Source organism: Lagenorhynchus albirostris, chromosome 6 (genome assembly GCF_949774975.1).
Source record: "Lagenorhynchus albirostris chromosome 6, mLagAlb1.1, whole genome shotgun sequence".
NCBI classification, from domain to species: Eukaryota; Metazoa; Chordata; class Mammalia; order Artiodactyla; family Delphinidae; genus Lagenorhynchus; species Lagenorhynchus albirostris.
The window spans coordinates 19,361,951-19,482,985 of record NC_083100.1 but is presented as its reverse complement, the minus strand read 5'-3'; the positions used below and the strand labels follow the sequence as shown (position 1 = coordinate 19,482,985).

The 121,035-nt window shown below is 46.8% G+C and overlaps 6 protein-coding genes and 1 non-coding gene across 12 annotated transcripts; 4 read left to right on the top strand and 3 right to left on the bottom strand.

Annotated features, from left to right (window-relative positions):
* Positions 1-21,765: 21,765 nt before the first annotated feature.
* CXCR1 (C-X-C motif chemokine receptor 1) lies at positions 21,766-25,213 on the bottom strand. Its single transcript, XM_060151297.1, has 2 exons — positions 25,198-25,213; positions 21,766-23,237 (listed from the first exon to the last, which is right to left on the bottom strand). Exons 1-2 carry the CDS (start codon positions 25,211-25,213, stop codon positions 22,147-22,149), a joined length of 1,107 nt encoding a protein of 368 aa, XP_060007280.1. The 3' UTR covers positions 21,766-22,146.
* A 30,271-nt stretch (positions 25,214-55,484) lies between these two features.
* ARPC2 (actin related protein 2/3 complex subunit 2) lies at positions 55,485-85,118 on the top strand. Of its 3 annotated transcripts, none has more exons than XM_060152135.1 (11): positions 55,485-55,594; positions 55,814-55,895; positions 64,073-64,107; positions 65,759-65,871; positions 69,504-69,549; positions 72,980-73,166; positions 73,824-73,917; positions 79,765-79,891; positions 81,401-81,543; positions 81,874-81,974; positions 84,658-85,118. In XM_060152135.1, exons 2-11 carry the CDS (start codon positions 55,822-55,824, stop codon positions 84,680-84,682), a joined length of 945 nt encoding a protein of 314 aa, XP_060008118.1. In that variant the 5' UTR covers positions 55,485-55,594; positions 55,814-55,821; the 3' UTR covers positions 84,683-85,118. The 3 variants fall into 3 exon arrangements, with proteins under 3 accessions (XP_060008118.1, XP_060008117.1, XP_060008119.1); XM_060152134.1 differs by having other exon boundaries at positions 55,506-55,611; XM_060152136.1 differs by having other exon boundaries at positions 55,511-55,611; positions 81,443-81,543.
* LOC132522503 (small nucleolar RNA SNORA42/SNORA80 family) lies at positions 58,698-58,834 on the top strand. The gene has a single exon (XR_009541245.1). It is a non-coding gene; the product is annotated as a small nucleolar RNA SNORA42/SNORA80 family (small nucleolar RNA).
* A 4,806-nt stretch (positions 85,119-89,924) lies between the features above and the next one.
* Positions 89,925-93,148, top strand: GPBAR1 (G protein-coupled bile acid receptor 1). The gene is made up of 2 exons (XM_060152137.1): positions 89,925-90,299; positions 91,970-93,148. The coding sequence occupies exon 2, from the start codon at positions 92,015-92,017 to the stop codon at positions 93,002-93,004; it is 990 nt and encodes a 329-aa protein (XP_060008120.1). The 5' UTR covers positions 89,925-90,299; positions 91,970-92,014; the 3' UTR covers positions 93,005-93,148.
* Positions 93,149-93,401: 253 nt separating this feature from the next.
* Positions 93,402-98,416, bottom strand: AAMP (angio associated migratory cell protein). 4 transcript variants are annotated; one of them, XM_060152127.1, is made up of 12 exons: positions 98,212-98,416; positions 97,596-97,751; positions 97,162-97,194; positions 96,747-96,866; positions 96,106-96,245; positions 95,708-95,852; positions 95,347-95,430; positions 95,132-95,247; positions 94,868-94,971; positions 94,656-94,746; positions 94,307-94,461; positions 93,402-93,886 (listed from the first exon to the last, which is right to left on the bottom strand). In XM_060152127.1, exons 1-12 carry the CDS (start codon positions 98,330-98,332, stop codon positions 93,811-93,813), a joined length of 1,341 nt encoding a protein of 446 aa, XP_060008110.1. In that variant the 5' UTR covers positions 98,333-98,416; the 3' UTR covers positions 93,402-93,810. The 4 variants fall into 4 exon arrangements, with proteins under 4 accessions (XP_060008110.1, XP_060008111.1, XP_060008112.1 ...); XM_060152128.1 differs by having other exon boundaries at positions 97,596-97,748; positions 98,212-98,415; XM_060152129.1 differs by lacking the exon at positions 97,162-97,194 and having other exon boundaries at positions 98,212-98,415.
* Positions 98,417-98,766: 350 nt separating this feature from the next.
* Positions 98,767-101,234, top strand: LOC132522107 (probable hydrolase PNKD). The gene is made up of 3 exons (XM_060152133.1): positions 98,767-98,848; positions 99,609-99,777; positions 100,859-101,234. The coding sequence occupies exons 1-3, from the start codon at positions 98,782-98,784 to the stop codon at positions 101,073-101,075; spliced, it is 453 nt and encodes a 150-aa protein (XP_060008116.1). The 5' UTR covers positions 98,767-98,781; the 3' UTR covers positions 101,076-101,234.
* Positions 101,235-101,949: 715 nt separating this feature from the next.
* TMBIM1 (transmembrane BAX inhibitor motif containing 1) lies at positions 101,950-116,977 on the bottom strand. The gene is given in 13 exon segments (XM_060152132.1): positions 101,950-103,404; positions 103,793-103,846; positions 104,894-104,989; positions 105,305-105,392; positions 105,570-105,607; positions 105,859-105,898; positions 106,424-106,474; positions 106,886-106,939; positions 107,153-107,217; positions 108,014-108,114; positions 109,323-109,500; positions 109,502-109,555; positions 116,700-116,977. Coding segments are annotated over 13 exon segments (1,119 nt in total). The 5' UTR covers positions 116,853-116,977; the 3' UTR covers positions 101,950-103,257.
* Between the last annotated feature and the right edge of the window lie 4,058 nt (positions 116,978-121,035).

Genomic DNA, 121,035 nt, shown 5'->3' with positions numbered 1-121,035 from the left:
AAGAGTGTCAAGGGTGGGACTTAGAACGGCCAAGAAAGTCTACCAAATCAGCTGGATTGGGTAGTTGGAAGTCAGAGAGCTCTTCTGAGCTCGACCAGCAACTCTCACTTTGAGTCATCCTTCACACTCTCCCCTCTCCCACACACACACACACCCATCATTCAGGTTTGACAAAAGGGCACTCATGCAGAATGGGAAAATGACTATGTCACCCAGACAAAACAAAGAATTGGACTCATTCCTTCAACAGTATTGAGAACCTACTCTTCCAGGGCTTTGGGTATATAAACAATCAAAACAGAGTGCCTCACCCTGGTACAGCCCCTGTTCATAGGGCTTGTCTCTGAAGGGTCTTGGGCAGGAGGGGCTCTGGCTCTGAGCAGCCTACTAAGGAAGGAAGGAAACAAGGGGAACTGAACTTCACTGTCACCAAACTTTTACCAGCTTCCAATCCCTTTCATGTTAACAACTCTCTGACCATTAAATCAAGGAGACAGCAGCTGTGGCTATGACAAGAGGCCTCTCCAGGCAGACGTAGGCAAACCTCTGAGCTTCAGTAACCACTACCCTTAACTCACGAAAGTGCTTTTCCTTTTGCAGTCAACAAGCAGGATTGGGCTTCCCTGGTGGCACACTGGTTGAGAGTCCGCCTGCCGATGCACGGGACACGGGTTCGTGCCCTTGTCCGGGAAGATCCCACATGCCACAGAGCGGTTGGGCCCGTGAGCCATGGCCACTGAGCCTGCGCATCCGGAGCCTGTGCCCCGCAATGGGAGAGGCCACAGCAGTGAGAGGCCTGCGTACCGCAAAAAAAAAAAACAAGTAGGATTAATTCAACAATAATCCCTTGTTCCAAGCTCACTCTGTCAGGCACTGGGCTAAACTCAGAATCAAGCATGACTTAGGTGCTCTGGCTGAGTCTTCAGAACAGCTTCTGATTCAGCAGGAGGGAAAGGCAAGGGAATGTGTATTTACAAAACACCCAAGTTGCCAGAGGGACCAATGGTGTCCTGACAGGACAAGGCAAACGGACAGGACGGCTCGCTGAGATGACTGTCGGTGGGAGGAGGCCACTCTGGTGCCAGGAACACTGCTCTTTCCTCCCTGAACAAGGGCTAGAGGAAACATGGTTCTCCAAGGAAAACAAGAGGATAAAATAAGCCCAGAAGCAATGAGGCAGAGGCTGAGTTGTACTTACGTGAACTATTAATATTTATCCCTGGCTCTTACACTCTCTCTCACATACACATATAAAGACAGTCTTGGGGGCTTCCCTGGTGGCGCAGAGGTTGAGAGTCCGCCTGCCGATGCAGGGGACATGGGTTCGTGCCCCGGTCCGTGAAGATCCCACGTGCTGCAGAGCGGCTGGGCTCGTGAGCCATGGCCGCTGAGCCTGCACGTCCGGAGCCTGTGCTCCGCAAAAAGACAGTCTTGGCATAAATAATCGACCAGTCAAGCCATCACTAGGACAGGGCATGCTTTTGAGTTGCTGATTTCTTTCTTCCCTCCCATCTTTCCAGGCTTAAGTCCCACTGTGTCAGGGCCCAGCAGCTTTCTGCCTAGATCTGCCCACTGAGTCTGAGCTGGACCCTCTTGCTTCCAGTTCCTATACTTACACTAACACCATCTGTCTTTTTTCTCTGTCCCCAAAGTTTATGACATCTTCCTCCCCCACAATCCCTCCCCAGACTCTGCAGGATGGGCTCCCTTTTCTCATGACATCAGTACAGCCACCAGCCTCTCTTGGATGATGAGAAGAAGTACCTCCAGTTTGCACATCACATTGAAGCGCATCACATGTAGGCCCACAAGGAGGACCACATCATCACACAATAGCAAACCCAGGGGAAACCTAGAGACAACCCCCCCAAGGCCAACTCTTTTAATACATAAATGAGGAAACTGAGGGCCAAGCAAAGCAACTTGACCAAAATCTCATGGCTAAATAGTAATGGAACTGGAATAAAAATTCCTAGTTCATTTCTTCAGATATTTTGCTTTTCTAATGGTAAATTTTTAGACATCTTATGAATGAATGGATAATACATAGATTGAACTTCTCAGAGCATTCTGCTCACTCGGCAGGGCCAGTCTACCTCTTCAGTGCCTAGACTCATCTGTGTTGGCACTGGGGTTTGGAGTCTCCATCATCTTCTGCTAGAGGTAAGGGCCAGTTGAGGCTTGGGGCACAGGTGTGGGAGCAGGCTCAGGTAGGGTTACCCTATTCTGCGCTGGCAGGCAGGGTAGTTAAGAGGCAATCGGAGCCCAACACAAAGTTCAAAGACAGGCCAAACTAAACCCTGTGTTGAGACACACGCTCTATCGCACAAGGTTACTTTAGAAAAGCAGAATCACTAGAAGGAGGGATTTGTTAGCAGGGATCTGACTATAGCAATTGGGAGCTGGTTTTTTGTTGTTGTTTGTTTGTTGTTTGTAAACAACAGAAATTTATTTCTCACGGTTCTGGAAGCTGAAAGTCCAAGATTAAAGCACTGGCAGATTTGGTGTCTGGTGAGAACACCCTTCCTGGTTCATAGACCTGTCTTTTCACATGGTGAGGAGTTTCCAGCATTTCTTTTTTTTTTTTTTTTTAATTTTTTGGCCGCACCTCGTGGCATGCAGGATCTTAATTCCCCGACCAGGGATTAAACCAACGTCCCCTGCAGTGGAAGTGTGGAGTCTTAACCACTGGACCACCAGAGAAGTCCTGGGAGCTGGTTAAATAGTCAAGAACAGGCTGTTGACTTTGCTTCTGGTTCTGGGACCTGAAAAGTGGCAGGACAGACAGCTGAGAAGGAAAGATGCACTTGAAGTGGAGAAGAGCGAGGACAGACTGAAAGTTGTGTGGGGCTCTCGCAGCCCCCAAGCTCAGGCTGTGGATGGCCTGCCTGCTGGAGAAGCTGGCTCCGGTATCACACAGATCAGCACACTCCCGGCTCAGGAGTGTGCGGGACTGTGGACCCGTTTCCAGCCAAGCCAGCAAAAGCAGCCAGCAGATAAGCACAGCAACGTCACAGCAGCGCTGACCTTCCAGAGCATAAAAAAATGCAGCTTCTGCCCTACCCCAGCCCTCCAAATCCCACGCTAAAGTCTCTTCTGGTCATCACTAACCTGGAGCTATGCAAGGAAGGGCATCGGGGGAAGCATAGCTCCAGCTGAGCTAAATGGACTCCGTACAAATCTTTCACAAGGATATATGTTACCTATAAAAAGGAATCTAAAGAAAAAGGAATGTTTACCACAAAAGTTTGGATCATGTTTTTTTAAGGTTTCAGTCCATCAGGGAGGAGCACACTGGGGCTTTTGAGGGTCCTAATAATATTCTCTTTCTTTACCTAGATCACAGATATCTGGGGTTCATTGTACTTTCATTCTTTAAGCTATAAACATAAGTTTTCTACAAGCTGTAGTATGTGTGCTATTCACAATAAAAATGCTTTTAATCATTAAAATAAAGGGGAAAACTATGAAGAAAATTATCAAAAGCACAAAGGGACAACTCCCATCATTTCAAGGAACCCTGGCAGGGAGTTGGGCAGAGGCTTCTACATCCTATAGTTCTGGGGTCAGAATTCAGCAGATTAGAAGACAATATCATCATGCACTACTTCTAGGAGAGTAAATAGGTGCAACCTTTAGAGAAGCAATTTGATCACACTTATTTTAGTGCACGCACCCTCTGATCAAGGAAATGTACTTCTAGAAATGTACCCTATAGAAATACCACAGGGCTTCCCTGGTGGCGCAGTGGTTGAGAATCTGCCTGCCAATGCAGGGGACACGGGTTCGAGCCCTGGTTCGGGAAGATCCCACATGCCGCAGAACAACTAGGCCCGTGAGCCACAACTACTGAGCCTGCGTGTCTGGAGCCTGTGCTCCGCAACAAGAGAGGCCGCGATAGTGAGAGGCCCGCGCACCGCGATAAAGAGTGGCCCCCGCTCGCCGCAACTAGAGAAAGCCCTCACACAGAAGCGAAGACCCAACACAGCCATAAATAAATAAATTAAAAAAAAAAAAAAAGAAATACCACCTAAGTGGACAAATGTATATAGGCTATTTGTTGCAGCTTTATTTATAAAATGCAAAGCTTAGAAACAACCTAACGTTCATCAATAGGGAAATGGCTAGTTCAACTATGAAGGTGCGTCCACACCATGGAATACATTGAAGGCAGTGGTTTAAACATAAGGTTAAAACCATGATGCTAAGTGGAAGAAGCCAGAACAGAAGACCACATGTATGAGTCCATTAAAATAAAATGCCCAGAAAAGGCAAATCTATAGCGTCAGAAAGCAGATTAGTGGCTGCCTGGGGCTGGGAATGGGAGCAGGGCGTGACTGCAGACAGGCACTAGGGTTCTATTAAGGGTGATGGAAATACTCTAAATCTGAATTGTGGTAAAAGTTGTACAACTCTGTGAATTTACTAAAAATCATTAGATCTTGTACTTAAAGCCGGTCAATTTTATATTAAGTAAATTATACTTCAATAAAACTGTTTTTAAAAATCTTTTTAAAATAATGAAGTAGTTACAGTCGGCCCTCCATATCCATGGGTTCTGCATCTGTGGATTCAACCAACTGTGAATTGAAAATATTTGGAAAAAGCATTCTAGAAAGATTCAAAAAGCCAAACTTGACTTTGCTATCCATCAGCAAGTATTTTCATAGCATTTACATTGTGTTAACTATTATAAGGTATCTAGAGATGATTTAAAGTATACAGGAGGATGTGCAGAAATTATATGCAAGTACAATGCTATTTTATATAAGGGACTTGAACATCCATGGAGTTTGGTACCCATGGCAGGGGGTCCTAGAACAAATACCCTGTGATACTGAGGGTTTGTTGTATATGAAAGGACACGGGAAAATCTTCAAGAAATAATGTTAAATGAAAAATGAAAGTAGAGGGCTTCCCTGGTGGCGCAGTGGTTGAGAGTCCGCCTGCTGATGTAGGGGCCGCGGGTTCGTGCCCCAGTTCGGAAGGATGCCACATGCCGCAGGGCGGCTGGGCCCGTGAGCCATGGCCGCTGGGCCTGCGCGTCCGGAGCCTGTGCTCCGCGGCGGGAAAGGCCACAGCAGTGAGAGGCCTGCGTACCGCAAAAAAAAATACGTAGTAAATGGCTTATCCATTTGTGTAAAAACATTATAATATATATGGTTTTATAAGTGTTCAAAAAATATCTGGGAGGATATATACCAAACTGTTAAAAGGAGTTATTGTTAAAGAGAACTGGAAGGTAGAGTAACATTCATGATTAATTCATGCAGTTTTGCATTGTTCCAATTTATTTGGTTGGGGCAGAGTTTTTCCAAAAACAAGGGAACTGAGGCCTGGTGTCTGTGGATGGGACCTGTGGGCTAGCATGGATATAGGCCTCCTTATGGACGAGGAGGCTGGGCTTTGTGGATATGCCCATTTCTATGCCTTTATATTTTCTCATTGAATAGTATCAGTCCTTTTTTTTTTTTTAAACTTCATTTCTTGGTAAAGTTGCTTTTGAAAAACATCACCTTAGTCTCAAGTAAGTTAAGCACTAGGGACCCAAAAGAGAACTAAGAAGCATTCAAGGCCATTGGAGCAGTATTTCTAATGTATTTCTATAATAATTTCGATATCCGTGTTTAAAATGGACTCCTTGCTTAAAATGCAGCTTTACGGGTAAGCCCTGAATGGATCCGGGTCCTGGCAAGAACCAGGTGGCATAGTGGAGCTGGGCAAGGAGAGAGAGTTTCATCAAACTCATGAGAATTGAATAAAGGGACCTTTAACAAAAGTGTGAGAAGGGTTTGGGGAAAGTAATGAGCACTGGTCAGCACCCCAAGGCCAGTAACGACTGAGAGCTGTTACTATCCCTAGACCTAAGGAGTGAGGTAGGGAAGCCATTGCAGGAGCCCAGAGGGAAAGCTGTATGATAAGGCCTAGCTGACAAGAGCCAATCCCAGCATCCAGCAGGGACAAAGCTGGGACAACAAATGCCCTGACATGAAGCTTCTGCCCACAGATACCCGACTAGGGCTCCTATCAGCTGAGCTGAGAAACCAGAGGACAGGGAATCCACTAAGGCCTTCCATATTGGTCAGCATCCCAGGGCATAGAGCGTGGTAGAGAAACGCAGAGAATGGATCCGGAAGAACAAACAGAAGGTACCCAACTCACCAGCCCAGCTTAAGGTTAAGGTCAGGTGATAGTCCCAGGCCCAAGGAATCTGAATGGCTGAGGGTGGGTCCTTGGAAATTTGGAGCCCAAGATGAGTCTGATCAAGACTCAAGTTTATTTTGGTGGGAATGTAAGTTGGTGCAGCCACTATGGAAAACAGTATGGAGGTTCCTCAGAAAACTAAAAATAGAATTACCATATGATCCAGCAATCCCACTCCTGGGCATATACCCCGACAAAACTATAATTCAAAAAGATACACACACCCTATGTTCACAGCTGCACTATTCACGACAGCCAAGACATGGAAACAGCCTAAATGTCCATTGACAGATGAATGGATAAAGAAGATGTGGTACATATATACAGTGGAATACTACTTGAACATTAAAAAGAATGAAATAATGTCATTTGCAGCAATATAGATGCAACCAGAGATTACCATACTAACTGAAATAAGTCAGAAAGAGAAAGACAAATACCATATGATATCACTTATACGTGGAATCTAAAATGTGACACAAATGCACCTATCTACAAAACAGAAACAGACTTACAGACTTAGAGATCAGACTTGTGGTTGCCAAGGTGGAGGGGGTATGGGGAAAGGGATGGACTGGGAGTTTGGGGTTAGTAGATGGAAACTATTGCATATAGAATGGATAAACCACAAGGTCCTACTGTAGAGCACAGGGAACTGTATTCAATATCCTGGGATAAACCATAATGGAAAATAATATTTTAAAAATGTATATATGTGTAAAACTAAGTCATTTTGCTGTACAGCAGAAATGAACACAACATTGTAAATCAACTATACTTCAATAAAAAATAAATTTTCAAAAAGTCAATGTTGGGCTTCCCTGGTGGTGCAGTTGTTGAGAGTCTGCCTGCCGATGCAGGAGACACGGGTTCGTGCCCCGGTCCGGGAGGATCCCACGTGCAGGGGAGCGGCTGGGCCTGTGAGCCATGGCCGCTGAGCCTGCGCGTCCGGAGCCTGTGCTCCGCGGTGGGAGAGGCCCACGTACCGCAAAAAAAAAAAAAAAAAAAAAAAAGTCAATGTTATTAAAAAAAAAACTCAAGTTTAAAACCCATTGACTCAGAAGCAATGGTGGCAAAGCTTTTCAAACTGGAGATGAGAAATGTCCTGTTGGAATTAACATTGTCTGTGAGGATGATTCTTTCCCTTACGGGTACGTATTCTACTTCCTCTCTCTCTCCACATACACCCGCTCTCTAAGACCCCCACAACTCCCCTTAGCTGACCTCTAGCCAAAGGCAAGGTGGCCTTGCATGGGACCTCCTCCTGACCATTCCATCTGCCCAAGTTGGGGCAGATGTGGTGGTGGGGAGGGGATGCGGGGAGGTGCAGACATCACTGCCCCAACCTAAGTCCCCTCCCCCTGCAGCTTCAGAAACATGCACAAGGCACCTTCCCGGAGAAGACAGACGCATCACTGATTTCCCAACAGAGCCTTGCAAAGTCTGATGTCAGACACATTCCCCTGGCCATAAACAGCAGCACCGGTTTCCTAGCAAAGCTGGCTCTGTGCCAAGCTGACCCAGAGTTTGGTCAAACTCTTGATTCCCACAAGGTGTCCTGTCCCATGTTTGTTCTCTATTCCCACTACAGCAATAATACCAGCTGGCGTTTCTAGAGGACTTGCTTGGAGGTCCAGCATTATGCTAAGGGATTTACTTCACTAGACTATACAGTTGGCTATGGTATTTGGACACCTCTACTACCCCCTGCCTAACTCCCTTGCCCAAGTGTCCAAGTCAACTGCCAAAAATGAATAAGAATGACTCCCAGGGAGCTTCTGAAAGCTTCCAGGGTCTCAGTGTCATAGTAGCTCCCAGGGACCAGGGTCAAGGTTGCATAAAATACCTCTGTTTATGGGAAGATTCTACTAATTCCGCTTCGGACATATACATGTAATGAGTGTGTTTGTCACATTGTGCTCTCTGCAAATGGCACCCTGCTAGGGCTGTACAGTGTCAAACCTGCCCATCTGGGAGTGGTGACCTTGAACTGCTTTACCTAAATATAGACTGTCTGGGTGGAAGGGAGCTTAAAAAATTCACTTATAGACTGACCTCCCCTTTTGACAGGTGAGCTACTTGTTGCCCAGAACAGGTGGACACTTGCCAAAGGTCTTAACTACAGGTGATGGAAGCAGTGCTGAACCCAGGTCTCCAGGTTCCTCATTCATTCCCCTCTTTGCTGTACTGGGACACCTCCTCACAAGTCGCTGGGGAACCTAATTCCCACAGGACAAATTGCAGGGTTCGCCATTGTGCCCACGACCTTTGTCTTCCACACGTGTAGATAAAGATTCAGGGAGAAAGAAGACCTGGTTTTGAGAGAGACCCAGAGGGTAGTTCCAAAGTTGCTCCGTCACTTATTCATTTATTCCCAACCATCACGTGAAGCAGGTAAACGTTTGGAGCTCATTTAGTGGTAAACATTAACATGATTAAAGCTTCTTGCAAGAGTTTTTAATGCCACAAGTCCTAACAGCCACACAGAGAGGGGGTTTTTTACATTTTTTTAACAGCTTCTTTGAGATGTAATTGACATACCAAAAAAGCTGCAGGTGTTTAATGTAAACAATTTGATGAGTTTGGACATAGATTACACCCATGACCATCACCATAATCAAGATAATAAACGTATCCCTCACCTCAGAAAATTTCCTTGTGTCCCTCTGTGCTTTTGCTTTTTTGTTGTTTTTGGTTTTGTTTTTTGTTTGTTTGCTTTTTGTGATAAGAACACAATATTTGAGATCTACTCTCTTAACAAAATTTTAAGTGCACGATATCATATGGCTAATTATGGACACTATATTGTACAGCAGACCTCTATAACTAATTCATCTTTGAGATGCATTTTTTCAATCCAGCAGATTAGAAAATGTTAAATTTTTTTATTATACCAGTGTTAGGAAGAAAAGGGAGAAATTGAAATTCCAAACATGGATTTTGTAAGGCACAGAGAGATTTTTTTTTTACCTAAAAGCATAAACATAAAGGATGTTTCAAAAGAAAAACTCAACTAAAGCATGGTGAAACAAGGCATAATTAAGTAACCATCATTAACAGGTAAGTATTGGAAGAAAGGTACCAACCCGTACCTTGAGGTGGTTTAGCAGAGTGCTTGAAGGGGTAGGCCCTGGGGTCAAATCCCTGCATGCATATCCCGACTCTAGTTAAACTCTTGTGTCTCAGTTTCCTCCTCTGTAAAATGGGCTAAAAAGTAATTAACGAGAACTAGCCCCATAGGGTAGTCTAGTGATTAAATTAGTTATTTACTACATATAAAGCACTTAGCTCAGTAATAGACCATGGAAAGCTTTCAATAAATGTTAGCTCTTAGGGAATTCCCTGGCGGTCCAGTGGTTAGGACTTGGTGCTTTTACTGCCGAGGTCGTGGGTTCAATCTCTGGTCAGGGAACTAGGATCCCACAAGCCACACAGCAAGGCCAGGAAAAAAAAAAAAAGTTAGCTATTAATACTTATTTAAATCTTTAATTTTTTTCCAACTTATGGATGTAGTAATTTGGACTAAACTTTATGCATAGCAATTTTCATATAAAGTTCAAATGAGTTCCTAGTTATAGTGTTAATACAAAATGTACACAGCCACCATCCACTTGCCTGTCATATAAAGGCAGTGATGTTTTTCAAATCTGTTCTAAAATCTGATGTGTTCTGCCTTTAGCCATTCACTTATTTACATCAGCTACTAAGTGAAATTAGGCAATTTTCATCTAGGAAGTCACAACCCTGTAAACTTGTAGAAAACTAAGCCTAAATTATGCAGTTTCCCGAGGGCTGATATTCATGGAACTCTGATGAACAGTGAAGAACACGCTGCCACCAGAATAAGCCAACTGTGGTATTTTCTTTTTTCCCATCTTATGCCTGAATCCAGCCCCTCAAAAAACCTGCATGTGGTGGATGGAGACTAATGGGCTGTTTCACTCATTCATTTAAAAGTTGAATCTATCCCCATTTTAGACCTAGCTATTCCTCCAAATCTAGAGGGAAAGAGGTGAAAGGTTCAGTGACCTCATGGCGTAGTGGAGAGATAGACCAGAAATCAATTAACACAACCCAAATGTGATAAGCGTTAGAGACAAGTTATGCAACGGTCTTATGGGAACACATGGAGGGACTCGTAACTCAGCCTGGGGAGGCTTTCTGGAAGGTCTAAATCTTGACCTACCTTTTGAGGGATGAATAGAATTTAGCCAACTGGAGATGCAGGGAAGAACATGCAGCAAAGGGGAATAGTATATGCAAAGGCTCAGCAATGTTACAGTTTAGAGACTTTTGTATGTGTCATACAGAAGTCTCTAACCCAAGGCTCACTTCTCCAAGCTACGTGTGTTCTACCTCCCCGGCCAAAGCAGAGCTAACCAGAGTTGCTTTCCTGGAAATGGGAGACTGGGATGTTACCTGAGCTTTTCAATTGATTTGGGGTGATGTAAACTCATGGATAGCTGTGGACAGAAAGAAGCAGAGAAAGCTGGTGTACCTAGAAAGAGGAGTGAAATAGACCTGCCAAATGAAGTAGAGATGAAGAAGTGTGTTCATCAAAAAGAGAGAGCCCAAGTAAGGAGCCACCTTCCTGCTCCTCCTAGTACTGGTCCCTCTTAGAATCTCATGACCCTTGGGGTCCATCAGATACCCTTGGGATCCTGTCACTAAATTCCCTTTAGGCTTCTGCCTCTTTAAAGCATATTTCTGTTACTTACAACCAAAGAAATCTAGCCTAAGGCAGCCAGTATGAGGTATTCAGGGAAATTTAAGGAATCCAGTATGGCCAAAGCAAAGGCTATACCAGATGTGGGTATGCCATATCGAGACCTGGGCCAGCAGGCAAGGCCTAACGGCAGAGGGCCTTGGTGCTGTGCTAAAGTGTGGAAACTTCATCCCACAGGCAACAGGAGCTTTAAGCAGATGAACACTGCAATCAGATTGCTCCCTGAGTGGTATATGGATAGACCGAGAGGGGTTGAGGATCAAGGCAGGAGTCCAGTTAGGAAGAAGAAATGGTGAGTGTCTGGGCAAAGTAATGACAGAGGGGGTGAAGATCAGGGCTTGAGTTTAAGAGATCTTTAAGGGCAAAACAACAGGACTTGGGCTTCCCTGGTGGCGCAGTGGTTGAGAGTCCGCCTGCCGATGCAGGGGACACGGGTTCGGGCCCTGGTCCGGGAAGATCCCACACGCCGCGGAGCAGCTGGGCCCGTGAGCCGTGGCCAGTGAGCCTGCGCGTCCGGAGCCTGTGCTCTGCAACGGTAGAGGCCACAACAGTGAGAGGCCCGCGTACCGCAAAAAAAAAAACAGGACTTGGCTATGAATTGGATAGGGGTGGGGTAGTGAGAAGGAGGGAGTCAAAAGGATTCTTCAACCTATAACTTGGACCAACGGCTTGAAGGAAGCAGGTTTTGGAGGGAAGACGCTGCTTTAACTTTGAATTTATGGTGCGGGTACAAGGAGGCATGTCAGTGTGCATTGGAATCCAGCTCTGGAAGCCCAGGGAAAATGGGCTACACTCTCCACATTTTGGGGAGATAATTCTCACAGAGACAGCAGATCATTCAAGCCACAGAAGTAGATGATGTCATTCAGGGAAAGCAGACAATAGGGAAAGGGCAGAAAAGGGGGAGGAAGAGGATTTGGAAGAACGTCAGCATTTAAAGGACTGAAAGAGGAAAGGGGTCTTCCAAAAAGACTGAAAAGAAGGCAAAGATGCAGGAGGAAAGCAGGAGCCCAGAGAAAACAGAACTTTAAGAAGGAGGAAGTGTGTGGTGAGTGGGGAAATAACAATGATGCTCTTCTGCACTCCTCATGGGACAGAAATCTGACTCCTTTTCTCTTTTTGAGCTCTTTCTTTGTTTACACCTGTCTGTGTACAGCCAGTGAGAATGCAGTGATTCAGCACCTCAGGAAAGTTCTCCAGGACCCTCTTCCCACCTGCTCCCTTGAGGCTCCCGGGCCATGTTGCCAAGCTGGCCTTCACCCTCAGCCAATTCCAGCTCAGCCACCTGGAAGGGAACAGGGCCAGGTTATCCACGTATGTTGCTTGCACTGCCAAAGTCTCCCGGCTTTTCTCATGTTCACTCCCAGCCCCACCTCCCTAACATTCAGGCGAGAGTCCACAGGCCAGGGCTGGTCTTAATTGCAGCACCCACTCCCACTGCCCCCAGTTCTGAGTGATGGCCTTCTGCAGACCCATGAGTTTTACTCTTGTCCCCTAGGGATGAGCTCATTCCCTAAAGGGCCCTTGACCATTCATTCCTTTCATTTGTGCCCGGACTTATCCCAACCCCAGAGTCAGCCCAGGTCAGGATGCAGCTGAGACTCCGCTAAATGTTCCTCAGCTCCCTTCACAGGCTTAAAGCAGCCTTTGAGCAGTGAGACTCAGAGCTTAGCTGCAAAGTGGAGCAGAGAAATAGGACCATAGCTGATAGCGCTGTGGGGTCAACAAGAGTTATTATAAGATGAGAGCTTGTATGTTAATGGCAATGACCTGGGAGAAGAAGAAAAAAATGGATGTTGGAAGAATATGAAGGAAGACCATTGGTCCCCTTTCCAGCTGTGTTTTCATCTCAGAACAGCCCGATGTCTTTGAAAGCAGTATATCCTATCTCTCCTATTAGCCCCTGACCCTGTGATATCATGCAGAAGCACTACCCTTAAAGTTAGATTTGGGATTACTTGCCTGTTCCTCAACTGACACAACTCTCTAAGACTCTCTGCTCTGATAATAATGTCTGCCATTTTTCAAGGCCCTAGTCTATTCCAAGAACCTGGCATCCATTACCTTGAACCTTGACAAGCTTCTAATGCTACTGAGCCTTCAAGGAACCAGGGGTCAGAGAAGTTAAGTGATTGCTCAAGACCATACAACTCAGGATAGACTAAGACCCAACCTGACTCAAAGCCCCCTGGGGCTCTCACTCCACCAGTGCTTCACGTATCATGAGCAGTTGAGAACCCAGACTCTGAAAGCAGTTAATCCTTGATTTAAACTCCAATTTACCACTTATCTGCTGCTGTGTTACCTTGGACAAGGTACTTAATCTCCTTGGGCCTTATTTTCCTCATCTATAAGACAGGATAATAATAATTCCTACCGTAAGGTCTTGGTAAGCTTTCAATGAAATAATTCATGTAAAAAATGCTTTTCACGGAGCCTGGCACATCTTAGGTCTGCAGTTACCAGCAGACACATCTGTTAGTAAGAGGCTAAGCTGACGTGTTGGATTGTAGTGTGCAAGTTTGCTCATGACCCTGAAGGCTCAGAAAGAGAGGCTCTTCTGTGCAAGAGAATGATTTCAAAAACCCATTATGTTTCTAGGCTTAATAACGGAAAGAAATGTATTCCCCTCACCAGGGGTATTTGCTGTTTTTCCAAGGGGCCTGCCAAGCACAAAGGAATCAATTGCTGACAGTTGAGGGAGGAAGGTGCTGGAGGGTGAGTTGCGGGGGAAAGGAGGAATAAGAAAAGAGAGGGGGAAGGAAGGAGGCCTCTCTAGAAATTTTCATGTCAAGCCTGGTCAACAGCTGCCCAGAAAGCATACACTAAGAAGTGATCTTCTATGAAGCACCTAATTACTAAGGTTCATGTTCTGAGCAAGGATAGAAGTTTCATATCAAGTTCACATCTGTAGAGGTATAGATTCTTCAATAGAGCATCTCGTCTTAGAACTAGAAACCTAATTCAACCTCATTTCATGGAAGAGGAAACTGAGCTCAGAAAGGTTTTTTGTTTGTTTATTTTTTGTTTCTTTTTACTCCTAAAAGAGCAAATATTTATTGAGCTCCTATGTGCCGGCAGAAAGTTTAAATGAATATTCTAGGTCACACAACGACTAAGTCTTTTTTTTCTTTCTTTTATTTAATTAGAAACATTTTTTCCCAAATCTTCAGATTCAGCTTGTGGCTCACTAGAACCCCCAGACAGATCTCTTTGTCCTGATCACCTTGACACTATAGGAAATTTCATGAACTCCTCACATATCCTCCATTCACAAGTTTCCTTGTCCCCTAAGTTTCATTTCTACAGTACCTGTCCTTATTTTAAGGGCCTGGCACAAAGTTGGGTGCATAATAGGCACTTGATACATAATCAGCTAACTGGCCATTTGATTCCTATTTATGAACATATGATTTTCTATAACATCTTGGCGAATGGGCACAGGGGACAGTGCCTGCAGAATATCATCAGGATCCCAGCCAGGGGGAGTGTACAAGGACGCTGGCAAAGTGGGGAGCCCTGCACTGTGTGGCCCTTAGGCCTTACTTGTTTAGCCTCTCTCCACCTTCAACACTCTCAAAGTTGGAGCAAAGCCAGCTCTTTTGGGAAAACAGTCTTGTTTACAACATGGGAACCAAGAGAAGTACGGATGTGGCCTCATAGGTTTCTGTTGGGCAATCCGATTTCTTCCCATGTCGGAAGTGACTGGATTTCCCCAGAAGCACCTCCCCACTTACCTTCTATATCTTACTTCTTTCACCCTGCTGATTTGAACCTGGCTAAGAGAAGGGCATGATAATCCTGAGATGCTGCAGGGTCATTCACCTCCAACACATACATACACATGCACAGGGGCATATGCAGCAGATACATAGAGGCTGTGAGTTAACTAGACATTTGGTCAATGTGTCCTCCAGACTGACATTAAAATTCACTGGGAGAAAGTTTTAACTACACTTATCTTTAAGGAAAGGAAATAATGAATGGGAAGAGACTGATTGATTTTATGTGTTATTTGAATTTTTATTGATATCCTATTATGATATTGTTCTGAGGAGCAGGGGAAGCAACAGTACACACACACACACACACACACACACACATTGAAATGTTAGATAACATATATTTTAAATTTTTAAAATATATATCTGCGATCAAAAGCAAAGGGGGAGGGACTTCCAAGGTGGTCCAGTAGTTAAAATTTTGCCTTCCAATGCAGGAGGTGTGGGTTAAATCCCTGGTTGGGGAGCTAAGATCCCACATGTCTTGAGGCCAAAAAACCAAAACATAAAACAGAAGCAATATTGGAACAAATTCAATAAAGATTTTAAAAAGGACCCACATCAAAAAACCTAAAAAAAAAAAAAAAAAAAAAAAAAGGCAAAGGGGGTTCTCTAAATGCCAGATATGAAAAGGGAACTTAGAGATGTACAGACTTAATCAAGAAGCAGGAGTTGAAGCCACAGGAACCCAGAGGATGCTAGAAATGGTTGTGCATCTCAAGGATGAGAATGCTAACACCAGTGGTCTACAGACCCTGGTACAGCAGGGAACTGGAACTGGATTCCCTGCAAAAAGCCAGGAACCAGAGAAGAGCTGACCCACCCTTGCCTGGGGATAGAAAAACATTTGCCGGCTATGAGACATGACCCCAAAGTGAGCAGCCTGCCCTAGACATGGGGGAAAGATGGCCACCTGAGGGACAATCCAGACTTACAAGTCCTGAGTAGAAAATGGTGAGGATCCAAATATGCCCTTTGGGATGATGTGGAAACCTAGGACAAAGAAATAACAATAAAAATTACCAAAAATGCTATGAACCATATGACCCAGTAGGGCCCCAGCAAGGACAGCCATGACACTGCCCCTGTGTAGATTTCTTCATAATCCCAGACACATGCAAGACTCCCATGGGAAAAAAAGTGCTCTTCGATAGATGAGCTCATAATCGAATATTACAAAGAACTAATAAAAACTACAATCAACAGTCAGCCAACATAACAAAAAGGAGAATTCACACCTGAGGAACTAAAGTTAAAATAAGACAATCTGGATGAGACTTTAAAATAAGTATGTTTTTTAAATCCAGGGGACTTATTATATCAAAAATGGAGGACTGGAGAAATGTTTTTATATCTGCTCCCTCTCAAAAATCCACTACAAATTACACTAAAGAGATTTTATTTAAGGCATACTCTCACACAGTACAAGAAAAAAGAGAACGTGAAGGAAAATAAAAGATAAGAGATTTTTTTAATGGAAGTCAGAAAGTAGAAGTCAAGTTGTAACTGAGTTATCAGACCAAAAGAAAAACACAGAGACAGTAAGGGAGTTAAAGAAATCTTTACAAAAACCATAATATTCTTAGAAAGATAAAAGGAAATATTACATCCATGAGGCAAAAAAGAAGTGCCATAAAAGGAAACATTAGAGAACAAAAAAAGCCTATTGGAAATTTAAAATATGATAGTGGAAATTTTAAGTTCCAATTAAAAAGCTGAGGAATAAAGTTAAGGGTAATTTCATGGAAAGTGAAAAGATTAAGATTAAAAAAACAGGAAAAATTGAAAAAATATTAGAAAATCAACTTTGGGGGTTCAACAGTCAAATAAAAGGAATCCTGGGGAAAAAAAGAGAATGGGAAATGTGAGAGGGAAAATATCAAAGAAATAATACAAGAAAATTTCACAGAACCTGAGTTTCCAGATTAAAAGCACTCACCAGGTGCCCAACAAAATGAATGAGAAAAGAACCCCCAGCAAGGCACATCATCCTGCATTCTAATACTGAAAAGATAAAGAGAATATCCTAAAAGTTTCTAAGAGAAAATTCAGTCACATAAAATAGATTAAGAATAGAATAACATCATAAGTGTCAACAGCAACCCTACAAGCTAGAAGAGATTAAGAAAAGCCTGCAAAATGAAATTAAGAAAAGCCTGAAGGACAATGAATTCTATCCTTGAATTCAATACTCAGCCAGAATACCAATCACATGTGAGAGTAGAATAAAGCCTTTTCTGAAAATTCAGGATTTCTAAAAAGTTATCCACTATATATCTTTTCTCAGAAAATTCCAGTAGTACAACAAAATAAAGGAGTAAACCAAAATTATGATAGTTCACATTTATATAGCACCTATGGTATAATAGACATTCTTCTAAATGGTGTGTGTGTGTGTGTGTGGTCATTTAATTTAATCCTCATAGGAATTAGCTGAACATCATCATTATCCACATTTTACAAGGTAGTAGAGGGAGGTTAAATGATCTGCCCTTAGTCACAAAGCATGTAAGCAGCAGTAGTCTGGCTCCAGAGGCCATGCCCTTAAAGAAAGAGGAAGATTTAACACCCACTCATGAAAGGAACTTCCTCAACCTGATAAAGGGTCTCCATGAAAAATCTTTAGCTAACATGATGTCTAATAGAGAAAGACTGAATGCTTTACCCTAAGACTAGGAACAGGGCAAACTCTTACTGCATTGTACTGGAGGACCTAGCCAGTGAAATAAGGCAAGAAAAGTAAATAAAAGGCATAAATAAAAGGAAGAAATGACTGTCTTTATTCTCAGGTGACATGATTGCATACACACAAAATCCAAAAGAATCTTTAAAAATAAAACTACTGGAACTAATAAGTGAATTTACCAAGATCCCAGAATACAAGGTCAATATGCATAACTCAATTATATTTCTCTATAATAAGAAAAACCTGGAAAATTTTTAAAAATTAAATACCATTTATAATAGCATTTAAACAACCATAAAATACTTAGAGATAAATCTAACAAAATATGTACAAGATCTATGTACTGAAAACTACAAAACACAGCCAAGACAAAATAGAAAAGACCTAATAATTGGAGAAAGCTGCCATGCTCATGGATTGGAAGACTGAATGTTATTAAGACGTCAACTTTTTCCAAACTGATCTATAGATTCAACATAATGCAGATCAAAATCCCAGCAGGACATTTTATAGAAATTAGCAATCAGATTCTAAAATTTATCTGGAAATGTAGTTAAAGCTTTTTAGAAAAAAAGAGCAGGCATAGTAACCTGCCCAGATTGGAACAGGGGTATAAAGGGCTCTAGGCAAGGGCTCTCCAAGAAAGAAAAAAAAGTTATAGATTATCTGATGTTTATTACCTTGATTATCTGATGACTGTGAATGTATTGAGGGAGACATTTGAGAGTGATGTAATGAAAAGTACATGGACAAATCCTATCATTAATTCTAAGGAAAACAAAACTTGGACAAAAAAAGGAAGTGTAAACATTGCACCCAACTGTGAAGTGTTTTTTTATATAGTCATTTTAACTAAAACATTGAATGCTGATTTAACCAAAAAAGTGTGTTATCCATGTCCTGGAAGAAAGGAAGAGGCAGTATTTGTGTTTGCTTAGACAGGAGTAAAAGCAAGAGAGAGTGTGAGAGAGTGTTAAATCTTCATAAGCCAAAATTGAAAGTCAATAGATGATATCTAAAACTCAGAAAAAAACCTCAAGAGCTAGCAGAATAAGCACGATATTTAGAAATATGTAGACCTCTATTGAATGAAACAGCTATGCGAGTTGAAATTTGTTGCCTTTGGACTTCCCTGGTGGCGCAGTGGTTAAGAATCTGCCTCCCAATGCAGGGGACACAGGTTCGATCCCTGGTCCAGGAAGATCCCACGTCCTGTGGAGCAACTAAGCCCATCATGCGCCATAACTACTGAGCGTGCGCTCTAGAGCCCACGAGACACAACTACTGAGCCCGCGCGCCACATCTACTGAAGCCCAAGCGCCCATGCTCCTCAACAAGAGAAGCCCACTGCAATGAGAAGCCCACACATCGCAACAAAGAGTAGCCCCCGCTCGCTGCAACTAGAGAAAGCCTGAGAGCAGCAACGAAGACCCAACACAACCAAAAATAAATAAATAAATTTATTTTACAGGAAGAAAGTTGTTGCCTTTGCCTGGGGGAAGTGGGGCAGGAGGGCTGCTTCTGGTTTTCATTATAAGCTTTATAAAGCTATTTCACTTTTTTAAACAATGTAGGTGAAATACTTTGATAAAAAAGAAAAACTAATTTAGAAAGTTTGCATTAACATATTCCGCTTATTTTTATTTTTTTAATTCTTTAATTTATTTCTACCTTCAGGCTTGGAAGAAGAATCCTGAGTTTAAAAACAGAATACCAGGATAGATAAAAACAGTCGTGGTGAGGGCTCAGCTGTGAGCCACTTTTGGCTTTCTGGGTCACACCCAGAGATCTTTGGCCTCTCCAACCTCTGCATAGAAATAGCAAAGGCTGTACAGGCATACCTCCTCGTTTCACCGTGCTTCGCTTTTTTGCTCTTCACAGATACTGCGTTTTTCACAAATTGAAGGTTGGTGGCAACCCTTACCCAGAGCAAGTTTATTGGTGCCATTTTTCCAACAGCATTTGCTAACTAGTGATCTTTGCTGTTACAGTTGCAAAAAGATTATGACCCACTGAAGGCTCAGATGATGGTTTGCATTTTTTAGCAATAAAGTATTTTTAATTAAGATATGTACATTTTTTAGACATAATGCGATTGCACAGTTGATAGACTACAGTATAAACATAACTTTTATATGCACTGGGAAACCGAAAAAAACAAAATTCAGGTGATTCACTTCATTTCTATATTCGCTTTATTGTGGTGGTCTGGAGCCAAACTTGTAATATCTCCAAGTTATGCCTGAACTCTTCATTATTTCTTGGTTCATGGTTATCTCTTGGAATATATCTCTGGGAAGACCCTTAGACCAAAGAGGAGACGGTCGATTTATTTCATCTGCATCTATGAGTCTTTTCAGCCGCTGGAAGACCCTAATTAAAATGCAAGTTGCTGGGAAAGGAGCAATCTTAAACCCCTATGGAATAAAATACAGATTATCCATTAATATTTTTGCTGGAACCACTAAGAATAGGCCACTTGATAGGGAGGCAAGGGGTGGTGAAGAGGCTGTGGTTGCTAAGAAGGGGAACAGTGTAGGGGGAAATAGTATAATTCAATGTTATTACTTGGAGGCTGGAACATTTTAACCAAGCCCACAAAGCAAATTTTCAAAATTTAAAATCAGCAAGCATTGGGACTTCCCTGGCAGTCCAGTGGTTAAGACTCCGCACTTCCACTGCAGGAGGTGTGGGTTTCTATCCCTGGTTGGGGAACTAAGATCCTGCATACCTCATGGTGCAGCCAAAATATAAAAAAATAATTTTTAAATAATTTTAAAAATCAGCAAACATTGTGCAAAACATACCGTCACATCCCAATCCCTGTCCCCTGTATAATCCTTGTTGTTTACCCCATCCCTAACCCCAGTTCCATCCCTGACTCTCTCCCATCTCTGATCACCCCCCACTCCTCTCCTAAGGTGCACCCCACCCCTGATCCCAGCCCCATCCTGGACATGGAGCTCCTCCCCAAGGTGAACCATCTCCCTAACCTTGAACAGATGTCTAATCCTTACCCTATCTAGTGATCGGAACACCAGTTTCTGATATTTTCATATACTGTGTTACTTCAATACCAACACCTTGGCATTCTTACAGATCTGAAATCCAAATCTTTGAGCTGTACCCAGAGAATTACACACTGCATTAAAAAATCTAACTAAACAATGTTGCATTTGTTTGAAGAGAGTTCTGACTACATCCCTGACCTGTTTAAAACACTTCCAAGTTATTTATTGCTGTTTGATTCCCACTTCACAGGTTACTAGTGAGGCCAAGCATCTTTTCAGATGTGTATTAGTCATTTGTATTTTCCCAGACCCGATCTGGATCCTTATTTACTTACTGAAACCCCTGATGGAGTTGTCTTTAGGGCAGCAGAGGATGAAGGGAGGTGAGCACTGAGTCACACAGTAGGAGAGATGGAGAGGGGATTAAGGGAAGGAGTGAGAGGAGAGGGAAGCCCCTATTGAATAGTCTTGGCACCTTTGTTTAAAGTTATATGACCAGGGACTTCTCTGGTGGCTCAGTGGTTAAGAATCTGCCTGCCAATGCAGGGGACACGGGCTCGAGCCCTGGTCCAGGTAGATTCCACATGCTGCAGAGCAACTAAGCCCGAGCACCACAACTACTGAGCCAGCACTCTAGAGTCCGTGAGTCACAACTACCGAGCCCATGTGCCACAACTACTGAAGCCCGAGCGCCTAGAGCCCATGCTCCGCAACGAGTGAAGCCACTGCAGTGAGAAGCCCGCGCATCACAATGAAGAGTAACCCCCACTCGCCGCAACTAGAGAAAAGCCCACGCGCAGCAACGAAGACCAAACGCAGCCAAACACATTTTTAAATAAATAAAGTCATTTGACCATTTATGGTTTATTCTGGGCTCTTTATTCTCAGGTCCTTTTTACCCTTTGGCTCCACCAGCCTAAGTGTGTTGGGCACACTTTTTGCCTCATTGTCACAAAGTGACTGGCTCATCTCTACACATCATATCCTATAACCGTATTCACAGGCAAGAATCAAGGATATGTATGTGTGTGTGTGTCTTTTAAATCAGGAATATATCCCAGGAGTCCCCTGGCCCCAGTAGACTTCCTCTTAAGCAAGAGTGCACTGAAGCCAGTTTGTGGAAGCAGATTATTACACTATCTAGATTTTGTGAGCTTGTTGCTAAACACCACCACCCCTGAAATCGGCCATGGTAAGAGCATCTAGTTACACCACAGAACATTAAGACTTTCTCCCAGGAAAGTGGTTTACCAGCACACTATTGCCTTTGAGTCTTATAAATCAGAACCAAATGATATGGCCACTTCTAGTTTAAGGGAGTCTTAGAAAGTGAGTATCTGTCATTTTCAGCCTCTCTCAAGGGAGGTGGACTTCGTTAGCCGGCAAGGAAAGGGAGAGTTGGGGAAGCAACCAATGGTGTTTGACACTAATGCCTCCCAATGGTGGGAACTTTTTGTAATCCCTTAAAAGAGTGTCTTCAAAGAATGTCTGCCAGAAGACAGAGTGCTGTGGTCTCAGTGGTAGGATGGACTGAGCTCTAGCAGTTGACATGGTAATTACGATAAGAGGTGGGGGCCAGGGCTTTCGAATCCATAGCTGGGGGCCTAGTAAGGATGTGGCCTCAGCAACTTCCTGTAACCACAATGGGGGGCTGCCTGGACACAGGGCTGTGAGCAGCCAGAGGACATGCGGCTTGGGGCGGATGCTGAAGGGAAGGGAGGAGCCCTGCGTGCGGTCTCAGAGGGTAGTAGAGGTGTTCCCTGAAGAAGAGCCAACGAAGGAAGGCCTGCCGTCCTTGGCCAAGAACTCCTTGCTGACCAGGCCATGGATGGCCATGATCCTGAGGAGTCCGTGGCGAAACTTCTGGCCAACGAAGACGTAGATGAGAGGATTGAGGCAGCTGTGGAGGAAGCCCAGGATCTCGGTGGCATCCAGGGCCCGGCCGATGTCATTGCGGCGCTCACAGGTCTCCGCGATCACCCGGACCCTCATGAGGGTGTCTGCAACCAGGACCAGGTTGTAGGGCAGCCAGCAGAGCAGGAAGACGAGCACGACAGCAAAGATGACCCGCATGGCCCGGTGCTTTTGCCCCATGTGGGCCGCAAAGAGCGTGCGCAGGGTGAGTCCGTAGCAGATGAGCATGACCAGCAGGGGCAGGAGGAAGCCAAAGGTCTGGGGCAGGACCCGCATCACCATCCGCCACTTCGTTGTATTGGCACCCATGTCCTCGTAGCAGACTGGGCTGGAATAGGGTGGTTGATAAGCCTTACGGAAGGCGAAGATGGGCAGGGCCAGGATCAAGGACAGGACCCAGATGCCTAAACATATGAACCTGACCCAGTGCCGCTTCTGGGTCAGCGTGCGTGTGGCATGGACAATGGCCAGGTAGCGGTCCACGCTGATGCAGGCCAGCAGTAGAATACCACTGTAGAAGTTGACTTCCTTCAGGAGTGAGACCACCTTGCACAGGGCTGTGCCAAAGATCCAGCCCTTTGCCTTGGAGGTGGCCCAGACAGGCAAGGTCAGGGCAAAGAGCAGGTCAGCCATGGCCAGGTTCAGCAGGTAGACATCGGTGACAGAGCGGCCCACCCGGCTGTATAAGATGACCAGCATCACCAGGGAATTTCCCAGGAGGCTCAGCAGGAAGACCAGGGCATAGATGACGACCACGGCATACTTGTTGAGCGTCTCAGTGTCCATCTTACAGGGACTATAACGATGTCCTTCTGTGGGTGGCGTGCCAGTGAAATTTGCAAACTCATCCTCAAACAACTCCCACAAATCAGTGTAATTAAATAAATCATTCAGGATGGTAGTCATGGTTTGATCTGGTTGAAAGATTAGAAGGAAGGAAAGGTGATTTAGTAACTCAGATTCAAGTCACTCTCATCAAGGATGTGATAACAGGATTTCCCTGGTGGCGCAGTGGTTAAGAATCCGCCAGCCAATGCAGGGGACACAGGCTCGAGCCCTGGTCCAGGTAGATCCCACATGATGCAGAGCAACTAAGCCCGTGCACCACAACTACTGAGCCTGAGCTCTAGAGCCCATATGCCACAACTACCGATCCCACATGCCACAACTACTGAAGCCCACACACCTAGAGCCTGAGCTCTTCCAGAAGAGAAGCCACTGCAATGAGAAGCTTGCACACCACAACGAAGAATAACCCCTGCTAACCACAGCTAGAGAAAGCCTGTGCAGCAATGAAGACCCAATGCAGCCAATAAATGAAGGAAGTATGTAAGTAAGTAATTAAAAAGGGCGTGATAGTGGTTACTGGGATATCTTCTGCTTCTCTGCTAGTTTGGTAGCCGGAGATCCCTTCTTTCATCTCTATCTCTGTCTGCTTTAGAGATCATCTTCACCGTGTTGTCAGCTTTCCATAACTCCGAGGCTTGACTGTGGGATAAGATGGACTACAGGGAAAAACCTCTGCTGTTGGTCGGCCCTACCACGGCATCGACTCTACCTATAATACTGCCTCTGTGCTCTCTTTGGCTTTCTCCATCCTCAGCCATGTCTGTGCATTCAGATGGGAGGACCAGCTTGGTCCTATACATTCATGGGAGGGTCAGAATCAGGCAAAATGGAAGGAGGCAAACCTTCCTCAGATGTCTTCATCTGTTCAGATGTCCCTTTCTATGTTATTTCCCCTACGTGCCGTGCAGCCTGTGAGATCCCAGTTCCCTGACCAGGGATCGAACCCAGGCCCCAATAGTGAAAGCGCTGAGTCCTAACCACAGGACTGCCAGGGAATTCCCTTCCTGATTCTTGTTTAACCTTCTTAAAATCTACTGAGGGAAGAAAATGATAGCAATGGATTGCATTAAAGTGTATTTTAAAGGACTTTCCTGGCGGTCCAGTGGTTAAGACTCCATGCTTCAATCCCTGGCTGGGGAACTAAGATCCCACATGCCATGCGGCGCAGCCAAAAAAAAAAGGTGTATTTTAAGCCTTTTCTCTAAGGGAGCAATAAATGTTTGGGTCCTCTGTCTAAAGGAAGTGTAAGCATTTAAGAGAAGCCCCCATCTTGGTCCATGAAATCACCCCCTAAACAGCCACAGAATCGTTCAACAGTTTTCAAATACCTTTTAAAATCGTGAAACATTTGCTGAAGCAAAATCTTACCAGAAGCCCAATATGTAAAACAGATAAAAGCTCATCTACTGGGGAGGGAGGTTGTGCCGCTCTCTCCAACCAGACAGCCACTACGGAGGTTCCCACAAAACCCCCAGGGCTCTTCCGAGAACAATCTGAAAACCTATAAAAAGTTACCAAGACTGGAAATAAGGATATCTGGTATCCAGTCCTCACTCTATCCTGATTCTGTCATTAATAAGTTACATGACCTTGAATGGGTCCTTTTACCTCTACAGATTTCCATTTTCTCATCCGAATTTAGGGAGGCAGAGTAAATAATCCCTGAGATGCTTCCAAGTCTGAGGTTCTATGAGTTCATTTCGATTCACACATTTTAATACCCCTGCCAGGACTGCATTTTCACAGAAGACAAAGTCTTAGGGCAAAGCAATAAACATCAGATTGGGGAAAGTCATCCTCTTCCCTGTAAAAAGGAGAGGTATGAAAGGAGGAGATGAGACGGCTGTGGCCCCCTTGTCACCGTGTATAAGGACAGGGTTGAATACACGGTCGCAAGGGAGGAGGCAGGGAGTCAACTGAGCAGAAGTCACAGGTCCCAGACAAATGGATGCATTTTCTAAAATACAGTCAAACCAAGTCACCCTGCCCCAAAGAAAGTCCTGGCAAACAGAGGTGGCTTCCTACCTGAGTCACTGGCCATGTGTGTCCAACTGTAAGAGCCTGGAATTCAGAGACCAGAGTGACTTAACACTGAGAGAGAACTTGATTAATAAAATGAAATAGGGAAGGCACGTCACAGCCGAGCTCCTCCCTGAGCCCTGCCCATGTCTACATTTGGAGAACAGGTTAAGTCAAGTGATCACAGGGCAGCCCATGCCCATGTCTACATTTGGAGAACAGGTTAAGTCAAGTGATCACAGGGCATCAGAGACTCCCAGGGTCCACACGTCCAAGCAGGGGAACCAGGCATGAAGATGGAGTTCAGGGTCCATTATCTGAATTCTCCACTCTGTGGATGACTACTTTTACTGTCTTCCTTTTCTTGCATTTACTTCCATTTATTTCCAGGCAAGCTTCCACCTTGCCTGACATGAATAAAGGGCAAAAGACTTGACTTTGCATGGTAGAGACTTCAGAATGAATTCAAAGTAGGAGGGCCTTGTAGGAGTCCTCCACTAGGACTAGGGGGCAACCCAGTGGGAAGGAGGTAGAAGATTGCACTTGACCTGTGTTTGGACAGCAAGCACACAATAATTACTTAAACTCTAGACTTCTTTGGCAAGCTTTGGTGGAGAAAGCTTGTTGGTCCATGAAATCACGCCCTAAACAGTTTTCAACAGTTTTCAAATATCTTTTAAAATTGTGAAACATTTGCTGAAGCAAAATCTTTGTTGGTGGAGCTTTGGAGGGAGAACTAAACCCCCTCCACCGCCAGTCGCTCCATGGTACAACCACTGCCAGCTCACGATTGTTGATTAGAATGGCCCTGAGGCTGGGGGCCACTCCTGGAAATCTGGCTGGACCCCAGGGAGACCATCGGAGCTGAGGCAGTCGGTGAATGGAGGAGTGGGGGTCATGTCATTCTCCCGATTCTCAGTAATGATGGATGGCATCTCTGGGAACCTGCCTCAGCTGCTCGCAGCAGCTAATGTCTGTCCCTTAGCTTTACCTCTGGTACTTTAGTCACTTCTCCACTATAACATGAAGCCTATCATTCTGTAATGATGTGTTTACAAGTCAGCCTGTCCCACTAGACCGTGGGCTGCCAGAAACCCTCTCCAATTTTCTGCCAGGAAACAGTAAGTGCTCACTCAATGGTTGTAGAATAAATGACATCAGTCATATCTCCTTTGATTCATGCATCGTGGATCCCCACCATGATTCAGGGTGTCTATCACTTGAAGCCACGCAGTCTATGTAAGGTGTGCCTGAAAGCTGAGCTTCCATACAGCCGAGCTGGTCTGCCCGTCCTTTCCAAACCATCCTCTACTGTTTAGAGTTGGTGCTAACCTATGCAGGCGTAAATCCTGCCCCTACCCTAAGTGCTGAATTTATCATGGCACTGGTACCTACAATTCTGCCACGGGCAAGCATATTTCTTTTTTTTTTTTTTTTTTAATTTAGGTCCTTTATTTTCAGAACTGATTTTGAGAATTTCATTGTATTTCTTAAGGCAACTAGTGTCATACTGGGGGGCCCCTAAGCCACAGTCAGCCAGGACTCACTGAATTACACATCCATTTGAGGCTTTTGTGTGTGTGTGTGTGTGCGGTACGCGGGCCTCTCACTGTTGTGGCCTCTCCCATTGCTCCGGACGCGCAGGCTCAGCGGCCATGGCTCACGGGCCCAGCCGCTCCGCAGCATGTGGGATCTTCCCAGACTGGGACACGAACCCGTGTCCCCTGCATCGGCAGGCGGACTCTCAACCACTGCGCCACCAGGGAAGCCCCATATTTCTTAAACTAAGTCATGCTCTCCTCCCGGGTTCTCTTATCCTTTATGAGTAATAGCAGGAAGTGTAAGGAGACAATTGCCCTGGGGTTACCCACACTTTGATTTTACAAGTGTTGACCAGTTGTGATCTGATGCTTAGACTAGAAAGAACATGAAGATGGCATAGTCCCTTGAGGGAGCAGACATTACTCCTATTAATCATCTAAGGAAAAGGTAGCTGCTGGAGCAGAAGTTAGGGAACACAAGAGAAAACAGACTGCCCAAGTTGTGTACTGCAAAAGCCTATACACACTCAATGCAAGCTGAGAGAGTATTTGCCACGAGGGGGCAGCAGTCACTGGACACGGAAGTCTTTGCAAGGAAGAGACCCATTGAGAAAGACCAGGGAGAGAGCAGCCTGATCTAATACCTGGTTTTAAGCTCCTCTTCGTGTAAAATTCCCTTCTGCTTTCCCAGGCCCTCAGTCAAGTTGGTTCAGCGTTCGAGTCTATTTCAACTAATCACTGGGGTCCTAGGGAAGGGTCTGGTACTCCCTCAAACCCGAGGAGTAAAAGGGAAGCAACCCCTCTGGATGAGCATGGGAGTGGCAATAGTGCTAACTTAGGTCTCCAGTGGGAAGACGATCTGGAGGACAAGAGTTGAAAAGAATCTTTCCCTTCATAGTGGGAAAGAGCATTTCACTGAAGGAGGGGGAAAGGCACATACAGATGTGCTTGGAATAAAATTTTACCCACTTGAAAATGTTCCAGCAAGTTCGCCCACCCAACGTATCTTCCGTACGTCACTTTCCACTTATAACGGCTCCCTCTTAAATGGATCTATAATGTTCCTAATGGGAGAGCATTTTTCCATTCTGTGCAGAACATCCAGTGCCACAAAGATTGTTGTGACATGTGCAGCCCAAATGCCAGTCCTCTGGCAAAATGCAGAGGCCTGTTCTTGCCATTCTCTTTTAGAAATGGCAGCTTCTATGCAAGACCATGTGAACAGCACAATATAGCTGTAAGGATATCTATTTCGTCCCTTTGTCAGCTTTGATGCCAGCATCAGCATCTCTTCTCATCCCTGCAGAATAATCCACTTGGACCTGGGGACCAAAGTAGAGGCAAGGGAGGTGGAGGAGAAGGTTCACCCCTCTCCCCGGTGATGGTCCCTGTTGCCATAGTGACAGGTTCAAGGGCAAGTATGTGACCTAAGATGATCCCACTCAGAGCCAAGTTCAGGATGGTTGTTTAATGACTGTGGAAAAGCAAGTATGTAGTCTTGTTGCTGCTGCAAATCATTTTGCTACCATAAATGGCAAACCAATCCAGAGACAAAAACTAACACGTGGAGGAGGACAGATCAGAGATAATCACAGAAAAACAGAGCCAGGGCCCTGAACATACCATGCCCAGAGGACTTCTTCTCTGTGTACTTTTCAGTTACATGAAGCAATAAATTGTCTTTGTTGTTAAGCCCAGTTCAAATGGAGTTGTCTGGTACACGCAACCAAAACTGTGGCCAATTGAGAGAGTCCTGGAACCCGACAGTGATCTAGGATGAGAGGAGAGGGGAAGGAATGTCAGTGTGACACTGGGTCCAGGCAGACAGTCAGGTAACGGCAGGACTTGACAGGGGTGTGTCCTGGGGGTGCAGACCTCCCAGCCCTGGTTGCCAGCCTCTGGTGGAAGCCAGAGAGGAACCTTGGAGAGTGAGCAGGTGAGACCCCAGCTGAGGACACTCTCCTGAATGAACTCAGAAATCCTCACGAGGGACCCAGAAACCCCTGCTTTGGAGGAAGACAGACCACGATTCAAACGTCGGCTTTCCTTTAACAGTTTTTGACCTTGGACACGTTTCTTAGCATGTATCGAAATATACTTATCTGGGCTTCCCTGGTGGCGCAGTGGTTGAGAGTCCGCCTGCCAATGCAGGGGACACAGGTTCGTGCCCTGGTCCGGGAAGATCCCACATGCCGTGGAGCGGCTGGGCCCATGAGCCATGGCCGCTGAGCCTGCGCGTCCGGAGCCTGTGCTCCACAACAGGAGAGGCCACAGCAGTGAGAGGCCCGCGTACCGCAAAAAAAAAAAAAAAAAAATCCTTATCCATAAAAATGGGGATACTTGGGACTTCCCTGGTAGCACAGTGAATAAGACTCCGTGCTCCCAATGGAGGGGGCCCGAGTTTGATCCCTGGTCAGGAAACTAGATCCCAAATGCCACAACTAAGAGTTCGCATGCCACAAGTATGGAGCCCCCCTGCCGCAACTAAGACCTGGTGCAACCAACCAGATAAATAAATTCTTTTTTTTAATGGGGATACTTGCCTCATGGAGCTATGTGATGATGAAATGGGGTAAGATCACAGGTTCTAGAACCAAATCACCTCGGTGCAAATCCCAGCTCTGTCTCTGGCCAGTTGTGTGCATTGGGAAGCTAGATACCCACTCTGTGCCTCAGTTTTCTCCTCTGTAAAATGAGACTAAAAGAAGGAGCCAGCTCATAGGGTTGGTATGAGGATCGTTGAGTAAATTAAAGTGCTTAGTATAGTATCCAGCAGATAATAAATGTTTCATGACTTTTAACTGTCTATATACAGTCCTGTTGGGTGAATACGTATCAGACTCACTAAACAATGCAAACCCTCTGACCCTGCAATCCCACTTACGTGAGGGAAGGAAAGAAGGAAAGAAGTAGGAACAGGGAGGAAGCGGGAGGATAAAGTTTATCTCGGAGTTGTTTATAATAATAAAATTTGGAAATATTTCAATGCCCTTCAAAAAACTTTTTTTTACAAATTATAGTAGATCTGTAAAATGGAGCACTATGTTTCTATTAAACACAATAATGTATAGCTACTCTTAGTGCTGTGGAAAGGTATCTATAATAGAAGCAGAATGTACAGGATGATAACATTTTGTACTAAATGTATGGATGTATGTGCACAGGCAGAAAATAAGAGTCGAAATGTCAACAGTGGTTATCTTTGGGTGTTGGGATTATGGATATTTGCTTTCTTGCTTATATCCTTTGATGTGGCCCAATTTCTAAAATGAGCATTAATTTTGCAATCAGAAAAAAAAATGTATTCAGCCATTTTCATTCAAAAGTAAATAAATAACATTCTGATGGTCATCTTCCTTCTCCTCCCTCAGATTTGGCTGTCCAGCGAGGTTGGTGATCAGATGTCCAAGACTCAGCCTCCTCCTAACTTCTCAACCCTTCAGTCCCCTACAGTCTCCTTCACCTCGGGGCCCAGTACCACCCACCCCATTCTCTACTATTGTGCTTTTCAGACTGGAATACACTCATTTCTAGGACTCTTTCTCCCACCAAACTGGGAATAGGCAAGACTCTGACACAGAGCAGTGATGAATAAAGCACCTCGTCCTTTCCTCCTTGCCCCTCTGTAAAGGATTCTATTTTGCACCCGTAGTGCCCAGCAAAGTGTGTGACACATACTAGTAGATGCCAAACAGGGAGTGGGCGTGTGATTGTGCAGTAGTACAGGGTCCCATGCTCGGAAGAGCCTTGCGCTTGGGGTGTAATGCTCTGTGGCCAGACAAAATTATGATTTTATCTTGGAATTTGTGTTTTGTAATTGAGGTCTGATGGGGCAATGGAACACGCACAGGGGCTTAGAGCTCTGCTCTAGTGCAGTCCCACCTCTTGTTGCCTCCCTGGGACAAGGGGCTCGGCCTCCCACTCCCCCCACCCCCAAATACCCCAAGCCTCAGGAGTGCAACATTAGATAGAAAATAAAAAACACTCTGTGCTCCTTTTCTTTGGAGGGGGGCATACCATGCAGCTTGTGGGATCTTAGTTCCCCGACCAGGGATCAAATCCCGACCCCCTGCAGTGGAAGCGTGGAGTCCTAACCACTGAACCACCGGGGAATTCCCCAGTCTGTCCCCTTGAGAGAAAGACCATGGAAGAAAGAAATAAGCTTTTTCCTGCTTTTTGAACAAGGGACCCTGCATTATCACTTTACATTGGGTCCTGCAAATTATACAACCAGCCCAGACACCAAATAAACATTTCTTAGGTGGGTGAAATATTGAAGGAGTGGAGAAGAGATAAACGGCAGACGGGACTTTTTACCTGAGTTCAGGTGATGGCAACTCCATCCTTCCAACAGCTCAGGCCAGAATTCGTGGACTCATCATTGACACGTCTTTATCTCTTACACCCAACATTCAATCTACCAGAAAATTCTGCTACCTCTACCAAAATAAATTCCAACTCCTACTTTCTGATCTCCTCTACTGCTATTGCCCTGGCCCCTGCCACCATCCCTTCTCACCTAAATCGCTAAGGTGACCTCCCAGTCTCCCCTGCGTCTGCCCCTTCTCTCCTACAGTCTGTTCTCGTCACACCAGCCAGAGTAATCTGTTTGTTTTAAGTCAGATCGTGTCATGCCTTCTTACTACCCTCCAACGTCTCCAAAGGATGAATTTTACTGCTTTCATTTTCTTAAGTGCATTTTAAGTAACTGCACAGTGGAGAAACCAGACAAACACTGCCTTCATTCACCAAGTGAGGAAGGCTGATGCTACCAGGGATGCTGTGTGGGTCTCACGTACCCTCGAGACGATGTGAAGAGAAGGGCACCTCACCTCCATTGATAGTCTCTCCAAAAACCCATCACCCCGTCTAATCATGAGGAAAACATCAGACATGCCCAGATTGGGGCATATTCTACACAATACCTGGCCAGCACTCCTCGACTCTGTCAAGGTCATGAAAAGCAAGGAAAGACTAAGCAAAACTATCACAGACCAAGGAGATTGGGAAGCCATACCAACTGAATGCCATGGGGAACCCTGGATTGGATCTTGGTACAGAAAGAGGAGATAATGGAAAATCTAGAAAAATCCAGATAAAATCTGGAGTTTAGTTAATACTTGCTATTAACGTTGTTACCTATTTTGTTTTAATGACTTTTTTTTTTTTTAACTTTTGTGTTTTTTCTGGCTGCATTGGGTCTTCATTGCTGCCGCGGGCTTTTCTCTAGTTGCGGCGAGCAGGGGCTACTCTTTGTTGCGGTGTGCAGGCTTATTGTGGTGGCTTCTCTTGCTGTGGAGCACAGGCTCTAGGTGCGTGGGCTTCAGGAATTATGGCATGTGGGCTTCAGTAGTTGTGGCACGCGGGCTCAGTAGTTGTGGTGCATGGGCTTAGTTGCTCCGTGGCATGTGGGATCTTCCCGGACCAGGGCTCGAACCCATGTCCCCTGCATTGGCAGGCATATTCTTAACCACTGCACCACCAGGGAAGTCCCAGAGCTTTATTTTTTAAATCAGGAATAGGTACTGAATTTTGTCAAAGGCCTATCAAGATAGTCATATGGGGTTTTTCTTCTTCTTCTTAGATATATCAGCGTATGAATTATATTATGGTTTTCTAACATTGAGTAATGCTTGCATTGGGGGTGATATAGCCCACTTAATCATGAAAAAAAGTGAATTTGATAAAAGTGAAAGTCCTTAAATAGCCTTTAAGGCTTTCTCCATCACTCCTCCACCCCCTGCACTCTGGGCCACAAACCGGGTGGCTTAAACAACAGAAAAGTATTTTCTCACAGTTCTGGAAGCTGGAAGCCCAAGATCAGGGTGTCAATAGGATTGGTTCCTTCCAAGGGCTGCGAGGGAGAATCTGTTCCAGGCCTGTTCCCGAGCTTCTGGTGGTTTGCTAACAAGCTCTGGCGTTCCTTTATTGTGGGAACATCGCTACAGTCTCTGCCTTCATCTTCACATGCTGTTCTCCTTGTGTGCATGTGTTTGTGTCCAAATTTCCCCTTTTGATAGGACAACAATTATGTTGGATTAGGGCCCCCTCTGATGACCTCATCTTAATTAATTAATCTGCAAGGACCCTATTTCCAAATAAGGTCCCATTTTTTTTTAATTTAAAATTTATTTATTTTATTTTTTTATTTTTGGTTATGTTGGGTCTTCGTTGCTGTGCACGGGCTCTCTCTAGTTGCAGCGAGCCGGGCTACCCTTCGTTGCATGGGCTTCTCACTGTGGTGGCTTCTCTTGTTGCCGAGCATGGGCTCTAGGCGCACAGGCTTCAGTAGTTGTGGCGCACGGGTTTAGCTGCTCCGCGGCATGTGGGATCTTCCCAGACCAGGGCTCGAACCTGTGTCCCCTGCATTGGCAGGCGGATTTTTAATAAGGTCCATTTTGATGTAGTGGATGTTAGGGCTTCAACATATGAATTTGAGGATAAGGGACACAATTCAGTCCATAGTACTCTCTAATCGTATCCTCTTTTTTCCCTTAGAGCTCTGCTCCAGCCACATTGGCCTGCTGGCTTTGCTCCTGCCTTAGGGCATTGCCTCTGCAGTTCATGCTTCTGGTAATGTCCTTCTGTAGATGCTCCTGCGGGTAATTCCCTCGCCTCCTCCAAGTGTTTGCTCAGATGCTACCTTCTCAATGGGGCCCAGCCTGTCCACCTATTTACAGTTGCATCACCATTGCTGGGTGTCCCTAACCCCGCTTTATTTTGCACGTTTCTCCCCCACAGCACTTAACACTTTCTAACATACTATATAATCTACTTGTTTACTATAGGCTCTATTGTTTATTGTCTGTCTCCTCTCTAGAACATAAGCGTCACGGGGGCAGTGATCCTTACCTATTTTTATCACTGTATCTCAAGTGCCTATGAGACAGCTTGGCAATTAGGGTGCCATAAAAAGTTGTTGACGAAAGAAAAGGAAAGAAAGATGGATTATATTTCTAGACACTGGGAGACCCACGAGTGGCTTGCCTTCTGTTTATCTCGCATCTGGCCTCTGGGAAATTACCCTGGAGGGAAAGTGGACCCCACCATGGCTTTGGACAGCATGAGACCCCTAGCGATGCTGACAGCACCTGAGATCTAGCAAGAGTGGGGGAAAAAAAATCTACTACTGGTGGCCAGGAACTGTAGTTTCAAGATAAATCCAGAAGAGGGCAGCATTACCTTCAATTCAAACCAAACACGGCGAGGGGGCCCGCAGGCAGGCGAGGGAAGGGGCGGGCAGTGAAATAATCCACGTGGAAATACCCTCTACCCGCTAGAAGTTGGATTAGGCAGCCAATGTCTAGAACGTAACACCACCTTTTAAGGTCTGCAAACCTTTTCGCATACATTCATTCTCCCCTTAACGTCCTCCCAGATGAGAGTTTAGCAATTGCCAGAGCGTGAGCGCAGCTTGAGATGAGCAGGTGAAGTTTACCACCCGTTAGGTCGTATCTCACAAACTTGTCACAGGCTTCATGAATAGCTGTCCCTGTGGCCATCCCCCTTCCTCCGCAGACCCTTCCTCCAGACCAGCGGTTCTCAGCCTCTTTGTGTGAACCCACACTTTTAAACACAGCACGTTTGGACACACTTGGCAAAGCAATTAAAAGGTATTATTTCAGACAACTGAAAATCTTTTCATAGCTCACTTTTTGGTTCTCCAAAATTCCAAAATTGTCTTAGTCAGCTGGGGCTGCCATCACAAAATACTGTGGATTCAGTGGCTTAAACAACAGATATTTATTTCTCACAGTTTGTGAGACAAAGTCCTGGTAGGGTTCTTGGTGAGAGCTCTCTTCCTGGCTTGCAGACCACCACCTTCTGTGCAGAAAAAGAAAGAGCTCTGGCCTCTTCCTCCTCTTATAAGGAGACTAATCCCATCACTTGAGGCGGGGAGGGGAGCCCTCACCCTCATGACTTCATCTAAACCTAGTTGCGTCCCAAAGACCCCACCAGCACCACAAAATACCATCACATTGGAGGTTAGGACTTCAACACATGAATTTTGATGGCCCTGGCAGATTCAGTGTCTGGGGAAAGACCTGGTTTACTCCAACTTTTGTTACTTTTTTCTAATTCTACTAAAATGTAATCACAGGAAGTGATTGATCTCCGTTACAGCCATCTTGGATTTTCTTCCAAAAAACAAGAATTTTTTTTTTTTTTTTTTTTTTTTTGTGGTATGAGGGCCTCTCACTGTTGTGGCCTCTCCCATTGCAGAGCACAGGCTCCGGACGCGCAGGCTCAGCAGCCATGGCTCACGGGCCTAGCCGCTCTGCGGCATGTGGGATCTTCCCAGACCAGGGCACGAACCCATGTCCCCTGCATCGGCAGATGGACTCTCAACCACTGCACCACCAGGGAAGCCCCAAACTTCTGTCTTTAATGCAGACTTGCTCATGTTCTCTTATATGCTGCCAGCTGCACTAAGCTCTACTCTGTGTGGCTCAATCAGCATAATCAACATTTTGTCTGACAGACGGGGCAGCCAAAGTAGCATCCTTGGTTGCAATACAGATAAACAGCACAAACGTTTACCTGGGGGTGGAGGGGTTGGAGATGGGAACTGGGCAGATGGAAGGCAGGTGGAAGAAGACTTTTCATCAATAGCTTTTAATTTTTTTTTATTTTTGAAACATGTGACATGGTTCCTGTTCTAAGTTTTAAGTGTGAAATATAATCTTAACATGTTAAAAGCCAGTAACTTAACCATGGGGGTGGGAAGTATGTCGTGCTGCTGGGAGCTATCCTTGAAGCTCTGGCATCCACACTTGTATGTCTTCGGGCTGCTGCCTCACCTTCCACCCAGTGAGCCGAAGAGGCCTCAGCCAACTCCAGGAAGCATCTTCCTGGGCCTGGGCCTAGAGGCCTGTCACTTCTCTTAGTTCCCATCACTCCAGACCCTTAACTCCAAGTCAGCTCACCCTGGACTCTCTTGGTCCTTGTCCCTCTCCTGTCACTGGTCTGTCTAGCTGCTTACACTCTCCCCTCCATTGCAACCAAGGATGTCCTGGACTCTCTTGTCTCCCACTAGGCCCTCTCTCTGTATTGTTGCTAGATGCAATTCCAAATAGCTCCGCTGCTGTCCTTCCCCACTCTCCTAGGCACCAAAGAAACCTCAGGCCCTGGGGCTTTTTTTTTTTTTGACTTTTTTTTAATTGAAGTACAATGTTTATTGTTTACAATGTTCTGTTAATTTCTGCTGTACAGCAACTGACTCAGTTATACATAATATTCTTTTCCATTATGGTTTATCATAGGATACTGAATATGGTTCTCTGTGCTATACAGTAGGACCTTGTTGTTTCAGGCTCTGGGTTTTAAACTCGCCCTGGCAGTGAATTCTCATAGACTCTCCTGGACTATGGAAACCCACCTACTTTCCCTGGCAACATTCCCACTTTCTTTCCCTTGAAATAGGGCCCTTAAATCAACTATACTTCAATTTAAAAAAAAAATTTTTTAACATATTTGAAGGAAAATTTTCAGAAAATTAAATGAGTATGTTGATATACAAATTCTGTAATAACATATTTCTATATTTAAACTTTAAGTATTATAATAATAGATAATTATCTTAGTGAAATAATAGTCGCACAAACTTGTACTTCCTTGATTTATTCAAAATATATTCTTCAACCTCAAAGAAAAAACGAAATAAGGCCCTTGATTTATACTTGAACATAGATAGTATAACCAGCTTCCTGCTGAAATTACCTCTCCTAGTCTCCATGCCACAGACCCGATCAGCCGGCAGATGAGTTTCCTTGGCTACACAGGTTTGGTTTCTTTGTTTGTTCATTTAAATTAGAATTGATTTTCAACCTATTAAAATTTAAACTTTTTCACATTAAAAGAAATCTGGATTTCTATCCTCTCTTCTAAAATTTGGAAGATGGGACAATACTGAGCCCATGGCAAAAATCAGCTAAAGTTGGTACATAAAGGAGATCCTAGAAGGAGAACCACACTCACACCATCACTTGATTTTCAACAAAAGTGTCAAAGCAATCAAGTGGGGAAAGGAAAATTTCATCCATAAAATGGTGGTGGAATAACTAGATATGGAAAAATATGAACTTTGACCCCTACATTATACACAAATATTATGTTGAGATGAATCCTAGGTCTAGATGTAAAAGCTAAAACTGCAAAGCTTTTAGAGAAAAATGTAGATGAATATCATGACTTGGGCGTAAGCAAACTATTTTTTACAAATCAAAGAAAGCAATAACCTTTAAAATTTTTTTGGTGAATGAGACTTTGTCAAAATTTTAAGTTTATGTTCATCAAAAGAGACACCATTGTAAAAAGTATTAAACAAGCCACAAGCTGGGAGAAAATAATTGCAAAACATGTATGTGACTGGCATCGAGGATATACAAACAATTCCAAAAATAATAAAACACAAGCAACTCTCCCCAAAATGGGCAAAAGATTGGAACAGATACTTCACAAAAGACAATATACAAATGAGTAATATATACATGAAAAGTGTTCAACATCATTGGCCATCAGGGAAATGCAGATTATAACCACAATGGAAATACCACTATGTAATCACCAGAATGACTCAAAAAAATGTTTAAATGAAAATGTTTAAATGTTTAAATGTTTAAATCAAGTGATGGTGAGGATGTGGAGCAACTGGAATTCTCATACATTGTTGATGGGAATGTAAAATGGTGCAACCACTTTGGTAAAAGGTCTGGCAGTTTTTTTATAAAAGTAAACATACTCCTCCTCTATGACCCAGAAATTCCACTCCTAAGAATATACCCAGAGAAGTGGAAATACATGCCCACAAACATATCTGTGCAAAAATATTAATAGCTTTATTCATAATAGCCAAAAACTAGAAACAGCCCAGGTGTCCATGCATAGGAAGATGGATAAACAAACTGTGGTATGTTCATAAGTCAAATACAATGGAATACTTCTCAGCAACAGAAAGGAAAGAGCTGCTGATACACTCAACAACATGGATGTATCTTTAAAACTTTATGCTGAGTGAAAGAAGTCTTACACAAAAGAGTATATACTGTATGATTCTGCTTTTATAAAGTTCTAGAACAGGCAACACTAATTTATGAAAGAAAAATAATCAAAACAGTTGTTACTTTAGGGGGATGGAAGCAGAGACAAACTTAGGAGGAACGTGAGGCTATTTTGGGAATGATGGTGATGTTTTCTAGATTGGGGGATATTTCTCAATGGAAATTTAGATGACAAGAGCACGTTATTTGTCAAAACTTAGTGAATATACACTGAAGTTCTGTGCATTTCACTGTACATAAATTTTATATCTAAAACTAAAAACAAATATTGATCTCTAGTTAATGTACATACTGGTGTATATAGGGAGATGTGCGTGCAATTTACTTTGAAATATTTACAGTAGAAAAAAATAAAATTGATTAATGAATAAATGGATAGATATGAGATAAAGCAAGTAAAATGTTCATAGTAGAATCTAGGTACTAGGTAGATAGGCATACACTGTAAAATTCTTTCAGCTTTGCTACATGTTAGAAATTTTTCACAAAAATGCTGGGGAGACAGATCAGCTGGCACTAAGTCTTGGCTACCTCCTTGAAGCAGAGTGTACACCCTCCGGTTTGCCACACTCCACACCCCTCCTTATTGCCTCATGCCCACACTGCTTCACTCACTTACATTACCTGCACCCCTCAATACAGGGATGTTTTATCCTAAACACATATGGCATATCCTAGTGGTTATTATATAAATCTCTGAAAGAGGCAGAATAGCATTGTACCAATCCTGGCACTTACCAATTTTGTGATCCTGGGCAAATTAATTCACCTGTGAGCCTCAGTTTTTTCATCTGTAGGATAAGTGAAGTGGTGAATGCAAAATTTCTAGCACACAATGGGCACCAGGTAAATGTTGACTGTTATTACACAGTTTAACGTATTGAATTTGCAAATGTAAACAGATAGAATAAGGACTGCTTTTCACAGTAAGAAACTCTATAGAGTTTAGACTCACAGGGGAAAGAGTGGGAATACTATTTTCTGGGAAATTGCCCTATTTGCTTTCACTAAATTTCCTCTCACAGAGAAAAAGCTATCTATTCAGTAGCTGTTTAACGAGCACCTGCAACAACTACAAATACTACCTGTACCTGTGGGCTAAGCAGAGACTCTGCCACAGAGACTTCAGTGAGGCAGCTGCAATAATAAGCATATGCTCAAGCTCCAAAGGGGGCAAGGAAAGCTTCAGGGAAGAGGGAACACTTGAGTTGGATCTTGCAGGATGGATAGGAGTTTTCCAGGTAGACCTGGGGAAGGTGGACTGTCCAGGCAGAAAGAACAACATAGGCAAAGGCATTGAGCAGTGAAAAGGCAATGGGATCCTCAAATCTGATGAACAATTTGTATTATTAAAGTCCAGGGAAGGCAGGAAATGAGACTGGAGAGGGAGGTAGTGACTAAATCACACCCTGTTTATAAAGTTACAGAGGCTGAGTTTTGTGCAGCACAAAAAAAAAAAGCCTCTGGTACATTTTAGGAAGATACTTCTGCAGCAGAGCAGGGCTAGATTGACAAGGGAGAGAACTGAGGCAGGGAGACCAGTGAGGTATCAGTGCTGCCCATTGCTTGGAAAAATTCCCTGGGACGCTTGTTAAGCATACAGATTCCAGGGCCCTACCCCGGGCCTATTGACTCAGAGTCTAGGAGAAGGGCCTGGGAATCTAGATGATTAGCAAGTGCCCCAGGTTTTCCAACGAACTTGGAAATCACCAAATCCAGGAGATGGCAGCCACCATCCTCTGAAAGGGAATGAAGGGCTGAACTGAAGCATTTGGGGAAGGAAAGAAGGGGCGTATTACAGCGTGATTTAGAGGAAAGAATCTACATAATGTGGCAAGGGTTTGCATGTGGGGGAGATGACGTCCTGGCATGACTGTGTAGATGGCTCTACCATTTGCCAAGATAGGGAATGCAAGAAAAACATCAAGTTTAGGGAGAGGAGGTAATGATTTCCACCGGACCAGGATGAATCAAGATCTTGAGAGTCAGCACTGTCTCGGTGGTGGTTAAAATCACGGCTGGTTGAGGTCACCCACGGAGCGACTCTGGTGTGAGAAGGGAGGAAGACCACAGCTCCCAAATGCATTTGATTTCTCTTGTGCTTCTCACACAGATCTGTAACTTGGATGTCTCACATCCTCTAACCACGTTAAACTGTAATCAGGACAATAAATTACATGCATGAAGTTTGGAAATAGACAAGCAGAAAACTAAACATTCCCTAGGTCTCTGAAACCCAGATGCGTGACAGAGTTAGGCTGCCTTCTGCCTTTTGATTTAAGCCAGGGACAGAGCTGATGGGTGACATTGACCAGCCCCCAAGGAAACTCCCTCTCTCACGTACTTATTCCTTTGTCCTCTTGATGCTATTTAAGGAATAAACACTTCGCCTTTAAAGATGGTCCTCTAAAAAATACAGAGATGGCATAAAGAATATATTAGTTGTCAGAAAACCTGTTAAAGTCACATGAAGTTGAGCAAGTTAACTTCAGAGCTTCTTTTTCCTCTTGTGTAAAATAAGGATTCTAGTAACTGCTGTAAAGAACAAACGAGAAAACACACTTTAACACATGTCAAAAACTCTGCTTGGAGCATGGGGAACTATATTCAATATCTTGTAATAACCTATAATAGAAAAGAAAACTATATATATATATAAAACTGAGTCAGTTTGCTGTACACTTGAAACTAACACAACATTGTAAATTAACTATACTTCAGTAAAATAAAAAAAAAACTGCTTGGGGCTATAATGAATAAAAACCCACTCTCACTAGCTCAAGTCAAAGATGGTTTATGGAAATGATACAACAGGCAATCTTGCCAACTTGCAAGAACAGGAAATGAAGTACAGTTGGTCATTTAGGGATTGGAGCTGAGAGTCTGACATTCGTTCCACAGTAGCATCTCTTTGGGGCAGATGGTGTCCCATGTCTGCTTCTCTCTGCAGGTCCACACATCCCCACATGGCAGACACTGCAGTTGTCTACCCACAACCCGTTCCCATTCCTTCCTCACTAAGAGGACCTCGGTTTGATGAGGATGGTCTAAGCCAATTACAACAGTCCACTTTGGCAGTGGAAGTTCAAATGGCAGTGGCCATTTATACGGTTCTGGCAAATGAGGCTTAAGGAGAAGACTGCTGGGAACTCTGGGAAAGCTCTTGCTTTTCCTGACAAAAGGCAAGGCACTGCTTTGTGCCACCTCTTCCTTTTTCTTCCTTTTGGTTGTGATAGCCAGAGCAGCAGCAGCCATCATGGGACCATGAGGAAAAGGCCAAAAGAATCACAGAGAGGTCTTTCACCCTCAGACATCATCGAGCCCCTGAACCAACATTGTCCAAGTGGAAATTATGTGTAAAATAACAAAACCCAAAAAACAAAGACAAAAACCAACTTCTTTTTAAAACCTCACCTCCATGCTTTTAAGCCACCATGAGTTAGGTTTTTGTTACTTGCATCTGAGGGCACTCCTTTTTTTTTTTTTTTTGGCCACCGCACAGCTTGTGGGATCTTAGTTCCCCACCCAAGGATCGAACCTTACCCTCAGCAGTGAAAGCCCAGAGTCCTAACCACTGGACCACCAGGGAATTCCCCTGAGGGCACTCTTGACTGATAATACTGCCATCTAATTTGGGATTTTCCAAACTTCAATCATCCTCAAACCTTCTGTAGCATTTTGCCATGTCCACTCAAATACAGTGTTCTTTACATTTATTCACTTGTGTTAAATTAAATACCTATTTTAAGCCTTGTGCTCTCGTGTGTGTCATTTTTTTTAAATACCCATTAGAATAAAATAAATAAATAAATGTAACGATTAAAATTAAAACAGTTTCTGGATTGCTGAGTACATTTACCGGCCACGAGGGTGGTACATCCCATCTCCACAGGGAAGATCCTGCTCTCAGGACACTTCTAGACCTTGCCTGTTCATCTGGCTGTTCATTTGTATCCTTTACAATGTAAGTAAAAAAGAATAATAATTTTTAAATTATAATTAAATTAAATTAAAACAGATTCACTATGTACCACCCCAAATCATCTCGTTTTTACCAGTGGAGCACTTTGCGAAAGCAAAGCCAGATGACTAGATATTCCTGTTCCAGATTTCCAGGAGGGAATGTTATAGATGAGGATCTTCCCCTGAGTCACATGGTGCATAAGGCCGTACACACCTCAAGTAACTCAGGGGAGACGGAAATAGTTGGCAGGTCTACCACCACCTTATACAGGATGATGATGATGGTGAAGGAGAAGGAGAAATGGCCCCATTTCAAAGCTAAGATTTCTCTGTACATGGGTATAAAACAACTAGGGAATATTGGTCAGCCCTTCATGTCTGTTCAGAGCAAGCTACATGGCCAGGGGAGAAACAAGAATGCCAGGCCAGCTAGTACAGCTGGTACAGCAGAAGAGGAAAGCCTTCATATTCTCCTGAGCACTTTGCTATGCCCATCTCCCAACATTGTCAATCTAGTGTTCACTCAACTATAAAGTAACATTTCAAGTCAGTAGAGGAAAGATGGGTTATTCAACACATGGTATTAAGATAGTTGGAAAATTATTGGGAAAAATTAAGTTATATCTCTCACTCTACACAACACACACACAAATTCAGGTGAATTGCAGACAAATATTTTATAAAAACCACAATTTATGGTACATTCATACAATAAACTATCATTCAGCAGTTAGAAAGGAAAGAAATCAATCCATAGGTACTGACAAGGAAATATTTAAACACTGTTCAATGAAAAAACAAGTTATAAATAACACATATAGAATGATGCCATTTATATTGAATATGTGTGTGTATCTTCATATGAACATATAAGAGTTTGAAACCACAGACCTTGATCGAATAGCAGTGATCACTTCTAAGGAAGTGACTAGGATGTACTCATATATTGCTCTTGTCATTAAAAATAAGCAGAAACAGATAAAAGTTTAACTAAAAAATGATAAACGACAAACTAATAGAGAAAACAGAAGAATTTTTCAATAATTTTGATGAGACAATCAGCTTTCTTAGTACTATGCCAGTGACAAAGACCATTTTTTTAAAAAATTGAGAAAATTGATGTGAAAATGAAAAATCTCTGTATAGCAAGGCAAATCAACAGCATAGCTAAAAGACGAATAACAAAATGGAAAAAAAAATTTGCAACATGCTGGAGAAAGAGTGGTATTATTAAATTATGGATTATTTAGAAATAACTAAGAAAATTACAAGCCAAATAGAAAAGAAAAGGCACAAAGAAGCACTCCATAAAAGAAGACTTGTTAATGGCCAAAATTCATATTCAAGATGTCAAACCTCACTAATAACTACATCCAAGCAAATTAAAACGAGATTCATTTTTCACTTAGATGGACAGGATTAAAAAGATTTCTAATAGCCGGTTGTTGGCAAGAGTGTGTGGAAACAGGCAACCTGACATCCTGTTGATGGAAGCTTAAATTGGCACAGTCCTTTGGAGGGCAATTTGGAGATGGGTATCAAAATTTGAAATGTGCATATGTGCTGCCCTCCTCTAAATTTATTTTAATAAAATAATGGTGCAGGTGTGCAAAGCTGTACTGAAAAATTAGCAACAACCTACATGATTATCAAAGGGTTTTTGTTAAATAAATGTATGAGACTCAGAGGTGGATAGCAAGCAGGTGTTATGAAAGATAAGGACAGCCTTTATGTATTGACACAAAGGATACAACGTTAAAGTGGGAAAAACAGCTCACCCAATTCCACGTATGAGGTGATCCTCTTTTGTTTAATGTATAACCCACTGGCAAGGTAGATGCTCACCATTTACAGGTGTTATCTCTGTGGGGGAGAATTTCAAGGGAACTTTTCTATATTATTTACATTTTTTATAAGGAGCATGTATTATCTGTAGGATAACTAAAGTCAATCAGTATTTCATTTTGAAAAATCAAGGAAGACAAATGCTATTTACGCTGTCCTTTAAAGGATTTCTGCACGTATTCTTTTTTTTTTTTAGTGAATTATATATGAATTTATTTTATTATTCATCCAAACATTGACAGCCATCAACTGAACACCAAGAAATGCCCAATAATAATTATATTCAGTTACATTTACTTGCATATACTTAAAGTGTAGAGCTTGATAAGCTTTGCCCATCACCATAATCAAGATAGCAAACATCTTCAGCATCCCCCAATCCTTCCTCATGGCTTTTTTTTTTTTAACATCTTTATTGGGGTATAATTGCTTTACAATGGTATGTTAGTTTCTGCTTTATAACAAAGTGAATCAGTCATACATAAACATATGTTCCCATATGTCTTCCCTCTTGCGTCTCCCTCCCTCCCACTGCACGTATTCTTTTATTCAACAAATATTAAGTTTATTACATGAAAAGTTGTGTCTCGCGGATGGAGGTAGACACAAAAGGCACTTGGACCTAAGCCCTGGAAACCTCCCTCTACTTCCTGACACCAAACCAATACTTTCACTGGGCCCACCGCACGCCTTCCTCCTTGCTTGTGCCACAGAGGAGTTGCGTCCCTCAGCCACCGCGAAGCCAGTCCGTGCCCTACCGTCCGTCTCCCCACCGTTCTCTCAGAAGCCTCACACTATTAACTACCATCTTTGCTTTACCTTCAACTTCTTCTCTTTTGCAGCCTACTAGTCCTCAATGAAAACTGCTCAAGTGTCTTCCATACCAATGGAGGGAAGGAAGGAAGGAAGGAAGGAAGGAAGGAAGGAAGGAAGGAAGGAAGGAAGGAAGGAAGGAAGGAAGGAAAGAAGGAAGGGAGGAAGGAAGGGGGGAAGGGAGGGAGGGAGGGAGGGAGGAAGGGAAGGAAACACATTCTGGACAGAATGATTTGGGAGCAGGACGAAAGGAGGGAAGAGGAGGAAAAAAGGGAGAAGGAAAGAGACCTCTTGAGTATATTTTCCATCCTTAACATTCTTAAAGAAATGTGTTAGCTTGACTACAATAAAAAATGTGATAGAGAAAGTAGTATAAAAGCAAGACCATGAGATCAGCAGAGAAGGTGTTCTCTACCACTCTGACCAAGAAAGCTGGTCTAGCCCCAGCACCTGCCTCGAGCTGCCCTCTCTCAACATCAGAACCTGTCTGATCTCTATAGTGGATGACATCTCTCTCCAGTTAGCATTCAATCTCTCCTCCCCTACAGCCAGACTTCTAGAAAGACTTGTTGGCTTGCCTTCCCTTTCCTTACCTCCTGTCCACTCCTAAGCTCCACCACTCCGCCAAAACCAGTTCTCCCCATGGACACCTCTCGGTACTGTCTTGGCTTCTCAGGAGGCTTTGACACCACACTCTTGTGCCCATCCTTTCTTGGTATCCTTTGGCAGTGTTTCCTCTCCAGGCTGACCTCTCAGTACTGGGGGCCCCAGCACTCAATCCTGAGACCCTTGCCCTCCTCCCTCTACCCTCTTTCCTAGGCAGTCTCATCCAAGGCAGTGTGTTAATCATTGTACAAACACCAGTGACCTCCAAGAGATATTGGCTTATCACTCTCTCCACTTGGATGTCTCACAGACTCATTCGTTCATCCATTCATTCATTCTATTGAGCACCTACTATATGGCAGGAACTACACTAGGTACTGGATAAAGAGTGAAGAACAGAATAGGCATCCTTCATGCCCTTGAGCATTTTAACTTGACAGGTCAACAACTAAGCCCAAGATCTGCCCTCAACCAACATGCTCCCCCATGCTCTCATCTCAATAAATAGCACAATTTCCACCCACCTGCTCAAGGCAGAAATCTGAATATTAGAGCTGACGCTTTGCTTTCCCTTATCCTACCTGTGGGGGACACACTCTAAAGTGATAACCCCCCTCTACTGAGTTATGCCTTTGTATAATCCCTTCTCCTTAAGGCAGAACCTGTGACATGTTTCTAATCAGTAGAATATGGCCAAGGTGATGAACGTCAGCCTCTTGTTCAGGTTGTCTTATATTGCGAGGGTGACAGGATGTCAATCCCATAATTATAGGACTCCCATTATTATAAGACTCCATCCTGCAGGCTGAAGTGAGAGAGACATCCTTGTTGGCTTTAAAGAATTAAGCTGTCATATTTGTCAAGGAAGTGTGGGGGGCCCTCTGACAGCCAGAAAGAAAATGGGGAGCTCAGTGCTACAGCTGCAAAGAGATGAATTCTGCCAACAATCTGGGGGAGCTTGGAAGTGGATCTTTTCCCAGTTGAATCTCTGATTCACAGCCCCAGTCAGTACTTGGATTGAAGTCTGGTGAGATCCTGAGCAGAGGACTCAGTCAAGCTATGCCTGGACTTCTGACCTATAGAAACTGTGAGCTAATAAATGGATGTTATTTTAGGTCGCTAAGTTTCGGATAATTTGTTACTCAGTATAGATAATTAAGGCAGCACCTATTCAATCTATCACCAGAACTTTTTGATTCCTTCACTGAAATAACTCTCAAAAACATCCAATTCTCTCCATCTCCACTACTCCACCCAGAGCAAACTGTCATCATCTCCTACCCAGACAAATAGAATAGCCTGCTGATCTCCCCTGTCACATCTGTCCCTCCTATTAGCACAGGGCCAAGACATGAAAGCATCCCAGGCAAGCGAATGCTTTGGCGTTCCTTCAATTCAACATTTATTCAGCAGAAATGGGAGAAACTATTAATAAAAGTGGTGTGTCTCTCTTTTTATGCCAAAATGAGAGGCTCAATACATGTGATTTTTCTAAAGCAGATAACTTCTTGGGAGGCACATGAAACCACTTAAAATTTAAATAAATCTCTAATTTTCTGTAAATAGCACAACCAATAGCATTATTCATATTTAGACTTTCAGCTGACTATACCTAATGAGAGCTCTTGCCTGACTCACCTCAGGTTTAGAGGTACAGCTTGTATGCGTCTATCACGTTTTTAATTTTGATGAAGAACAATTTATTTTTTCCTCTTGTTGCTTCTGCTTTTAGTGTCAAGTCTAAGAATCCATTGACAAATTTGAGGTTCTAAAGATTCTACCCCTATGTTTTCTTCTAATAGTTTTATAGTTTGGGCATTTATATTTAGGTTGTTGATCCAGTTTAAATTAATTTTTGTATAAGGAGTGAGGTAAGGGTACAACTTCCTTCTTTTGTATGAGGTTATCCAGTTGTCCCAGTACAATCTGTTAAAGAGAGACTCTTCTTTCCCCCATTGAATGGCCTTGGCACCCTTGTCAAAAGTCAGTTGGCCATAAGTGTTGGGTTTATTGCTGAACTCTCAATTCTATCCCACTGGTCTATACATGTCTGCCTTTATGGCAGTGTCACACTGTTTTGATTGTTGTAGCTCTGTAGTAAGTTTTTTCTTTCTTTTCTTATCTTTTTTTTTTACCATGCTGCATGGTATGTGGAATTTTAGTTCTGCAACCAGGGATCAAACCCATGCCCCCTGCAGTGGAAGCATGGAGTCTTAACCAGTGTACCACCAGGGAAGTCCCATTTTGTAGTAAGTTTTGAAACCAGGAAGTGTGAGTCTCTGATTTTGTTTTGCTTTTTTAAAAACATTGTTTTGGCTATTTAGAGGCCCTTGCAGTTCCCTATAAATTTGAAGATCAGCTTCTCCATTTATGCAAAAAGGCTACTGGAATTTTGTTAGGGATTGCATTGAATCTGTAGGCTGCTTTCGAGAATATTGCCAGCTTAACAATATTAGGTGTTTCAATTCATGAACATGGGATGTCTTTCCACTGATTCAGGTCTTAATTTCTTTTAGCAATGTTTTGTAGTTTTTAGTGTACAAGTCTTTCACCTCCTTGGCTATTCTTATTCCCAGGTAATTTATTCTTTTAGATGCTATTGGAAATAAAGTTTTCTTAATTTCCTTTTCAGATTGTTTATTGCTGATGTATAGAAATGCAACTGATTTCTGTGTGTTGATATTGTTCCCTAAAATTTTGCTGAATTCACTTAGCTCTAGCTGGGGTGTGTGTGTGTGTGTGTGTGTGTGTGTGTGTGTGTGTATTCTATGGGATCTTCTTTATATAGAATCATGTCATCCACAAATAGAGATAGTTTAGGGAATTCCCTGGTGGTCCAGTGGCTGGGACTTTGCACTTCCACTGCAGGGAGCACAGGTTTAATCCCTGGTCTGGGAACTAAGATCCCACATGCCGCACAGTGCAGCCAAAAACAAAACAAAACCAAAGCACAAATAGAGATAGTTTAATTCTTGTGTTCCAGTGTGGATGTCTTTTCTTTATTTTTATTGCCTAATTGCTCTGCTAGGACTTCTGGTACAATGCTAAATAGCAATGGTGAAAGCAGATATCTTTGTCTTGTTCCTGATCTGAGGGGGAAAGCTTTTAGTCTTTCATAACTGTGTATGATGTTAGTTAGTGGGTTAGTGGGTTTTTTCATAAATGTCCATTATTGTGTTAAGGAAATTCCCTTTTATTCCTAGCTTTCTGAGTATTTTTATCATTAAAAGGTGCTGTATTTTGTCAAATGCCTTTCCTGCATCTATTGAAATGTTCTTTATTCTTTTCCTTCATTCTCTTAATGTTCTGTATCGCATTGATTGATTGTCTTATTTTGAACCACCCTGCATTCTTAGAATAAATTCCACTTGGTTGTGGTATACAATCCTTTTAACGTGCTCTGGGTTTGGCTTGCTAGCATTTTGTTGAAGATTTTTGTATCTATACTCATAAAAGATACTGGTCTGTAATTTGCTTTTCTTGTGGTATCTTTGTCTAGCTTTGCTATCAAGGTAATGCTGGCCTCATAGAATGTGTTAGGAAGTTTTCCTTCCTCTTCTGTTTCTTGGAAGAGTTTGGATAGAGTCAGTATTAATTATTCTTTACATGTTTATCAGAATTCACTAGTGAAGCCACCTGGTCCTGGACATTTCTTTCTTGTGAGGTTTTTTTGTTTGTTTGTTTGTATTTGCTGTACGCGGGCCTCTCACTGTTGTGGCCTCTCCAGTTGAGGAGCACAGGCTCCGGACACGCAGGCTCAGCGGCCATGGCTCACGGGCCCAGCCGCTCTGTGGCATGTGGGATCTTCCCAGACCGGGGCACGAACCCGTGTCCCCTGCATCGGCAGGCGGACTCAACCACTGCACCACCAGGGAAGCCCCTCTTGTGAGGTTTTTGATTATTGATTCAATATCTTTACTTGTTAGAAGTCTGTTGGTATTTGCTATTTCTTCTTGAGTGAGTTTTGGTAATTTGTGCATTTCTAAAAAATTTGTTCATTTCATCTAGATTATCTAATTTGTTGGCATACAATTGTTTATAATATTCTCTTATAATCCTTTTCTGTTAGATCTTCATTTTTATTTCTGATTTTAGTTACTTGCATCTTCTCTTTTTTTCTCTTAGTTGAGCTAAAAGTTTGTCAATTTTGTTGGATCTTTTTTAAAAAGAACTTTTCTTTTGGTTTTATTGGTTGTCTCTATTGTTTTTCTATTCTCCATTTAATTTATATATGCTCTAAACTTTATCATTTCCTTCCTTTGCTAGCTTTGGGTTTAGTTTGCTCTTCTTTTCCTAGTTTCTTAAGGTATAAAGTTAGGGTGTTGATCTGTAAATATCCCTCTGAGCACTGCTTTCACTGCATCCCATAAGTTTTGGTATATTATGTTTTCATTTTCATCCATGTCAAAGTATTTTCTAATTTCCCTAGTAATTTCTTCTTTAATGTACTGGTTGTTAAAGAATGTGTTGCTCAATTTCCATGCATTTGTGAATTTTTCAGTTTTCTTCTGTTACTGATTTCTAGTTTCATTCTCCAGTCGTTGAAGAAAATATTTTGTACAATTTTGATCTTTTAAAATTCACTGAGATTTTTTTATGGCCTAACGTATGGTCTATCCTGGAGAATGTTCCACGTACACTTGAGGAGAATGTATTTCTGCTGTTGTTGGATGGGATGTTCTGTACATGTATGTTCGGTTTACTTGATTTATAATGTTCTTCAAGTCCTCTATTTCCTTATTGATCTTCTGTCTAGATATTCAAGCCATTATTTAAAGTGAGATATTGAGGCCAACTCCAACTGTTATTGTAGAATTATCTATTTCTCTCTTTAATTCTGTCAGTATTTGATTCTTATATTTTGGGTGTATATGTTTATAATTACTGTATTTTCTCAATAAATTGATCCTTTTATCAATATACGGCATTCTTCTGTCTCTTGTAACAACTTTTAACTTAAAATCTATTTTGTCTGATGCTAGTATAGCCACCCCAGCTCTCTTGTAGCTACTATTTGCATAGAATATATTTTTCCAATCATTTCAACCTATTTGTGTCTTTGCTTCTAAAGTTTCTTGTAAGCAGCATATAGCTGGATCACAGATTTTTGTACATTCTGCTAATCTCCATCTTTTAATAAATTGACCTTATCCGTTTACGTTTAAAATGATTACTGATAATAAAGGACTTACTTCTACCATTGTGCTATTTGTTTTCTTTATATCTTAAACTTTTTTCTTTATTTCCTTGAATACACCCTACTTTCGACTGATTTTTCTAGTGTACAGTTTTGATCCCTTCTTCATTTCCTTTTCTATACATTTTTTTAGCTATTATCTTAGTGGTTACCCTGGGGATTACAACTGACATCCTAAATGGACAAAAATCAAGTTTCAATTTATTCCAGCCCCCCAACCCCAAAATGACCTCCATCCTCTGTCTTTACGACTGAAAGCAGCAAATTTCAGGCTGTTTTAGAACAGTCGCTTTCCCTACTTTGGCCATCAGGGTTCAGCAGGATGAAGGTTCAATCAAGAAGCTGTTGTCTTTATTTAAATGAAGTGTCAGGTCCAGTTTTTTATACTTTGATTTTATCATACTTGAAACTAAAATGCAGAACTATCCAGTTCAGTACTGGATACCAGTATTGCATGTCATGTCAACTATCCTGTTGGATACCAATATTGCATGTCAAAACATGACATCTGGAGTCTAAATCCCAGTTCAATGACCAGCCACATATATTACTTTGGATACATTCTTTAGCCTATCAGCATCTCAGTTTCATCATCTATAAAATGAATTAATAGTAGCTCCTACTTCTTAGAGCTGTCACAGGAATTCAAAGAGATACATGTAAAGTTCTTAAAACAGCACCTAGCACAGAATAAATCTTCCACCTGAATGTTAGCTATTACTGTGTTTCCAGCTGTCCATCTCTTGGCACTTCCCCTCTCCAGCTCTACCTCTCTTTATCTACCTGGCTAATTCTTGTTTTAAAAACAATCAGATGTGTTTTAATATCCATCCACTTAAAGTCTGACAATGCCAAGTGCTAGTAAGGACAAGGAGCAATGAGAACCTTCATACATTGCAAGTGGAAGTATAAATTGGTAGAGCTATTTTGGAGAGCAATTTGGCAATATCTGGAAAAGTTAAAGGTGTCCATAATCCACATCTCAACAGTTACAATCCTAGGGCTATACTCTAAAGAAACCTTCACACCTGTACACAGGAAATGTGTGCAAGAATGTTCCAAACAGCACTGCTTGTAAGAGAAAAAATACTGGGAAGAACTTTAGTGTCCTTCAACAGGAGAATGGATAAATACCTTGGTAATCATAACATATAATCGTACATTGGAATGCTATATCACAGTTAAAAGAGGTTCACGTAATGATGGGTAAATCTCAAAAACATATTGCTGACTAAAAGAAACAAGTTTCAAAAGGAGATGTACAGTATGACACTTATCGACAAAAAGCTTAAAATCATGCAACTTTGCTACACATTGTTTATGGATACATGCATATGTAGTAAAAGTGTAAAAACATGTGTGGGAAGGATAAACACCAAATGCAAGGTGATGGTTACCTTTGAAGAGGAGGGGGAGGAAGGAGAAAAAGGAATAGAATTGGGTGGGGTTCACAGGAAGTTTCAACTGTATTTCTTTTTTAAAAACCTCTGAAAAAAAAAGAGAAAAAAACAAAAGCTGTGAAGCAAGTTTAATTATAAAATGTTAAGATTCAAGGAAGCTGGGTGGTGGGACAAAGATATTTGTTCAATCAGTCAGAAGTTTAAAAAAACAAAAGCAAGATGAAGAAAATCAGAAGATTGGTTGAAAATCTGTATAAAGAGCATTCTAGGTCCCCAAGCAGTCAGGTGATTATCCCATTTCCCCACTGGCCCATCCCATTTCCACCCCTTCCTCCATCTCCACCAACAGAGATTCATTTTCTATACACTCAAACCCAGCGGAAGGCAGTGGGGAGGCACAGGGATTATAATGGCATTAAGTGGAAGTGGGCTGGAACTTTAAAAGCATTCTTAAGACTCTGGGAACACTCATAGCCAAGTTTATAAGCCCAAAGCAACTAGAGGATCCTTCTCTGGAGAAAAGACCAATATTGACATATGAGGGCCCTCTGTGAAATCTGGCACATCATCAGTGCACCTTAGAGTGAAGTCCATTAATCCAGTGCTTCTCACTACATAATATGCATTTGAATCACCTAGGGATCTTGCTAAGATGCAGATTCTAAATCTGTAGTTTATGGTGGGACCTGAGATTCTGTGTTTCCAAAAAGCTTCCAGAGGAAGCCAATGCTGCTAGTCCCTTTTAAGTAGTAAGGTGCTTGTCAACACATCTTGCCCACACACTTCAGCCTCCACTCAGCTTTTTGGAGTCTCATCCCTAAATACGAACAGGCTGCTAAAGTAACCAGACTTTTGAGGACGGCCATTAACATAAATGAGAGAGATGAGAAAAGAAAAGAAAGAAACAGAGCAAAGAGCAGTTTAGTTTTTAGAGAAAAACTAAAAACAAACACACTATAGTATCCTCAGAAAGAAGATATTCCTGTCCATAAAACATGTAATAGCCTCAGAAAGATAGAAGATATTCCTGTCAATAAAACAAGGATAGAATATGGGAAGGGGAGTTGGGGAAAAAAGGTCTTGGGAATTAAAAATAAGAAAACTGAAATTTAAAATGGTTGAAGATAATGACACGGAAATATCGCAGAAAAATAGAACAAAAACAAACAAACAATGGGTACAGAGTTTCAGTTTTGCAAGATGAAAAGAGTTTTTGAGATTGGTTGCATTACAATGTCAATAAACTTAACACTACTGAACTGTACACTTAAAAATGGTTAAGATGGGCTTCCCTGGTGGCGCAGTGGTTGAGAGTCCGCCTGCTGATGCAGGGGACACGGGTTCGTGCCCCCGGTCCGGTAAGATCCCACATGCCGCGAAACGGCTGGGCCCGTGAGCCATGGCCACTGAGCCTGCGCGTCCGGAGCCTGTGCTCCGCAACGGGAGAGGCCACAACAGCGAGAGGCCCGTGTACCGCAAAAAAAAAAAAAAAAAAGGTTAAGATGAGAAATTTTATGTTATGTACATTTACCACAATTAAAAATAAAACAAACAAACCCAAAGAAACAAAAAATAGAAGAAAAAAATGAAAGGATCAATCCAGAAATCTAACTTCTAAATAACAGGCATTCCAGAAAGAGAACCAAAAAAAGTGGAGGAGAAGAAATTATCAAGTAAATAATCAAAGAAAATTTCCTCCAAAACTGAAGTACATGAGTTTCCACTCTGAATGAGTGCTCAGTACAAAACAATTAAGAGTCACAGCAAAGCATATCATTATAAAATTTCCAACCAACAGCCTAAAGAGAAAAATCCTAATGCTTCCAGAGATGGAGATGGAGAAGATGTAACATACGAAGGATCAGGAATATGAACAGGAATCAGACTTTTTACAATAGCAACCCTGGAAGGTAAAAGAAAATGAATAATACCCTCAAAATTATGATGGAAAATTATTTTCAAACTTGAATTCAATAACCAGCCCAACTATAAATTCAATTACAAATCAAGTATTAGAATAAAATTAAGACATTTTAAAATATGCAAAGATCCCAACAACATATCCCCTATCTCTCTTCCTTACAAGGTTACTAAAGGAGGTGCTTTAGCAAAACAAAGAAGTAAATTAAGAAAGAAGAAGGCATGGGATCCATGAAATGGGCAAAACCAGCCCATGACAGCAACGAAGGAAAATCCCAGAATGACAACTGTATAGCAAGTCTAGAGATCAGTCAGCCCAGATTGAAACAAGAGGAAGGAGGCTCTGGGACAAAGACTCTAGAGAAAAAAATGGAATTTATGCATTTGAGTATATGGAAAATATTGCTAGAGTTTTGGACAGAGTCTTGGAACACTTGCTGGGGTGGGGGCAGCCAACTGTAGATAATATAGAAAATTGACAAGTGAGGAAAAAAAGGCAATAATTAACTCTAAGAAAAATGGAGGGCTGTATAATCTAGAAGGCATGGTTGTACTACCTTTATTGGCTCATTAGTAAACAGTATTCACAAACATAATTTAAATGCTGATTATTGGTTTAACTAAAAATAGTTATATAAATGTGGAGGTGGAGAACAGAAGTGATAGACTCATTCATGTTCTTATCTATCACGGCAGGAAGTCAACAAATAACCCTTAAAATTAACAAATCAAGAATTAGTAGTATACACATTTATTTAGATATATGGATCTAATCTGGATGAGTATCTAAAGGAGTTGAGGCTATTGCCTCTAAAGAGTAGGCCAGAGAACTGCTTTTTTCATTACAAGCCTTCTAGTATATGTATATATATATTAAACTATGTATGCGTATTATTTTAGTTCAATAAACAACGTCAAAATATTAACATATTATTTGGGGGTATCCGCAATGTCTCGAAGTTTATCCATGGCCGGTAAATAAATCCGTTTTGAAGGGCTCTCTGGGCCTCGCTGACAAGAGCTAGTTTTTTGCTCATTTTCTGCATTCCCCATCCCCCGCTTTCCTGGGAGCACTTAGCATAAAATAAATCAATACATGTAAAAATAACTCAAGTTTGTCAGATCCTCCCTGGAGAAGGAAAAATACAAAACAAGGCACACAGGCAGAAGGTACAGACGCAGCACAAAAATGAGTTCATTTCCCACATGAAGTTGAGTAAAAAAGTATGTCTCTGGCAGAGGTACTGGAAGGTAAGGGTTTCAGAGGCAGAGAAAATCATGTTCGGGGCACCTTGGAGGCAGCTCCCGGCAGAGAAATGGAGGCATGACAGGAAACCAGGTAGGTTTATTCACTTCGGTGACTTCTCATTCCTTTCCTTCCTTGCCCTTTTAACACTCTGTAGTTACATAAATTGAGTTTGTAGTCCGTTTCCTTTACCAGACTATGAGCTCCACGAGGGGGGGACCTCATCTGTTTCACGCGCCACTGTATCCCCAGCGCAGAGCAGGAGCCCATTAAACATCTGTGGAAGAAATGAATGCACGATGGTGCCGCCGGACAGCCATTAGTGTGGCATGAGGAAGGGTCACACCGACAGCAAACAAGCTGAGATCAAAGAAGCCGGCTGGGAGATGACAAGGGCGAGCTTCTTGTAGGGTCTCTGAAAGTACAAGACGGGAAGAGTGGAAGTAAACCTTTGGGGAGTGCGGGAGGGAGACGGCGGACAGTGAGGCAGGCCTCGGGGAAGGACAGCAGGGTAGGAAACACACTAACCACAGCCAGTTGGAGCGTCTATGGGAAAGTGGAGTTGGAACTAGCGGCACCGCACATGCGCATGCGCGGCCTCCGCCCCCGCCCGGCGCGCCTGCGTGCGCGTGCACGAGGGGTCGGAGCGGAAATGGCCCCGCGGGGCCGCGCGTCCGGGCAACGAGCGGAAGTGGGTGTGAGAGCGGAAGTGGCCGGCTAGAGCCGGGGGCTGGGCGGGGACCGGGCTCGTCAGTGAGGCGGCAGCGGCGGCGGCGGCGGCTTGGCAGGCGGGTTCAGGCTTCGGGGGCCAGGTCGGTCGGGTGGGTGGGTAGGTGTCTCCACAGTGAGTGCGTGCGCGGGCCAGCGCGCGCGCGTTCCCTTACCCCCACCCCGATCCCTTTCCCCTTCTCCCCTAATCTCCTACCCCACCCAGCTCCCCTCCTCAGGGGGCAGCAGGGCCGCTCCCTCCGTCCTTTCCTCCTTTACCCACCCTCACCCGCCCTTGTTTCTCCTTCCCCTGCCCGGGGCAGCCGCCGCCATGATCCTGCTGGAGGTGAACAACCGCATCATCGAGGAGACGCTCGCGCTCAAGTTCGAGAACGCGGCCGCCGGGTGAGCGCGCGCTGGGGGCCGGGGGCTGGTGGGTGGCGGGGGAGGCAGAGTTGACCCCTGCTAATCGTTCAGCCCCCCAGACATGGAGGAGGGAGGTGGGAGACCTGGCAGGGTGTGGGGACTGCCCAGGCGGTGTAGACGTGGGCGGTGATTGGGCGCGGTGGGGTGAGGGGCAGAGATGCGTGGGGAGAGGCTCAGAGGAGGGATGCGGAAGCAGTGAGTGGACAGGAGAGCGCGTGCCAAAGTGCAGGAGACCTGTGGGACGTGAGGGTAGCTTGGGCCAGAACTCTCGCTGGAGGATCCCATTGCCCGCTGGAGCGAGCAGGGGACCACTTCGCTCTGTATTCCCCGTCATTGTTCAGAACCCGGAGAGAGCCCATTTGGGATTGGATTGGAAGGAGTTTTCAGGAATTCCCAGGACTGGAGGAGGAAAGAAGATGCAGGCCCAGATCACCACCAGTCTTCTCGTTCCCCACCCCCCACCTCGTCTAAGGGAGCGGGAGGGAAGACTGAAGGCAGGCCCAGCCTTGCAGCCGGAAAACCCGATGATCTCTCTAGTTTACCTTCCCTGAACCCAGCTGTGAGAGACACTGGCCATTTTGTTACGTTTCTCAAGCAAAGTTAGTCGTCCCCCACATCCACAGCCCTTCCTTATCGCTCTTCTGAGGTTCTAATAATCCTTTCCTCACCCGCTGTCCTCTATCTGGTTGTTTATCTTTTAAATTCTTATACCATACCCCTGGTCTGTGATTTCTTCTGCAGTAATTCTGGCCTAGATACACAGTTAAAAGCCTCTAGAGTCTGTTAAGTTCTTAGATGAAACCTGCTTTTAGCTATTGGCTTTTTTAAAAGTGGGCTTTAGGACATGTTTCAAAGGCACCCTTCTCTGTCAAACACAAGAATCAGTAGAAGACAACCTCTTCCCCCAAAGCTGCTTTGCTTTTGTAATATATTTAAACCAAGGAGTTGGTTTTAGCTTCTAATTTCTGGTGGCTTGTGGCCAGTGCCTTTGCCTCATTTCCCCATCTGTGAGGATGGGGCTTCACATCTTGCTTACACAGTTGAGGAAATAAGTGCAAACCGTTTCTGGTGAACTGGGAACTAATAAAAAGAGCAAGTGCTTGGAGAGCCACAGATGGAAGAGGATTGGTGGAGGGGAAATTCTAAGTGGACATAATGAACTTGTGGCTTGGAGGCATTAAAAAAAATACTTATAACCCACTGCTTAAATTGAATATATTGTCTGTCTCTTTTATAAGGCCACAGATTTTATCTGTAAAGCAAAGCACAACGTTTCTTGAAGTAACACATACAGTGAGCAGTAGCTACTGTTTCCTGCCAGGGACTGCAGTTGCTTATATTTTAGGCTAACTTGCTTCGTGTCTTCAGCCTCACTTACCAGTTGCTTTGCATTTTCAATGTTCAAACGAATCAGCTTAGTGGCTTATTTTGGGTGATTGCTCTGTCCTTTTTTGAGCAGTGTAGCACATAGGAGGAAGTTAAATTAACTTCTGCATTTTCACAGCTGATCTCAAGTGAATTCTCAAGTTTAGACTAGCAAAAAATGAGACCTGGGTGGTTATAAGCTGATCTACAAGATAAATGCCTGTGCATTTCAAGTAGAAGCATGCCTTGTGGTGTAGGAGTACCTTCACAACTACTTGTTTGTTAATAACTTGTGATTCTGAAATGTAGCCCATAACTCAGAGCTTCAGCTCTTCTGCTTTTAGAACATTACTCTTAAAAAGAGCTACTAACCATTTCAGTGGGAGTAATGTAGGCACTCAAGTCTGGAAGGCATAAGTTAGAACTTCTGGGACTTTTTTTTACAAAGTATATGTTGTAGCGATGTTGAATATTGGGGCAGGGCAGCAAGCTTTGTCTTTTCTTCTGGCTCTTCTTCCCTTTGAGGTGTGTCTTTAAGTAAGTGGGCTCAAAACGTATTCTGCTGTAAAGCACTTTGAAAAGAGACTATGATATTCAGCTGAGGAGGTAGGGCTTTCCTGGGATTGCAAATGTAACACCTAGCAGAAGCCTGTTTCTAGACGGGGTGTGAATTTCCAGGCATACCAGTAAGGTGAGGCAGCAGTAGAGTAGTTAAGAATTTATCAACGTGCATGCCTAGCCAGAGCTTCCAGAGAAGGGTGACTAGTGTGATAATCATAAACGTTGGTAGGCTTCTCCCAGTGCTCAGCACCAGGCAGGAACAGGAAAGGGGGACCTTTCTGAGAGCATTGGCAAAGTTACAGAGGACCAAAGGGGTGACACGTGTTGGGGTGGAGATCAGAGAAAGATTAAAGAAAGGCAGTAGTGCTGAGGAGAAACCCTGGGGATTTGAAAGGCTTGGCCCTTGTGGGAACATGCTGGGAGAGGTCAGCTCCACCCTGCTTTACACTTCTCAACAAACCAGTTGGGGAAATTAGGTTCTGAGCAGCCTTCCCCAGAGTGAATCTTCCATCTCCACGATGTCCAATAATGATAGCCAGTAACAACATGTGACTAGTTTAAGTTTAAATAAAAATTAATTAAAGTGAATTAAAATTAAGTTTCTCAGTCACACTAGCCACAGTTCTAGGGCTGAGTTGCCACATGTGGCTAGGAGCAGCGGTATTTGGGTAGCAGAGATGTAGAACATTTCCATTATTGCAGAAAGCCTGCATTTGGAAATGTAGCACTGTTCCAGCTACTAAGAACATAAGCATGAGATAGATAGTCTTAAAAATAGTTCTGTCGTATATACTTTAGAATACTGTTAGAGTAATTTTCCTTTTGAAGTTGATCTTATTTTAAACGCCTCTCAGAGCATGGTAATGGATTTATGACAGGTCCTTCTCTATGGGCCTCTCATAATGTACCCATGTGAGAGTAAATTGCAGCCTCGAACCATTGCCCAGCCTCCTTACCTGTGGACTGTGAGCACTAAAGGGTGTTGTACAGTATGAAACAGAAGAGAGTGATGCCTCTCATATCATCCTGCTGGGTCTTCTTGCCTGTGACATCCTACTGAAAGTCTAAATTTCCTTCGAATAAAGCAATTCTGTCATCTAAATTGTTTAAGAATACATTTGGGGACTTCCCTGGTGGCACAGTGGTTAAGAATCCACCTGCCAATGCAGGGAACGTGAGTTCGAGCCCTGGTCCAGGAAGATCCCACATGCCGCGAGCAACTAAGCCCATGTGCCACAACTACTGAGCCTGCGTGCCACAACTACTGAAGCCCGCGTGCCTAGAGCCTGTGCTCCACAGCAAGCGAAGCCACCACAGTGAGAAGCCCGCGCACTGCAACAAAGAGTAGCCCCCGCTCGCTGCAATTAGAGAAAGCCCACGTGCAGCAGCGAAGACCTAACACAGCCAAAAATAAATAAACTAAAAAAAAAAAAAAAGAATACATTTGGTCACGACACCCTTTTAATTTGGAGGCAGTTCCGACAAAGCCTAAGATTCATTCCAAACGATTTACCGTTTTTTTTTTTTCCTACCGCCCTATTGGGAAGGTGGCTTATTGGAATGATTTCTGTATCCTCACAGAATGATAGTTATTGGTAAATTGTCTTCCCAACAGCCTCCAAGCTAAGAGACTGTGACTGATTAAGAAGCTATTTTGAACACTGCAGATAACCTCATGTGCAGGTCTTGTCAACAGCATTTTGTTTTTGTTTTTTTTAATCATTTAGGAAGTATTACCCAGGCCCCCAATTAAAGCAGAAGTAATCTGGCAAATTAATTTAATTCTTTTGTTAGTATATACACACCAAGAACCTTTACAGCCTCAGAAACTAGGCTTGTCAGCTTAGCTAGAGTCCAAAATTGAGGAAATGCTGTCAGATGCAAATTGCTGTTGATTTTAAGTGCATGCTGGCTCCTTGCCACAGCTGTGCATATTGTGGGGAGCTGTGGTTCTATAAGGGGGAGTGAAGCTCAGTAAGCAGGCTGTGCCAGTTGGGGTGGGCGAGGACTGTGGGAGGAGAAATTTGAGAAAGGAATAGATTAAATCTTGCTGATACCTTGTTCTCATTCCCAGATATGCTGCATATGTCCTCAGAGAGACATACTGGTTTGAAGTGATTTGGAATTAGGACATTGTTTAAGCATTTAGAAGAAATTGGATGTAGTGGCTGACTTGCTGAGACGATCTAGTTGGTCTTTTTACAGGTCACTGTAGTTAAACACTGCTGCCCACCCTCTGGCTGCCTTGGGACCACTTTGGGCATCAAGCCCCAGAGCTGCACTCCCTACGTGTGTACCAAACCTGTGACTCCTTAGGGGCAGGGCCTGTGGTTTCATCATCTTTGTTTTCCCAGCATTCTCACTGTGTGTATAGTCAGCTTAATAAGTGTTTTCTTGAAGCAATGGATGAAGCCAGATAGAATGGTTCTTAGTTTCTTTAGCAGTTTATCACTTTTCTGACATTGTGTGAATGAGCTTTTAGACCCTCTTTGTTCTTATTTTGAGACGTGGCTTAACAGAGAGTAGGACCACCCACTTCTTACCTAACATGATCCATTTTTCTAGGCTTTGCTCAAAAAGGAGGATGGGAGCCTTAGAGAGGACTTAAAGGAGAGTAATCAAAAACTTTATGGTGAGATGATGAGCAGAATTCAATAATTCCTCTAATTCAGCTTATGGAAGGGATAACTAGAAGAGGGACACAAATGCACAACGGGGAACTGGATGCATTCGGGAGTAAAAACTCCAAAACCCTTAGTGAGGAAAGAGGATTGGACAATAACAGTTGCCAGGAGTTCTTTATTGACTGATCAGTGACATTCTAGAAGCTTCCTTAGAAAAAGGATAAAAGGAAATTTTTTTCTAAAGGATTTTAAGAATGGCTCTTGAAACCCATCTGAATGAATTGAATATGTTTTAGTGTCTTGTACTGTCCAGTCAGTAACCCTGAGGGCTTATCCAGGGGGCTTTATTCTAGGATTCCAGACATTACAACAGTCTGACAGTAATATGGTTCTGTTTCTCCTTGTTGTGCTGACCAATTCCTGATACTGGGAGTTAACCACACTCCCAAAACCTCTCTCAACCATGACTCCAAAGTCTGATCTCTGATCCTACCTAGAAGAAAAACTAATTCATTGATCACCTTCTATGAACCAGGCACTTTACTATAAGCTTTAACGTGGTTTTGTTCCATTTCAGAGTGTGCCTGGGTGACAGCAGTTCCAATAATACAGTTGACAAAACTGGGGCTCTTGGGAGTTGGAGAGGGGGTAGACGTATATATTAAGCATTGTACAGGCACCCTTCCCCGGTGATTCCTGGTATGTCACACACAGAACATGACCATACCTGTGGCACATCTGGGTAAATGGTCTAGCCTAGAGATCCTGCCTCTGGGCTGCCCTAAGGGCTGTGGGGATCATTATCTCAGCATATCTATAACTTAGTCACAAGACCCTGATTGGGAAACTTTGCTATCCACATAGCATCTCGGTTAGTCTTCACAACAACCTTGTGTGGTAGATGCTTTTAATCTCCGTTTTCTAGAAAAGGAATTTTAGGCTCGCAGACGTTTGAGTAACATTGCCTGTGGTTACATAGCCAGTAAGGGACAGAACTTGAGGTGAAGAGTCAACTCTGAAAGACATGCTTTTTCTGTGATTAAACTCACCCGCAGCATCTGAAACTTTAGCAGACAGTGGAACAGAAAATAACGATTTACCTTTTTGGCCTATTAAATGGTACACTTTCTCCCAGACCAATCTTATTCCCTTCTAGCTCCATGATTTTAAACCACAAAAGTAAATAAGAAACACCTGGTCTTGGAATTGAGTCATGGCCCTGTCCTGGTGTATTTCCCGCTCTGTGCAGTCTCCATGTTGGGGCACAGAGTTCTCAGACCTCTGACTCCCAGCTGATGCCTCAGGAGGACTCCTTTGGCCCAGTGCTCTCCTCAGCAGCCTGCCTCTCTCCTCTCCAACCTTTATGCAGCCATAAATAGTAAGCTAAAATATTAATGGCAGTGATTTGACAAATATTCCCAAGTCAAGCAGCAAACCACGTAGTATAGATCTTAGAGACTTCTCCCAGTGGGGAGCTGTGCTCAGGGAACTTTACGGCTTAGAGAAATGCAGAATTTCTGAGTCAAAATGTTGGAACTCTAAGGTTTTTTATCTATACTTGATTTTTCTCGGTCTGTTGATGAAGTGAGCAAGTGAGGAACTCAGTCCTTCCTTGGCTGAATTAAAGCCTAAAGGTTAAAAACAAACAAACAAAAAAAAAAAAAAAAAAAAAAAAAACAAAACCAGCCGCCTACTAAGTGATACAATGTGGCCTTTTATAAGCCTCCACCCTGCCTCTTTGGCACAGCCAGCCTTCCTCTGGAAAATGTGCTTCAGTGCTTCCTCCCGTTGTGCAGCCTCTTAATATTTCACTCAAGCGGGCTGTAGATTAACGTGTCTACTTCTTCCTTGGCTCCTGTTTTCTAGAAGAGAAAAATGGTGGTTGGCCAGTCATTGCCTTAGTCTCCAGGCTACAATTTCAAATGAAAGATCAGAAACAACTTAAATTTTTATACAGTTCTTTTCATCATATTCCGAACTCACTGCTTGTCCATAAACCCACTTGATGCTTCGATTCTCAGACACCCAAAATACTTTATCTAAGTCACATATGGATGGATGGCTTTGAAGAAGCAGAGTGGAACTTTGTATGTTATTTGTATAGGCTGATTTTACAACAGGGCTAACATATGCTTAGGAGAGGCCAGTTTCCTTGAAAGGCATTGTTTAGCTCTGCTGCAGCTTTTTAACAGTCATAAACCACGTTATCTATTCCATTATTTCCCAGCAACTCTGGAGGGTAACTCAGTCTTTGTTCCTTTTACAGGTGAGGGAGCGGAGATAGTAAAAGAGATACGCACTTGATCGTGAGGTCTTGAGCAAGCTAGGCAAGAATAAATATGAAAATGTGTATATCTTGTCTGCTGGCCCATAAAACAAAGTGGAATCATTTGAGTTTTAGGGTGTTAGCTGATAAAACTGTAGAGTCTTCATTCGATTCCTACCATTGGGCTTTGAGGAGAAGTGAGGAAAGCATGTAAAGTAGCTTTTCACTGGAGGTTAATTGACTGTTATTGTTTATAGCTAGGATATATGTCATGCTTTCTAGGTAATAACTCAGCAGCATTTATCAAATAGAAGTCCATGTTCCAGGCTCATCTGGGAATCGCCCAGAAGGTGTTAGACTGTCTTTGCCTTCCAGGATAAGTTCTTCTGTGTCTGTTCTCTTGTTTTATCTTTAGCAGTTGTGAGAGGTAGGTAGGATCATTTGCGTTCTCCCATTTCATAGATGAATAGGCAAGAAAAAGAAGGTGTGTAGTGTTAATTTGTCTGAAAACATGGTCCTGGAGAAAAGGCTGAAGTTGGAAAACAGGTGTCTTAACTGTTCTCAGTGATTTCGCAGTGTTATTTTGTGCTACACTTTATGGACGTACACACTGGAATTTAAAAACAAAACCAAAAAAACTAGGGTGGAACCAAAGAGGGCTTCACGAAGGAGAGTGGTGAGTACTTCGCTCATGTAAGGGAGAGGGAAAGATGTGTAGGAAGACAGATTGTCTTCGAAATGGAATAGAACTGTATCGTTTATAGCCTGAAATCATCCTTTCACTTGAAGTAAATTTAAACCATTCTATGCTCTGTTTAGCAGTTTTCCTGCTGAGTGTGCTACCTCCACTGAGTATGTCCCGTGGGGGAGGGATTGACCAAAAGAGGGCATTTTGTGGGTCACATATACAAACGTCTATCATGGTCTTAAGGAGTTGAGAATTGAAGGTGAGCGCAACCACAGCAGAGATTCCAGCTGCAAAACAAAAGCTTTATCTGTCCTGCTTCCTTTTTTCAGTCCTCCACCCTAAATAACTACAGAGGTTTAGATGCATAAGAAAATGAATTGTGTACCTGGATCAATGGTAAGTATAAGATTTTTACAGGATGGTCCGATCTTAAATAAAGCTCAGGAGGCTTTTGCAAGTTACCCTGAAGGCAAACAGCAATATAGTTATATTGTTTTTTGGCTGTACCATGCGGCACGCAGAATGTTAGTTCCCTGACCAGGGCTCGAACTCGTGCCCCCTGCATTGGAAGTGTGGCGTCTTAACCACTGGACCACCAGGGAAGTCCCAGCAATATAGTTATCTTAACTAAAGGACTTGTTTTGTTTTGCAGAAACAAACCAGAAGCTGTAGAAGTAACATTTGCAGGTAAGTGCCTTTATCTCACCTACTAAGAAGAAGGCACAATATAAAAAATAGAAAATAAAATTCTTCCTAAAATAAGCTTTTTAGGGCTACTATCTTGATTGTCTTTGTGTGTGGAGGGGGGGGTCTTTATTTTAGATGATTATTCCATGGATTTAGTGAGCTATATAAAGTTGCCTGCTGATATCTTAGAAGTTTGGGTTTAATTTTGTGGTACAAACTAAGGTTTTTTAAATTTGGAAGTATTTTGTTATTATCTTTAACCATCATCTTAGTTTGCCTAGCACTAGAGGAGTGGGGAATCACAAAAGTGCTAGAGACCTGTTCCACAAGTCAGAGAGAGATGTTGCTGCTTTCTTTTCCTAGAAAGAATTAGGTATTGATACTACTCACTTGCTGTGTGAACTTTGAGGAGTTGGATAGTTATGCTCTGTAGAAATGAGGGTACTTGGCTAGATGATCTTGGAACACTTTTTGCAGCTCTGAAGTGCTGTGACTTGGAGGCCAGGCACCATACCCTTCCCCTCATACTAACTAGCAATGCCAGATCTCCCTAAAGTAATTACACTCAGCACCTGGTTTCAGGAACTACAAGAGAGGGGAGGCCTGTGGAGTACAGAAACTTAAGGGATAACCAAATGCAGTGTGTGGGCTTGTTTGGATCCTAATTCAAATAAGACAAAAAAAATTTTTTTTTTGAAGCTGAAGTCTTCTTTATTGACAGAATCAACAGAACATGCATGGCAAAGGTGGCCACAACGTCCCAACACAGCACATTCTGAAATTCAAATTAGACTTATTTAAATGTGGCTCCATTTGATTCCTTCAACTTGGTACTATGATGATTATCTGTGCACAGGGATTCTATATTGAAAAAACCTCACTAACATCACCACTGTCACTCAGTTTTTGGAGACTAACAGCTTGGTCCAAATTTTAAAAAAGGTAATAGGCTAAAAGACAAAAAAAAAAAAAAAAGTCAGCTAAGCTATCAGGCCTAATCAAGAATGGCTTAATATTATTCATTCTCTTCTTTGAACGTTTTACATAAGTAAGACAACAATATTTTTTTTTAAATTCTTGAGACAATATTTCAGTGCTTGACTGGATATTTGATATTAATAAATTTTTTTTTTAATTTAGGCATGACAGTGGAATTGGGGTTATTTTCTTTTCTTTTCAACTGTCTTCTTTACCTTTTAGAGGTGTATTCTGAAATATTTATGGATGAAGTGACGTGTGCAATTTGCTTCAGAATAAATCATTGGGAAGGGGTGTGTCTGAGTGAAACAAGATTGGCCATATGTTGATAATTGTTGAAGCCATGATGAGAATAGGGGTTTGTTATAAATTATATTTTATACATGTTTAAAATACATCACAATAAAGATTTTTTTTCAAATTCTTTCAGCACCAAGCTGTGATTAAAGTAAAAATAGCTTTGTAATTTTAGAAAAGAGCAAAGAGATAGGTACTCTCTAATTCTATCTCAGTGTTTCTGCTGACTTTCCACATGGATTTAAAAAAAATGCAGTTTTACTTATATGCCTACTTGTAAGGGAGACTTCCTTGTGGCCTGCAACATGTAGGCAGGTACTTTGAGATATTATTCCCAATTCCCAACTTAAGCAACCTTATTTGCTTTTCCTTGCAGATTTTGATGGAGTCCTCTATCATATTTCAAATCCTAATGGAGACAAAACAAAAGTAATGGTCAGTATTTCTTTGAAATTCTACAAGGAACTTCAGGCACATGGTGCTGATGAGGTAAGTTCCACATCACTTTTCCTTGGGACTCTTTTTTCCTTCTCACCTTTTCTTGGTAGCTTGCCACTCCTAGAAGATCCACGGCACTGAGTCATCCCTACTGGCACGGGCCACTCTGGTTGGCTTGCTCACCTAACCAGGGGCTCTTGACTCTGTTTCCCATAGTCGTAAAGAAGGGTGTTTCCCAGAAAGAGTTTTGGTTCTTTGCTTGCCTGCTTTTTACTCTGAAGAAATAAAGATGTTCTCTAACCAATGAAATCAAAAACAGCTTTAGTTCTCAAAAAATGGAGCAAAGAATACTTTTCCTTGACCAATACAAAAATAACTACCACAAGACTGAGATGGGTTCTGTTCTATTTCTGTTACATTGTGAAGTAGGTATATAACCTCTGACCTGTTTCAAGTTTACAATCTTAATTTCTTATTTTGGAAATTTAGGCACAAATCTGCCCTTTCAATTTTTAAATTTAATGCTCTTTAGAGCTGGCCTCTTTAAGTATCTGCTCTTCTTTATGACTACCTTAGGGGAAATAAGAAAGGGTGTCCATGCGTTTTGAAACTGATGGCCATGCTTTATTCACTGGCTTCTTTCAATGGGTTTGGTTCCTGTTGAACTATGTTTGCTCTGGGGAGAGCCATTTATGGAAGAAAGAAAATGCTATTACACCAGTGTGTGCACGTTGTGGTTGGGTCTCAAAGCAGGAAGTATGACTCAGTTCCTGAATCAGTTTTCAAATATCTTTTAGTTTTAACAAAGTAGGTTCTCCTTAATCTGGTGAATGAAGATACAGTCTGGTGAATGAAATCAGATATATTTTCTTTCTGATTGAGAGTAGTAGCTTTTGACTTCTTTAAAATTTATGTAATGAAAAAGGCTGTTTGCAAAAGAGTATAATCAAAATCTTAACAATAAAAATTAAAATTGATGTTAACCATGAAGAATACCAAGAGCCATACACCGTCACTTCCCTTCCTTCTTCATATGTGATTGGTTTGCCCTGTAAGTTCAAGGGTAGAGCTAAAACCTTTTCTGATTTGCCTCATAAATTCAAGGGAAGAAGGATGGTTTAGAGAATTTGTATTCAGGGTTATTTTACCCGAAAAGGAAGAGCTTCAGGAGAAAGACCTAGTCTTTTAAAGCATTTGAAAGATTATTAATTATATAAGTGATACTGGCTGACTCTTTACCAGGTGAAGAGCAAGGGGAAACAAATGGCATTAAGCTGGCTGGGCATTAGATGAAGTAGAAGACAACTACCTGGAAAGAACTGTTGAACATTTGAACAAACAACTAAAAAATTGTGTGATCATTCTCCCTAGATAGTCCTCTGTCTTTAAAGATATAGGTGCAATAAGAACAATCCTTGGGAGGGAGAGAAAGTGTTAAGCTAGATTTCTTAAATCTCCTTTCCAGTCTGTGCTTTCCTTATGGTAGAACTCCAGAACACATTGCTATTCTCGTAGGTACCACAAGGGTCAAAGAAACAGCCCCACCCACTCAAGTGGGTGGAGTACGTAACATTGGCAGTGTTGGGGCAGAGTGCACAGTAAATGGCTCCCTGGGTTGGTTAAACAGTGACCAGCCTGGGATAACCACAGGAAGCTTGTTACTTTGTCACAGGCCCTTTTTCAAAGCAGAAAGCCTCAGCTGCTGGGGTGGGAAGGTCTGAACTTCTGGTGGCCTGTTAAAGAGGGGGCACAAATTGAAAAGTGAATCATGGTTAAAAGTGCAAGTGAAGTCAGCAGGGAAGCGCTGGCTGGTTTTGCCAAGAGGAGGGCGCAAAGGAGTTGAATGTGGTATAATTTTGGCTCTAAAAACCTCTTACATCTCAGAGTATTAATTTGGTAACTTGGAATTAAACTAAATCTTAGGTGCTGTGGTTTCTCCCACATCTGATTTTCCCTTCCTCCAAGTACACACAGTACAGAATTGTAGCTAGTTAAAATTGTTAATGGGATACGTGTGTTACTTTATTTTTCCCCCAGACAGTTAAGGAGAAGTGGTATATGGGACACCTGAAGGTCAACAGACTCTATGACCTTGAACTTCTCCCTTTAGTTCCTCTTCTGTAAAAGAGATACCTTACAGTGGCTGTATGGTCACCAAATAGGAACTACATGTGACATTACTTATCTTTTACCTTTATACGAAAAGTGTGGTCACTGATTCATGCGGTGAGGTCCACCCTATTATCCAAGTTTTGCACGTTGAGAATTTCTTCCAGCTATAGGATAATGATTGATATGTGGAATACTAAAGAATATTTAAGAATGGAGGGAAAGAACCTACCATGTGATAATTTTTTTAAATGGGACGTGAAATAAATGGTTTGCTCCTGGTTTGTTTGTTGTGTTTGTTTTAAATAACCTAGAGAGTACATTGAAAATAAGATTAGAAGAAAAGCATCGACATTTGCTCATATCTATTATGAGTCCCCGGATGTCAGAGATGGGCAATGAGACCACAGGAGTGAACGAGACAGAGGCCCTGCTCACATGGACCTCCACTCTAGTGCTGCCTGTGTTCGCAGTGCTTTTCGCTGGCTAGTGGGATCCTTTAAAACACACATGCCACTCTTACAATTAAAACAAGTTTGTACCCTTGTTCATTTTTAACTTGGTAACTTGTCTTAGATTCAGTACCTCTTTTTTTGATATCCCAGAAAATGCAAGAGAATCATTAGTGTGTTTGTGGTGGCATAGAGTTAGAAATTGGATGCCTAGAGACAAAACCCTACAGCCTGTTATACTACTGAGGGTTAATATATTGGCCTCAGTTCTACCTTCCTATAAAATAGTGATGACACCTTTCCTCCCTAAGTGTAAGGTTTTAAGGAGACATAGTAATAAGCCCTGTCAGTGTTTTGCCTCTTAAACATATAAAGACTACTAAATACTGAGAGGTTATTAAATTCTAGTGACTTTAATATTTATTTTTTTTCTCTCTTCAAATAACTGCCTTTCTTCCGCTTAATATGTCCCATATAACGTTTAAGTCAGAACTGTTCCTTCCCGAATAAAAAGTTTGTTTCTTAAACCATGTCAGCCTAGGAGCAGTTTCTACCAGGGAGAGCAGTCATACCGGCAGAGAAAAAATAAGAAGGTGTAAAAGGGGCTCTTGTTTTATCATTTACTCCAAAAAGCTGGGAAGTAGCCAGCTGTTTGTTGGTTTTGAGAAGAAGACATTTAGAGAGTACAAGCTTCTGTGGACCCACCAGCATAAATAACTGGCTAAGATTCAGTTATCCATTGCTTTTTGTCTTTTAAAAAAAGATGATGGTGAGCTAAATAATTTTAAAGCATACAAGATAAGCAAGCTAACTGGAATCAGTTCCCGACAGTTCTGGTTGTATCTCGTCATGTAACGGGTGTGACTGAGTCCTAAAAGAGTAAAGGGTGAACCTTGATTGAAACACAGATCCTAGACCAACCTTTTGGAGTTAATTGCAGTTCTGTGAGTGATTTGCTTGGTAACTCAGATAAATCTGCTTCCCCCTCTATCCAGTTTCTCATTCGCCATTTGAAACTTAGGAAGAACGCTGGCTTAGGAAAAGCTTAGCCAGCACAGTGCTTTGAAAATAATGAAATTATCATGGACTTTGAATTAACCTATTTGTTTTTGTGTTTTCTAGTTATTAAAGAGAGTGTACGGGAGTTTTTTGGTAAATCCAGAATCAGGTATGTAGTAATGTGAGCAGCTGTGGGATGACATAGAAAGAGACCTGTCCTTTTTTGTGCTGTGCTTTTTTAGCCAAAGGATTTCGTTTAAATGTTAATTCATCTTACAAATACTTTTGCATGAGTTCAGTTCCCACTTCAACTCTTTCCGTAAAAATAGCTTTTAAGGGGTTTGCATTGTCCGGTAATTGTTCACATTATTGTTATAGTCACACAGAGAATTGATGTATGCCATTTTTAACATTTACTGGCTAAGGCCTAATGACTCTCCCTTAATGTTTCAGCCAGAGGGCCACCTTTGTTTGCCCATGATGATTAAAATGCCTTTTGAGAAGACTAAGCAAACATTGAGTCTCCCTCCCAGCCCCTAGTAACACGTTTGTCTGTACACTGTACATTTGGAGAAGGAAAAGCAATATTCACAACTATTCTCACATTTTCAAGTAACAAAAATTTCAGCCCCTTTCATCTGTTCTGATCAGTGATCTCTGCCTCCTTCATGGCCAGAGGTATTGGAAAGCACCATGGCCATCCTTGATTAGAACAGCTATGTTACACAGCTTTAAAGGAAGTTTAAAGTAGAAAAAAATAAACAGTATTTTTATCCCTATGATTAAGTGGTAGTTTCAAATTCTGAGGTGTCTAGCCGGGGCCGCATAGTCAGGACCAAGTTGTAAGACTGTTTGAACATAATATTTGTTACTCAAATCCTGTGACTGTGGTACCTTGACTAACAAATCCTTCTAAAAAGGAAGGTGTGTCTGTCTCTTTTAACAAGTTACTTTAAAAACAACAACAGGGCTTCCCTGGTGGTGCAGTGGTTGAGAGTCCACCTGCCGATGCAGGGGACACGGCACGGGTTCGTGCCCCGGTCCGGGAAGATCCCACATGCCGCGGAGCGGCTAGGCCCGTGAGCCATGGCCGCTGAGCCTGCGCGTCCGGAGCCTGTGCTCCGCAACGGGAGAGGCCACAACAGTGAGAGGCCCGCGTACCGCAAAACAACAACAACAACAACATGACACCATCTCACCATTCCCATTAGAATACCTTCCTGTGACTCTTATATGCTGCTTTGGAAACAAAATATCTAATAAAGAAAAAGCGCCTTTGGAATGTAACTTGCTACTAGGAGTATTTATGGATGAGAGCTTTGCACTCCTAAAGAATACTGAAATGTGTTAATCCCCAAATTGATGGTCCAAACGTATCTCAGAAATAAAAGCCAAAAGATAAGTAACACTGTAGGCTTTAAGAGGAATCAAGGAATTTCAGAAAGAAAGGAAAAAAAAGAACTATAGCAGAAAAAGCATAAAGGAACTCTCAGACATGCTTGTCACCGCTCAGATCCTAAAATCTATCAGAACAAGCAGAGTATAACTCAGAGAGCTTATGTTTCTGTCTCTGGGCCTTCTCTTCCTCTTTCTGTGCTAAAGCACACGCTACCAAATTGCAGACCTTGTGTTCAGACAAGTGCAAAGTATAAAAAGATGTGAAGGTAGCATGTCTCTTCCTCTTTTTCTATGGATTTATCTAGGCAAGTTTGGAAAACTCAGCAGGGCATACTAGATTTTTACTTTTCTTCAGTATGTTCTGTTCATCATGTCAGAAGCCGTACTTAAGTCTGGCTTCAGTTATAGTTTTATTTCGTTTGTTTTATTTGGCTTCTTAAAAATAGCAAACCTCAAGTTTAAATATTTTCTTTTTTAATCTAATCTTGTGGTATTTATCTGGTTTTCAGGTATCCAAAATGGAATGGTGATTGGTATTATTTAATATTGGAGTGCCAAAAATGTGCTAAGCACTGTCTAGAACAGAGATTTAGATAGCCAGCCAGTGCTCTCAGTGAGGATAGATCCAACAAAAAACACAGACCCCAGGAATGCTTTTGGGAAAAAACTAAATAGTAACAAAGTATAAAGGTCTAAGATACTTGGAAATGTGAAATCTATACAGTTCTGGCAAAATTATTGCTATCAGTTGTCTAGAATATGAAATGATCCTCGGTGATGTACAGATACTCTTGCAGAATCATCTATAGATTTTTGGGCAGGTATTATTTGGCTAGATTATAAAATAAAGCATCCCAGCCTTGTTGGAATTTGTGCTGGACACGCTATAAAGGAGGCAGAATAGTGTAGTGGTCAGTACACTCAGACTTCAGTCTCTGTTCTGCCCCGTTTATTGATGACCTGCTATGTTCCAGGCACTTTAAATACTGTGTGTTCTTTTAATTCTCCCAGCAGCCTCCCCCAACTCACCACGCTTTTTTTTTAACAGATGCAGGAATTGTAGAAGTTAGGCAATTTGTCCAAGGCCAGAAGTGTCAACGCCAGGATTTGGACCCAGTTTTTGTTCAGCTCAAGAAAGAGTTGCCTCCACCTTTATATCATGCTGCATTTGGCCTGGCACTTTGCTTCTTTGAACCTCTTTTTCCCTCTAAAATGAGAATAACCATATTCTGGCCTACCTATTTCGAAGAATTCTTTTTTTTTTAATTTTATGTATTTATTTTTGGCTGCGTTGGGTCTTCGTTGCTGCACGTGGGCTTTCTCTAGTTGTGGTGAGAGGGGGCTACTCTTTGTTGCAGTGTGAGAGCTTCTCATTGCAGTGGCTTCTCTTGTGGAGCACGGGCTCTAGACGCGCGGGCTTCAATAGTTGCGACACGCAGGCTCAGTAGTTTTGGCTTGCGGTCTGTAGAGCGCAGTCTCAGTTGTGGCGCACAGGCTTAGTTGCTCTGCGGCATGTGAGATCTTCCCAGACCAGGACTCGAACCCGTGTCCCCTGCATTGGCAGGCGGATTCTTAACCACTGCACCACCAGGGAAGTCCCCAAAGAATTCTTATGGAGATCAAATGAAGTCAAATATTTTAAAACACCTTGAAAATTTTACAGGGTACACAAATCTATTGGGGAGGTATATGTACCCTTTTTTTCCCCCTTTTTAGGTTTTTTTCCCTACCTCCATCCTCAGGGTTTGTGATAGCATGTAAGCGGGTATATTTTATTATCAAAAGCAACCCAACTGCTGGCTGTGTTGGCACTTGGCATGTTAAACCTCATGAGGAAAATATGTAACTCATATTATAGCTTGATAGCATCTTCAGCCCCCTTCACAGCTGTGTCTGGAACATTAAATTTCTAATGAAGTTTCCAGGATTATGACTTCCTCCCATTCCTTATTTGTAATCAGTCATCTTTGATATTGATTCAAATTTTTGCATATTATCTGTTAATTAGCTATATATATATTTACAGTAATTCTGCAAGAATTAAGATTTTTTATTTCATCTCATTTGCCCTTTGAAGTAAATGGGAATGGATAGCTTTCTACCTGGGTTAAAAGTATAGACATTGAGACAAAATAAAATGTCATTAGAACCTGTAAAGTTTTCTTTAATATAATTGTTGGGTGTTTTTTTTTCCCCTCCAGGATACAATGTCTCTTTGCTATATGACCTTGAAAATCTGCCTGCATCCAAGGATTCCATCGTGCATCAGGCTGGCATGTTGAAACGAAACTGTTTTGCCTCTGTCTTTGAGAAATATTTCCAATTCCAAGAAGAGGGCAAGGAAGGAGAGAACAGGGCAGTTATCCATTATAGGGATGATGAGACCATGTGAGTATAGAATTTGGTCCTGAAGCCTGGTGTGGCTGTCACGCATGCTTACTGAAAGTCATTCGGCTAAGTCAAACCTTAAACTCTATTGTGTGAATCCCCCAAGTGTCTTTCTCGTAAAATTTTTTAACCCAGGATGTAAGTGTTGAGGGGGAAAGGCCACTTCTTGTCTCCAGATACTGAAAGTTGGCAAAAGATGAAAAGAGAATCCAGTGCTCTCCTTGAAGGCACCATCATTTTGAGTCCCCATCAGTAGTATAGCTGGATAATCGGGAGGCAGAGGGTGACTGTAGGTTTTGTGTTGTTGCAACTCTTGGATCATCTACATGCTATGAGTCTCATAGTATATAAAGGAATACATTCTTTAAAGTGGAATTCTGAGAATCACTAACTCTGGATTCCATGTCGGAGCATGTAGACAAGTTAATAACATCCACTTTGGGTGATTTTCATCTCTTGCCTCACATAGGGCATGCATTTATTTATTTATTTATTTATTTATTTTGGCATGCATTTATTATACTGACTTTGTTGGCCACCTTGTTTTATGAATTAACAGATTCGTGACTTTACCCTCCTACTTCACTTGTAGAGCAAGTTCTTGACAAAACCCTGTTCTGGTTCTGTACTCACTCTCATGGGTTTTGTTTCCCTCAGGTATGTTGAGTCTAAAAAGGACAGAGTCACGGTAGTCTTCAGCACAGTGTTTAAGGATGACGACGATGTGGTCATTGGAAAGGTGTTCATGCAGGTATGGAGCATACATCTTGCGGGGGGAGCCATGGCCTGGTGACTTACACCTCGTCATCAAAGCACACCATGAGCATAGAACTGGCAGCTCCTTTGATTAAACAGCCCCCATCAAACTCACTGAATTTTTTTTCTTGGTGGATTTAGCCCTTTTGCAGGACTGGACTAGAGGGTGAATTGAATATTAAACATACTGACAAAATGACTGAATATTAAGCATCCTTCCTGCCGTGGGGTCTTTAATTTAAAGCTTGGTCACATTTCCTGCCCTCTTATGTTTCCTCAAGTTTCTAGCAAGGTCTACTGGCTTGGCTTAGTCCCAAATAAAGTCTTTTTAGAATGGAATCTAGAGAAAATTCTTAAGTAGTAGGTAATGCATTAATAGGGTAGAGTTGTCGAACTGACAGTGAAGAGAAGGGGCCTGAGTTTGACCGAGGCCCCCATGGAGGGAGTGCCTCCCTCAGAAGAAGCTCATCTACTAGAAGAGTAATGGGTTTAGCAGGACATTTTGTAATTGGATTTCTGGTACGGTTGGACTCAGGTCTGACACAACACACCCGCTGTGGCTTTGTCATGCTGTCTGCTAACCAGTTGCTGGCTTTAGGATGTGAGAGCTCATTGGTGAAGTGGTATCCTGGCTGGTTTCTTCTGAGATGGCTCAGCATTCAAAATCTAGTACAGTGGTTAAATTTCAAAACACTTGTAGGTTCATTCTGTTCCTTAGCAGGGTGAAGAGGTTTAAGAATTCTGGGACAGAATCTCTTTTGCCAGGTTAGGTTGAAAGACAATTGTGCTTAATATAGTGAGAATACTTTACGTGTAGCCATTCTAAGTGGCTAGGGAAATCTTCAAAAAGGATATTCTCAGTTTGATCCATCTGTGGTGGCTTTTTGGGTTTTTTTGTTTTTATAAATTTATTTATTTTTGGCCGTGTTGGGTCTTTGTTGCTGCGCGCGGTCTTTCTCTAGTTGCGGCGAACGGGGGCTACTCTTTGTTACCGTGTGCAGGCTTCTCATTGTGGTGGCTTCTCTTGTTGCAGAGCACGGGCTCAGGTGTGCGGGCTTCAGTAGTTGTGGCTCGCAGGCTCTGGAGCACAGGCTCAGTAGTTGTGGCGCATGGGTTTAGTTGCTCTGTGGCATGTGGGATCTTCCCGGACCAGGGATTGAACCCACGTCCCCTGCATTGGCATGTGGATTCTTAACCACTGTGCCACCAGGGAAGCCCATGGTGGGCTTCCACCCACCATTAATCAGAAACTAATTTTGTAGTCCCTGTGCAGAAAAATTGGAATATTGACGCAGCATTTGAGAGTACTCAAACTTACGAAAGTGTGTGTGTATGTACATATATATATAGATATGTATATCTTGGGTCCTAAATGTATGCCTCAGGCAGGCATTTCATGCGTTTCTATGCAGAATTGACAGGGGAATTAAACGCAGTAGCTCAGAAATTGGGCTAAATCCAGACTGACAAGCTAATTTTAAAAGCTATGAACTATATATTTAGATTTGGCTGTTTTTTTACCAGTCTTGTTCCATTTTATCCCAGACAACATCTTAACTTATTTTTATACTTTAAACAGATCTGATCTTGGAGAGTGTACTGGAGATTTGTTCCTTAGGAGAATTTTGTGTGTTCTTTTTTGCATGTGAACTTAAGCTCTCCCTCAAAGTACATGTGGTAGGGCACTTCTAAAAGGAAAAAGAAAGTCTGCATTTTTGCACTGACAGTTTCTCCAGTGAGTGATGGGCCTGGCACCATGTGAGAAGGCAGTGCTCAGGAAGCCATCTGCCCTGCCTCCCTCTCCAAACTCAAAGGCTGAGGTAATTTATTTGAAATGACCATAGAAAGCTGGACTTATTTGGCTGGTTTTCCCCTCCAGAATAAATCATCTGATCATTGTCCTGGGCCTAGTTGTTTTAAATTTCTAGGAGAAGGGAGAACAGTGGATGCCCAGCACAGAGTGTTGTGACCTGGGGAGGCTGTTTTCAGTTCCTTGTGGTCACTATCTGCTTGCTGCAGGTCTCTGTTTTCTCATGCCGGCATACGCACCTCCAGCCGGGGCAGAGCACAGTCCCTGCTTTTGTCATTTGGCAGGCAGACTTAGAGGGATGCTTATTGCTGCCGTAAGGAAAAAAACAGGGAGTTTCCATTCCCCACTCATAAGGATGTCCCAGTGCTCGGCTTTGGGGCATTATCTTTGTAGGCGTGTGAGCTGAGCACCAGGGAAAATCTGGTAGATATCCTCATTTCAACGCTTATTACCTGAAAAGCAATAGAAACAATAGTTACCCTTTTGGACATTGGAGTATGGTGAACTAGGATTTTTTTATATTATTAGATCTTTAAGTTAGTTCAGTAAGTAAGAGAAGTTAAGTGGAAACCACTGGTTTCTCCATGTTCAGAGACAAGACAGAAGCAGTTTGCCTCTTAGGCAATTGTGAAGATGCCCCTTTTGAGGCCCCTTGCTACCTGTATACATGTGGGGTTGTATCTATAGGATATTTTCCTGAACTGGGAACACTGATTCAAAGTGAGTAATTTTGGAGGGCATTGCCAAACTCTTCTCCATAGAAGTTGTGCCATTTGCCCTCCCACCACCAATGCATGAGAGTGTCCATTTCCCCAAAGTGTTGAACTTTTGGATTTCTGCCAATCTGACAGGTTAAAAATGCTATCTACTTTTCTTATGAACAAGGTCAAAACATCTTTTTTTATGCTGCAGGCTATTTGTTTCTTTTTTCCTGTGAAATGTCTCTTTATGTCCCCTATGCATTTTTCTGTTGGGTTATTGATCTTCTCAATTTCTTCATATGCTAGGGAGATTAGCCCTTTTTCTGTGATAAGAATTGCAAATATTTTTTCCAGTTGGTCGTTAGACTTTGTGAGTTGTTTTTTGTTGTTGTTTTGTTTTGCTTTTTCCCCATGCAGAACTTTATTTTCACGTAGTTAAATTGGTCAACCTCTTATGGCTTCCAGATTTTGAGTCATAGTTAGAAACTCCTTCCCTACTGCAAGGTTATAAAGAAGTTTACCTGTATTATTTTCCTGGTGTTTTTATAGTTTCATATTTTACACATAAATCTTATTACCTGTGTGGAGTTTCTCTTGGTACATGGTATGAAAGGTGGATACATCTTTTTTTCTAAGTGGCTACCCACTGGTCCCAGCAGCAATTATTTAAAAGCCCATGTTTACACTACTGATTTTAAGATGCTACCTTTATCATATACTAAATTTCTGCGTATATTTGGGTTTATTCTAAACTTCCTGTGGTCAATTGTGCTTTGATGGAGGAAAGAAATAGTATTGTGATGTTCAAAAGACATCCCAGCTGGAGGGAGAAAAAAGAGGCAGTATTGCTGATACATATGTAACAAAGACACTAAGGAAAAGAGAGCTGCTGGTTGGTGGGTTGATTGGCTTTTAAGTGTTATGTAAGAGAGAAAACCAAGGAGAAACATGAGATTGCCTAAAGGATAGCCCCAAATCAGAAGTATATTGTTAACCAAGTCTGAAAGGTTTGAAATGTATCACTTTCCATATACAGAACTGTTGAAATGCTGCCAAGTCACCACAGACTTACAAATACTCCAGCTGGTTGTGAATGCCACGTGTACCAGTGAACTGGAGCCTTCAGGAAGCTTACTAAACACAAGAAAATACTGGCGGGCAGTTATTATCTGTTCTGTTTTCTCCCCCGAGGCTAAAGAGGAAAACTGACAGAACTTAGAGAACCTCCCAACCCAGTTGCAGAATGAAAGGTGTTTTCTAGAGAAGGGCAATCTCACAAGCTTTGCTTTAAGAATTTCCATTTTGAATGATCTTGGATCCTTTCCTCCCTCTCCAAGTATTTTTCCTTTGGGGAACAAAATTCAAAGGGGAGCTAACCTAACCCAGTGATGTTAATTTATTTCCCACCAACCTTTAGAAGCCACGCAGTGAGCTCAGGAGGCAGGGTGGTGAAACAGGCGAGATCCCAGACTGGGCATTAGACCTCCTCAGGTGTTATCCTTCCTCGTTTACTGAAGGCTTGCTGATCAGTGAGTATTCTCCTACCTGCAAATGGAAACATAGTCCCTGCTCCTTTACAGTGTCCTGACACTGGCACTGAAGTCAGCTAGGGTAGAGGTGCTTTCTTTCTTTCAGCAAGCCATGTGCTGTACAGCCTCTTTGAAGGGCAGAGGACTAGATACAGAGATGAATAAAAGCAGGATCCTTGGCTTGAGGAACTTTTACAACCTGGTGGGGAAGCCAGATGCATTAATGAATAGTAAAGTATCACAGTAGAGAAAAGACATGGGAACCCTGAGGGGAGAGCAGCCAGCTACCCCCAGGCTATTGGAGCTAACGTTATAGAAGAGGTCATATCTGAGCAGCAGTAGAAGAGCGTTGCAGACCAAATGGCTATATAACATGCTTTCAGTATACTCATAAAACTCAGAGACCTTGGAAAGCCTTTGGTTCCATCCTTCTGCCATCACTCAGAGAATTTGAATCGGCGGTTTTACTGGCATGACTGGAAAATCTAGTCCTGTTCTTGCAGATCTGGGTTGAGACAGGGATTCATTGTATCACTTGTCTATTTACACAGGAATGTATAGATTGGGAAAGCTTGAGATGTGGAGATTAGAACATGGAAGGAATGGCCTGGTGTTTTACTTCCTTAGGCATTTTTCTGTAGTTTGGTGAGGGTGGATACATTTTGTCAAGGGTGAGCTCTTATGCAGGGTGGTGGTGATTTCATCCACGGCCATTCTAGAGCGAGCGTCAAAAGTCGGACTTCCAGTTCTCATGTCACACAGTCTCCTTTTCTCAGTGAACACTAAGACTGCTCAACTTCTTTAACATTGTTGTCTTCTCCCAAGAAGGGCTTAAATTTGGTCTAAAGTTCTCATTGATGAATTCTAAACAGTAACAGGGTCTAAGTTACCTCAGTGAAACAAGACTTGTGCAAAGGCTCAGAGCCCAGAAAAAGCATAGTATTCATGAAACTGGACGAAGTGGAGGTGGGGTGAGAGGAGGGATGAAAAATTGGTCAGCTCATAAAGGGCTTTGTGTGCAAAGGTTAAATGAGTTAAGACTTCAGCTCGAAGTCTTTTTTTTTTTGGTTTTGTGGGGACTACTCTTCGTTGTGGTACGCAGGCTTCTCATTGTGGTGGGTTCTCTTGTTGCGGAATACGGGCTCTAGGCACCGGGCTTCAGTAGTTGCAGCACTCGGGCTCAGTAGTTGTGGCACACGGGCTTCTGTAATTGCGGCTCACGGGCTTAGTTGCTCCGCGGCATGTGGGATCTTCCTGGATCAGGGATTGAACCCATGTCCCCTGCATTGGCAGTCGGATTCTCAACCACTGCACCACCAGGGAAGTCCCCAACTTGAAGTCTTACGCTAAAGCTTGGGTTCCATTCACCCAGAAATTTTTTAAATTTCCTGAAAAATGTAACCTCTTTTCACATTAAATCAAAAGAGACTAATAAGCAGTAGTCATTATCCTGAATGTAATCTGGTTCTCCCAGTGCTTTGCAATTTGCTGTCTGTTTAGTCTCAGAAGTAATTTTATCACCTATGTTCTTCCAGAACCAGAGAAAGGCAAAAGGATTAACAGTGCTTTCCCACACTCATTGAAGATCGGGCTTGTTAAGTACTTTGTGATCTCTCCTCTGAATCTGAAGTGCATTGATAGCAGCCAGCACTTGTAATATTTCACATTAGGTGTAGGTTATTATTAGCCTCTGCTGGTCAGAGGGCTCAGAGGTCACACCCATAGGGCACACCCTGGAGCGTAAGTTGCCGTTCATCTCACACCAGATTCTCTTCTGGTTGCTTTTTGCTTCATCCTGGCAGGAGTTCAAAGAAGGACGCAGAGCCAGCCACACAGCCCCACAGGTCCTCTTTAGCCACAGGGAACCTCCTCTTGAGCTGAAAGACACCGATGCCGCCGTGGGCGACAACATCGGCTACATTACCTTCGGTGAGTGGGGCGGGTTGCCGCGTTTGCGCACCTTGATGGGTTCATACTGCAGTTGAAGTGGTTAAGGGGGGCGGGGGTGAAAGCAGGCATATCGATCATTCCTGTTGCCGCTGCCATGACTGTAGGAGGCCTGCCACGGACGCTAGTACAGGTCGAGTGCTATTTTTATACAGTAATCGTTTTCCTTTTTTCCCTGTTTTTCCTAAATCCTAAGGAAAAAAGTGTAGCCTGTGATAGCAAGTGTGAGGAGTTAGGGCCATGTAAGCATTGCTAAGCAGCTGGGTGGGAATACTGTGTCCTTTGGCGTTTCTTGGTTTTTTGCTGATTTAGACCAGAGCTCCAGCCATGATTCACTTACTCCACTTTCCCCCTGAAAAAATTCACATGCTCCCCTGTTACAGTTGCTTCAGCCTAGTGAGCTGGCTCATCATCATAGCTGACGGTTTAGAACCGCAGCTTGTTCACCCACTGCCCCAGATGCCACTAAAATGTCCCCCTTTCTGGAGTTTTCTTTAATTCACCTCAGTGCTGAAGGTGCACCAGTTTATCAAAGATGAGCGAGTTGATTTACCAGGTTTCATTAAATCTAAGGTACATTGTTTTTTCACGTTACTCTCTGAGTTTGGCACACAGCTCACAATTCGCAGCCTGCCACAGTTTAATTTGGCAGCATCTCTCTTTATGGTACCTAAACTGATGGTAAACTTACAGTCATTAGCATCTCAGCACCTTTGCAATGTAGTTATCTCCTGGCCTGGTGCTCTTTTCTCTCAGGGCAAGCTGACACAGGGGTCCCACCCTTTCTTATGAGGCATTCCTTTTCATTTCAACAAATCTTTATACTTGAGGATTTTGCTTATGGTGAGACCACTGAGTAGAGTGGGTGCAGAAGATAGAGAGGGCTCCAGGGAGCCAGAAGGAGAGGTGTGCAGGTCGGCCCAGGCGCAGGGCTGAGTGACTGCACAGGGCTTCAGGGAGTTGGCGGCAGGGGGGCTTTTCTCAGCCCCCAGCCAAAGCAGCTTCTCCTGCCCATCCTCATCAAGAGCGCTCAGATCCTTCTCCCTTGCTGTTTGGTTTTCACCACAGACTACATGACCCTCTGTGGATCTAGTTTATCTGAAGACTTACTCTGCTTCAGCACCAAGGACCTAGGACAGGCAGGCTTTGTTCTCTAATCCTGATTGCTCCACAGTCCACCCAGGTAGCCAGTAGTGTCATCCTCCAGAGAGACTGCTGAGCTGCAGAGGCAGGAGCTCATAGGTGTGTGGCAGAAGGAGTAGATTTCACAGTGCACAGCCAGAGAATCCAGACCTGGAATGAATGCCAGGGCCAAACCCTTTCCCTGAGGAGCTCTGGTTTTCGACCATGATCGCCTCCATTTGCACTCACTGGCAGGAAACCCTGACAAAGCCCAGGCATAATGAAATGAGTGGACGGTCCTTAAGGAGGGAGAGATGGAGCTGACTGTAGGCTGCTGGTCGTCCCGCCCTTTGGCATTGGTGTTATTAGACCCTGACGCCTTGCCTATCCCCCTCCCCCACCGCCGCCCAGTGCTGTTCCCTCGCCACACCAACGCCAGTGCTCGAGACAACACCATCAACCTGATCCACACGTTCCGGGACTACCTGCACTACCACATCAAGTGCTCAAAGGTGAGTGAGAGCAGCTGCAGCGCCTCAGTGTCCTGTGCTCTGGGTCATTCTGTCCACCAGAGCTGATGCCGTAGAAAGTCATCTCTGTATTCCAGGCTCTTGCTATGACCTCTTGTAGGTGGTTCTAGAGGCTTCAAGAAATCATGGCCTTTCTCCATCTCTCACTCTCCCCTCCCCATAGCAGAGAGGTGAATATATGCTTCCTTGCATGGCCCTGTGTCAACCCTAGGGTGGATATTCCCAGACCTTCCTGATAATTTCTGCTAATTAGAGCAAAGCTGTCTTTCTAGAAGATGACTCTGCTTCAGTACCCATTGTGTTTGCCTCCAGGCCTATATTCACACACGTATGCGGGCAAAAACATCTGACTTCCTCAAGGTGCTGAATCGTGCACGCCCAGATGCTGAGAAAAAAGAAATGAAAACAATCACGTGAGTCACACCGTCCTGCAAAAGGACCACCTTCCTCTCCTAAGCTCACCAAGGAGGAGGTAGTGGTGTCGGTGGCCCAGGTGTGTCTGGGCAGTAGCTGCATGTGAGGCAGGCAGGGTTGGGCCTGTAGCTGCCCAGCAGACTAAAGATGGGACACACAGGTTTTCACTTCTTAGTGGGTTTCCTTGTTTCTACATCTTTATGAGCGAGGAGAGTGGCAGCTAGGATAAAATACAGAGGGACCTTTTTACTGACATCAGCTGTGTTCTCTTTGGGCCTGAGTTGAGGGGCCAGTCTTGTCCTTCTCAGGGTCTTCTTGGAGAAATGAAGTAATTTGCTTAAGGACATTTAGTTGAGTAAATAGGCGTGGAACCACCCCTAAGTGTTCTTTTTCCTGGTCCACTTCGCGGCAGGAATTTTGCATGGAGAGGAAGTTACCTTTATCAGGGATGGAGGTGATGAGAGCCCTAAATGGTGTGAGGCTCTACATGCAGGAGGCCAGCATGGTCTGAGGCCTGGGGATTTGGGTCTGTGCCAGGTGCCAGATCTTGGGTCCCCCTCTGGTGAAGTTTAGGCAGTCCTGTTCTCCAGGTAGGGTAATAAGTGCTGATCTGCTGTCTTGTGCCCACTGAGTTAAAAATCTTGAGGTGAACTAAGCCTACCCACAACCGTCACAGCCAGTGCATTTGCCAGCACCCCGTAATCTTGGGGGGAGCCTTCAGTAGGTACGGTGTGCCTAGGGCTTCAGGCTCCTTCCCCTGGCGTCTTCTGCCCAGCTAGTTCCTGCTGCCATTCAGCAGGATGAGAGAGGCGTCTGACGCCTGCTTGCCTGAGCAGAGGGTTTTAACCTCAGACATTTATACAGAACAAGTTAAGTCGCCCCTGCCTTCTTTAGGCTTTAGAGGCTGCCTGTCTCTTCGTTAGGAAATTGGTACCAAAGGCCTTTCTCTATAATAGCTCCGCCCACTGCCCAGAGCCAGCGGAGTGTTCAGTCCACAGCTCAATCCTCTGCTTAGAGAGAGGTGTCCACGTGCCGTGGCAGTATCATTCCTTCTACCGTGGCATAGCCACAGATGCCAGCTTCGTGGCATACCCTAAAATAGGCAGAACTCACAAGGTGGGGAGACAGCAGGGTGTGTGCCCTGGGGGACGCACGCTCTCGCTGCCCTGCAGAGCCTTGCCTCCGTCCTGGAGTTTACAGGTCCCCCTTTCCCTGCTTGCTTCTCTCACCCACACCACTTTGGTGACCTTGAGTGTGAGGCAGCCAATTTTGTGCCACTTTCAGGGCCCAGTGAAGAGACAGGCAGTTCAGTAGAGGCCAGGAGGTGAGCCAGCAGAAGGCAACCTGACCTGGCCAGCCTGTCGCCCACCGAACAGGAAGGCTGGGCATCATGAGCTGCTGTGTCACCGTCAGCCCTGTAACTGCCTTGTCCATTCAGGAGAAGGGCCCACTAGGCGGCCACCACCCAGTGTCTCCCTGCACGGCTTCTCCCCTGCCCTGTTAACACAGCCAGCAGGCGGTCGTGGGGGGTCATTGCAAAGCGAGTGCAGTGGACAGAGGGCAGGGACAATTCCCTATCCTGATGGGGGACTGGGAAGAGATGAATCCATGAAATGAGCAAACTGTCCATAAACCTCCTTCCTGGAACTTACCAGGAACAGCTTTGCCTTTTTCTGTCCTATGACGTCAGTGGCAGAGGTGGGCCCCAGAAAGGAGAAGGGTGAGGTAAACAACTGCATTCACCCTGAAAACCAGATCGTGTTCCCAAGGGTGGGCAGAAGAAGCCGGGACCCCTGCCCTGCTGTGTGAGGTTTCAGAACCCAGAGCAGCATGAAGGCGCGTGGCGGGTCTGCTATGATCAGAAGCCAGCCGTCAGCACCCCGCAGAGCTCTGCCTGAATTGAATACATGTGAGCTTTTTACCGGGGAATGGATAACAAAATATTTTAGCTTCATTTGGGGTTGGATGAGACGATCAGGGCAGGAAAGCTTTAGCCCCTGTATTTTTGCCTCAGTTTCCCGTAGTTCTCAGCTCTAGCTTCCAGGATGCTTTACCAAATGCGCACCCCCTATCTTCGGGAACCAGCCTGTTCCCACAGTTGGCTATTCTGGGGAGAAACTGGGTGGAACAGGACACCCCAGTTCAGGAACCTTAAGTCAGGCAGGTGTTCCGTGGCTGAGTGTAGTCACCACATGACAGCACGAAGCACCTTTAACCTTGGAAGTTTGGAGGTTGCTTCTTGAACGTCCTGCCCCCATGGTGAAAGATTTAAGGAACTGCTGTCTGCTAGCCCGAATAGGTATAAACTGTGTAGGAGGACCCTGAATGCTTTACTCGGAAGAGGATTGAGCCCAGTCTGAAATGCAAATAGGTCTAGGCCATCCAGAAATTGTGGGCAGGTGATTCTCCTGTCTAACTTGGTACATTTACTGTCCTCGTGGGCTTATTAGCACAGGTATTACTTGGTACCCCAAAGTATTCAATAGGGAGGAAGAGATGATGAGACATTTCTGTGAAAGCTGGACCTTAGCCCGTGCCTGGAATTCCTACATACCTCTGCCTGAGGAACCTTACCACCTCGTGTTTGCTGTCTCTTCTGGGACCCCATTCCTAGCCCAGAGCATGAGGTGGACGGAAAGGTGAACAGAAACCAGCCTTCACACTTACTCTCTGCTTTTGAAGGGGGAAGACGTTTTCATCCCGCTAACTCTTGGGAACAGGAAGAGGAAGCGGCTGGCAGCTGAAGGCTGGAACACTTGCTACTGGATAATCGTAGCTTTTAATGTTGCACCTCTTCAGGTTCTTAAGGGATTCTCCGTTTTGGTTCCATTTTGTACACGTTTGGAAAATAATCTGCAAAAACGAGCTGTGCTTGCAAGGACTTCATGGTTCCCAAGAATTTTAAAAAAAAGGAAAAAAAGAATTCCACTTGATCAACTTAATTCCTTTTCTTTATCTTCCCTCCCTCACTCCCCTTCCCCTCCCCCTCTTTTCCAAGCTGTTTTGCTTTGCAGTATGTTACTGGTAATGAGTTGCAGGATAATGCAATCTTAACTTGTTTTCTCCTAAGTATTTGAGTTCAGAACTCCTGTATCTAAAGAAACACGGTTGGGGTCATTAATAAAGAAAACCTTTCTATCTTACATGAGAATTCACTGGGTTTCTGGACTGTGAGTCCAAACAAGAGAGGAGAAGGGATGAAGGGTGCACCAGTACTGCCCTTGAACCTGCAAACCTGCACTGGAAAAGCTTAGGTTCCGGAGGCCCCTCCCCACCCCACCCCCTGCCAGCCTCCCTGTAGAGGAGAGAATGGCTCACTGGTAAGCTCTTAGTTGGCATTTCTGGGTAAACTTAAACATACTCACTGTAAAGCTTGGTTACTAAGTCTTGGCTGTGGCCAAGAAGCTTGCAGGACAGTGACAGGCACTTTATAATGTGTTTTCTGGTGAAGTCTTTTATCTTGAATAATGTATAACGTTTCCCCAAATGTGTTTCATGGTGTGTGTGGTTCTGCAGGTCATTGTGGGTCTAATGCAAACAACTGGGCAGTTTCTTTCTCACACAAGAGCCCAATAGCCTGGCATTCCACAAAACTCACTGTGGGAGATGCTTACCTAATAAACAGGACGGAGCCTAGCAAGGTATCCTGCTGTCCCCACTGATCCCTAAAATACAATTGGTTCAGAAAGTTGGCTTGGTGAAGAAAAGAACTTTAGGGGCACCTGAAATGGTCTAAGGGTGACCCTAATGGTTTCTACCTTCTTGCTTTCCCTTTTGTCTCCATCAAGTTCAGTGTGTTTCAAACTGGTTTGAGACTGTTAATGAATTGTGAAATGTCCTGACATTTTTATTTCCTAAACTATTGTGAGATAATTGTACATTCACTGCAGTTGTAAGAAATAGTACAGAAATTCTGTAGTACAATATCACAGCCAGGAAGTTGACACTGACACAACCCCAGCCTTGCTCAGACTTCACCAGTTTTGCATACACTCATTTGTGTGTGTATATGTGTGTGTGTGTGTGTGTGTGTGTGTGTGTGTGTGTGGTGTCTTCCGTGCATTTTTTTTCACGTGTGACTTCATCAACGTTTTTTAAAAATAGTATATATATACTAATCAGAATGCGTCACTCCTATTAAGGGTAAGTACTGATTTAGTTACAGACATGTTGACTAGATTGTAAAAATGTCTTTTTACTGTGGGTCATGATCAGATTTAAAAGCAACAGGTCATTTAGTTATCCTGGCTTCGTTTCACTCAGGATCAGTTACGTTCCCATCCCCTCAACAAATATGTGCCCGGGAGAGTGCTGTCCCCTTGGTGGGGCTGACCGTGACTTTCGAGAGTTCACCACATCGAGTCTTCCCAGTGTTTTCCTGGGATGTGGCGCCTCATCACCTACTTCTGGTGGATGGAAAACTGGGCTAAATTAGATCTATTGAGAGACAGTGACATAGATGTGTTCTGTACCCCAGGAGCTATTGAAGGGGTTTGCAAGGGTAATTTTGGCCAGAAGTTGTTTTTGCTCTCCTGCTGACTTTAGGACATAACTCCGTAGTAAGTTGGAACTCACTGTATTTTGCCAATAATGGGGATCAGACTTCTGAAAAGTGCTGTAAATGGCAAAACCAGGGTTGCTTAGAAAATATGGAGTTAGGAGAAAAAGAGGCATTAAATATTTTTTAATAAACCCTAAGGAATTGTCTTAATTCCAAGACTTTGTCAGCATAAAAACCCATGCTGGTGAAAACCCCTCTCCAGACATGCTCCTTTGTCTTCATCTGTTTCCAGGGCACAGTTAACTCTTTCTCAAGGACCCTCCGTCCCCTTTGTGGACAAAGGCACACTGTAACTTCAGCCAAAGCCCATAGAATTGTAGGAGGAGGGAGGTCTCAAGCTGAGGGTCAGCATGCTGAGAGGATGTGGGTGACGAGAAACGGGATCTAGTCTCAATTGCTGCTAATTTGCTGCCTTACCCTAAAGGTCCATACCTGGGAGGTATAGATGAGCTGGGATATAAGCTGGAGAGGTGGAAGCAGTGTTTAAGACAGACCTGGGTTTGAATCCATGTTCCACCACTTAATAGCTATGTGACTGGGTAAATTTCTTAATCTGAGCCCCGATGGCCTCATCTTTGGACATGACACCACCTATTTCACAGGGCTCTTAAAAAGGAATAGAGAACAGATAATAAGTGCCTATCACATTGTAGGCATTTATAATGCCTATAATTATCATTGATAACACCGTCTAATAAATCTTAGTTACATTCTTGTACTCTAAGAGGATCAGAGTGGCAGGACTGCTGAGAAGCCAAGTCCAGCATAAACCAAGGTCGCTCTGCATTGGGGTTTTTCAGGCCCTCACCAAAAACGGTGATATTTTTCACTGTTTGGTGGCCCTCAAACTGCCGCGTGGGGTGAGAAGGGTGTTAGTGGGAAGCTCCAAGTCTGGATAAAGTGCGACCTGGGCAAGCTAAGAACCAGGAGCTTGATGGAAAAGCAAATAAGACTGTAACAGGAAGTGGAGGTGTGGAACCAGAGGACATGAAGCTGAAGCCAGGAAGAGGAAGTAATGCCAGCTGCTGCGTCAGCCCTTCTACCCAGAGCTGATACTTGACAGTTACCATTTCAGTTCCCTTCAGTCTCATTCGCAGTAGGCCTGAGGGACCCTCGTCCCAGCAGCTACAGAGACCTAAGACCAAAGCCTGGGTCGGCTCTGGGGGCCATTTTGAATTCAATGCTTCCCCCTTCTGGGGATTGCTAAAAGCACTGCAGTTTGTGTGACTCCGAGGGAGGCTTGAAGAATCTGTCGTAGCCCTGACAGGACTTTAAAGTCTTCCTGAAGCCAGGATCCTGGCCAGACTTGGTCACAGGACTGTCCCCAGAGCCCTTCAGAGGCTCCCAAGGGCTCATCAGCCGGAGCCTATGGGGAGCCACCCAGGGCCGACAGGAAAATTTCCAGGAGAATGGGGTGCACGAAGGAGACCCAGGTGGATCTCCTGCCACAGTCCAGATTGGACACCATGATACAGGCTCTACCTGAGAGGAGAACGGGGACTGAGGTGGGGAACTCTAGGGCCCACAGATCCGCTGGATGGAGCATCTGAAAACTGCACCAGAGCCCTCTTGTGGGCGAAGGAGAGAAGGCTGGGGATAAGTCAGTCCCGGGGACTGATGGAACAGAGAGGAACTAAATGATCCAATAAGGAGGAAACAGGGCTGAGCTGAGGACAGAACCCAGGCTCCCCGGCTCTGGCTCCCGAACTTGATCTCCTTTACACGTCATCCCACACAGTGTTTAGACAGAGTAGCGAAGAAGAAACACAGACATCTTGGATCCTGCAGGGAGGAGGCCAGGGCTGGGAACAGAAGGAGGTCTGTTTATTCCTGGCAGTCCAACATGAGACGCCCCACTCCCACTTCTGTCAAGGCCCCAGGGTGAACTCTCCCAGAGCCTCTGACTTCTGCACCGCCAGATAGCATGGGGCCGAGAGCGTCCACTGGAATGCAGCATCCTCCCACCCACCAGCTCCCTTGAGGATGGGTTTGAGGCTGGGTGCTTTCCTCTTCCCAGTTTTTGTCCCAACAGAGGTCCTTCTCTCCAGGACTCCTGACTGCTATGCAGGGTTGGCAGAGCTAGACCTCTCAGGCCTCCAGCCCTTCAGGCCCAGGTCTCACCGAGAGAGCACAGAAAACCCCTTGCTCCGTCTACAAGGAGCGTTTTCCTAATGTCTAAACTCCAGCTTTCTCGCTGCAGTTTTAGCCTGTTCCCTCCCACTTCAGGCGTCAAGAGAGTGTAACTGCTTGTCTCCCTCACCCCAAAGCCTCACTTGACACAAGCTGGAAATTGGGTCTTCCTAGCCTTGAACTTGCCCTTCCTCTCACTCTGCCTAGTTTCTTGTGTTTCCCTGTGGAGTGAAAGTGTCATTCCCCTCTTGCTTTGCACAGGCTCTCTATCAGCCTTTCTCAATGGAATTCTCAGAGGGGACAGGTGGCTGGAGGGAAGGGATGTGCAGAGAAGGCCAGAAATCCCTTTCATTGTGTGCTTCTGTGCCGAGCACTGACCCAAGTCCTTATCACACGCTTTTTTTTTTGGCTGCACCGGGCAGCATGCAGGATCCCAACGGCGAGGGATCCAACCTGTGTCCCCTGCAGTGGAAGCGCAGAGTCTTAACCGCTAGACTGCCAAAGTCCCCCACACATTTTCTCATATAGTCTCACAAGAGGTGAATACAATATGAGCCCCATTTTGCAGATGAGGAAATTAAAGTAAGAGAACTTTAATAATTTACTCGTTTAAACAGCCAAAAAACAGGATCCAAAAAGGATTCTGAGATTTAAACCCAGGCTTTCGGATTCCAGCACTGGCTCATGCCTCTTAGTCGTCATGGAGGAGGGAGGAAGGGAATCACTGGTTGAGAACCCTCCCCCATTAGGTGTCAGGTACTGGGATGTATGCAGTTACATGTTATCCCATGGTATTCCCCACAACAACAGTGACAGGTGGTTTTCCTTGTTTCCATTTTACAGGTGAGAAAATTGAGGCCCAGAGGTAGCTTGCCCCAAGTCACAACCCCAGAGCTATTTGTGCCTCATAGCCCAGAACTTGACTCACAAAGTAGTTGAGAAAAGTGTGGAATGACCCCAGATTCTGGAAGGCAAGCCTGGCTTTATAAGCTGAAATTCCCTACCAGGTGATAGGAAGGGCAGGCAGTGAAGATTCTCATATTCCAAACACCCCCCCCCACCACCACCAGACACACCACTGTGCGGACTGGCACTGTCAGCTGGCTTGGCCACTCCAGGGGTTTAAGGCTCATAAAATGTAAATATATGAGCTGGGAAGTGGAGAAGGTAGACTAAATCATTGTTCACTAGCTGGAATGCATTTCTCAGATTAGCTAAGCAGTAGCGGGCCAGAGGGCTCCAAGCTGGGTGACCTGCCTTGGTGGCAAGCTATGGCCAGTGGCTGGAGAGGGGACCACTGGTACAGGAGGGTAAGGAGGGGGCACTGGAGAAAGGGGAGGAAGGCCTCCCAGTACTGCAGCTCAGGGTGTGCCAGGTCCCACCCCCCAGAGGCGGGGCCAGGCTGATCCCCGCCAGCCTCAGCTCCATCCCTCCAGGAACCCAGGCGAGGGCAGAGCCAGGGAGAGCAGTGGAGAGCCGGGGCCCTGCTGTACTCGCACAGTGGAGGTACCATGCCATTACCGGTCAGGACACCAGACATCGCCAGAAGCCCTGCAGCGCTGGCTGCGACAACTCCCTGACACTCAGAGGAGAAGCCCAGGCTGGGGGAGCAACACCTGTCCCTCACAGCCATGTGAGTACCTACCCCCTCTCCCCCTTCCCCACCCGGCCCCCGGGCCACACCTGGAGACCTCGACCCCAGATCTTGCAGAGGCCATTGCACGCAGCCTGAGCCACCAGAGCCTCCGGGTTGTGCAGGTCACACGGCCAGCACACCCATAAGACTGCTGGGAAGTTGCCCCGGCGGCCGACCCTGCCTTTCTCGCTGGTCTGTTGGAGGTAGGGTGGGAGACTCACTCCAGCGAAGAGCTGGGAGCTCCAGCCCATGACTCCAGAGTCCAGGATTGAAGTAACGGACTCTGAGGTCTCCTGGGGTTTAATAAAGTTGACAGTGCAGGGATGAAGGGGAACAGAAACTGGAGGGCCGCTGGAGAGGCGAAGATGTTCCCAGCGGACGGCACTGGGGGAGGTTGAGGAAGAAGAAACAGAAGCTGAGGGTAAAGGGGTGCAGCAGCTTGGGGGGACCTGAGAGGAGCTGGGGATAGAAGGGGCAACATCTCCTGCGCTCAGGGTGGCCGTGGGGCCCTCTTATCCTCTGACCCGGGGGAGGGGGCAGGTAGGAATCCTTTCCCTCTTGACTTTAATCCTAGCAACAGCGGCTGCTCCCATTGACAGAAGCAGGAGTTCCCACAGGGCCCAGGACCCCTCCCCTGTCCCCCATCCCTATGATGTGGCAGTGGGGACAGGGCATGGGAGGACTGGGACAGGTCAGAGCCACAGAGAGGCCAGGCCCTGCCCAGCGGCTCCTCCTCCCTCTCTGGGCTCGCTTCAGCCCTCTGCCGCCAGCATCTGCACATTCACTGCCAACCCTCCCCCCTCCCAGCAACTCCTCCCCTCCTCCAGTTCCCAGGAAAGGCCCTGTTGCTAGAGAGGTAGGGATGCGTCAAGTTTATGGGCTGGAAGTCCTGCCCGGAGGCTGCTCACTGAGGTGTAACTGGTGACAAGGCGGATGGAGGGGAGGTGCAAGGGACCGGGCAACCCCTTGCTGCCACCCATTGCCCTGGCCTCATCACTAACTCAGTGAGCCCTGCCTCAGGGTGACTTCTGCCCCTACCTGCACCCCGAATCCTTAGCAACCTACCACCTCTTAATGCACGGGTGCCCACGAGCCTGCGAGCATCTGAAGACAAGGACCGCCCTCCTTCATTTAGCACCCACCCCGAGTCCCTTGTCCCGGCTCTGGCCCCAGCCCGAAGGAGGCCATCAACTGTTGGCTGGCCAGAGGACCACTACACACCAGCCAGACCCTATCCTATCCTGTCAGCTAATTTGTTAGATGCCTCACCCGGTGGAGGCAGGGATGGTCAAAATGCTTTGGGGATGGGTGGGTCCACTTTTCAGCCTAAACAGAGGCATAAACACAGCTGCCCAGAGAGGACCAGACAGATAACAGAAATGGGCCGACAGGGCTGGGTGGGGACTGTGGGAGCTGTCTGAAGGCAGCCACAACTCAACTCCAGCTGGTTGCTATCATACAGGCAGGACCTGATTTTTTTTAAGCCCAAAATATGAATTTTTATGTAAATTTTAATTGGCAATTCATTGGGGGGAAAATGTGTATCAGCAAACAGGATATGGCCCACAGTCTGTTGGTCTGCGACCTCTGGATTAATGTGCAGCCTTGCCGAGCAGACAGTGACCTGCAGCCCCACCCTAACTCCGGTTGCCCCATCTTCCATCTAGGCACGCCCGCTGCTGCTCCAGGTCTCTCCCGTCCCCAGGCCCAAGATGACACCCAACAGCACCAGGGAGATGCCCAGCCCCATTCCCGCAGGGGCCCTGGGGCTCTCCCTGGCCCTGGCAAGCCTCATCGTCGCTGCCAACCTGTTCCTGGCCCTGGGCATCGCCAGGGACCACCGCCTGCGCGGCCCACCCGCTGGCTGCTTCTTCCTGAGCCTGCTGCTGGCCGGGCTGCTCACCGGGCTGGCGCTGCCCGTGCTGCCAGGCCTATGGAACCAGAGCCGCCGAGGCTACTGGTCCTGCCTCTTCCTCTACTTGGCTCCCAATTTCTCCTTCCTCTCCCTGCTTGCCAACCTTCTGCTGGTGCACGGGGAGCGCTACATGGCAGTGCTGCGGCCTCTGCGGCCCCGCGGGAGCACCCGGATGGCCCTGCTCCTCACCTGGGCTGGCCCCCTGCTCTTTGCCAGCCTGCCTGCCCTGGGCTGGAACCACTGGGCCCCTGGGGCCAACTGCAGCTCCCAGGCTGTCTTCCCAGCCCCCTACCTCTACCTCGAAGTCTATGGGGTCCTGCTGCCCGCCGTGGGCGCTGCCGCCCTTCTCTCGGTCCACGTGCTGGCCACCGCCCGCCGTCAGCTACAGGACATCCGCCGGCTGGAGCGGGCCGTGTGCCGCGGCGCGCCCTCGGCCCTGGCCCGCGCCCTCACCTGGCGGCAGGCCAGGGCACAGGCTGGAGCCACGTTGCTCTTCGGGCTGTGCTGGGGGCCCTACGTGGCCACCCTGCTCCTCTCTGTCCTGGCCTATGAGCAGCGCCCGCCGCTGGGGCCCGGAACTCTGCTGTCTCTCATCTCCCTGGGCAGCGCCAGTGCGGCGGCCGTGCCCGTGGCCATGGGGCTGGGTGATCAGCGCTACACGGCCCCCTGGAGGGCGGCCGCCCAGAAGTGGCTCCGGGTGCTGCGGGGAAGACCCCAGGGCAGTCCTGGACCCAGCCCCGCCTACCACACCAGCAACCAAAGCAGCATGGACCTCGACTTGAACTAGGGGAGGGGCCCCTGCTCGTTCCTACTAGAAGCATCCGTCCATCTTGGCCACCAAGCCCATCTCCACTTACCCCCGCACCTCTGGATCAGAGACCCTGCCCCTATGCGACCCCACCCTGACTGAATAAAGCTCCCCTGGCTCCCAGCTGTGGTTATCTCATTCCACATCTTAGCAAAGGAGGGACAGGCGAGCAGCTGCGGAAAGAACCTAGAGGATCCAGGGAGATTCCAGTTCCAGGCAGGCAGGCAGCTAGCTGTAGGTGAGGATGCTGCTGCCTGAGGGGGTGAGCTGAGGCACCTTGAGATCCAGCAGATGTGGCAGGGAGCCTCACCCCGACACGCCCCTCACTGGTTCCTCCTCATGTCCGGCCACCACGAAATCCACACAGACACGTCTCTGGGAAGTATATTTTATTTACATTTTTAAAATCTGTTAACTAATATCTCTTCCTCCTTTCCGCCCCCAGAGACTTGGGAAGGGAAAGAGCGGGAACTTCGAAGACCTACTCCCCACATACAAATACACACCCCCATGGCTCACACCAGCAAAGGAAGTGAAAGAGAAAGAGGTCTGAACCTCCCTCTGAAGGGCGTGCCAGGTCTGGGCGAGGGAGAGGGCGGGAAGGAGGGGCCCGAGGGGTGGGACTCTTAAGAGAAGAAAGGGACAGAGAGGGGGCAAGTCAGTTTGAAGTGGTTGCAAAGTGAGTCCAAGGCCCGTCCCCTCCTCTTCCCTCCTACCCTACCGCCTCTGCTGATGGGGATCTCTGTGCCCCCTCCACACCAGACACAAAGCAGAGGCTGCAGCTGTTAGCGGTCAGGCCTCTGGACACAAAATACTTTTGCTTTGTGGTCTCCTGACGTGGTCACCACCAGGGAGGCATCTCTGTGGACAGAAGACACAGCTGGGAGGGACTGGAAGACCTCGGGGCCCACCCCAGGCCCACCACCCAGGGGCCCTCTGGGGACCTCCTGCAGCTCATCCTCAACTCCAGACCCCTAGTGCCTGGCGCTGGGCGGACCCACACCCAGTGAACACGCCTGAAGCCAGCAACCAGCAAGGGGATCAGAGGAGAGCCGCCCGCATGGGGGAAGGGGTCCCAGCCCCTGCGCCCAGGGGATGAGATGTGAGGCCGCACCGTCAATGGAAGATGACTCCCGCAGGCTTGCCAGCTCTCCTGCCTCACAGGCAGGCCCAGGCCTTGGGGCCTAGCTGCCCCCTATACCCTAAGGACCCTGTGACACCCCCATGGGCTATTCCCACCTTCCAAACACAGAGACCCCAGCCCTTGCCCAATTCACTCACTTGCTGAGAGCAAAGTCCAGGATCTCGGCCGTGTGGCCCCGGTAGTCAGTAAGCAGGCGGCCGGTCCGAGCGTCCCAGAGGCGCACAATGCCATCCAGGCTGCAAGTGTAAACCACGGCGGTGCCTGCCTCCCACAGCAGCTGCACGATGCCCGACTGCAGCAGGGTACGGCAGAAGTGGCGTGCGGTCAGGGGCGGGAGAGCTGACAGGCATCTGCTCCCACCTCTCAAGGAGGGAGGGAGGGACTATGGGCCATAGGGAAGGACCAGACAGGAGCCAGGTCTGGGGCAGACGCTCCCAGAGACCTGGGATTCCCATGGCCGTGGCCATGGCTCCAGGCTGCCTGTACCTGGTGCTGACACTGGTGCCTGAGGGTCTGCGTAGACAGGTCATAGATGGCCAAGGTCCCATCCAGGTAGCCAACAGCTGCCAGAGGCATCCTGGGCAGAGGAGAGTATCACGACAGCTCGTGGAGGGACCTGGACTCGGGGTCCCCCAGCCCAGGCCCCCTCCCCCAAGCCCCCTGCTCTCGTGTCAGGCTGAGGCCCCGCTCACACTCACACACTGCAAAAGCCCAAGGACTCCACGGAGTTGGACTCGCTCTCCTCCCCTTCTCCCAGATTGGGCTGGGAGGCCACGGTCTCGGGTCTGAAAACGCCCACCACCTATGAGCCAGGGGAGAGGATCAGAGAAGAGCCTGGAAACATGGTCCTCTATTAAGAGAAGAAAGGCAGTGGGGCAAGGAGGCTGGGTGAAGGATAAGAGACAAAGGGGAGGAGACGCAGAAAGCGGAGGCCCCAGAGCCAGGCTCCAGGTCCCACTCACCTTGCCGGTGGTGGCACTGACCAGCTTGGCCTGGCAGTCCACAGAGCCAGTGAGGATCAGGCTGCCGTCCTGGTTGGTGGCAACACAGGTCAGAGGGCCTTGGTGACCCTCGGTCCCTAGGATGAAGCAGAGGAATAAGTCGGATTTCATCCTGTCCCAGGTCTCAGCCCCTGCCCCACAAAGGCCTAGGTTAACACCTTCCCCACCCCAGATACCTTTTAGTACATGGATAGAGTTTCCCTGCTTCAGGTCCCAAACCCGGATGGTACCATCTTCATAGCCGACCACAGCTCGCTTCCCTAAAGGGCCAGAGATGGAGATGAGGAGAGAACAGATAGCACACTCAGACACATCAGCAGGGGAGGGAGGGGATGGGGGCAAGGAAGTGAGGGAACACACAGCGCCCCAGGGAAGACCCAGTCCCGGGTGGAAAGGGGGAGCTGTCTGCTCTGGGGCCTGGGAGGTCAGTGCTCCCAAGAGCAGGCCTCAGAGTTCGCTGGCGGTGGCCCAGGAGGGAGCCAGGGAGACGCGTAACCCTGGTCCCCACCTCTCTGCACTCAGGAAAGCTGCTCTCACCATCAGGGAGGACTCGGCCACAGGTGGCTGGGCAGTTGGGGCCCTGGAAGGTCTTGCAGTCACCATTCGGGACCTTCCACATCCAGGTGTTGCCGTCAGCCGTGCCCGCCAGTAGGACAGGTGCCCGAGAGTGCCACTCCATCCACTGGGCAGAGACAAAGGCTCAAGAGGGAGGCCCCTCACCCCATCTCACCTAGGAGTCTGCCCCATGAGGTCTGCCAAGTTTTCCCCGCTTCTGAGTCAGCAGGCACATCCCAGGGAATGGGCCTAGACATTCTTGCTGTACTCTGGGGGTGTACCGGCTCAGAGCTGGCTTGGTTTGCTCAAGGTGGCACGGACCCCCAGGGTCTCACCCCTCCCCCGGCCCTCAGAGTTGAATCCCACTCTGATGATCTCACCTCCAGATCTCCTGCTTCAAAGGACCAGACCTCCTCCTTGGTGTCCACCTGCCACACTTTTAAGAGGCCACTCATGTCCCCTGTGGCCACCAGGGTAGAGTCGTGGCTGAAAGCAGCACAGGTCACAGAGTCTTTGTGGCCTGCAGAGAAGCGTGGGCAGGAAGAGAAGAGAGCATCAGCGTACCTGGTGCTGGGGACACGGGACCCAGGTATCTGGCCCCCAGAAAGGACCAGCTGGGAAAAAAAAGGATGGGTCCAAACTCAGAGCTGCTCCAGAAGCCAACATCCCCATGTCTCCCCAGGGGAGACACTGCTGGCCCCCCACTCAACCATGTATAGCCCAGGCCTATGTCTTCCCCATTCTGTCCGTTCCACATCTCTGCCTGAAATACTCACAGCCTCCTTCCTGCCCCAATTCTCCTTCACTAGTGTCACCTCCTCCCAGGCCTTTCCCTGACTCCCTCAGCCAATCAGTGCCTCCCTCCCCTATGCCCAAAACAGACCATTTTATTCTTTGGGGCCCTCAGGCCAAGTATAGAGCTGGCAAAACGGGAGTCCATAAATGGCTATTGGATGTACAACCGCTGCAGGCCAGCCCCCTAAGACCTCTAAGGGGCAGGACCTCACCCAGGCCCGCTCACCTGCACACTCAAAGAGCAGTTCCCCGTCGCTGAGCCTCCACACAAAGGCTTTGTCATCTTCGCCCCCTGTCACTGCCAAGGTGTTGGTCTTGGGGTCCAGGCTCACACAAAACACAGATGCTGTCCCAAGAGATACTCCATGAGTAAGGAGACAGGGCTCCCACCCAGGATTCTGTCCTTCGGGACCTTTGGGAAGCCCACCCCCTTCCACACAAAGTAACACTTCTTTCCTCCTGGAAAAGAAGGGCGCATCCAAGTTCTTCTAAGTTTCAAGCATCAGGTTGTTGGAGAAATCCCTCCCCAAGCTTGCCGAACTCTAAGTCCTTCTCCAGGACAGATCCCCCTTCAGTGCTGTTCCCTTCACCACCCCACACTGATGCCATGGACAAGAGAAAGGTACATGTGCAGCGCTTACAATTCTCAGCATGGGATGCCACCAGTCTGGGGTCTGAGTGAGGAAAGCGTCATGTTACTGGTTCCTTATTAAGAGCTAATATTTAAGAGGATTATCTAAAACATGCTCCAAAAGGTACTATTACCTGTAATTCACAATAAAAGAACTTTTACCAGTGACAACTTTTTAAAAGGAAACTAAAACCCAGAGACTTTAATAAAGATCATAAACAGACGAGTAGCTGGGATAGGATTTGAACCCAAGTGTCTCAACTGACTCCAGGAGCCAAGCTCTCCATTATTCCATCATACTGCCCCCCTACCTGTGAGCTCCTCCAGGGCAAGGCCAGCATTTTCCCACCGCTGTGTCCCTCATAATGCTCCCGACACAGCGGATGGCTGATGCTCAAATGCCCACCTGGACTGGGTTTACGATGGATCTCCTCAGAGACCTACCCGAGTGCAATGCAAAGGTGACTTCACTATCGTCTGGGCCCTCCATGCTGCCGACCACCCCTTCCTGGGGTTCCAGAACCCAGCCCTCCTCATTGCCATCTTCCTCTTCCTCTTCCTCAAAGTCCACATCTTCCATCTCCTGGGCCAGATCGTCTGCTTTGGGGAGAGGGTTAAAAGATGGGGTTCGGCAGGCGGTAAGAGGGATAGGAAGTGCGGGGAGGCTGGGGTGGTCGTGTGGCAAGAGGGCAAGGTGAGGTCAGACAGAAGGGGTGAAGCGGCAGGGGGAGGGGGCGTATGGGACGGAGGACAGGAGAGGTCTGTGGACCTGGGGTTGGCCAGGGACCGTGTGGGAAGGGAGGAGCGAGGGAATGATGGGAAGGGGGGGTGTGTGAGGGGAAGGGCCAGGGGAGGCGTCAGAGGAACCCCCACCCCGGCCAGGCCTGAGAACTAAGTGTGGGGTTGGGGGAGAGGGGAAGGGCGAAGGAGGTCGGTAGGAATGACCGGTGGGGTGGCGGGTGGTGGGGTGGGGGTGGGGTGGGGAGAGAGAGAGAAGCAGGGGTCAAAGGCCAGTGGTGAGCGCCTCCTGTCCCGTGGCCCGAGAATCGGCAGCTCTCACCCGGGTCCGGCGGACCGGGATCCAGTTCTACCACCTCGATAATCTCTTCATCACCATGGAAGCTTAGGGTCTCCAGTGGAGGGGTGTCAGCGGTGGCCCCGCTTTCCGATTCGGACTCCATGCGGCGCAAGCGGCGAACCCACTTCTCTGGGCCCAAACGCCTCCCAGAGTCAGCTCTGCGCGACGACGCGGAACTCGAGCCCCTCCTCCCGGGAGGAAGTAGGCGTAGGCGACTCCCCGGCAGGGAGAGCGACGGCCTCTCGACCAATAGAGAAGGGGGTGGGTTGGCTTAACCACCAGTCACAGGGCAGAGTTGGGAGACGGAGCCGGGGCGTGGAGAGGAGAACCCAACTCCGCCCGACCTGACTCCGCCCCCAACAGGAGGGCAACAAGCGAGCGTGCGCGCCTCCGGGGTATCTCCTGGGAATAGTAGTTCTCCCGGGTCTGTTCCGTGGGCTTCTGGGAGATGTAGTTTCTGCTCTGTAGGCTGGACGGGAAGAGCGGGGGAGGCCCCTTACGCAAACTACAATTCCCGGCGGGGAGCGCGGTGAAGGGGGGTGGGTTCTGAACATGGCGGCGGTGGTAGCTGCTACGGCGCTGAAGGGCCGGGGGGCGAGAAATGCCCGCGTCCTCCGGGGTAAGGAGAGGGACCCCGGGGAGGGCCGGACTGCAGGGGGCACCCTTTTACTCACATCCCGCTCGGGGATAGCAGGAGGTCAGGGCTGTCGATTACTGCCCGCACCCCTCTGCAGGATCTTAAAGAGTCTGGGAGCTAAAAGATGCTCTCTAGAGGTCACCCAGTCCATCCCTTAGCCTTCCCGTTACACGACACCTCTGGGGTCTTGCAGCGAAAGGGAGCCCCAAGGAAGCCTTTTAGACTCCCGTGCTCCAGGTGTTTCACACTCACCGCAGTGCAGAGGAAAGAGCCCTGGGCTTCTGGAGGCTTGGGTTCTAGCCCCGGATAATTAGCAGTTTGACCTTGGGCGAAGCAGTTCGTCTCTTGGGGCTTCAGTTTCCTCTTCTATAAAATGAGGGGATAGAGTAGACTACCTTTAAGCTCCCTTCCAGTACTAACATTCTGCAGTTTGAAAACCATTTCTCGGATTTCCTTCATACGTCTCAATGTGAGCCCCACTGCAGTCCTTCACATCCTGTCGTCTGATGAGATGAAGAACAGCGAAGCTCGCTCTCCTGGCACCAGGGTGATGAGCCCGCAGTGACGTGGAAGTGGCTTTCAAAGGTGCCACCTCGATGGCGATTTTCCCATTTCCCTCTGGACTTTCCCTGGTACTTGTTACTCCAAACTGCAGTCACTCCCCTTCCTCAGATCTCAGCCATTCCTTCCCCGGGCTTTCTTCTCACCTTCTCTTACCTACCTTCCTTGCCTCCATCCACAGGGATTCTCTCAGGAGCCACAGCTAACAAGGCTTCCCAGAACAGGACCCGGGCACTGCAAAGCCACAGCTCCCCAGAGTGCAAGGAGGAGCCTGAGCCCCTATCCCCTGCACTGGAATACATTCCCAGAAAGAGGGGCAAGAACCCAATGAAAGCTGTGGGACTAGCCTGGTGAGTTTTAACTAACCCTTTGCCCACCAGTGGGGAGTGGCATCAGGGGAGGGTGGAACCCAGAAACTTCTCCAAGTTTCAGGTGGTGAGCTGAATCCAAGGTTGCGGAGACCGGATTGCTGGGTGTGAGGACTGGAATCTCAGAGGACTGGGGCAGGGGAGGGAGTTGGGAAAGTATGTGAAATTGGAGAGATAGTGGGTTTTCTGTGGAGTGAGCTGAGCTAATCTGATTCATATTTGGGTCCCTGGCCTCATCCTCTCTTTTGGGAGCTTGGGGCAAGACCCAATTGAGATTTTAATGGAGATTTAATTGAGATCACGCGAGATTATATTAGTTGTATAGTAGTAGCACCTACAAGGTGTTCAGTGCATTGTTATTTGAATCTGACTCTGATCTTAATACGTATTATTGATCAATATTAAAAGAAAAAAGGGGGAAATTAACATTTTTTCCAGCACCTAAGGTGTGCCAGTACTTTATCACGTAATGTTTTAGTCTTTCTGAGATAAATAGGACATCCCCATTTTACAGAGGAGGGAACTGAGGCTCAGAGCTGGATTCTCACCAGGTCTTGTGACTCCATGACCTTTCCCCACACTGAAGTGCCTCCCACGTAGCAGTTACTCAGATTAAGAAGGGGAGTCTGGGAGGGGGTATGGGGTGGTTTAGGCAGAGGGAATCTTTGCCAGGACTTGGAGAGGGAAAGAGGATGGGCTGTCTGGAAAATCTTGCACAGTTGCTACAGCAGGAGATGGCAGGGCTCATGCTGAGGAGTGTCAGGCTAAAGGGGAAAGGAATGACGAGGTGGGCAGAGACCCAACCACACTGGCCCTTTTGTGCCGTGCCTAGGAGTTTGAACTTGGCCAGGAAGTGATAAGAGAGCTATTACGGGGTTTTGAGCAGGGCAGCGACAGGATCTGATTCGAGGGGGACCCTCCAGCAGCCAGCACAGAGGCTGAATAGATGCGAGTGGTATTGCAGTGTTCGTGCAATTGGTGAGGCTGGAATGAGATTCTCCCCAGCTCCTCTGGCTCAGGCTTGGCCCCTCCCCAAACCCCGTGCACATCTCCCCACCCCTAGGGCCATCGGCTTCCCCTGTGGTATCCTCCTCTTCATCCTCACCAAGCGGGAAGTGGACAAGGACCGTTTGAAGCAGATGAAGGCTCGGCAGAACATGCGGGCATCCAACACGGGCGAGTATGAGAGCCAGAGGTTCAGGGCCTCCTCCCATCATGCCCCGACTCCTGAAGATGGGTCCCCGGGTGCAGTGGTGAGGAACACTGCCACTCTCCCCTAGACTGTATTGATTGTGGTCTCCAGACTGTCAATTCCTTTCTGGTTTTTGCCTCTGAGGCCCACCAGAGGGCGCATGAAGCCCAGGCTGCTGCCAGCCCCATCCCTCCCAAGAAACCAGCCAAAGGCAAATAAAGTTACTGAGTGTTTGAGTGGAAAGGAACCAGGACTGGGTTTGTGAGTCCCTTGGGATGGGAGGGGCAGAGTGTGGGGTTGGTTACTCATGTGTGCTCCCTCTCACAGAAGCCTCAGTGTTCCAGGCTGAATGGTTGGGGAAACCACAGAGACTTAAGTACAAGCCTAGGCTCAGGCCCTGGGGACCAAGCCCTCAGAGCTGCTGGCCAGGAGGGTGGGGTTCCATTCAGCCTAAACAAATAATAAAGAGAATCAAAGAAGGCGTTCAGGGTGTGGAGGTTAAAAAAGCACTTAATCCTCTTGGCTGTGTCCAAATGACTCAACCTCTCTGGGCCTCAGTTTCCTTGTTCGTTACGAGGGATTGAACTAGTGATTTCTAAGGCAGGAGTTCTAAACCTGAACGTTGTGGTCCATCCCCACCCCACGCCCCATATGTGAAATCGTGTGTACACATAGTTTTGAGGGGAAGAGAATTCATGGCTCTCATGCACTTTTGTAAAGGGTCCGTGGTGCAGAAAAGGTCATGTGCAATGGCTCTGAGCGGCCCCTGCCAGACCTGGGGTTGAGGGTTGAGCCATCCATCACCAGGAAGCGCTGGGACAAAGTAGACTTGGTTATCGTAGAAAAGGTAAACGATACAAGCCAGAACGCAAAGCTAGGATGCGGACGCATTGGGCAGAGCCAGACAAGTTCTCCCAGAGCTGATGACACCTTAAAGTGAAGAAAACCAGAGCCAAACAGGGTTTTACCTTCTAAACGTTAAACTTTATTACATTTCTGGTTATGTCCTTTTTGGGGATATATTTAGGACCAAATACTTAATAGAGGAGCCCTAATTATACCCTTGGGCTGACTGGGTCTCCGCCCCAGCCCATAGAGTGACCCTTGTCCCCCTTCCCCATTCCAGCTTGAGGCACTTGATGTCATGAAGAAAGCGGTAGCTGGCTGGAGAGACGGGGCCCAAGTCTTAAATCCCCCAAGCGTGAGTTAACAAACTAAGAAGGGCGTCTCCTTCCTCTTGGGGCCCTCCCCGAGTTAGCAGAAGGGAAGAACCATGGGTACCACAATAAGCTTCCGTATCTCTCAGGGTGGGGGACCCCAAGGCACTTCCCCTGCCTACACCCCCGTCTCTCTTCACCCTGGTTGCTTCCTGACCACACGGCCAGGAAGTGGTGATCATACGCACCATCCCATCTCCTGACCTTTGTCCCTCACCTTCTGCTGTGAGCAGCCTGAGCACAGGAAGCAGGAGGTCCCTCTGACTAGAGATCTCAGAAGCACCAGGGAGGCCCCAGGCAGCTTTGGAGAATGGGGACCAGGTGGCCGCAGAGGGGCCTGCACTACCACCACAAGCCGTGAGGAAGCCCCGGATAGATGCTGCTCTGTACTGGCCTCTGCGCTTGGCTTTGCTCACTCTCCTCCTCCCCACCCGAAACCCAGAAGATCAGTATATATGTGCTGTCGAAAGAAGAGGCTGAATGAAGCAGGGGAGACCCACGGGCACAAACCCCCTCTACCTTCCTGAGTCAGAAGGCGCCAAGGTTGCCGAAGAAGTACAGGATAATGCCTATGAGTCCAGGAGGTGGGGGGCAAAGCTCTCTGGCTTTGCTGGGGGCTGAGAGAGGAAACAGCTCCAGCTATCAAGTCCAGAAGCCCGAGGCAGAAGTGGGAGAGGAAACCCCATCACCAGAAAGTCCCTCCTACCTCTCATATTCCATTTTAGCTATCAGATAGGCTCTTTTCATCCCTCCCCACTCCAACCCCAACTGTTAAGGATTTGGTGCCCCATAGTGGGCGGAGGGAGAATGCACATCTTTGGCCCAGTTCCTGCCAAGTCCACTAAGGGCAAGAGTGAGTTAGTCCCTAGTTCCTCCAACCCCACCAAGTACCTACACCTCCACAGCCAGAGAGGCTACCCATCCCCGGACAGAAAGGAAAATGGGCATATTACTTGAGGGGAAGGAAAGGGGTCTAGGCCCAGACCCAGATCACAGGGCCCAGCCCTCTAGGGAAAGAAAAGTCCAAGGGTAGGGCGGAACGGGAGGTGCTCCTTAATCGCGATTCCCCAGGAGCTGCAGCACAAAGGTGAAGATGTAGACAATGTCTGTGTAGATCTGCAGGGCGCCGGTGATGTAGTCCTCCGGGCTGATGGTGTACCTCCGGTTCCCCAGGACCAGCTGTGTGTCGTAAGCCAGGAACTGCAGGACAGGAAGCCACACATGAGGACCCGGGGGCTCAGTGGTCAGCAGATCTGTCCTGGGAGCCTCTGGGCCATTAGATATGCTTAGGGAACACATTAACGAACAGCAGAACACGTGGTCTCTGCCATTAAAGCAGTTCACTGTCCAGAAGGGGAGACAGACACACCGTCTCCATAATACGGCCCACTGACAGTTCTCATAGCAGGTGGTGTGAACAAGAGATGACGGGAATGCCCAGAAAATCAGTGGAACCTTTGGACAGTAGGGAAAGGGAAGAGTGGCTGTGGCCCCACTCCCTGCCTCCCAAGCAGCCTACATTCACCATCCTCACAGTTCCTCCCCTCTGTCCCCTCAACTCCCCTTCCTAGAGGGGGTGGGGTCTCACCAAAGTGAAGCAAATGGCCCCCAAAGCAGCATAGAGCATGTGCAGCCAGTAAACCTGGGAAGAAAGGACAGGGATGGCATTAGAAACCTTAGCATAGCTTGGACTGAGGCAGGCCCTCAGGACCATCCTCCCCCCCTGGATGTCTGGCCAAGTGCGAAGATCCAGGAAGCTAGCTACGTGAAAGGACTACTTCTACCTTCCAGATCCCGGGAGAAGTTAAGAATAGTAACATATATGGTAGAGAAAACAGAGGCCATTGTCCAATGCCCATATAAAACCAATCACAGCATCCTTTAGCCTAGCCAGTCTCCAAAGTTAGTCAAGGTACAGAGGCGTCCACTACGCTCTGGAAGAAAGAAAATGGTTGAGTTCTAGCTCTGGGAGGGGCAGACCCAGGCATGCACCGCTTGAAGAGCACCATCACCTTCACCCTAGTCATGGTCAGCCTTCAATAGACCGTGCTCCTGCAGCCCAGCCTGGGAGGGACAGACTAAAGGAGAGGGCTGGGAGGGAAGCCCCCCAGCCACCCTGATAAACAGCGGAGTCAGGGAGCACCCCCAGGGCAGCCCTGCTCAACAGCCCTCCAGGGGCCTGTCCACAGAAGGGCAGGGCCAGCCATGGTCAAGTGGGCAGGCGGCCCTCCCATTCATGTGCTTCCCCTTTCAGCACTGTTCTCCCCTCCCCGCCACGAAGCTCCCCTCAGCCTAGGGGCCTCACACGCTGCCCCTCCCGCTGACTGGAATAAAAGAAGAGTTAGATGCAGTGATCGCTAAGGTCTCTTCCACCCAAGCCCATCTTCTCGGTCCTCTGGGTGCCTCTGGCAACCTGCCTCTGAGAACCTGGTCTCAGCTGTCAGATCTAACCACTGCTTCCCAGAGGAATCCCATGATGCTGTCCAGGGCCTCAGGTGCTACGGCTCCCAGGACCTGCCATTTCCAAAGATACCCCAATCCAGAGGATGACGCTTCAGCGTGGGTGCCTTTGCCAGCCAGTCGAGAGGTTCTAGAAGCCAGAGGCCTGTGGGGCCTGCTACACCACCATATACAGAAAGTCTGCCCTGGGCACTGGGTTCAGTGACTCCGGCTCTCCTGGGACACTCACATATTGGAAGGACAGCACAATGGCACTGACAATGCCAGTCACCATCATCACAATCCCCAGGACACAGAAGAGGCCTGTGCACGAGGTGAAGTCCACCTGCCAGGAAGAGAGGGGGAGGCACGTGTCAGACGGGCCACCTGGCCCAGCCAGCCAGGCCCTCCCTCTTCCTCCAGGGAGTCCCAGTGCTGCCTCCTGGGGGCCATGGGAGTGACCGTGACATTCTAAGGACAGACATAGGAAGCAGTTTTGTGGATGTAGTTGTGAAGGGAAGGGGATTAAGGCCTCTGAGAGAAATGCCTGGCATAGGGGTGTGGGCCCTTCCAGGCCTGCTCATGTGCCAAGCCCGGAAGGCCAGGTCTGTATAAAACAGGGGGATGGGGTGGCCAGGGAAGGGCCCTCCGGTGCCCTCACCTTGGTCTGGAAGCAGAAGATGGTGACTGAAATGGACACCACAGCAGTGATGATCATTGCAATGATGACGGCTTTGGTGTCATACACACTGCAGGGAAGGAGTTGAGAGAGGCCAGAGGCATATGCCACACACGAATGACTCCAAAACTACTACTTCTGGAAGCATTGTGCCCAGAATCCACCCATATAGGTGGCTGCCAGCCCAGAGATGCCCCACGCTCCCCTATAAAACACACCACCGTGTAGTAACTGTCCTTGAACGTACCTGGAAATGGTGCCGGTCATGTAGCCCATGGCAAGAGTCTGAGGGAAGGACAGAGACCAGAGTGAGACACTTAAGAAGAGAGCCGGAGCCCCGGAGGCACGGCCAGGAGGGTTTGCCAGAGCTGGCGATACGTGTGACTGAGTAGGAAAGCCCGGGGAGACCAAGGGCAGGGGTCAGGGTAAGGTCGGGGAGAGAGCTAGGGACATCTTCCACCACGGCCTTCCACCATCCCTTCCCTGGGACCAGCCCTCCCTCACCATCTCCACACCCTGGACCTTTCTAGACTCACAAAGAGGGTCAGCAGGATAAGGTTCCATGGGAAACGGCGTCTGAAGGAAAGAAACCATAGTTAAGTGGTGTGGGGCCGACCAGGTCTCAGAGGCTCCATTAGCAGAAGGAGACTCTTGGCTTATGTGCCTGGAGAATTAGGCCTGGACTTGGGGGAGGCGAGGCTGGCATGGCCCTTGATACCTGCTCAGGTGTCTGTGCAGGGACAAGAGGGACAATAGGACAGACCTGGGCTGTGGAGCCTGGGCTGTGGATTTGTTTGCAGCTCTCTGACTACCTGTGTGACTGTGAGAAAGTTCCTCGGCCTCTCTGAGCCTTGGGTTCTTCCTATTTGTTAAATAGTTTAAGTGCTACACATCTTGCAGGGTAGCTGTAAGAATAACAGCTAGATAGCTAAATAGATCCCACACACGGCAGGCACTCTGCACACAGCCGAACGATAGCCACCACCATCATCATCATCACTGCCGGTACGTCTCCACTTAGCTGCTCTAAGGAATCCCCTTTCTGTGCAAAACAGCCCCACACCCCCATCCCTTCCCACTGTCTAAGTCTCTGGGACTCACCTGGGTCCCTCGCAGCAGGCAAGGGTCAGGTACGTGGCCAGGAACACAGCACTGGGGAGAAGAGACAGGGAAGTAGTCTCCAGACCCCCTCTGCCCCTTGGCCCCCTCCCGGCCCAGCCTGGCGGCACTCACCACACCGGCAGGCTGGAGGTCCAGAGAGCTATCTAGAAGTGTGAGGGGAAGCTACCCAGCCAGGGGCACTGAGGACATCTGTAACGGGGGGTTTGGCCAGGGAGGAGGCTGCCAGAACACGGGGATGGTCCTGCAGGACGCACGTCGACACCAGTCCCCCACCCCCGGCTCTCAGGAGTTCCGTGATGCTTACACTCAGTGGCACACACCCCACTTCCCAGCACAGCTGGGAGGTCCCCTCTCCAAAAGGATCTGATCCCTGCCCCGAAAAGCTGGTCAGCTGCCACCCCTCCTCTCCTGGCCCCCGTGCAGGGAGCAGCACAGACTCACTAGGATGCGTAGTAGACGGCCAGGTTTGCCCTCACGAACTCGCTGACGGGCTTCCTGTGGAGCAGGGGGGACAAGAGAGGAGTCACACCACGCTTGTCTGCCTCCCTGCCGAGGCCCTGCCCCCTCTTCTCTAATCGCCCACATCCCAGCTCCTCTTCCAGTCCCTCTGAGTTGAGGGCCCACCCCAAGCCACACTCCCAGCAGGTGACCCAGAGCCCAGGACCCCAGAGCTACTTCCCAGCGGTGCAGAGAGGCCTAGAGACTCACACAAAGGTGAAGATAGCGATGATGGCCACCGTGATGAGCAGCTGGATGGAGATGATGGTGTAAACCTGGAACACAGGCAGTGGTGGGGAGCACGGTCACCACCCTGCACTCCTGGACTCTCCCCAGGAAGCAGCCGGGCCCTGAGACCAAGGAGCCCCAAAGACCTTACCACCCTAGCCCTGGCCCCTCTTTCAGAGCAAGGGAGGAGTCTCCTGCCTCATTCTGAAGGATCTACTCTTACTCCTCTTCCACTTGGGAGCCTGCCCCAGCTGCAGCTTGGCAGACAGGCCGCCCCCAGTAAGGGCTCAGATGCTGTACACGCCCCCACCAGGGCTGACCCCCACCCCCCACTGCCCCCTGTCCTCTCCCCCTCCCTGCCCAGCACCTGGCCTGCACTGTCACTCACTGCCCTACCTCTGCCCCCTGCCTCACCGCACTCCCAGGTTCAGCATCCGCGCCTGCAGCGGTTCAGCCTGACATTGGTCAGGTATCTGTCCACCCTGAGCAGGTGCTGGGCAGACGTGAGACGTGGGGGCAGGGGCTGTGAGCTAGTGCAATCAGTTCTGGCTTCAAGTTGCTCCCGTCTAACAGGAGAAGGAAGCTTGCAGGGGGCAGAACACTTCAGCAGAAGCTGCCCAGATTTTCCCAGATTGAATCTGCCCCCCAAAACAAGGTCAAGGAACAGAGGAACAAAAGGTGGGCGAACACAGGTTAGAGGAACTGGGGTCCCCTTTGAGGAGAGTGCAGGGCTAGAGAGGACCCAGAAGGCAGCAGCACCTGTGCGTGGAAACGAGTGTCCCCCGGCTCCGTTCCCCCAGCCCCAGGGGCCCAGGTTCACCAGCCTCCCAACCCATATCTCACCTTTTGGATGAAGGCGTGTCGGACTTTCCTGTCACCCCACTCTCCAGATTCGAAGTTGTCACTCACAGCTCTCTCCTCCCCATCATAGCCCTGGCCTGAGCCTGGGGACAGATCACATATGACCAACTGGGGACCTGGGACGTGTGGCCTCGATCCCCAAGCCTCCACGGCACTATCTCACAGTCTCAGGTATCTCCAGCCAAAAGACATGTGTTACAACTCAGGAACTCCCCAGCCAGGTGCTCTAGGTACCTTCCACGTGACCAGAGCTGGTACCACAGGGAGCAGCGTACCCCTGGCCAAAGGGGGCTTAGGTGTGACCACTCCGTCAGCATGTATTTACTGAGGGGTGTGAACACCTGTGGTCACTGCCATCAAGGGGACACGACCTCATGAGGAATCTAGGCAAGCGCGGGGCAGAGGGGCTGGTGGAGTCAGAGCGGGGACTCGGGGGTGGAAGGAGGAAAAGGAAGATAGAAACAGCGCACGTGTGTGGAGGATGGAGAACCGAGTGTGCAGACTGATCTACATCAGGCAAACATTAGGACTCGGGGAAAACAGAAATATCAGGGGTGTGCGTGCACAGGACGAGGCGTGACCATAAATGTGACTGATGTACCAATATTCACACCAGAACACGTACGGCCAGATGACAGCTGGCTGTGCTCCAGGATTCCAGAGATGCTGCAGGGGCTCAACACATTCTTTGAATGCCTCTTTGGGAGCTGCTTTCAAAATCCGCATGTGAGCCACACAGGAAAATCTCACCACATTCTAATCTCATCTCATTTCTGACCAAATTTACCAGCCATGATGTTTATCAAGCATCCAAACGACTTCTGGATGTTGGCGAAAATCAGATGCTACCTTAAGAGATGAGGATTTGTCAGCACCGAGAATATTAAAAAAAAAAAAAAGTGCTTTGGGTTCCAAAGGCAGCTCCTAAGGAAGTGGGGAGTGTAGGTGGGATGGCAGCTGCCTCGCTGGGCAACGGAAGCGGCCTCCTGGGGTCGCAGCTCTGAAGGAATTAATTACTTCACCAGCCACTTTCTCATCTGATGTGTAAGTTCTGGTGTGTGTCTTACGGACCCAGTCTCCTTTCTGAATAAAGGGGCTGGCAGGTGGTCCGCGGGGCTAGGAGCTGAAGGAAAAAGCAGGGAGGTAACAAAGATGGGGAAACAGAAGGAGAGAGCTAAAGAGAAGATTGAAAAAAGGGATAAAGGAAGTTGAGAAGGAAGGAAGGGAAGTAGCTTCAGTGCTATGAGTATTGCCTCCTCCCACCCACCCCCACTGCCCTTCAGGGACTCACCATAGTTCATGGGCGTCGGGTGGATGGGGGGCATAGGCTGTGGGTAGCCAGCAGGGTGACCGTAGCCAGGCTGTGGGTAGGCAGGGTACCCACCAGGCAGGACAGATGGCTGCCCGTAGACCCCCGGGGGCAGAGCGTCAGGGTACAGGGGGTTGCGGTCCTCATACGGAGGGGGGGCACTGGGGTGGGACATGGTGGCTCACGGGCTGAGGGGAGACCCCAGCTGCTGGGACCTGAAAGAAAGACGAGAGAAGCAGTCATGAGTGCCCAGGCCCCGCTCACTCAGCCCCAATCCAGCCTGCCTCTGTGGAGAGGAAAGCCTCAGACTTCCTCTCCCCATCACAGCGCATCATTTCCTGCCCACAGGCCACCGTCCCCATCCCCCCAGTACCACCCACCCCACCAGCTCAGCCCCTGCCCCTCTGCCTTCACGCCAGCCCTTTCTGTGTAGCCTCCTGCCACAGGAAGGCGGAAGACGGGGATTTGGTGCGGGAGCCCGAAGCAGTCGCTGGGCATCAGTGGTGTGAGAGCAGCGGGCCTGGGAACCACACCGCCCCCACCCCTGTGCTCACTTAAGAAGGCCTTCCAGTGACCAGGGAAGAAGCCCAATGGCCCCAGCAAAGCCACGGGTGAGTCACAGGGCCAGCTGGGACCCACTGAAGGGGCCAGCCCAGCACCCACAGCAGCTGGCAGGAGCTCCCGGCCTGAAAGGCAGCGCTGGGGGAGAGCCAAGGCCCAAAGCTGAAGACAACAAGCTAGCCCCAGGCTGGAGCTGCCAGGCCCGGAGGAGGAGGGCCAACCGTGGCAGGCTGAGTCAGGGGCCACCCGAGAGGCCTGAGCAAGTGGGTGCACGGGGATGGCCCCTGGGGGTTGGGAGGCTGCGCAGAAAAGCAGGCCAGAGACAGGACTTTCTGGTTCCTTCAAATAAGAGCCAAGGAGCGTCAGGCATGCGACAGCCTGTGGCTGCCACCACTCTCTTCGTGGCCTTGCCAGGGAGTGGGGTGCCAGGGAGTGCAGGGCCCCGAAGCCCCCGGGAGGGGGAGACACACGTTTCGAAAGCCAAGGTGTCCCTGTGATCGAAAGCCAGGTGTCCCTGTGATTCCTGCCTGTTTGCCCCCCCCCCACCCGCCCGGGTTGGCGGCCAGGATAGGAGAGAGCGCGGAGGAGTCACGCCAGATCCAGCCAGTGCCTTCTCTGCGGGAGGAGAGCCCCACAGCCAGGGGAGGGCTGAGGAATGAGGAGAAGGGAACCCCAGAAACAGAGCCCAAAGGGACCCCAAAGTTGTACAGCCCCAGATGCTCAACTCCACTAAGGGAATCCAGGCCCAGAACAGTGAAGTGACTCCCAAGATCACAGAACTAGCAAGTGAATGGCACAACCAGCACCGAGGTAGGCTGAAGGTCCTGGGTAGGCGTCCTCTATATTATGCTGTGCTCTCTAGGCCCTCTTATGCCAAATAAATGGCCTTGGGGCCTGGTGTTCCCCTCTGAGGTGGCAGAGATGAAGACTTGGGAAGAGCTAAGGAGGAGGTTCCTGGAAGGGCCCTAAGCCCTGAGAGAATCTGGGCCCCTTCACAGGGCCACCACCGGCCCCTAGAGTGTCTCCCAAGGGAAGAACTTCAGGACCGCGCAGGGAGAAAGCACGCCCAGATCGAGGTCAGCAGACATCCCAGAGCTCTGCCAGGAGGGCGGGAGAACTGGCCTCTCTTTTGAGGGCTCCCTGCAGAGTGCAGGCAGCAGATAAAGGATTGTCTTAACTCTTCTCTCTCGACTGGGATAACACAGAGAGGGGAAGGTAGCAGGGAGGGGCGGGGAGGAGGGCTCGAATAACAGCCCAAGTCAATGAGTTATTCTGAAGAAGGCTGTTCTCCATCTTCCCAGAGTGAATGGACCAGAACATCAAGAATGTGTCAGGTCAGAAATAAGAAAACCTTCCCAACAGTGAGGGTGTGACACGGCCATGGCGGAAGGCCCTGCATGGTGGGGTAGAGCACCCTGAGGAAACAGGGAGCGGAGAACGGGGAGACCCAACACTGAGTGGTGTGAGTTTAAGAAACAGGCATAGTAAGTGTTTTTGAAAGTATTTTGGGTTTGTCAGGGTAGGATAACATTCATGAGCAGTTATAATACCTGCATCCCCTTAATAGACTTTTTTTAAAAAGGAAGGGAGAGAAACTGGACTCTCCTGCCCTGGGGCAAGAGGCTCCTTCTTCCGACAGCGCCCTCCCCCCCTCCCCTTCCAAACACCCCCCTTAACTCCACCGGGAGGACAGCATCCTGTCTGCGGGAAGCAGCACGGGTGGGCCACCTGTGGAGTAGGGTTATCTATCGTTACTGTCGTGGGCCCAGCTGACAACAGGCTAAACACGGCAGGCGAGACACTGGCAGTAAAGACCCTGTGGTCGGAGGCCCCAGCCGAGTCACTTGACAGTGATGTCACCATGACCTGGTCCTGTCGGCTCCTCAGGGCGCACCTCTGTGAAATGAGGTGAGTGACCCAGATGATCTCTGAGCTCATTTCCAGCGCTAACGGACTGGGACTTATCTGACAAACCCAGTTACCCGCGCGGGGCCTGCCCTTTGCCCCGCCAGCCAGATGCTCCACCCGCCAAGCCGGGCAGACAGGTCCCTCCCCAAACCAGAGGGTGAATCAGGGAGCTCGAGGCCGGCCTTGGGTAGGCCACCAGGACTCTGGGGTTCCGGTCCAGCACAGTGGGCCGCTGACTCATGAAACCGCCCTCTGCCCTCCCTTGCCCCTCCCTGTGACGCTTCTCTTTTCAGAGGAACTCACCAGTAGACCTCTCCGCAGGGAACACAGAAGCTCACAGTCCAGTTCTCTGCAGGCTTAGCCACCAGCCCGTGCTCACCAGAGACCGGCACTGACCACTTTACCTCACTATGCATCAGTTTCTCCATCTGGAAAGTGGGTTTAACACTATACCAGAGTTGTTATAAAAATTAAATGAGAAAATCTATGTAGAGCACTTAAAATAGTGCCTATCTTTAGTTATTATTTCATTAAATCCTTATGATAGCCCAACAGGGTGGATATGTTGTTATCCCTTTTTACAATAAAGAAATAGAGGCTTAGGAGAATTAAGTCACTTGCCCAAGGTTACTTAGCTAGGGTGTGATGAAGTCGGTCAGCTCCAGACCGACTCCAGGGCTCTTAATGTCTCTGCTCTCATCCTCGTTTGGACACCCTGCCTATCCGAACTTCACATCACTTCTCAAAGCTTCCCATCTCAGACCCTCTACTGACAAAAGAACGCTCACACAGCAAGTGGACGCTGAACCATTCAGCCCATTCCATCATCCCCGTGGTCCGCAAACCCTGTGCAACCACCAGGAGGAGAGAGAGTGGTCAGAGATGGAGATTCTTAAAGGTCAGCACTGAAAGGAAACTCACTCATCTAAGGCAAGCTGACCCCTCCCTTTACCAGGAGCCAGCCACAGTGCAGGAGGAGGTAGAGTGACCTGTCCCTGGCCACAAAGTGGGGCCCGGGGCCAGGACTACATCCCAGCTCTCTGGTGTAGAGACCTGTGCGCCGGAGATGGAGAGAGTGTTCAGGCCAGTCAGGGGAGTAGCTAAGCTCAGTCACACTCCCCTCCGAGCTGAGGGGCAGGAACCTCAGGCCCAGGGCTGCCAGCATTGGTAGCTTCTGAGCCTTCTCCCTGGCCACGGCCTGACCTACATGGAGCGCTGGCCACTTCCACGTCATTAAGGCCTCAGCTAGGGATGAGGTTTGGGCCTGGCACGTGACTAGGTAGTAGGGAAAGGGAGAAGTGGTCGGTATTTACTTTCATGACTATGACTAAAGGTGGGAACCGCAGGAGAATGTGGCGTCCAAAGGGAAGGAGGGTAAAGAGGCAGGAGAAGATACAAAGTGAGTATGATTGATACCCAGAAACTAGAAACCAGGAATCAGGGCATCTGAGTTCCGCTGGTAGCTACTGGAGGGGCTCACAGTCTCCAGGGGCCAAAAAGGACCTTTAAGTTTCCCCATCGGAAGCCTGAATTTTCCTAAAATACAGCAGACATTCGGCTTCTGTTGTTGGCATACACACTCCAACAACAGGAAGCAAGCCTGTTCCATTGCTGGCAGCTCGAATCATTACAACATTCTTCCTCCCAATGCAGTTTATCAAGACATTCAGACTCCACCCCATCCTTGTCAAGTTAGATCTAAGCTTGCTCCCCATCTCATGACCCCATTCTCATGTCCCATCAGGAAGGAGCCAGAACCTCTCCTTTCTCCTACATGACCCACAGGCCCAGCCATCGGAAGTGGGTGGGCTCAAACACAGGACTTGTTGGCTGTCAAGGATTTCAGAGGCAACCTTGGGGAAGCCACCTCCTTCCCCTGGCGCCATCTCAGTGTGGCCAGCATGCTCCCAGCCAGCTGGGGCCCAGGTTCAGGCTCCCTGGGGGGCATCTGAAGGGTTAAGGCTCTGGAATCTGCTGAGAGGAAGCTGGAGCTACTGGGGTTACAGCAAGAGGGTGCCTGTGTATGTGTGTGTGTCGGAGGGAGGGGTGGAAAGGAGCAGCTGACTGGTCCAGGCAGCCTGCCCTCCTCCCTGCCAGGAACGGGTGCCCGGAGCCAGAATGGAAAGAATAGCTCAGAGTGCGCATCTCAGGAAACCCCACCCAGCCGGCACAGCAGCGCAGCCCCTGGCCTGCTGTGACCAGGCCTCTTGTGACAGCCTCCTTCCTTCCCTTTTCCTTTACCTACCCCAACTCCCCCAGCTCTTCACTCCCCTCCAAGCAAACACTTCACCCTCCTAACCCAGCACATAGCCAGGAGGGCAGAGGAGTAAAAAGATCCACCCGGGAGTGGCTGGGCACGCCACCAGGCCTGACGCACACAGACCAAGGGGCCCAGAATCAACTTATCCTTCTGTCCGCCTGGCCTCTGCGGTCAACAGGATGATGCCGAGAGGATCTAAAAACTGAAATGTCAGAGCTGGAATGAACTTTAGAAATCATCTGGTCATTTGACAGACCAGGAAACCCCAGAGCCACGAAAGTTTCTGCCCAGCCCGTGACAGGCCCTCTTGGTCATGGGTTTGGAACTTTCATTCCCAGCCCTGCCCGCTGTCTGAGAACTCAGAGTAACAGATGCCAGCGCCCGCATTGCTGAGGCAGAGCCAGAACAAGTCCCCATCCCCCCAGTTCTCCATGCCCTCCTGCTCAGAAACGGATAAGGCTGCCAACCCATGACCTCCCTCCCACCCCGGGCTCTAACCAGGGTAGCCTCTCTCCAGTCGGAAACTGAGAAGATGGCTCCAGCCTCCAAGGAAGGGGAAGCCACCCTGGAGGGCATGGGAAGACCCAAGTACTAGGGTCCCCCCATCACCCTTCTCCAGGGGGGCAAAGCAGTGTCATCAGTGCAGGTGACCTTGGAGACCCCAGCCAAGCCAGTGGTCAGAACAGCTGGGGAGTGCAGATAAGGAAAGCAGACAGCAATAACCAGGGCTGGATGCAGCTTCAGAAACACAGCCCCATCCATCTCCTTTGTGTTTCATCTTCTCCTACCTTTTTCAGTTGAACTTCAAGATGAGGAGGGGGAAAGTCAGACAGATAATGAACAACCCACAGCAGAGAAGGGAGACAAACCCTTCCCTGCGGTGGGCAGGGAAGGAAGAGAACCACTTAGAGTAGCAAGTACCGTGTACTTACGACCGGCTACCAAGGATGTCTGCTCCTCGCAAGGGCCTTATGAGGGGCCTATCCTTATCCCTACCCTAAAGATGAGAAAACTGAAATTCGGAGAAAACCCGATCCAAGGTCCCCCAGCAGGCGAACAGCAGAGATAGGTCTGAACCCAGATCTGACGTCTGACTTCGAGTGCCCTTTGCCTTTACACCTGCCTGGAGCAACAGCCCCTGAAGCCCCCGCCAGTCACCTGTGTGAAGAGGCGAACACCAACACGCGGGGCCAGCTGACGTAGTGAAGACCGTTCTCGTTGACGCCAATTCCTTTTCCCTCGTAGAAAGCTGACCTTTGCCAGAGCCCTGGGTTAGGAGGCAGGGAGCTGAGTTCTTGTCCTGGCTCTGGTCCTGACTCCACTGTGTGAGTCAGGGCTAGCCACCGCACATCTCTGGACTCAAGTTTTCTCATCCGTAAAGCAAGCGCACTGAACCAAAAGATCAAAGTCCATTCGGACTCCAAGAGTCTCTGCTTTTGAATGAACAGCCTAACAGACCAGAGCAGAAGGCTTCAGGGCGGAATGACTTGCTTCCTAAAGAATCTCCACCGGATGTGAAAGTGGTCTGGAGGATGGCTACAGGGGCAGAGGCACAGGGCATGACCTGGGCCTGGGGGTGGCCATAACTCCCTCTCCTCCCAGACTGCCCTCTGGACCAGCATCTCCTGGGTCTCACTCACCACAGAGCCTGCAGAGAAACAGCGATACGCTGCAGAAGAGAAAGAGTACGAGGCAGGAAGGCAAGAGGTCTGGGTTCAAGTTCTAACTCTGTCACTAACTAGTTGTGAGGATCCAGGCAAATGACCTCCTTTGGCCTCCTTTTCCCCCCAAATCAGCCCACATCGGGGAAAGGAAGAGGGATTAGTTACCCGAACCAGAGAGTGGAAAGCTAGACTCAACCAGCCAGGCATTTCCCAGACTGCCCTAAAGAGCACCGCCCCAAGAGATGTTAATGGATGACCTCAGAAACAGATAAGTCTGAAAAACAAGCCATATCCCCTTTTGGAAATTTACAAGGCGCAATGGCATAGGAAGCCTCTGAGAAGTTCTGCACTGAGCAAACGTGTTCGGCTTTGTTCCTGCAACTTCCTTAAGGCTGGAACATTTGTATCAGGGCACACCTCGTTACCATCCTGTGGCACGCTGGCCAGGCCACCTTTGTTTTACAGACTGACCTCAGAATGATTCATGTCCTAAGTCCTCATATCTTGAAACACCTGTCCTCACCCCCAGCCCCTCAGAATAGTCACATTCAGTACCAGGCAGGGCCCCTCACTCTCAGAGCCGGATCCTCTGCAAGGGGCCTTCCTCTGCCCTGTCCCCACAGCCGCTATAATCTCCAAAACGGGACTCACTGCCAAGGGCTGGGGGACATCTCCAACCAGCACAGAGCCAGGAGGCTGCGATCCCTTAACATCGCCTTCATGTGATAGGAAAAAATACCAATCATTACATACGAGAATAAGGACTCATTCTCATCCTCCTCCCTGACCCTCTAGGTACCTGGCACTGTGGCCTGTGGACTTCCGGGCATCATTTCTACTTTAAAACAAGGCCCAGGTTTTGGCCTAGATCCCCAGAATCAGGGTTGGAAGATTCTTTCAAGGCCATCCCCTCCACGGCATTCCCAACAGAATACTCCAGAAAGCCCACATCAGGGTTAACCATACCGTTAGCAGAGACCTTCTCCCCAGGTTGCTGTATGAGCTTCCACTCTGGCCCTTCCAGTGTGTGTCCCTTACCTGGGGCTTCTGCTCTTTCTGAAGGGTCCAGGGTGACAAGTTTTGGGGATGGAAGCGCTCTTCCAGCTGAGCCATTCCCATGGGAGGAGGCTGAGCTGAGTCGGCTATTACCTCAGCTCATGAAGTGAGCTTCTCCCCACACCTGAGGTGTACCCTGTCATTACCTCTCTGAGGTGCCTGTTTTTACAGGTGAGACCCTGAGGTCACAGCACAAGATGACAGGAAGTCAGGGCACTTGACCCTGTGTGGTCCCACCACTACTTTCTAAGTTTTAAACTGGCTCTCTGGGTCCTCATGGCTGGAGGGGTGGGGAGAGCAGGCAGGTGAGGCGGAAGTATGGCTGCCCCCTGGCCCCTGACAAAGCAGCCCCAAGGGAGCGCTTAGCTCCGCCTGCCACCGCCGGCCAAGCCAAAGGCGCCAGCTTTGAAACCAAAGCTCACCAGTGAGATGAATATTTCAGAGCCCCAGAGAACTGGACACCCGAGGGACCTTCCATGACATCTGCCTCTGTCCCTGGTTTCCAGGCCTAACCCCCTCAACCCATGTCCAGGTTCCTCAGGGGGAACCCCAACCCCTGGATACCACACAGAGGCCACCGTGGGGTCAGAAGGGATGGTGACCCCCAGTGGACAAGAGCTGGTGCAGAACCCGCAAGATCAGGGCCGAGCCTCCCAGCACCCTTCCTCTACTGCCCCTCCCGCTGTCCCATCTCCACGGTTTTCCCCTTTCCCATTTTCCTGTTTGGTTTTTACTCCGGCCCAAAGAGGCCACGAGGAGGATAGTATTGGTACTTCCGGGTAGCTTTCTGAACCCAGTCTGAGGGCAAGTGGCTAGAAGGGTGTGGACTGAGGCAAAATCGTGGTGACAGAGGTGGCAGGTTCCCCACGCCAAGAATGGGGGCTGCTCATGGCTTCCACCCGGTCCCCAGCTCACTCAAATACTCGGTCACCTGTCTACACCAAAGCTGCCACCAGGGCGTGCAGAGCCAAGCCGAGGCCAGGCCAGGCCCTGGGCCGCCTCCCCTCCCCCTCCCACCAGCTTAAGGCCGTGACAGCCTTTATCCCACGCACAGCTGGCCACCCTGGGGCTGGCACTGTGGACACGCCCAGCGACAGATACGCGCCAGGAAGCGGGGGACAGGCCACCCTCAGACCCCGGCCCGATCGTGCCCACAACCCGCGGCTCGGCTCCCAAGGCTAAACAGGCGCCACTCGCCCGCCCGGGGCGCACAGGGAAAGAGAAACTCCAAAGGTGAGGGAGACAGAGCCCCATTCTGGCCTACCGCGCACTCGAAGAAAGTTTGGGACCCCATTCCAGCGCCGCCCCAGCCCTGGCCGAGTCCCCGCCGGCCCGCGGCCCCCCACTCCCGCCGGCCCCGGGCCCCTGGCTTGCCTGCCGCTCCCGACGGTGCGTCCGCGGGCTCCCGGTGTCGCAAGTTGGTCACCCCCTCGCAGGCCTGGACTGGACTGGTGTTCAACGCCCCGCCCCGTCGCGCCGGCCCCAGCCCGGCGCTGGGGTCCGCCCCGGTCCCGCCCGCGTCCCGCCCTGTTCGCGCTCCTCCCATGTCCCTGAGGACTTACTAGTGTCTTCGGATTTTAAGGCAGTACGTAATCATAGTTGGAAACTCAAAACTACAGGAAAAGATCACTTCTTCCCACTCCTCCCGACTCCCAGCGGCGAGCGCTTGCTTTTGACGCTTCTCTGCCTATATATATCTACGTGTTTTACTTGTTTTGTACGATGTTTTGCTTGTCGCTTTTTTTTTACTTCACATTTTTGCATGAACATTTTTCTTGTCACTAAATATTCTTCAAAAGCATAATTTTAAAGCCACAAAGTATTCTATCACACAGCTATTGCTGATTTATTAAATCGGTTTCCTACTTTTAAGGACATTTAAATTGTTTCCCATTTTTCTCATTATGAGACATAAATCAGTGATGAACATCCTTGACAATTCTATGCTTTTAAGCCAAATGTACTTTTCAAGTTTTAAACTTCAAACGTCCAGATGCAGAGATAGATGGAACTTAGAACCTCTGCCCCTGGGAACTAAGACATTGCCTGCCTGAAGTTACTTCAACCAGGAAAGCAGGTGTTTTAGAGTCAGAAATCCTGGGATGTAGATCACTACAATCAGTGCAAAACATTGTGTTGGGGGCTTTGCACCTGTAGTCTCAACCCTCACAGCCACTAATGGTAGAATGTACTAGTCATTCCATTTTACAGGCAAGGAAATAGGTTCTGGGAAGTTTTGAAACGCTGCCGGAATTTACATAGTTCCAAAGTCCATGGTTTTTTTCCATTACGCCAAGGCTGCCGGTAGATGAACGGCTTTGTTTAAGGTGCTTATCTCGTGCTAGTAGCTGCAGATCGGCACTGCGCTGAATGTCGTTCACAGCCTGTTGACACTTTTCCTTTTTGAATGGGGAGGGGTGTGACTTAACAAAACACAGCTAGAAATGAATGCGGTTGGACAACCAGGACAACCTCGGGATTCCAAACTCATCACTAAGCACTTTTCTTTACATTATTATCTCCAGCGGCCAGTCCCGCTCTTTCACAGAGCAAGGCTTAGGAAGGAGGAACCTGTGGACTTATCTGGAATCTCATTTGCATACTAAACATAAGTGAGAGCAGTGTGTTTACTACTAGAAAGCATAGTAAGCAAGGTTACCACTTGGATTGTAGTGGGACCAATTAAAATAAAGGTGTTGTTTAAATTGCCCCCTCCACACACACTGTGTATGTTTATTTGTATATAACTTAAGTAGGAGTTACTCAGGGGCACTGGCGGACATTATGGTGGGCTAACTCCCCCAGCCACCCCAACCCTTCAGTGTAAGTTCGGTTTGGGGTCAAAGACCTCACTTTAGGAAGTCCCCTCCCAAAGGGAGCAAGAACGCACCGGGGCAAGTACAGTTCCGCTCAATATCAGTTTACCCCTGGATCACAGAACAGAGCCCTTGTGAACTGCAAAGCCCTGCCGCATCTGGCCATGTCTCCTGACATCCCTTCATGCTGTCTGCACTTGGGTCCCTTCTCCAGAAAGTACGCTCCACTTTCTAGGACTGCTACAATGATTTCAAGGGGATTCATTTTCCAGCCAGCGATCACATCCACCCCCTGGGAAAGTGGGCCATGGGGATGCACACAGACAAGCCCCACACAAGCCTTGCTCCATGTTCGGATCATGGAATCAAGATTGTGTTGACTGAAAGAAAAACACACAACGTAAAACTTGTGAGTTAAGTTTTATTTGGGGACCTTACTAAGGACCATAGCCTCTCAGATAGCTCTGAGAAACTGCTCCAAAGAGATTAGGGAGGAGCCGGAATATACAGGATTTTTTTGCTGGGAAAAACACGTATTCAGGCATAAAAAGGTTACTTCTGATCACAAAGAACAGCTATCTCAAGTTGATGATTTTAGTGTTCTATGTATGGGAAGATGCAAGAATCTGGGGTCATTAAAATTTTTTCTTAGATATGCATCTTAACTCTATAAGGACCCTTATATCCAAAGCACAGAATGCCTCTTGTTTGTTCTTTTTTTTCCTCCACCCGGAATTCCCCTCAGGTTGCACTGTTGGTGGGTGACTGCAGTGGCCAATGGCTTGATCCTGTAGAACTAGAATGGCAGGCAATGTTTTTTTCTTGACAATTATAATCCTAAAAGAACATCGGAAGCCCCGGGCCCAGGGTGACCATTCACAATAGGTAGTCAATAGTGATGTCTCCTTCTCTGGACCCCATTGTATGCCTGGATAAAAGGGATAGGGCCTTATCTGCAGGACCCTTAGCAGATTATTAATTAAGCCCCTACTGTCTGCCAAGCAGACAGGAATTTCCGGTTCTAGAGATGACAAAACTGAAGGACACAGCCCTTGACCTCAAGAAACTCATAGTCTAAGGGAGATAGTAAAAGACCAGATAATTACAATTTTGTCAATTTTACCAGTGCTGGGATAGAGTGTTCACTTGGTTCTGTGGGATCCCAGAAAAAGGAGCATGGTGTGGGAGTGAGGGATGTTTCAAGAAAGACTCTTGAGGGGGAATTCCCTGGCAGTCCAGTGGTTAGGACTCCAGGCTTCCACTGCAGGGGGCCCAGATCGATCCCTGGTGGGGAACTAGGATCCCACAAGCCACACCACATGGCTGGGAAAAAAAAGAAAGAAAGAAAGAAAGAAAGAAAGACTCTTGAGAGGCAGTAACACCTGATACCATGTTGGTGGATGTTTAAGAATCAGTCTAGCTGGTGCAGG

Bases quoted from the DNA above. Each gene is read 5' to 3' on its own strand.
- GPBAR1 (XM_060152137.1), top strand. From the start codon at position 92,015: ATGACACCCAACAGCACCAGGGAGATGCCCAGCCCCATTCCCGCAGGG.
- AAMP (XM_060152127.1), bottom strand. From the start codon at position 98,332: ATGGAGTCCGAATCGGAAAGCGGGGCCACCGCTGACACCCCTCCACTG. The intron at 94,747-94,867 runs GTGAGTGTGAGC...TCCTCTGCCCAG, and splicing joins TCCTTGGGCTTTTGCAGTGT to GATGCCTCTGGCAGCTGTTG. The intron at 93,887-94,306 runs GTGAGTGAATTG...TTCTGTCCACAG, and splicing joins CTGGACTTTGCTCTCAGCAA to AGATGCCTCCCTGGTGGTGA.
- LOC132522107 (XM_060152133.1), top strand. From the start codon at position 98,782: ATGGCGGCGGTGGTAGCTGCTACGGCGCTGAAGGGCCGGGGGGCGAGA. The intron at 98,849-99,608 runs GTAAGGAGAGGG...CTCCATCCACAG, and splicing joins AAATGCCCGCGTCCTCCGGG to GGATTCTCTCAGGAGCCACA. The intron at 99,778-100,858 runs GTGAGTTTTAAC...CCCCACCCCTAG, and splicing joins AAAGCTGTGGGACTAGCCTG to GGCCATCGGCTTCCCCTGTG.
- ARPC2 (XM_060152135.1), top strand. From the start codon at position 55,822: ATGATCCTGCTGGAGGTGAACAACCGCATCATCGAGGAGACGCTCGCG. The intron at 64,108-65,758 runs GTAAGTGCCTTT...TTTTCCTTGCAG, and splicing joins TGTAGAAGTAACATTTGCAG to ATTTTGATGGAGTCCTCTAT. The intron at 73,918-79,764 runs GTATGGAGCATA...TCATCCTGGCAG, and splicing joins TTGGAAAGGTGTTCATGCAG to GAGTTCAAAGAAGGACGCAG.